The 140157-nt window shown below is 47.9% G+C and overlaps 6 protein-coding genes and 1 pseudogene across 10 annotated transcripts; 4 read left to right on the top strand and 3 right to left on the bottom strand.

Moving 5' to 3' along the window:
* Positions 1 to 14414: 14414 nt before the first annotated feature.
* LOC118613129 lies at positions 14415 to 14533 on the top strand (annotated as a pseudogene).
* A 5150-nt stretch (positions 14534 to 19683) lies between these two features.
* On the top strand, positions 19684 to 27384 carry RBM15 (RNA binding motif protein 15). 2 transcript variants are annotated; one of them, XM_016155578.2, is made up of 3 exons: positions 19685 to 22998; positions 26235 to 26347; positions 27013 to 27384. In XM_016155578.2, exons 1-2 carry the CDS (start codon positions 20133 to 20135, stop codon positions 26339 to 26341), a joined length of 2973 nt encoding a protein of 990 aa, XP_016011064.1. In that variant the 5' UTR covers positions 19685 to 20132; the 3' UTR covers positions 26342 to 26347; positions 27013 to 27384. The 2 variants fall into 2 exon arrangements, with proteins under 2 accessions (XP_016011065.1, XP_016011064.1); XM_016155579.2 differs by lacking the exon at positions 26235 to 26347 and having other exon boundaries at positions 19684 to 22998.
* Positions 27385 to 37096: 9712 nt separating this feature from the next.
* On the bottom strand, positions 37097 to 62184 carry SLC16A4 (solute carrier family 16 member 4). 2 transcript variants are annotated; one of them, XM_016155575.2, is made up of 9 exons: positions 62064 to 62184; positions 60755 to 60873; positions 54867 to 54999; positions 54002 to 54145; positions 53671 to 53832; positions 51962 to 52483; positions 50059 to 50270; positions 48875 to 48968; positions 37097 to 40781 (listed from the first exon to the last, which is right to left on the bottom strand). In XM_016155575.2, exons 2-9 carry the CDS (start codon positions 60839 to 60841, stop codon positions 40624 to 40626), a joined length of 1512 nt encoding a protein of 503 aa, XP_016011061.2. In that variant the 5' UTR covers positions 60842 to 60873; positions 62064 to 62184; the 3' UTR covers positions 37097 to 40623. The 2 variants fall into 2 exon arrangements, with proteins under 2 accessions (XP_016011061.2, XP_036090988.1); XM_036235095.1 differs by lacking the exons at positions 60755 to 60873; positions 62064 to 62184 and adding an exon at positions 58668 to 60710.
* A 4600-nt stretch (positions 62185 to 66784) lies between these two features.
* Positions 66785 to 70808, bottom strand: LAMTOR5 (late endosomal/lysosomal adaptor, MAPK and MTOR activator 5). 2 transcript variants are annotated; one of them, XM_016155576.2, is made up of 4 exons: positions 70662 to 70808; positions 69726 to 69787; positions 67738 to 67855; positions 66785 to 67107 (listed from the first exon to the last, which is right to left on the bottom strand). In XM_016155576.2, the coding sequence occupies exons 1-4, from the start codon at positions 70694 to 70696 to the stop codon at positions 67047 to 67049; spliced, it is 276 nt and encodes a 91-aa protein (XP_016011062.1). In that variant the 5' UTR covers positions 70697 to 70808; the 3' UTR covers positions 66785 to 67046. The 2 variants fall into 2 exon arrangements, with proteins under 2 accessions (XP_016011062.1, XP_016011063.1); XM_016155577.2 differs by lacking the exon at positions 70662 to 70808 and adding an exon at positions 70086 to 70473.
* A 23155-nt stretch (positions 70809 to 93963) lies between these two features.
* Positions 93964 to 98065, top strand: PROK1 (prokineticin 1). Its single transcript, XM_016155554.2, has 3 exons — positions 93964 to 94358; positions 97041 to 97166; positions 97893 to 98065. Exons 1-3 carry the CDS (start codon positions 94287 to 94289, stop codon positions 98010 to 98012), a joined length of 318 nt encoding a protein of 105 aa, XP_016011040.1. The 5' UTR covers positions 93964 to 94286; the 3' UTR covers positions 98013 to 98065.
* A 14097-nt stretch (positions 98066 to 112162) lies between these two features.
* Positions 112163 to 123388, top strand: LOC107516113 (chymosin). Of its 2 annotated transcripts, none has more exons than XM_036235270.1 (9): positions 112163 to 112224; positions 114348 to 114492; positions 115436 to 115553; positions 116488 to 116606; positions 118676 to 118875; positions 120261 to 120374; positions 121152 to 121296; positions 122214 to 122312; positions 123031 to 123388. In XM_036235270.1, the coding sequence occupies exons 1-9, from the start codon at positions 112163 to 112165 to the stop codon at positions 123166 to 123168; spliced, it is 1140 nt and encodes a 379-aa protein (XP_036091163.1). In that variant the 3' UTR covers positions 123169 to 123388. The 2 variants fall into 2 exon arrangements, with proteins under 2 accessions (XP_036091163.1, XP_016011037.2); XM_016155551.2 differs by lacking the exon at positions 112163 to 112224 and adding an exon at positions 113675 to 113841.
* Positions 123389 to 134028: 10640 nt separating this feature from the next.
* Positions 134029 to 135958, bottom strand: KCNA10 (potassium voltage-gated channel subfamily A member 10). The gene has a single exon (XM_016155556.2). The coding sequence runs from the start codon at positions 135589 to 135591 to the stop codon at positions 134056 to 134058; it is 1536 nt and encodes a 511-aa protein (XP_016011042.2). The 5' UTR covers positions 135592 to 135958; the 3' UTR covers positions 134029 to 134055.
* Between the last annotated feature and the right edge of the window lie 4199 nt (positions 135959 to 140157).

Below are 140157 nucleotides of genomic sequence, written 5' to 3'. Positions count from 1 at the left end.
CCTCTGACTAATCTCCCCTCCCCGTGGCCTGGTGGTCAGTCTCAGAGATCCACAGGAATGAAAGCAGATGAAAATGTCAGAGGCCCAAACCTGCCCAAACCTGAGGGTGGAACTAGACCCACTGCCCACCCAGGGCTCACCTACCGGGCAAAGCTGGGGCGGAGCTGAGGGCCCAGGCCTAGCAACAGGGAGAGAATGAGGAGATTCAGCTAGTTACTGACAACCCATCCCCTACTTCTGCTGAGCAGAAACTCTGTCTCTGCTGTCCTATATGGTGGCAGCTAGCCACATGTGGCTATTTAAATATAAATTAATTAAAATTAATACAATTTAAAATGCGGTTCCTCCGCCACATTAGCCACACTTCAAGTGCTCACATTTCAGCCACACGTAGCAGGGGGTCACCACGTTGGACAGCTCAGAGAGAGAACACTTTCGCCATTGCAGGAAGTGGTTTTGGATAGCTCTGCAACACGCAAAAGTACCAATATCAGCATTAAAATCAAGAGCCGCGTCTCTTACACTATGTGTGGAAGAGGGCTCTTCGGCTCCATTTTCCTGTTCTCCTGTAGTGCCTTTTCTCTGTGCTCTGCACCCCTCCTGCTCAGATGCCCAGGGCTCCCTGCTCCCCAATTCTGGACTGACTTTCCTTGCCGGGTGACCGCCAGCTTGCCTCCTCCTCCTCCTCCTAGGCCCTGGCTCCCGGCTCCCTGTCCACAGAGGGGCACAGGTGAATTGCATACAGGTATTGCAGTGTTGCGTGTGTGTCCTGGGGCCCTACATTCTTTCCTACCCTGGTGACCTGGGTGGAACCTAAGGTACTTGCCTCATCTGAGCCCAGCCTCGCCCTGGCCCTCTCTTCAGAGCATTCTCTAGAGCACCCCATTCCCCCAGGTCAACAGCTTCCCAGTTCTTCTGGTGCCTCAAATCAAAGCTTCTCTGACTCCTTCCAAACATCTTCCCTGAAGGCCAAGGCAGGGAGCCCTTATCAAGGCTACCGCAAGGTGGGAGTTCCTTCCAAGCCCTCCAAATTTCTTCAATCGGTTTCTTTATCAGGTGCCTCTTCCCGATCCTCTATCGCCAAAAGTCCTGTGTGATTTGGGGCATGTAGCAGAGATTCTGACAGACCACCTCATCCATTCCATCTTCGTCCCTGGGTACACGGCTAAGCTTCATTTCCCAGCCTCCCTCGCGGCCGAGTTGTGTCCTTGGGACTGTGTTCTGGCCGATGGCATGGGAGGTGATGTGCACCACTTCCGGGCCTGACCATAAAGGCGTCCCAGGTACAGTCTCCATGTTCGTTCCTCGCCATCTAGATGCTGGAATGCAAGGCAGCCTTGTGTGGAAGATGGCAAAACCAGGGCCGCCTGGGTCCCTGAGTATCTGGGGAAAGCAGAACCCCACCCCCAGTAACCTGGGCCTGCTTTGGAGTGAGAGGGCACTCACACGTGTGCACATCTGGCCACAGGGTCTCTCCACATCTGTCTGGAAGTGCATCTCCCGGCTCCCAGCTCCCGGCTCCCGGTGCTATTTCCAGTTAACAGGCAGTGTCTGTCTGCTCGAAGTTCTGTGGCTGAAGGAACCTTTCCTTCCCCAGACACTTCCACGCCCATGTGACCCTTCAGGTTGGTCTGCATATTGCTTCGGACACTGCCACCTGGGTGCTGAGGCCGGATGGACCGTTCTGCACCCTCGGGCTGGTGCATGACTTGACTCGGCTGCTTGGCCAGCTTCCTCCCCGATCGCTGTGGGGAGACGAGCTGAGTGATGGTCAGAGGAGAGAGCGAGGACTCTGTTGAGAGCAGCCCCTGTTTCTAGGTTATGAAAAAAGGCCCCCTAACCGCCTCCCTCTCCGTACCTCCTGCAGGTAGAAGCCCCTGTGTCGACATGTTTTGATTTAAGTTCCAGAGATTAGATTTCAAGCGCGGGAAGACCCTGCCTGGTTTGACAAATTGGCCCGGCGAGCTGCCAACAGAAGGCCTTTCTCGTGCTGTCTCTGGCCACTTTCTGCTGCCCCCCGCCCCCAAGGGCCAAAGGCCAGTGGCAGTGTCCACAGACTGTGCCCATGGCTCTGGGGCCCTTCCACCTCCACTGCTCTCTCCTCTGTCCTGGGCGAGCTCTTCCGTGAGGCGCACACTCCAGATAAAGACATCTCAGTCCAAACTGCATTAGAAGGAGTCACTTGAACCAGCTGAAGAGGCTTAGTCAAGTGTTCATCAAGCCATAAATGAACAGCTGCCTCCTGCCTTGAGCCCGGTGCCTGGATTATTCATTCTTTTTGGCTTTCAGATCCTCCTGGTAGATCCAGACGGAAACTGCTCCTTCCACAGCCACCTTAGTTTGTAACGTCGCCCTCCCATCCACCCCCACCTCCCGACTCCCAGCCTTCGTCTTGCTTCGGTTGGGCGGGCATGTCTCTGTCTTCTCTAGGCCCCTTCTTTCATCTTGGACAGAGTCTAGGAGACACTGCTCCGGCTTCTCTCACTTCCAACCAATTCCATCCCCCCTCTCGTCACTCCTTTTCTTGGCAACTGTCCATTTTATTGAACTTTCCTTAAAATACCTCCTTCCCTTTCATCGATCTCTATTCCGCCACGCCCTGAGAAGTAAGCGCGCCTGGTCTTCCGCAGAGTGCTTGTTCCTGGGGCTCCCTCTTTCTTTCCTTGTCACCACCCACCTTGTCCGGTCTCCTGTCTGTCTCAGCTGGTAGCAAATGGGTCACATGCGCCGGGAACGATGCAAACGCTCTGCCTGCATTTTGTCATTTCATCCTCACAACACCCCATGGTGGGAGGTACTATTTTCCCACTTTAGAGGTGAGGAAACTGAGGGAGGCCCAGAGAGGTCGAGTAACTTGCCCATGGTCACGCAGTCACTGAGAGTAAGGATTGCGACCCAAGTCTGTCACGAGGTCTACTCACTCTGCCTAACGCGCACAGCTCAAGCGAACAAACATTTGTTAAAAGCCTATGGCATGCAAAACGCCATGGGAAATAGTTTCTTGGAGAGGAAACAAAAAAGAAATGAAACAGGACTCTGCCCAGGCCTCCAAAAAGAGTCCGCCTGGTGCCAACACAGACATGTAAATACGTATATAACACTTGAGAAGTGTAAGGGGTACCCCTAATCAGGGTGTTCTGAACATGTAGAAGACGGAGCACTGATTAGCGTGAGGAACCTGAAGCCCCCCCGCCCCCAGGAGGATCTTGCTTATCTCAACAAAGATTGAAAACTGGAGTGACAGCGCATTTCAGGGAGGCGGCCTCCAGACGCTGTGGTAAAGTGGGAATGGTCGCAAAGCGGCTTAGGTGTTTCGCTCTTGGGTTCTGGGTCAGATTCTTGATCACTTTGACTTTGGGCAAGTAACCTGACATCTGGGAGCCTCGGTTTGTTTACCTGCAAAATGGGGAGATAGCTACTACCTGCCCGATAGGACTGTTGGGAGGCTTACTCGAAATAGTACAGGTAAAGGATTGAGCATAGTATCTGGTGTGTTTTAAGGCTCAATGATTATGATTCCCCTAAACTGTCTTCTTGTTACAAAGTTCCCACCCCTACCCTATGAAGAAAAGTATTTATCAAATATCTTCTTACAGTTAGGTGGCTTCGCACAGGTTAACTCATTCGATTCTCAGAACCAAGTTGTAGGTTGGTTGTCATTTTCGTAACAGATGAGAGAGCCCAGGCTCAAGGGGTTCTGAAATTTGCTCAAGGTCATCTGGTCACTGAGAGGCCTTCACCAGGACTCCAGTGGGCTCTGCCTGGCTCTGCAAGGCCATGCTTTTTCCTCTGCATGAGTCACCAAGAAGTCCTGGAGTGGAGTCGCTGAGTGGGAGTGGAGGCATCAAGATTCAGGAGGACCTTGGAGGACATCGAGTCTCTAGCTGAGATATCTGTGGAAAGAGAAGGCCCTGTGCATTCTCCCAGCGACCCTGCAAACACCGAGCTGTTTTCCCAAAACAATAAGGACAGGCAACCAGAGCAGCTAGTTGTCTCTGGAAATGTCTACATTTCCTGCAAAATCTCCCTGGTTTGCATGGGGTGGAGGACCGGGAGGTGTTGTCCATCCATGCTGCAAGGCAATTGGAGGACAGTGGAGTTGGCATCCTATCGGAATGGACACAGAATTCAAAGATAGCTGCACATGGATTCAAATCCCAGACCCCAGCCTCGAAAGCTGGGTGACTGGGGCGAGGCACTTCCGCCTGGTCCTCTGTGTGCTTATCTGCAGACAAGGATGACCATAATCATTCCGGAGAGTGATATCTAGAGCTAACAAGCCACCGCTTGGGTCACACTTCACAATGTCAGGCATGCCCAGGGGAAGAAAACTGACCTACCTCCCAAAGGAGGAGGGCGGCTCACTCAGCCACCCCTAGGAGCCCCCAGGATGGAGTTCTGCCCCCACCTCACCCTGCATGGTCCATACCACATGGATCATAAAGTCCTCCACGCCAGCCCTGTCCCACCCCTCCAATGACACCCAGTGCCACACACAGAGGACGTGCTGAATCACTGCTCACTGGCTGACCAGGTCGGTGATGGGCACCTGCTCCGGCCCCTGCTTTCTGCCTCGGCAGAGCCTCCTCCTACCTTCCCGTGGAATCCGCCCCTTCCCCAGGCCTTTCAAACAGCGAATTGCCCTGGCCCACGACCACTGTTTCCCTCCAGGTCTTCATTTTTCCCAGGTGGCGGAGATTGTGGGTTTCAAAGCAAGGCTACAGCGTGAGCTCCAGAGCTCCGGGCTATCTCATCCACCGGCCTCTGCCAGCCCTGCTGCTCCTCCTTGTCCTTCCCTGGAAAGTTTTGGCTGGAACCAGATGCCAATAGGCCAAAGTTCCTGTTGCCTGGCCCTTCACAGCATCCAAACCATCAAACCAGGGGCTTCCCTGGGGCCGAGTGACCTCCTCCGGGCCGCGGGCCAGAGCCCAGCCAAGTGCTGCCTCTTTAGCTGCTGTGGCTGTGGGAGGCTTGGGCTACGTCCCAGAGAATGAGGGCCTGGCTCTGCGGCTGAGAATCTCAGGGGATGCAGGGCTATGGAGACCTTAGAGGTCACGAAGCTCAACCTTCCCATCGTCCAGAGGAGGATACTAAGTACTAAAGAGGCCCAACAACCCAGGTCCGGTCACACTGCAATCTACAGGTAGAGACGTGCTGGGCTCCAGCCCTGGGTGATTTTGGCCACCCCAAAGGCTCCCAGTGCCTGGGCTGGAAGAGTCTAAAGTCCAGCTACCCTCCCTTCACTTCCGGGTCCTGTTATTTGGCTTTCCCAGGGAAGAAGCAGTCTGTTCAGTTTGTTCGTGCTTTTAATTTCAGATAAAGAGGGACTGGGAAGAATAGTATCTCCAAGAAAAACACTACCATTGCACCCATTTTATAGATGAGAAAACTGAGACTCAGGTATACGAAGTAGCTTGCCCAGGGTCTCACACGGCAGTGGTGGCATTCCAACTCAAGCAACTGGCTTTACCATATTATGCTGTCCAAGCCCCGTCGGCCTCAGAGACCCTGACTGCTCCTTACAGCCCCAGCAGCTAGGCTGGGCTAGGAGAACTCAGTCTGTCTCACACCTGAGGTTGAGCGATGGAAGCAGGGCCAGAGGTGAAGTCCAGAGGATGTGGGCAAAGGGAAATCCTCAAGAAGGGGGGAGCGGAGAATCCGAGGTTTGGGCAGCTAACTATAGGATTCCAGCCACTTTCTCCAGTCACAGAGAAAGATTCTAGAAGCAATTGATAAGGGCAGGAACTTTCCTTTTCCTGGTCTGTTTTCTCTGAGCCTCAGTTTTTCAATATTTTTTTTTTCTTTTAAATCAGTAAAACTCTCCAGGTTCCTTCCTCATTAAGAACCCACAGCACCCAGCACTGAGTTGAGCCCTCAGACAGAACCATCCACGTCCACCACTGCTCTGCTGGGGAGGGAAGGACGACATCGTCCCGGCTTCGAGGACTTAGATGAGCAGAAGAAACACACAGTGTGGAAGAACGCGGAAATGGGTCCTTGACTTTGGGTTCAAGTGGCCCTTCTAACCATCACGGAGTCCACGGGAGGAGCTGGAGTGTTAGGAGTGACACCTTCCTTCCCCATCCCATCCTCCAAGCCCCCTCTCATTCCAGCTCTGTTCCACCTCCCGGGTTTCTCCATCCTCGAAGACCTCAAATGACCAGGTTTGAGGGTGGCGAAGATGCTCTCCCCAGGCACTCACGTCCCTCTGCAGCAGGGTGCTGTGGGGATAGATGGGGGTGTGGGGAGAGGCAGCCCCAGAGGCCCCACCCAGGACAGCGTCTGGCAGGACGAGTTCCTCCTGCCCAGGCTAACAGCACCGTGGCCATCCATCCGGTCCTCACTGCCGTGCTCAAAAAGCTTCTGCTTCCGGTGCTCTCCCTTGCAGATCGTTCCCACCCAGACGAAGGCTGGGGAGGGGAAAGAATACTCTGGCACACTCCCATCATGCTTCCACTTCATCTTTATGATAGAGCCTACTAGCTTATGAAAAAGGAAACTGAGGTCTGAGAGTGGCTAACCTAAGGTCCCATAACGTATTGGTGGCTAAACCAGGACACAAAAGCAAATCTGACTCTAAACCTGTCTCCTAACCGCTGAGTAGCAGGTCTAGCGTTAACTGACTCACATCCAGCCGTGAGCCCTTCCCCCACCCAGCTCAGTGGCAGTTTCAACCCAGCCCTAAAGAGAGCCTCACACTCTAGTGATGTCCCGGGTTTTCTGAGAAGCAGACCTGTCCGCATCCCCAATGTGTGACTCGCGGCAGAGGGGGCGGGGGGGGGGGGCGCGGAGCGGGGCGGCGTGTCCGGCTTCTTGAAATCCTTTGCGTGGACAAGATTCTGCCGGCCCTGAACCATCCCATGTTATTAATCCCATCCTTCTTTCTGCAAGCAGGGGCTACTTGTGCCAGTCCAGAGGCGCGAGGGCTCCGATGGCCCCGTCAGGTGGCATCTGGGGCCGCACAGCCCTTGCTGGGAAGCCCAATGTGCTCACCCCCCCCTCGGAATGTTTGCCGCTTGGCAGGACCGAGTGACCCAGTTTCCCCAGCGGGGAAGCTGAGCCAACGGGCTGCGCAGTTTGGCATCTGCGTGTCTCTGCTGCCCTCTGCCGGTCACTCAGCAGGAGGCTCGCGAGCGCAGACAATCCCACATGGGGTCCGCGGTGGGGAATTGCCTCTCAGGGCTGTAAATGTTTGCTGAATTAACTGAGTGAGGAGGCTGTGTACAGTTACAGGCTCTGGGGCCCAAAGCCGCCTAAGAAACAGGGACCGCCCTTGGCAAAATAGTGCTTGTCCTAGCTGAGCCTCCGCCTTGGCTATCCTTCCCTCCCTTCCTGCATGCCTCCTCTCCCGCAAGGCATGCACCCTTCCTAGGAAGATCCAGAACTTTCCAGGCCCAGGTAAGCTGGTTTCCACACTTCTACCTCATTGCAATCTCCTCAGCCACATCCCCACTGAGTGCTCTCAACTCTCTGCTTGAATGCCTCTAGTGACAGGGCACTCACTGTCACTCAAAGTAGCCTTTTCCACTTTCTAAAAGTTATAATCAAAAGATTTGGTCTTCCTCCCTTTTTGACACTCAATCTTCCCCTTATCGTTTCCACTCAGAGATCCAGTTCTTGCCTCCTGGGTGAGTCACTCAGAAATCTGACCTGTCCACCTTATCAGCGACAGCTTATCAATTCCTGGAAGACAATAGTCACACAAATCTGACTCAGTGATGGCTTTTGACAGTGCACTTAGGAAATGTCTTTTCCTCTCCCCAAAACATTAAGAAATCCACTCAGAGATTCCTGCCTAGGTGTGCCCTGGGCGTCAGAAAACTGTGTCCCGGTTCCTGACCCTCCGAGGGCAGGAAAACAGCTCTCATTCCCACAGGTACTAAGAACACACAATCACTTATCTCCCTTTTTCGACAATGCTGGAATGCTGCCTCTCCGGCCAAAAATAATTACTCACCATAATTACACTCGGTGTGTGGCAACACTTTATAGCCACTAATTAGTTAACTATACATAGCACCCGGCGAGTCCAGGGATCCCTGGCTCTGTTTTGTGGGTTGGAACAAAGGAACGCAGAGTAGGACCTCCGGCTATGGCTCAAATCAGTGTGGTGCTGGTTCTTAGGCCCCGCTCACCCTCCAGACCTGGCCCAGCAAGCTCTGGACAATGGCAAGGGTTTCTTCTTTCTTCTCCCTCTGAAAGACAATGGGGTGGTGGTTTTCTAAACCATTCATTCTGCTATAGTAATGGACATTGAAACCAGTGCACTCAGCAGTTAATAGATTGCCAAGCATCTTTTGAGCTCTGATGATACATATATATTTGTCCCCTTCTCTGTGCTGAACATCCTGCGAGAAAGGCACACCTCCATTCCTTGCCTCAAAGAGTATGTGATGGAGCAAGGCCGAATAAAGTATATGAGATGATCGGAGTGTAAGTTGAATGAAGAATGATGTGGAATGGAGTTTGCTGAAGGTCAAATGAAAGGACTTGGAGCTCAGCCTGGGAGCACCTAGGAGGTGTGCCACGGTGGTGTGATTAGAAAGGTTAAGGGTGCTGGTGAGTGGGGAGACTCTGGCACAGGCTGCCCACGGGCCCCTTTCATGAAGGACTTGGTCCGGCTCTCGGTCCAGCAGCTGTCAGCTGTCTCAGGGGTTTCCTCTACTGCAGAGAGCTGCTTTGCCACTACCCTCAAGGGGACAGTCAGTGGCTTGGCTGCAGAACCTCTGTATCTTCTATATCTACTGGCTTTCCTAGTTTAAGCATTAATTCCTATAATTAATATTATAAAAACAATAATGTTCTTCTCATTTATGATTGTTTCTCTTTCAGATAAACATTATCCCCATCACCAACACGCCCCCAGAAAATCTGAAACTCTTCCCTCTGAGTTGAAAACTGCGACTTTACCCAGCAGGGCTCCCCGCAGATCCTGTCAGGCTAGTCTCTCCGCCTAGAAGGCTTTTCGTTCCTTTGACAAATATTTATTGAAGATTTAGCATTTGCCAGACACTCTGCTGTGCAACTATCCCCCGACCCCAGAGAGAAGCAACTGGTTCTTCCTCTCAGGGCCACGGCCCCCCGAGTTTGCACTTCTGTTACTAGTTGTTCCTTCGCTAGACCTTGCAGCTTAAGTCAGGGATCCTTCATCTTGTTCATCCTCGTATCTCAGTCACTGGCACCATGCCCACCATCCAGTAGGAACTCAATTAATGTTGATGAATGAGTTTATAAACGAATGACGATAACCCAGTGTCTGAACATCACAGAGGATCAATAAATATTGGTCGAAATGCGATTGAATTGCAAGTGCAGGGCACAGAAACAAAGGCAGAGAGAATTTGGAGGAGAAGTTGTTGAACACTGTCAAAAAGATACGAAAAAGATCAAGGAGGTTAAACACTGGTGAAGTCGTTGCGGGGAGGGGGGAGAAAACATTGGATTTGACAAAAAAAAATTAAAAGTTAATGTGAAATCCTAGAATAAACAGCCATTGACAAAATGTTTATCACAAAACCAAATGAAGATCAGTATTTACTTATGCTCAGAGTGTTGGTGGTACCTTTCGAAATCCAGTTATTGGGTAAGCTCCTTTATACCCTGTGGTTTATTATGCCAGTCTTCACTAACTAGCTACTTAAAATGCCCGTACATTAGTTACAAACGCTTAAACATCTTCTCCTCACAACTGAATTTTCGTTTTAACCATACAATGATCCTTTCTATGAAAAGAGGGGGCTACTAGCTGATGTGTTATCACCCCAGATACCTTCCCTCTCCATTCATTCTTTAAACAAACATTTATTGTGCTACAAACTGCGCTGATAGAGTCCATTCTTCTGCTAATGGGGCAGCTTCTATTCTTCGAGCTTGTTCATGATTGTGGCTCCATTTTTTAAATCTTAAATCCTAGACTGGACTGGATTCCCAGGGCAGCTTAACTCCTGGAAAATTCCTTTAGGCAAACACTTAGAACCTTCTGCCATGTGCTGCTTCCAGAAACAGCACTATCATGGGCAACGAGGATTATCTCCCATAAGTAGAAACATTGCCCATGGTAGGTTCCCAGAGCATGGGAACCCTGGTTTATAGTCCTCGGTCGAATTAAGTAGAGGGCTTCTTTACTGCAGAGTTTGCTAGCATCCTCTATATGCAAAGATGCAGGGGGTATGGGTAGAGATTTGGATAATATGATATGAAGTGTTTTCTAAACTGATTTGACTCTTTTTATGGGATGTTGGGAAATACTGCATAGATTATGTTCATTCATTTACTCAACAAAAAGTTTTGTGTGTCAGTTATGTGTCTGGCAGTGTGCTGAGAGCTGTGGATAAAATGATAAAGAAACAGACACACAGGCCTGTCCTTATGAAGACTTGGGGGAAGATAGACATGACTCAAATACACTAAAGTATAAATCGAGTAATCACAACGAATGTAAAATTGTAATTGTGACAGGTGCCATGAAGGCGAGGCATACCGTGTGGCCAAATGAGAGCCTGTAATAGGGGAACTTCATTCTCAGGCTGCCCTGAGGAGGTGACCTGCAGCTGACACTTGGAGTATGAGTAGGAGTTCGAATGGTGATGAGGGTGGAGGAGGGCATGTTCCCCGAAGTGAAGGGAGTTCGGTGAGTGTGTGGGACAGAAAGAAGGCCAGTGGGGGATGCAAAACGGGATGAGGCTAGAATATTAGAAAAGGCCAAAACTTATAGGGCCATATAGGCCATGTTAGGGATTTTTGCCTTTATCTGAGGAGCAATGGAAGCCATCGGATTTGTGTTTTGGAAAGATCATTCAAGTTACTGAGTGGAGAACTGATTGGATGTGGGCCAGAGGGGACCTAGGTGTACGGACCGTTTAGAAGGCTAATGAAGTGGTCTAGGATGACGGTAATTTGATGGAAAGGATGATGGAAAGAATTCATGCTCATAGGTTTAGATCAAGTCACTCTTCTCTTACAAGGCAGCTGAACCGACATAGAGCTGGCTTCGTAATGACACGCAGACACCCATCTGCTTCTCCAGAAAACTCTCTGCAATCGAGGGACTGGGGATGGTCTGCTCTCACCTCAGTTCATTCAAGCAAAGCATTGTCCTAGGATTAGAAATGCTCTCTGGAGCATCTGTCATTGCGAGCAAGAGAGAATCCCAGGGCTCTCGTTCCAATGTAGTCCCTACCTATACCATGTTCTTTGGGGACTGCCTGTCTTACCCTGTGTGACTATAGGTTTGTGTCCTGACATCTGGGAATTGCAGAGCTAGGAGAGATCCTAGAGATCATCTTCACCCTCAACCATAGGCAAGAAATCCTTCTACACATCTGAAAACATCTCCAATAAGAGTTAATCTATTCTATCCCTAATTACACTAATTACTAGGATCCCAGATACAGCTCTCTCATCCTGTCCCCAAGCGTTTGGAGTCTTTGGAGCTTAAACACCCATAATAATTTCTCACATTGTCATAGTTTACATCCTATCTCATCTCCTCATAATAATTTCCATTTACAGAGAGGTTAAGCAACATGTCCAAGGTTACACAGTAAGGAAATTTAGGGTCAGTGCCTTTAACAAAACATTGCTTGGAATTTAATCAGCATTCTACAGCTGGATTTTGTATTGTCTGGAATTTTACCATGAACATATGTAACTTCCAACTGCCCCAGGCTGTACTGATCTTTCCTACTACTAAACCTTTATATTTGACTTAACTTTTAAAATTTTACATTTTAATAATTCATGGACTAATTTTAAGTATATCTGATTTTTGTTCCCATCCAAGCAAATTCTGGGTAGGGATCGTGTCATACAATTTCTCGCTGTGTTTTCACTATCCTGGGCACATAGAACACGCTTAATAAATATCAATTAATTGATTGAATAGTTAAAGGAGCTCATAATTTTCGAAATGTCATGGAGATACTGTTTATATTCATGCTACACATACACAAACATTTGCAGAAGTTCATTTTCCACTAGATGATTTACAGCTGTGTCAAAGGGCTAGGTTTCCCCAAAGTTGGTCTCTTTTGGCCAATAGTGGGCTCAAGGAGATGGTTCGTGAGATCTCAGGAGTTAATTGCATTTGTGTGAAAAACTTTATAGACTAAATATGCCAGGAAATACCTGAAGCTACAACTTTTTGTCCAACTAAAACACGGTGACAGGAGCACTCACATTTTGTTAATTTGATGACTTCAGATTAGGTGTTTATAGGTGGATAAAATCTGACATGCAAGAGATAGGAAGACGATGTAGAATACACTATCAAGAGCTCTTTCAGTTGGAATCTCCACCCAGCACAGAGAGCAGCAAGAGAACTTTGCCTAATACCCAAAAAAGAAGTAGCAAATCAAGCTTTCACTGCCTCTGACTTTAGCAGCTTTGTCCAGTCATTGAGAATACCTGAATCCCCAACTCCTTTGCAAGACACCTAATTTTCACCTCTAAACTGCCTACAACCAAATGAAATACTCACTACCAGTTACTATAAACTACCAAGGTTAAAGTACACTTCTTACAGCGGGCAGATACTAACACAGTTACTATGTATTTCCCCATTACATTAGAGATCTATGGCATCGTCTATAACATTTGTTCTAAAAAATGTCCCCATCAGAATACTGTACCTGTTCACAACAAAAAAAGAGAGAATGGATATTGGTTAGGCAACTAGTAGTGTCACCCATAGTATGTAAGGATGACTTCAAATCAAATGTTTTTCACAGACTTCGGGGCAGAGTTGGGGGTATCCTCCAGAGTACATATATTTGCTCTAACCTACATGATTACTGTGAGGATCAAACTGAAAAATGTAAGTGAAATGATTTAATTGAATCCTATTAAATACCACGAGCTTTACATGCATCATGTCATGTAATTCACCCAGTGGGGAGTCGTGAAAGAGATTGCTGGTGACTCCAATGTGTGCTCTCCTGCTTTTCCTTAGAAATAAGACCACTGATTTTTGTCTTGGCTAAAATAAATACAGAATACACTTTCTGGCCCTTCTCATTTAAGTGTGGCGAGATGTCTATATTCTGGCCAATGAGATAGAAATGGAATTGTAGTGATATACGATTAGTAGTGTCTTAAAAGGAGAGAGACATCCTGTTTTTTCCTCTTTTTCTTCCCCGCTGGTTCACTGGAATGTTATTTGATGGCTGGAACTTGATTTACCATATCAGATCATAAGGCATCATAAGGATCACAGAGCAGCGCAATAGAAGGAAATGATCCATTCCTTGAAAGTTTTCTGAACCATTTAGAGTAAGCTGGAGATATCATATCCCTTTACACGTAAATATTTCAGTGTGCATTTCTAAGAACAAAGATATTATCTTAATAACCACAGCATAATCATCAAAATTAGGAACTATAACATCGATACATTAATATTAACTAATTTACAATACATATTCAAATTTTATTAGTTATCCTAGTATTGTCCTTTCTAGCTTCTGCCCCCACCTGAGATATAATATGGCATCGTGTATTGATTTTATCGTCATATCTCTTTAAGTTTCCTTTACCTGGGAAGAAATTCAATATCTACTTACGATTAAAAACTTTTAGAAATTTAGAAATAAAGTGAATTTCCTTGATATAAGGATAACATAATGCGAACAAACAAAACATGTAATAAGTATCATTCTAAATAGTAAAAACATTAGAAACGTTCCCTTTAAAATCCGGAATAAAATAGGAGTGTTCACTGTCACTCTTCAACATTGTGTCAAAGATTCTAGTTAGCACAATATAGCTGGAAAAACTCAAAATTATAATGATTAGAAAGGAAGAAATACTCTTATTTGTAGATGATATGATTGTCTGCACAGAAAACTCAAAGTGATCTACATACACTAAGTTAATATAAATAATAGGGCAGTTTAACAACTGGCTGTTTCAAATCACTGACAACAAATAGCATAACTTTAAAAAAAAGGCACCATTAATAATAGCAATGAATCATAATAAAAGACATGTGAGAGTACTCATAAATTATAGAATTTTGCTGAAGGAAATTAAATAAGACCTAATTAAATAAAAAGATATCCCGTTCACAGAAAGACTTAATTTCATAAAGATGTCACTTTTCCCTAAATTAACTCATAGATTTAATGAAACTCCAATCATAGCGGTTTATAGAACTTGATGAATTGATTTTAACATGTATGAGAAAGAATAAAACTTTAATATAGTTGAAAATATTGGTGGCAGGGTTGGGGGAAGTGAAGGGTTTCTTAGACAAGATACAAAAAGTACTTACTATAAAAGGCTATTAAACTCAACCTTATTTAAAAATAAGAACTTTTATATATTAAAACACGAGTTAACTGAAAAAGTAAGCTGCAAACCTGAAAAAGATATTTGCCACATACCCTACGAAAGATTAGAATCAAGACTATATGAAAGTCTACAGCCATGCCACCCTGAACGTGCCCGATCTCGTATCTTCTCAGAAGCTAAGCAGGGTCGGGCCTGGTTAGTACTTGGATGGGCGACCACCTAGGAAGACCGAGTGCTGCAGGTGTTGGAAAAAAACCAAACGACTGTATATAGAAAAACTACACATATGAGAAAGATATAACTTAATAGATAAGTGAAAGACATCTATAGATCTTTCACAGATAAAGAAACATATGGCCCACAAACGTATAGAGATATGTGACTTCACTAGTACTTAGGGAAATAAAATATCAAAACTACAAAGAGGTGCTATTTGACATCCTTTTGTTTGGCAAAAAAAAAGTTATAAAATGCCAATAACATGGATCAATAAAATCTCTTATAATTTGCTGGTGAAACTGTAAATTGATTAATAAACAGTTTAGGAAACAATTTGGCATTATTGTAAAATTGACCACTCAATATGCCCTATAATGCAGTAATTCCACTCTTAGGTATCCCATACCATCACCTCCCTATGCTATCCCAGAGAAATTTTTGCTTGCGTGCCTCAGGACACATGAATTAGTACTGTCTGCAAGAACACAAAAACAAGAAAGGATCCACATGTACATCAAAAGAAGAGTAGATGTATAAATGGTGGTATATCAATACCATGGAATATTTTACAGCAGTGGAAATAAGTAAACTATAGCTTCATATAACATGGAAGAATCATAGTAACATTATGAATGAAAAATGCAAGTCTCAGAAAGCAAATACAATATTGCTCAAATATAAATGTATATATGTTAAACAAAAACAAGCAAAAATAAAATGATACTTTTGAAGTGTGTGTATGCACACCCACTTGTTACCGAACTCAAGGGGTTTGCCACTTGGGATGTTTGAGAACGAGAATGAGTACGAGAGGTGGTAATGGAGACAGAGGACTCACAGCCAAAGCTTATTGAGAACAAGAACAAGATCAAGAACAAAAATGAGAACAAGAACGAGAACGAGAACAAGAACAAGAACAAGAACAAGAACGAGAGGTAGTAATGGAAATTGAGGACTCACAGCCAAAGCTCTGTATCATTAAAGGGACGCTTAGCCATTGCTTATATACACTATTTGGTTAATTACATGTTGATTTCTTCTTCCTTGGCTACAGTTATCCCCTGGGTTCTTGTCAAACTCATCCTGTTTAGGGCTACCTCTGTAAAATACTGTGCTACGTTTTAACATTTAGCAAGAATAGCAATTTACTAAGAACCGCCCAGATCTTGAGAGCCTCTTTCTGCCAGAGTGGTTACCCATGCACGCATGCACGCATACACACACACACACACACACACACACACACACACACGTGGGTGCACGCAGACGCACATGAATTCTTTAAAATTCCATTAAAATAGTCTTTAAAGTTCTTAAAACAAAATAAGGGATTGCTAAATACCAGATTCTGGATAGTAGCTACCTACTGAAGAAGGTAGGCAGTGAAAAGGGAGGAGCATTTAGGTAGATGTAAATTATTGGTAACTTTCTATTTTTTGGTTCAGAGTGGTAGGTTTATGGGTATTCACTATGTTCTTGATAAACAAATTAAAGTTTAAATGTTCATGGATGAACTGTTGATGACTGTGTGTCATGAACTAAGGATTATGACTAATCCAATTCTATATAATCAAGTGCAAAGAGAAACTATATTAGTAATAGCAAATATTTATATAGTGCTTAACATATCCCAGACACTAAGTTCTTTTTTTGTTTTATCCCATTTAATCCTCCAAGTGAAGAGAGTCTATGATTATTCCCATTTTATAGAGGAGAAAATCAAGTCCCAGAGAGATTAATAGTATCTCTCCTGAGGCCCACAGCAGAGCTGGGATTTAATCTAGGCTGGCTGGTTCCAGAGTCCATGCTCTTAACCACTGCACTTTACATTGTCTAAATAAATGAAAGAAGTAATTATATTAGGGCTTAGTCACCTAGAAGTTATAGCCGAGTGCTTTCTGTAATAATATTAAAGGATGAACCACATACACAGTTCTAGAAGTGCGTACTAAAAACCGCTGAATTGCACACTCTAACTGGGTGAACTTTATGGTATGTAAATTATATCTTAGTACAACTGCTGAAAAAACCTCACAAACCACAAATAAATAAGTGACTTTATAATGCAAACTGGGTACTAGTGCCTTCAAGTCGTACAGCTCCAAGGGGCCAACACTGAGGCCGGAATGGGCGATGGCAGCTTTTCAGTGCACTTGGTTTTTAACAAGGCACTGAAAGGAGGGATCAACATGCTGCCATGATTGATGGTTAGGGAATCTGTTGGTAGCTTAACTCTGTTTTCATGACTGCTGAAAGATCCTCCTTGCCCAAATCAGCCGTTCTCACAAATCTGGCTGTAGAGCATAAGGAGATCAGATGAAAGCTTGGACTGGACCTGAACAACTCCATTACCAGCGCCAGAAAAAAGGTTCAAAGTCCTGGCCTTCTAAACCGTGGGTCACTTTTATCTTCTCAGCACTATCTGAAAAGCACATGTGTAAAAATAGACTGATTCAACCTCACTAAACAGCTTTGTATTTTAAAGAACACAAAGGAAATGAAAAAACAACGTATTTGACTACAGCATGGGTCAACATATTATGTCATTATCCATTTGTCACGAACACACACACACACACACACACACACACTCCACAGGCCATCTTTTGGCTCTGTAACTGATAATGGAATCCAGGCCTTTTCTTTCTACCCAGTGAACTTACCAATCTTCTTGACAACAGAAAGACTGTTAATCGTCTTAGGCAGGCATTTGTGCTGAAGCCAGCTATGGGCAGTAGCTTCCATCAAGCTTGCTGGTATTACAAATGGCAAGCCATTAAGCCTAGCAGAGACTCAGGCACTGCCACACATACTGATACCAGCTCCCTGAATTTTCTCTTGTGTTCCCTCACTTCCTATCATAAGGTTTGGAAAACTATACTTAATTGGTCATTATCTTTTTTGTTGACCAGTTTGTTAACTAAGTAGGTCAATTTAGGCCAAAAATAGTCAGTCTGGAGCCTGGTTTATTTACATTGGCTGTTACCTTAAGTAATCAGATAATGGCTTACGCCTTCAATTTAGTTGTGTTAATATAAACTTGAAATAGATTAAAATGCCCTATGTGAACTGTGTGTATGTGGGTGTGTGTGTCTGTGTGTGTGTGCACGCATGCACGCTTTTACAAATAATGTGTTGGTTATTGTTTTTTGTATTTTTTTTAATCCCCTAGTATCCCGATTTTTGTCTTTAAATATCATTTCACACTAAAAGGAACCAGAACTCCTTGAAGAAATGGCTGATTCTATGTTGGGGCAAAAAATGCACCAGATAAGCCTGCAACAGAAAAATGAAGAGGAGGAACGGTGGGAAGAGTAAAGATGAAACAAGATTCGCATGAATTGGTAATTGTTGAAATTGGGTGTTGGGTACATGGAAGTTCTTTATAGTATTCTACTTTTGTATACTTTTTACTTTTTCCATGAAAGTTGTTTTTAAGAAAAGCAAAAAATAATTAAAAAAAATACAACAGCATGCACGTGGCAAAATGAGTTTTATTTTAATAATGTATAAAGGTATACAATGAAAAATTAAGTCTCTTTCTTACCAAGACCCTCAACACCCCCTCCTCAGCGTGATCTTAGCAACAATTTCCCTAAACTAAGTTTCTACGAATATACAAAAAATGCAAGTGCAAATACACATACATATCATTTTTTAAAGCCACAAACAGTAGCATATTGTACACCATGTTCTATGCTTTATAAAGTTTTATTTTAATAGCTAGTTTTAATTAAATGAGTATATCTACATACTACAATACTGTGGCTTTTTGTTTTTATATTCTGGGCTTCTTTTTTGATCTAATCAAGAAAGAAAAGGCCCACATCTTCACTTTCCTCAAAGTTATTTAGAAAGAGAAGGATGGCAAAGGCAGAGCTAAACAGGTCGCAGTACCTAATCTTAAAACTTTTTAAGTTCAGATTTCAGTTTGGGGGAATCATTGCTACCTTAAAAATTGTCATGTTTGAAAAACGTCTCAGTTCTCTACTCCACATTGGACCTTGAGAGATGTGGTTGACAAGGAACAATACAAGAATCTCCATAACCTCTGCCCGGAGGATACCTGGGAGGACTGCATAGATGGACTCGGCATTTCCACCCTCCACCAGAGGTTGTATCTGTTCCAGGGTCGGTATCACCAGCACCTCGTACAGGTGCTTTATTGTTTGGAAAAATGGCAAATTGAGTTTTGAAGGGGATAATGATTGAGGGAGCCCAAAGATGTAGATTTAGAGACAGCAAGGTACCACTGGGTTCTAAAACAGAATAACGGAGTGGGGTAAGGTGAAGAGGCTGTCGGGAGGTACATGAAATCACACAAAAAAATGTGACATAGCTAACTGGAGCATAAATTACACTCAACTATTTAAAAGGGAGGGGCAATACATGTAAAAAATAAACATAGCTTCATCACAGGACTACGAAATCCAAAATCCACGTGAATTTGCAACAAAAAACAGGAAGCCCACAAAGATGTCCGCGGTGGCCAGACGTCCCGCGGCTCGTGAAGCTGGGAGCGTCGGTCACTGCGCCCTGGGTGGCCCGGGGTACTTGGGCGAGAATCGGGAGCGCCAAGGAGAGCTGGGCACCCGAGCGAGAATGCGTCCCGACTGCGAGGCAGGACCGGATTGCCCGCGCTCCACCTCGCACAGTCCAGGGCCGTTAGCGTGACCTGGGAAGCCGTGAACTGTGAACTCCCGGCTCAGCCTGCTCCGCGGGCCCCGGGGACCGTGGGCAGCGCTCTCTCGAGCATGGGGAGTGGGGCTTTTGCAGGTTGTTGTCAAAAAACGCCAGAGGGACTAAGACGCTGTCGCTGGACGCCCCAGAGACGGCTTCCACAGGGACTTGTGGGCTTGAGTGGCTGGAGGTAGGAAGTGGCGACTCCAGAACTTTCGAGCTCAGAAGGCCGAAGCACAGCCAAGGACGCCTTGGGACCGAACAAATAAATGTTTGAGGGAAGAACGCCGAAAGCGCTGGGAGGCGGAGCTGAAGCCTGGTAACCACCTCGCGAAGTCTAAGTGACGTCGCACAGCAAGCGCGTTCCACTCTTTCACCTTCAGTCCACGCCCTCAGTACGTGGGCCTACCCACTTTACGCGAGTGATGGACAGTTATTTCAGCCTATCAACTTCACCACCGCCATCCAATCAGATTTAAATTTCTTTTAGCCGCCGGAGGAGTTGAAAGAAGGGGTCGAAAGAGGGAGCGCTCTCTCTCGCGAGATTGCTGTGAAGCGGCCTCTCAAGAGAAAAACGCCAGAACAGACGGCCCGACTTCCCAAATAATGGGTTAAAGGACGGGGTCATAAACCAATGAAAGGGACGAGAAGGTGGGCTCATTGCTTTCACCGCGCAAGAAGTACCGTTACAGGGCACACTTTTTGTCCAATCAACGCCTCCAGCCTTTGGGTCTGGTGACGATAGAGCGCGAGGGGCGGAGCTAAAGCCTGGCGCGAGGAACCGTTAAGATGGACAACGACTAGAACCAATGAGGTACTCCGACTAAGGCGTTGGGAACCCAATAACAGTGGTGCGGCGGGCGCCTTCCCGGAGCGCGGAGAGATGTAAAGACAGACAAGTAGTTTCCCCAATGAGACTGTAGAAGAGTAGAGCTACTTGACCAATGAGGCCTGAGGGGCGGGATCCTTTGCCGCGGCGGAGTCCAAGATGGCGGCATGCGGTTCCGCTGTGTGAAACGAGCGCGGGGCGGCGGGTTAGTCAGCTCCGCGGAGACGACCTCCGACGACCCGCAACAATGAAGGGAAAAGAGCGCTCTCCAGTCAAACCCAAACGCTCTCGTGGTGGTGAGGATTCGACTTCCCGCGGGGAGCGGAGCAAGAAGTTAGGGGGCTCTGGCGGCAGCAATGGGAGCAGCAGCGGAAAGACCGACAGCGGCGGCGGGTCGCGGCGGAGCCTTCATCTGGACAAGTCCAGCAGCCGAGGTGGTAGCCGCGAGTATGACACTGGTGGGGGCAGCTCCAGTAGCCGCTTGCATAGTTACAGTTCCCCAAGCACTAAAAATTCTTCGGGCGGGGGCGAGTCGCGCAGCAGCTCCCGGGGTGGAGGCGGGGAGTCACGTTCCTCTGGGGCCGCCTCCTCAGCTCCTGGCGGCGGGGACGGCGCGGAGTACAAGACACTGAAGATAAGCGAGTTGGGGTCCCAGCTGAGTGACGAAGCGGTGGAGGACGGACTGTTTCACGAGTTCAAACGCTTCGGTGATGTAAGTGTCAAAATCAGTCATCTCTCGGGTTCTGGCAGCGGGGATGAGCGCGTAGCGTTTGTGAACTTCCGGCGGGCAGAGGACGCGCGGGCGGCCAAGCATGCCAGAGGCCGCCTGGTGCTCTATGACCGGCCCCTGAAGATAGAAGCCGTGTATGTGAGCCGGCGCCGCAGCCGCTCCCCTTCAGACAAAGATAATTATTCTCAGTCATCCAGCGTGCTCGGGGCCTCTGTAGGGGGTCACCGGCACCCCCCTGGAGGAGGTGGTGGAGGCCAGAGATCACTTTCCCCTGGTGGCGCAGCTTTGGGATACAGAGACTACCGATTGCAGCAATTGGCTCTTGGCCGCCTGCCCCCTCCACCGCCGCCACCATTGCCCCGAGACTTGGAGAGAGAGCGAGACTACCCGTTCTATGAGAGAGTGCGCCCAGCGTACAGTCTTGAGCCAAGGGTGGGAGCTGGAGCAGGTGCTGCTCCTTTCAGAGAAGTGGATGAGATCTCACCGGAGGATGATCAGCGAGCTAACCGGACGCTTTTCTTGGGCAACCTAGACATCACTGTGACAGAGAGTGATCTAAGAAGGGCTTTTGATCGCTTTGGAGTCATTACAGAAGTGGACATCAAGAGGCCTTCTCGAGGCCAGACCAGTACCTATGGCTTTCTCAAGTTTGAGAACCTAGACATGTCTCACCGGGCCAAACTAGCAATGTCTGGCAAAATTATAATTCGGAATCCTATCAAAATTGGTTACGGTAAAGCTACCCCCACCACCCGCCTCTGGGTGGGTGGCCTGGGACCCTGGGTGCCTCTTGCTGCCCTAGCACGAGAGTTTGACCGATTTGGCACCATACGCACCATTGACTACCGCAAAGGTGATAGTTGGGCATATATCCAGTATGAAAGCCTGGATGCAGCTCATGCTGCCTGGACCCATATGCGGGGCTTTCCACTTGGTGGCCCAGATCGTCGCCTTAGAGTAGACTTTGCAGACACAGAACATCGTTACCAGCAGCAGTATCTGCAGCCTCTGCCCTTAACTCATTATGATTTGGCAGATGCTTTTGGACATCGGGCGCCTGACCCTTTGAGGGGTGCTCGGGATAGAACACCACCCTTACTATACAGAGACCGTGATAGGGACCTTTATACTGACTCTGATTGGGTGCCACCACCGCCTCCAGTTCGGGAACGCAGCACTCGGACTGCAGCTACTGCTGTGCCTGCTTATGAGCCACTGGATAGCCTGGATCGCAGGCGGGATGGCTGGTCTTTGGACCGGGACAGAGGTGAGCGAGATCTGCCCAGCAGCAGAGACCAGCCTAGGAAGCGAAGGCTGCCTGAGGAGAGTGGAGGACGGCATCTGGATAGGTCCCCTGAGAGTGACCGTCCTCGAAAACGTCACTGCGCTCCTTCTCCTGACCGCAGTCCAGACTTGAGCAGTAGCCGGGATCGCTACAACAGTGACAATGATCGATCTTCCCGTCTTCTTCTCTTGGAAAGGCCCTCCCCAATCAGGGACAGACGGGGTAGTTTGGAGAAGAGCCAGGGTGACAAGCGAGACCGCAAAAACTCTGCATCAGCTGAACGCGATAGGAAGCATCGGACAGCTGCTCCCACTGAGGGAAAAAGCCCTCTGAAAAAAGAAGACCGGTCTGACGGGAGTGCGGCCAGTACCAGCACTGCTTCATCGAAGCTGAAGTCCCCGTCCCAGAAACAGGATGGTGGGACAGCCCCTGCTGCCGCAGCCTCTCCCAAGCTCTGTTTGGCCTGGCAGGGCATGCTTCTATTGAAGAACAGCAACTTTCCTTCCAACATGCATCTGTTGCAGGGTGACCTCCAAGTGGCTAGCAGTCTTCTAGTGGAGGGCTCGACTGGAGGCAAAGTGGCCCAGCTCAAGATCACTCAGCGTCTTCGTTTGGACCAGCCCAAGTTGGATGAAGTAACTCGACGTATCAAAGTGGCAGGGCCCAATGGTTATGCCATTCTTCTGGCTGTGCCTGGAAGTTCCGACAGCAGATCCTCCTCTTCCTCTGCAACATCAGACACTGCCACCTCTACTCAGAGGCCACTTAGGAACCTGGTGTCCTATTTAAAGCAAAAGCAGGCCGCTGGGGTGATCAGCCTCCCTGTGGGGGGCAACAAAGACAAGGAAAACACCGGAGTCCTTCATGCCTTCCCACCCTGTGAGTTCTCCCAGCAGTTCCTGGATTCTCCTGCCAAGGCACTGGCCAAATCTGAAGAAGATTACCTGGTCATGATCATTGTCCGTGGTGCGTCCTAAAGTCCATGTGTAACTTGTATTTACTACTTTGACATGGTTTCTGTTTTGTGATGTATAATGGGATACAGCATCAGATGAAATTTTCTTGTTAATTAGTTGTTTAGTTGTAGCTTTTTTCTTTTTTATATTTTTATAGACCTCTTCGAAATAGATGTCAGGACACAGTTTAGCTGTTTTAAGTGAAAGGGTTGCCCTGAAGGTAGTAGGCAGATGGATTTACTTTAATTAGGAGTTCCCACTCTTAAGAGTAACTTTTCTTCTCTTTTAGTGTTTTTCTTTTTTAACTTTTAGCTTAAAAAGTCCTCAAAGTTACAAAACCAAAATTTTGGAAAGTCAGAATTTGGGGAAAAGAGCCCACTGACTATATAAAGATGGTAATATACACCTAAATATGGCGCGATTGGTATGCAAGTAAATAATTCCTGTACCAGAAACATTATTTGTATGGTTGAAAAAATTTGATCAGGGATCTCAAAAGTATAAGCTGGTAAATTGTATAGTAATGTAATTATTTTAATCAGGTATTTGAGTATTTCTCTTAAAATATAGTTTATTCCTGAAGAGTTTGCTTTGACATACCCATTTTTATCATTAGTTCTAGAGTTCTGTATCCCGTATATGCACTTTTGGTTTGTAGCTGTAATTGTTCAGTAAAAATTGAGAAAGGAATATGTTACAAACCATATGTGTCTTATGCTTACACTAGAATGCAAGGAATGAGTAGGTGCTTTTAAAATCAGAATTCTTGGTCAGTTATGGGCGTGTGGTGGTGTTTTTACTGACTTTCAGAGAAGTGAAGCAGGTACAGTTCTAATTGTGCATATTTAAAAATTTAAGTGTTTTTCATCAAAGATAAGTTTTTATATCCATTCAGTGATTCCTGATTTCAATAATAGAAAGAAGAGTTGTCTGCAGGCTCATAAGTCATCTTTTGTTTCAGTGGGCATTAATCAGCCATACCTGGATTGCAGAATTTTTTAGTCATCGTGAAATGCCTTTGACGTGCTCTTTTAAAATTTAGCTTGTAATTTTATTTTCATGTTTAACAGCGATGACGTTACATTATTGAAAATGGAATATCTTTGAAATCTTGTGTTTAATATTTTTATTGGTGTCCAATCACAAAGAATTGAAATGTCAGTGTACGAAAACTCTTTTTTATTGTTTTATTTTCCCAGACATCTGGAATTAATTCAAAAAATTTAACCTAATCTCATGGTTTTTTTTTTTTTTTCAAAACTCAAGATTATATCAACTCCCGAATCTTAACAAAGACTTTTCCTGCTTAACAGCAATTGATTTTTTTGGGGGGGGTGGAGGGAGGGGCTGTTTTTTCATTGATCCCTCTGCCCCTGCCCCTAGTTTAGCAGGTCATTAGTAAATGTATTTCTTTCCCTCCACCCCTTTCATTTATATACTGAGGACTTTAAGGTCCTTGATATTTAATTATGATTAGAAACTTTAAGACCTTTTGGATCATGGTCATGTTTGTATTCTATGAAAGTGACTTATTGAAAGCCTGGCAGAACCCAACTGTTTTCTTTCTGTTATCAAAGCTGGTAGTTTTAAAATAGCACCAATAATAACCCAGGGAAATGCCATATAATTTTTTATTTTCCATTATGACAGGTGTCTAATACATGTCAGCATGAAAGCTTCATCACTGCTGTGTCATCCTTTTTGATTTTCACTCTACATTCAGAAATTTTCTTTTTAGGTTTGGTGGTTTTTGTGTGTGTGTGTTATTTTTTATTTTTATTTTTTTTTAAACTGGAAAAACTAAGCCATTTGGAGAGAAGGAAGGTACTAGGCTATGAGCACAAAGGCTCTTGGTTTGCCTGTAGGGAAAATACCTGAAATCCTACAGTTAAGACTTGGTGTTTTTTGTTTTTAATAGGCCGCGTTTGGCATGTTAATATGGAGTAGGCACCTGTTCAGAAACTAATGTAAATGTGCAGTCTGTGCATACATGGGGTCAAAGTACAGTTTGGCTAGATACATTTTTCCAGTTTAAATCTCACTAACCATTAACTTTTGAATATATTCGATAAGGTGGCTGGACAAATGATTTTGCTCTTTTAGAGAGTGAAGTCCATGACATCTAATTTTACGATAATCCAAAGTGTGGGGTTTTTCCCTTTTTCTTTTCTCTCTCTTTTTTTTTTTTTTTTTTTAAGTTGATGTGACAGCTTACTGAAGAGTACTGTGGTTTTTGCTCCATCTTTGAATCTTTATCATCTGACATTGCAGCTTTTGTTAGATTTGGGAAATTCGTGCTTCAATGTTTATGAAACAATGGCTTGATACCATTTCTAAATGTATGTATTATAAATAACTATGTTAAGTTTGGTGCTTATTTACAGAGTGCCATCATTTAGGTGGATCTCTTATTTGTGTTGCCCATTCTGTTGTGCAGGTTTATAATACTGGTTAGCTATCTAAACCTTCAGAATGTAAAGAAAGCAAAAGTCTGGTTCCAGTTCTCAGTAGTCACAATTTCATAATCTCAGCATTAGGTGTTCTTTGTAACAACCAAATTTTTTCTTACAAAACGCTTGTTTAGTTGATGTTTCTGGAACTCAGTTCAAATGAATGAAAAGACAATTTCTTCATGATATCATTTAATGATTTATTAAGTATTACTGGTGAAAAACATCAAGCTAATTAAGACTTAGATCATAACTTCAAAGCTTATGGAAAATTAAGCATTCAGCTCCTATCCAGATTTGAAATGTCGGTTGTAGCTGGGATTCTTAACAATTTTCCACACAAAAATTTAAATTCCTGGTTTAAGGTGTATACTTTGACTGTTAACTGAACATAGAGTTTTCCCTTTAAGGATTACATCTTAAAATGTCCATCTGGCTGGTATAAGCTTTTGTCACATTTTGAAGGTAATATACTGTGGCCCTTCTTAATTAGATTATTTGCGGTACAATAGTAAAAGTAACGTGTGCGTTTGTTGCTTTCAGAGTCAAACACTGTTTAGGTTTATTTAAAAACTATTTTATGAGCAGGTTTTCACTTTCTTTAGACAGTGAAGTTGCTGCTCATTATGCAGGTACAGCCTGAATTGGTTTGGGTCCATATAGGACCCATTCACCCAAAACTCTGTAATTAACAGAATTAGGAAATCCTCTTGAGAAGAGGGCTTGTGTGACCTTTCATGTGAAAAAAATCTTTGGAGAGAATTTCTGGACATTTTTTTTTCTGTCTCTGCCACAGTGCATGGTTTTGAGGTAGGAGTTCGGTATGAGAAAAAGAAGAGAAGAGAAGTGGAGCTGACCTTGTTAACATCTGGTTATAGTGATATTCCTAAGGGGAGAAAATGATTGCAGGTAACCACAGCGAACTGTCTAGCTTAATGAAGAGTTTTTTATGTGTGATTTAAACATCATTGAAAAGTAAAAGCCCTAAAGTGTACTTTGGCTGTTTAGCAATTGTTCGTATGAATGTTTTTCTTAAAATAATAGCTGTTGTCTTTGGTAACACAGATGAAGGTGGATTTTTAAATAGCTTTATATCTTGACCCCTTTCTACAGTAAAGGAGCAGTTCTGTATTGCTCCATGTAAATTGCAGAATGAAAACAGAGGGGGCAAAAGTTTGACTAAACTTCATCTTTTTACAGTTTCATTTTTTTAAGTTATACATAGAATATATTGATTATAGGTTGATTATAAACTTGCTTTTTTCCTGAAATTTTTCCAACATATTTTACTCAGTTACATGAGTATAAAGGGTATTTTCAGCCCTATAATCTTCACTTAATTGCAGTCTTTAAAAAAATCCACCCTATTGTTCTACTTGTTATTTGTTCATACAGTAAATTCATTTCAAGGTTTGTGCCAGTGGGTATTATTGGTGCTTTTTGAAGTCAAGGCGGACTATCCAGGAAGGTCTTGTTAATGTTATGTTCATCTATAATGGCATAGGGGAAATATATATATATTTTTAATATTGTAAACATTTGTACTGAATAACCTTTTTTTCCCCCCTTGCAAGCAAAACTGGTGAACAGCGGATGAAGATACGGAATTCAAAGCTCTAATGGACCTTTTTGAAGAGAAGTTGTGGCTTATGTGGAGTTTACATGGGCCTCTTGATGGAAGAAAGCTAATCTGTTTAATATTTGTGCATTTTACTAAAATGGCAGCTTAAAGTTGTGTATCTGCTATTGTGATGCCAATGCCGGTGTTTTAAGTGGAAAAAAATGACCTCTTGCTTTGTGCTGTGTACACAAGATTTCTGGAAAAGTAAAGAAAAACCCTTTTTATGGCTCACACAGCTTAAAAGTAGCTGTCACTCAAACGTGCGCTCACAGTTGAGCTGCTTTTGTTTTATTCTAAATAAATTGTTTCTTTTGAGGAAAATGTTTTTCTGCCTGGAAGTGAATTGACGGCAAACCTTTGACCCCTTTGTTTGCAGCTGAGGGGTTACTTGCTGCTGCTCAGATCTTGTATGTCTTGAGCAAGAAGCAGGGAGACCATCATTTTGACTATCGCGGTGTGTCAATTCTGAAGGATCACTAGTGTTACTGTGACCCCTTTGTTTGCAGTGAAGGGGATCATTTGCTTCTCGGTCCTCAACTTGATGAGGAAATGGTGCTGTTTGCTGGCACGCAAGAAGCCGGGGCAAGCACCGTTAAGCCTCACCACAGTGCACGAGTCGGGGGCTTTGCTGGTTTGAAGAGCCGGAGTTGCTGAAATTTAAGTTTTGATTTATTTTGTTCACCCATCACGTTTGGCCTTAGTTTCATTTTTAATTTGAAGAAAAGTTTGCAATTGCTTTATCTTGCACTTAACATTTGCACCAAATTGCCAAAAGAAGGAGAATGCTCCGTTTGCTTTTTAAATGTTAATGATGATGATGATGATGATGATGATGATGTTAATAAAGCCTTTCCTGACACATTTGAGGAGCTCCTCCATCTCCAGGGGCTTCTTACCAGATTTATGCAGTGATGGGTTTAGTTCTGAATGGATGAAGAGTTCCTGAGAGCTAGCGTTTGTAATTAGAACCATTACTTGGTATCTGTGCCATATTTGACCTGTGGTTCCACATGCCTTGGATGTGCATGCACCGTGACGGTTTCATAGGTACGAACGCACACTCAGGCCCAATCACCTCGGTTGGTAGTACAGATTGTGAGGAAAAAAAAATGGAGGCATCCTTAAAGAGGAAAAAGTGTTTGCCTTTAGTTCCTGCATTATCCTGCACAGGGGCTCCTGAGCTTTGGAAGCTGTTCCCAGTACAGGAGAACAACTCCCCTGTTTGCAGCAGGAGACTTCGGTGCACAGTGACAACGCTGGAGTTCAAGAGGAAGCCAGCAGTGCTGCACCAGTGGCTTCAGACACCATTGTTTTTTGACAGTTTTAAACTTAACTAGTTGCAGACGAAGACCACCTTGAAATGCAGGCTTGTTGGGCTTGTTTTGAATTTTAACCTCGGATGGAAGAGCTCTAGTGCTGTCTGTCTCCATGCGGGATGATGATTACTTAGGCAACAGGTGATTATCAACAAAGGATGCCACGGTTATACTCTGCAAGGTGGTGGTCCGGTGGCAAACAGCTGTATAAACTCTTGTAAACAGGTAAGAGGGTTTTTAGAGGTCAAAATGCATTATAATTAATAGGGTGAGGGCTTTTAATGTTTGGGGCATTTGTCTCTGGAAGTCTTTAGGTGCTCTGCTGCCGCTACTGGCTAACTCCTTTTGCAAAAGTTTGTTGTATTTATAAAATTCCAGGCCAGAACTTTTGTTCTATTTGATATTTCTATTTTTTTAAATTTATTTTAACCTTTGAAAAAGTTCTTTTAATGTGAAGCCAAAGTAATAAAATCCTGGCTATGGATTTGAGAAGTAAAGCCTTGATGTCCTTTAAAATTTTGACATTTTCCATTAAGTGTGACCTTTACCCTTAGTGGTGATGTAATGGTGCTGGAAGAATTTACTGCTGTGAAAATGGTGCTCATTACAAACACTGATTTCTAAACTTCCAAATTAACAATATATAACAAAAACAACAAAAAAATGTGTACTAACAGACTAGGAATGATGTAGCCAAAATGGTTGCTTTTTCCCTTGTCCCACAAGGAGATTAATTGTAAAATTAGGCAGCTACAACTTGAGGAAGTGAATAGGCAATGTTGAGAAAAGTCTGGCCTTTGTCTGCTCTTAACCATCATTTTCATTTCCGTTTAGTCCTACAAGCCTTCTTAGCCGTTCCAGCGGCCCCCCCCCCCCAATTAATCAAGTTTGACGCTTTGGCAGCTTAGCATAGTTTTTATTTATGAAAACTTATACACAACTTAAGTTTCCTTGCTTTATTTTAAATAGGGTCAGAATTTTTGAATAGGATTTTTCTTTTTCATGAAATTTTTGTTTTTCATCCCCTTCCAAAGGGGAAAAGTGAAGTACAGTGGGTTTTTTTTTTTTTTTAAGGTTCTCAGTGTGTCTTTTACAAGAGTTTTTAAAACATCTGCTTATGAGTTGGCTGCTGTCTATAAAGTTTTGCTGAATGTCTTTAAATGTCTTATATCTGTTGAGAATGTCCATTTCCAAGGTGTTTTCTCTCTCTGGCTTATTCACACTGAAAGCCCATTAAGTAATTTTTCCAATTAGTAAACATATTTTAAATCACTATAGCAATTTGAGGAAGATTATGTTACACTCTACATATTTTTGCATATTCGGTGTCTTTCTAAGATCTTAGGCTTCATCTCAAGAATAAGCAGAAAATACTGCAGCAGTCTGTTTATTTGTACATGAAACCATATGCAAAATGAAAAAGTACACAGTATGACAATTTTTTGAAACTATTCATTAAATTATTTCCAGCTACACCATGAAGGAAAAATTACTAATTGGGTTGACCGTTAGATCCAGAGTTCTGGTTTTATAAATTAGAAACTGCCCTTTTGAATTATTTGTGTGCTTTCTTAGCGTCTTTTAAATGATCTAAATTTAGGGTTCTACTTTAAAGGAAATACACGAACACCTCTGAATTGTGCTCATTTTGAAAGACTGGCTGTGAGTATTAAAATTGAAAATAGAGATTATCCTGACTTTGGAAAAACAACCTAGATTTTATAAATTGCCACTTCTATAGCTTAAATACACTTTTTTACAAGCCATTTATCTGAGGCAGTAAATTTAGTGCTTTGGCTTATACAATATCTATTTTTCTTGTTGCAATAGGATATCTGATGATGGCTTATCTAATCACCACCTTTATATCCCAGTACACTCTTTAAACTTCCCTGGTTAAAAGACCCTTTTACTTAACTTGAATTATAACCTAATTTTAAATTGTTAGCAGAGGAATTTATTGAATAACAAAATTCTTTTAAACCTCAGACAACATTGTTCTTAACAACCAAGAAGAGATTTTGACCTTGTAAAATGACTTAACATGTTTCTACTTGAATTCTGTAATATTAAACTTGAAGGTAGGGTTTCTGTATAATCATTTGAATGTTGGTTGTATATTAAGAAGGTGCTGAGCATGTACAGATAATATCAAATAGTCCTGTCCCTGTCAGCAACTTGTACTCTAACTGGGGAGGCTAAATATAAACAGGTAAATAGTTATATATCAGGGGAAAAGTTTGGTTTAAGACAACTACAGGAGAGAATTGCTAATGAATTGTTACAGGTGAATGAGTATATGAGAGAGTATATGAATAGGTTACTTTATGATAGGATGGTCAAGAAAGGCTTTACAAAATAATTTGTTAGTTGGAGAGGATGTACAATGGAGGGAGGTTGGGGTCGAGATGTCAGGCAGATGAGCATGAATAATAATCTAGCAGTTCATTAATCTATGGAAAAGATACAGGCCAAAGTCTGGAAAACTGGTAAAATGGCTCAACAAAAATGGAATCCTGAGGAACAAGCCGGTCTGAGGAAGGTAGGGAATGAGGATGCATAATCATTTGTTGAGGCATGTTGATATAAGGTGACAATACTAGTAATAGCAATAATTTATCAAATACCCCCTTCAGGCCAAAACATTCTGCCAAATCCTGTGTACACATTGTCTCATGTAAGTCTCACCACAGACCTTAATCTGTTAGCTAGTGCCTGAGTCAGAATTCTAACCAGGCCTTTGTTCCAGTGAGGGCTTTTGGTCACTACTGTCATGCCTCACTGTTGTCTGGAGGCTGGATGGGATTAAAGCTGCAAACTTGAGAAACTGTCTGGGCAGTAGATTGCACACTATAGGGTGTATCAGCATTTAAGTTCTTGGGAAACAGGCCCTTGGCTCCAACCCCAGACTTTCTAGGATTTGTTAGGGCTATGACTCAGGAGTCTTTTTTTCTTTTACAAGCTCCCCAGGTAAATTCTGATGTATTCTGTCAGTGGCCACATGTTAAGCAACACTGGCCCACAGAGAGTAGGTTGCTGAAGTGTGTACTTGGAGTCATGTCATATTTAAGACATGGGAAGGGAAGATGGCGGGAGAGCCAGAGTAGTGTTCTGTCTCAGAAGCTGAGAGGAAGAGCCTCCAGAAGACACATTCAAAGCTGTTGAAGAGGCAAGCAGAATGAAACTACAAGTGCCATGGAATTTATCCCTAAAAAGTGTCAACTAATATTTTTTAGTCATGTAATTATTTCTCCAAGGAATTTAATATAGCTTAGTATTTAATTTTGCCTTATAAAAGTCTGTGAAGAAGGGCCAGTGTTCAGTTTATGAAATGCTAGAGGGGTGCCAGAAAAGTTTTGGCATATCTCAGGAACTGAGATATCCTCGCATTTGCAGATTAATCTAAAAATAATATGACTATAGTCTAACTTAAAATTGAAAGTGATTCTTGGATTAAGTGTGTGTATATGTATGTACACAGGGAAGTTGTTTTCCATGAACGAACCACCACCTATCGACTACCTTCTAACTAGGTTACTAATAAGGGAGAGACAATGAAATTATAGGTACAGTGTATCTTTGACTTCACATGGTTGAAAGAATTTCTGTTTTTGAGTTATCTATACTGGATTTGTCTTTGATAGACTAGCTAATTCTTTAAATATTTAGGTACCTATTGTATACCAGGCATTATTGTAGACCTTGGGAGCGAATTGGTGAATAAAACAGACAAGTCTCTCTTCTCATGGAGCTTACATTCTGATGGAAGAAGGAATTAGTAAACTGTGAGTTAGGGCCTTGTTGCCAAGGATAAAGGGTTTGGATTGTATTCTAAATTCTGAATGTAATGGAAAGCCATTGAAGGCTTTAAGCAGGGGGAGTAATGTGATTTGATCAAGATTTGACTACCTGTTTCAGGAAAGTTAACACATTTCCTTCATATGTCCTTCAGTTATACTCAAGATCTAGAATAATGCCTGATATATAATAGGTACCCAAATATTTGAAGAATTAATTAATTAGCTACATTAATCAAAGACAAACGTAGTATAATTCAGAATAGGAAATCTTTCAACTGTTTACAAATCAAAGATACTATTTCCTTCAAAGATAAATTAGTATTTCAGATTCCTGTAAGATCGAATATGTTCTTCAGAGATCAGCAGTGTTCCTTATTTAAATACCATAATAGAGATTTTATTTCTTCTTCTAGCTCAGAATTGTTGGCCACTCTGAGGTTTCAAAGCCACATTCCAGTACCTCATTTTCTCAACATGTTATTTCTTATTCTCTGCTTTGAACAGACTGTCCTGACAGTTTCCACTGTCATATATGGTCTCCACTCTAACACGCTGACCATGCTTTCATAACTTACAATTTCTCTAGTGGTATCAAACCAAACTTGCTTATTAAAAATCATTTAGGACGGTCTTTCTGTGGAGTGGCTATCCTATGGAAACCTAGATACATGTGTTTAAACAATTTTTAAGTGCTGAATTGGTATCTGACCTTTGTCACGTGACCAACAGATTTCCTTTTACCTAGGAAAAGGACTTAATTTTATGCATATGCATGTTATTACTTCTTGTTCAGAGTGAAACTATTACTATAGGCAAAATTAACACACTGAGGTACTATATATATATATATATATATATTACATATTTTAAGGTATCTTGAGAAAATTGATATTCCATAAAACTTGTATTTCAGCATATAGAAATTAACAATAGTTCTACCTCACTCTCAAGATAAGCATCTATTTTGTGTATATTCTTTATGTTCAGAAACACTTCAGTAAACTGGACTCCTTAATTAGAATTTTTCTGTATTCTATAGCAGAGGTCTCAACCCTGGCTACATACACCATGTCACCCCTGAGCAACTTTTTAGCTGGGACTCTCTCAGAAATTCCTTTAAATTGGTCCAGGTCAAGTGGGACTCTTGCCAAGTTTTCAGTATTGTTTTTGTTTTGTTTTCAGTGCCCCAGGTGATTCTACTGTGTAGCCAGGGGTGAGAACCGCTGCTCTAGAGACAAAACTTAAACCTACATATTCATAAATAAACACAGCATCTTAAGGACTATTTGAAAATCAAAACCAAAAATTTTCCAAGTATAATTTGAGTTAAGTGTACTGCTTAGTCTTCTAGAATCCTTGCTGTTGAAAATGTGGTCCTCAGGCCAGCAGCACTAGTTATCACTTGAAAGCTCGTTAGAAATTCAGAATTTCAGGGCCCCACCCCAGATCTATTGAATGGACTGAGATTCCCCTGGTGATTTTTTAAAGTTTAGTAAGCACTGCTTGTTGTGGATACATAAATATTCTGTATGGAAAGAAATAAATGATTAGAATCTTATCCATTATGAATAAGATTCTCAGATTTGTGTATTAGTCAATGACATTTCCTTTAAAGCATTTAAAAAACATTTTCAATGAGAATAGTAGGAACAAGAATTCTTACGTAGTGAGTTTCTGGTGACCAGAAAATGACCAGAGGTCTCTGCCACCAAGATGGGAGTGAGGGTAGTTACTATTGCCTATCCTAGATGGTTGGTTCTTGATTATTTTATTGTGCTTATATTTTTTTCTCTCCTTCCTACTCTGTTGTAGTCCATTCTTTTCATTATTAGATAGAACACATTTTTCTAGAAATACAAGATGAAGAGCTTTCTATGGAAGAATGGATATGGATGATTGAGGCCTAATTGCCTTTATTTTTTAATTGTATAGTAACTTCATAAACTGATTTTCCTCACATAGTAATAAGAATAAAGGATTATTTTATATTCATCTTAAAAGTTGACAATGACAATATTATAAATTAGCTTTAAATTAGCTCCAAGTTGCAGTATATCAATTTAGATATAGGGATGATATTTTTAATGTTTGTTTTTATTATAAAATTCTAAAATCCATTCACCAAGCAACCATGTTGATATCAAATGAAAAACTACAGCAAGATTATTCTCATATCCCACAGTTTTTAAATTTTTAAATTGGCATATGTGTTTTGAAGGGATTTTTGGTCAAGCACAGCAATGTCAGCATCTCTAGAAGACTTTTCTAGGGTTCATTTATGATTTATAGATTCTTCCTGAGATACGAGAGGTTTGTTTTTAGTGGAGACTTGACCTACATCCCCATAATTTCTCGTGACAAGTTTCATCTGTGAAGTTTACCCTCTTCAGTGTTATAACTGTACTGAAAATTCATTCCACGAAATGAATAGATTTATCTGAACTTAAGGTTTGATAGTTGAAAATATTTTATTTCTGTGATACAGGAGTGCTTTTATTTTCTTTAATGTAGTAGTTTAAAGGTATTTTGAACCTTCAAAGACACTTTTCCTTCTGTTTGCTGGTCCTTAAGTTTAAAGATGTCTGAATCCCTAATAAAAATTTAACAAATATATATGGTATTGGCTCTACCTCCTCTACTTTTTTTAAATAGACAAGTTTAAAGGAGGGAGCATTTCTAAGTACAGTAATTGGTTAAATGTCTTTTTTTCCTCCTGGGTTTCTTTTTAGGAACTACTGAAAATCAGAAACCTATAGCCGACTTTGGGATATGGCTTTATTATTCAACAACTAAAAGATGAGTTCTAATTGGCAGACTTCTGGCACTGGCACTTGTCCTCCTGTTTCTATAGAAACTGGGTTGGAAGTCAGAGCTGCACAAAGGGAAAAGGGTAAGTTTCTTTTAAACTCCATATTTATAAACCCATAACTTATTAACTGGCATGGTGTCAGTTTTCACATGAGGATATCCATCAATGATCTAGAACTCAAATATGAACTAATTTTCACTTGAGTGGAAACTGACATCAGGTCATCAAATATAATAGGAGGGTTTAAATATGGATTTATTTTTCTCGTGACTCTGACTTCAAATTTCTTGAAGCAGTGAACTCAGTATGATAATTCTCACTTTCAGTGTTTCTAGTTTGGGGATCATAAAATTGATTTTTATCCTTTTAGTTCTTATCCTGTTGTATGCTTCTGTTAAGTGAAAATTGGAATATAGAATATGTACTGAGGACATTTTTAAAGTTTGCATGAATTTGAAGTCTCTTCTTTGGAGCAAAGTCTGATTTTTTCATTTAGAAAACAAGTACTGTACTACTGACTAGTTTTTTTAGCCTCTCTCTTCTCTTAGCCAAGCAGGATGAGGTCGTCTGTTGGGCACAAACATAATTCTCATCCAAGCAGATACCCATTATTCGTAGAACCTAAGACACCTGCCAATTGGTGAGTCATCTTATTGCTATGGCTTTAGAAGACTATGCTGCATAGCTGGGGCATTTAGGCTTGAAATTGTTTAATCAAGTGTGGTAAACTCTTCTGATCTACAGGTTGGTGTATGTAAATAATATATATTAAACTGACGAGCTTTGAGATACTGAAAGGAAGACAGTATTAGCTCTTGTCCTTTGAAACATATCTGTCTCATTTCCTTGGTCCTGACATATTTCTCTTGTTATAGACTTTTCTTTTCCCTGCTAAACAAACATTAATTAATGTTGGTTGACACCAATCACAGAAGGGAACGTCGTGGCTTTATTTCAATTTAAATCATTAGTTTTGTAAAAATAGTGTAAGAAGTGAAGTTTGGAAATACTTCAATAGGGAAAGTGAATTAATTTTTTAAATTTCACTTCACAAATCCGTGGTCAATTAATGCCTGATAGTAGATTCTTATTTAAAATGTATGTCTCCCTTCCTTAACTACTAATGTATATCCTGTTAGTTTCTACTGGCTTGAATGAGGTAAAAATAGAATTGATTTTGTGATGTTGGGGGGAAGGTGGTTAGAAAAACTTTAGTTTTTAGCTGCATGCTGCCAAGTATCCAGACATCCAGATGTGTTCTCTATTCCTTAGTGTAAAATAAAGGTGGCCAACTCATCCTGGTTTTAAAACTGAAAGTCCCCAAGTCCCAGGAGCTCCCTTGTTTCCAGCCAAACCCAGATAGTTGGTCATCCTATCTTAGTTTATGTTCTGCATCCCTAAAAACAGCCTTACTAGGTTGTTACTGATCACTTCAGATAGAAGGATATTTCACAATATGCTAGCTTCTGTCAGAATGTACCAGGGATTAGGTTATTTTTTTGAAGAAATGATTGTCGTATTTATCTCAGTGGTTGTAGGTAATGCCAGCTTACCTCACATAGAAATAAGGTGTTTATTTTATTTTAAAATATTTTATTATATAATCTTTTTAAAAGAAATGCAGAACACTTAATTTGAAAAGATATATGCCCCCTTTTGTTCACTGCAGCACTGTTTATAGTAGCCAGAATATGGAAGCAGCTTAAGTGCCCATCAATAGATGATTGGATAAAGAAGATGTGGTACATGTGGAATATTACTGAGTAATATATGGAATATTTCTCAGCCAAAAAAAACAAATCTTAATCATTTGCAACAACATGGATGGACCTAGAGGGTATTATGCTAAGTGAAATAAGTCAGACAGGAAGACATTTATATGTGGACTCTAAAGAACAAAATAAACACACTAAATGGAAACAGACTCATAGATACAGAGAACAAACTGATGATTGCCAGATGGGATGGGGGTTAGTGACTGGGTGAAAAAGTTGAAGAGATTAAGAAATACAAAATAGTCATGGGAATGTGAAGTACAGCATAGGTAATATAGTCAATAATATGTAATAATTATGTGTAGTGCCAGGTGGACACTAGATTAATTGGGGAGACTAAAAAAATAATAATAATAAATACATATATTTTTATTACATAATTTTTTCATGGCACCATCAGAAGTAACAGAAAATGTTATTGCTAGTTTCTAACCATATCTTGAAAGATAAACATTTGTAATTATATATTTATAGCAGTACCTGTCCTATGGTGAATTTTAAACTGGTTTATTTAAAAGTTGATTTCAAGGACGTTTGTTATTTCCTTTTTATTATTTATGCATGTATGTTAAGACTATAGGTGATAAATGTGAGACAGTTGGGTAGATATTTGTGACAAATGATTAGCCAAATAAGGCAAATATGTAGATAAAAGCCTCATACGAGTTGGTTATGGCTTAAGAAAAACCACTCAAGGTTTTTAAAAAGTACTTGCCTTTGGTTTTATATTGAGGTCTTCAGAGAAACCACTGTCCAAGTTTTGTCTTATGTCTTTCTTAAAAACAGTTAAAATATTAATACATGGTCTATTTTTTCTTGTATGGAAAAAGCTAATTTTATAGTTAGGCAAGTTCATTTACTAAGGAGCTCATATTTTGCACACATAACATCACATATTAATATGCCTAGATTGTTTGAAAAGATCGCAAAATGATCATTTCAGTCCATTTAAGTCTAATTGTTGCTTTTATTAAATTTTAAACTCCTAGAGGATATTAAAGAAGAAAAACCAAGAGCCATGCTCTAATGAGCACTGGTAATTAGGTTTCAGAATTGGCTCTGTCAAGGGCTAGCTTTGTAACTTTAAGCAAATAACTTGATCTTAATTTGCTTTTGGTCCTTATGTATAAAATAGAAGTAATACTAACTGTTGAACTTCCTCACAGGATTGACTTAGTGATAAGGAGGTAATAGATGGGGAAGAACTTAAAAATACTATGAAGTATAGAGTTTTAGTATCAGAAATAGAATTCAGTGATCCATATTGAAAATTCCTTCTTTAACAATGGTGGTATGGCATTTCGTTAAGAGTAGGAACAAGAAGAAATGGTATCTTAATAGTTTTAAATATAACCCAGTAACTAGCTGAGAAGAAAGTATGCTGAACTTTTATATTCAAATTATCATAACTCTACTAAATAAAATATATATACTTATACATATTTCAAGGCTTACAATTTATTGTAAATTTGTAATAAATTTATTTATTAAAGCTAATAGTATTAAGGAATTATAAGTGGCCTATACTAAGGCATTGGTTTTTTTGGTCAGGTTTGGTGAATATTGGGAGACCTAAAAAAGTTTATTATCTTAATAACTACATTGTTCTTGCATTATAGCAGTCATGTTTGTTTTGGTTTTGGGGTACTTTGCATTTTTATTTCAATCTAGATGTTAAAATTTTATGCCATTTTGAGCTGGGACAAATTTTTTATGACTTTTCAATTAAATGAGCTTCATAATCTCATGGTACTGCCAAGAAACCAGGGTGATCTAGAGAGGAAAGAAAGCATAGGGTTTTGTGTCCGTTTGTGTTTGAATTGACTCTACTACTTAACTGGGTGTTTAATTTCTTTGACCTTAAATTGCTCCATTTGTAAAATAGTTATCATAGTATCTGCTCCTAAAGGTTGTGAAGATTAAATAAGTTATATAAAATGTGCCTACGTTAGTGACTAGTATAATTAGGTGTCAGAATAAAGTTATTCACGACCCTCCTCCAAACACACATGCTTATATAACTGAAGTTTAATATTTGTTTTCTTTGTCCTGTAGGGACCTCTTGAGGGAAAAGGAGAAGATTAGTGTGCTATTTTGCTTTCCTTGAAACGTATGTATGTATGTATGTATGTATGTATGTATGTATGTATGTATACTGAACCGGTATATGCATATATCTGGGATAGCGATAGTATTTCTGGATTATGGATTCTTAGAAATGTATTGACATCTAATGTCCAAGAAAAGTAGTAAATGAACTGGAACATCATGAGTTAATTACAATGGATACATTACTTATCAAAGTGTTCAGCTTCCTATAGTCTAGGGGTTATTCACATTTTTCTTAATCCACATCACCCAGGTTTACAGGGACTATTACCATTGAGTAAGATGAAGAACTGCTCTGTTAGGTAAGGTTCATAAATCAGCATTCAACTTGGAGTCCTTTAGTTGGTCCAACTTAGAATGTACAGTTTGTTTTGATAAGAAGAAAGAGTCTAGTTGCCCTAGGTAAAGGCTCTTTGGAGAACAGTTATTGCTCAAAGGGGAAGGGAAGGGACAGAGGGTGGAGGAGAGTAGTTCCTGGGAGTTATGCTGGGCCTTGGGGAATACAGCGATGAATAAAACATCATCCGTCTTGTTGATCTTGCAGACTACTGGAAATGGTTGACATGGAAGCTCATATAGTATTCTGTTGAAAGTTACATAGGAGGCCAGATGAGAGAATGACTTAATGGTAGGGGAAGATTTCCAGAGGAGACAGCCTTTAAGTGAATCAGATTGTGAAGGACAAGTGAGACTACCTGGCGGAGAAAGACAAGTCTTTAGGATGGTAGCTGGTAGTAAAGCTTGCACAAAGGTATATGTAGAGAGTAGACAGTATGGCATTTTGGAGCTAAAACCAGGCTTTCATTTTAGGATTTTTCTCTAGAGGGAATAGCTGTTTTAAAGCAGAGAGGATGGAAGGATTAATAATAATAGCTTGAAGGGGCATTCTGAAGGAGGTACTAAAAGAGGTTGGTGTTGCAAAGGGCTCTCTATTAACATGTAATTGCTTAGTCTAAGTGACATTAACATAATGATTCCATACTCAAGAAACAACCATTAGTTTAAGGATCTCCCATTAAAAGCTACCTATACAACTTTCATATAAAACTTGCAGAGTTCTAAAGACACACCTATTTAGCTTGAATATTTTAGATAATTAAATGAGTGAGAAAGTAATATTGTTTGGATGGGCAGGAATAAAAATTCAAATCACCTTGAAATAAGGGTTTTTTTTTTTTTTTGAGCAATTCTTATTTTTTAGTACATAGCAATACATGTGTATCATAGAAAATTTAAGAAACAAAATAATGGGAAGGTTACCTTTAATCAATAAGCAAAGGTAAACTTTGGGTGATATATAACATTCCAGTCACTACACAAGGTTTTAATATTTATTCAGACTCCAGAGTTCCAGTCAACCAAAAGCTATATTTAATACTTCTTTAAATTAAGAAAAATGGTTTTCTGTCTAAACATGTTTTATTGACTGAATTACCATTGTACCTTGAGAGTTTGGTTAATTAATACAATACATTCTGATTTTCATTTAATTCCTAAGGTAGCTGCTTCAACTGATTAAAATTTTAACCTGTTTGATTAAATATCAACAAATAGCTTAATTTAAATTGGTATTACTCCTTTCTTACTACTAGACATACCTCACAATGCTAAACAAAAGGAACCTTAAAAACTCTATGGTTCACCTCATTTTGCAAATGAGGAAACTTTCCTTTCAAGCTTTTATTTCCAAACTTACTCATTTAGATTTTCTTTGATTTCCAATGGCTTATTAGTTTAGCTTTTGTTTTGTTAAGCTCACACTTGATTGGAATCCTCTTTCCTTCTGGTCAGCCTCTGCTTTTTCCTTCTCTCAGCCAGCGGTATAAAGAAAAGGGAAACTGAAGAGAGGAGATAGCATGTGCTAGAGAAGTAGAAGGAGCCCGCGTATGTCTGGCTAGAATCATGTAACCAGCCTGGAAAGGAAGGAATGACTTCTGTTAGCCAAGCAAACCTTCCCATACGTCCTTCTCAGCCGTGAACTAACTGCCTGCCCCTCGAAGCAAGGAGCCTCCTGTACTTACCAGTCTGTATTGTGACCTAGTAGAAAATATGAGGTTAGTCAAGCTGCTTACCTGTCTTATTTTCTATTGATAAAGTCAATTCCACCTAAGTTAGAGACTTAAAACCCTGTGGGAAAAAAGTCATTGTGGACCCAGAACTCCTCTCTAGTCTTAAATGGAAGTTGGAGAAAATTAGGGACACATACAACTTCATTTGATGATGAATCTTATTAGAAGGCCACTGTTCTTACAAATAAAATAATTGTGCCTTACTGCTGTTTTCCAAAGGAAAAAGTGAGAGAAGTAATTTTCTTTTTTCCTTCAGTGAACAAATATTCGAGAACTTAACTAGGTTTCTAGCAGTGTGCTAGGGGTTGAGGATACAGTAATGAACCAAAACATGGTTCCTGTCTTTGCATACTGTACAGTTTAGTGAGGAGTTAGGTATTAACCACATAAATTACACAGTGATAAGGGCTATGAAGGGAAGGTTCAGGATACTGAAAGAGCATATGAAGAGGGATTGACTACTTTGTCAAGTGGGTTAAACAATGACTAATTTGCCCTGAAATCAGAACGCTCTTTGAAAGCAAGAATAGGGGTAGGTGTCCTGAAAATCATTTGGCTAATGGCACATACTAGAATTTTTAAGTGAAACGCTTTTTTTTTTTTTTTCTTGTGTGTGTGGCAAAGAATTTTTGCAAGGTAACAGTATTTAAACGCTGTTGCAAAAATCAGTCCTGTGAAAAAGGCAGTCTCAGTATTATTGTAAAGATAGAGCATTGTATGCATATTATGTTTGTAGGTGCTAACTTACATTATGGTTTTTATATTTAAAATCCTAAAAAAATCTTTAAAAATTAAAGCTGTTATTCTCATCATTTATTCAAAAAATTTCGGTGCTATATGCCAGCACAGTTCTGGGTAATAGGGGTATACCCATGAACAAAATCGATGAAAACGTCTGCCTTTATGGAGCTTACATTGTGTCTTTTAATTTTCATTTATATCTTGGAACATGATTTCTCACTGGTTGTGTAGAATAGAGTATACCTTTTTTTTGGGTGGGGGTGTCTGTGTATGTCTGTCTCCTGTCTTTGTTCTCTTAATGGCTCTGATAAAGACTGAATTTTGTTGTTGTTTCATTAGCTTTATATTTCTTGTTCTTAATGCAGTGAGAGAATGGAATGTTTTTATAGCCTCTTACATTTATCTGACTTTAAGTTGGATGTTTTACTTATTGACTCCTTGTTTGATCAGTGACCTGAATTAAATGTTTCTTAGAATTAAGCAAAAGAGTAGAGTGAAACCTATTAGGATAAGTCCTCGTATTATGGTAATTGTGATTTTATATAGCTAAGAAATAGATGACTAAATCTCTCAACTCTTATGGAAATTTCTGGAAAGGGAGTATGGAAAGCAGCAGCACTCCCTTTTATCCCTTGTCATTCTTGCGTTAGGCCTACCAGTACAGCAAGTTTACCAGCATATACATAACCTGTGAATTATGAGACAGGTATTAGAAATAATGCTTTGGGAGAAGACCAGAAATTCTTGGACACAAAGGTAGATAATGCTGCTAAAAGGTCAGGGGGACACAGCTAAAAATAGTGAAAATGGGTTATTGTTTTTAATAAATTCCAGATGGCCTAAAACAGTTTAAGAGAAAACTGCTTATAAGCCTTTCATTTCACACACACACACATTTAAAGTCATAATGTTTCTGAAACATTAAAGATTAAAATTAATATGTATTCTTACCAGGGCAGGGAATCACTCAGCTGTTTTAGAAAAGTTTCCATGCATTTCTATGCAAAATGTAATGAAATAATTTGGTTTAAGTCTGTTTCTCCTATTTATACTTTTTTCCTATTTATACTTGATAATTGAGATGTTACTAGATTTTTTATTCTAAGATCCAGTTACCATTCAGTAGGACATTAATGTGCAGTTGAGTATTTAGTTTTAGGATCCTATTATTAATAGCAAATACGAGGTGAAATGTGTAGGATGCAAGACTATATTGTATTATCGATTGTTATGATTTGTCTCATGAAAGTATTAGCTGTCATAATCAAGCTTAGATTTAAGGGGCTATATAGGTATGTTAAATTTAGAACTTTATTAGTATTGAAACATCTATTGTATTTGGTTGGAAGAGTTAGCTTTTCCCCACTACTGAATGTAAAAGAATACTGTATATTTTGTCTAATTCTATCAAGTCTCTATACTTTTTTTGTAACAGTATGAAAAAGCTGTGTGCAAAGGCACTTTCAACCCTAAATAGTTTAATAGTTCAAAAGCCACTGTTTTCTAACTACTTTAAATGGAAACACACACATAGATGGATGTTCAAAGACTGGATTCCTTTGTGGTCCTAGCAAAAGCATGGTGAATGGCAGAGAAAGTTGTGATTATGCACCAGCCATTATCCAGGAAAGGGCGCATGCATCTGAGCGTCCACCCCATGCTGAGTGTTGTATGTAGCCAACATGGAATACACTAGCAACCGGTGCAGACTTCTTAAGCTGCAGTTCCCTGTAAGCTGTCCTCAGTGTCTCTAGACTGCTTGCATCAGATTCACCTGAAATGCATGTTAATTGTGTTTTGGGCAGGAATGTCTAAAAATTTTCCTGTGATCATTTAAAACAACTAAGAAGATAGGGCTCAGCTTCCATCAATAGTTTTGCAAACCTTCTCTTACAGTCAACACAAAAGGGATTAGGTAATCTTTCAAGTTTGATAATATAGGATTCCAAATTTATTTTTAAAATACCAACATTTTAAGACTAATATCATTTTATGGGTTAAGCCATACATGTTTAAAAGTGAGTTTAACATCCTTTCTAAAAAGTATTCATACCTGTGATATCTCAGAACTTGATTGTTGAGCTGAGTTATGATTCCTTTTTATTATGATTACTACTGTTTAGTTCACTATTGGTCATACCCAGAAGGCCCTTAATTCCAAAGTTGATGCTAGTTCAAAGGAATGGCTGAGAATACTGTTGTAAGTCGTCTCGCTGGTTGAACCAGCTGATGGGCTGCAGCAGAATGGAGACTTCCAAGGTGTACAGAGACAGTGATCTTCACTCATCCATGGAGTCACTGGAGCCACCGGCTGGCTGTTACGAGCCATGTCATCTTCCTTCAGGTGTGCTGTACAAATGTATTTATATGTGCCATGTTGGGAAAAATCTTGGGAAACATTGTTTAGCAAATTTAAATCTTAGTGCCTTTTAAGACAGGAACTCTCTGAAGGCCTCATAATAGAAATTTGCAGTAAGATTTACTGGGAGGGCTTTAAGTATTGGCTCTGTGCTGTGAGTTTTATTGAAAGAATTATGGTCTATGTTAGGATTTTGAAGCTTTATTCCCTGGTCTTGCAAAGGAATATATATTCGTAAAGGAAGGACCTCTTGCTTTTCTTTTTTTAATTACACTAAAAAACTATTTAGCATTAATTTTTGATGTTTTTGTAGAGATCCATTTTTGAAATGTTGAATCAAAGTAAAAGTCTGTGAGGCATTGTTATTTGTGGGGAAAATATTCACTGGATAAATAAATGATGTACATTATTTTCCTTTGCTTCTTCAGGGTATAATATATTCCTCTGGATATAGAGAACAGAGAACTTTCTCATTTGGCTCCACTTACCCAAACCTCCAGAAGGGATTTATAGCAAACCAGAAGGTTGAGTTTGTTTTCCAAATAAAATTTGAGGCCATAGAGAAGTTCTCACCTGACAGGCCAAGATGACTGATAAAACTGTAGAGGGCATGATATAAGGTGGAGTGAGGACTCAGTGGTATATTTGTTTAATGTTGTATTCTGAAGAGGATAGAATAGAGACATGAAATAACCTTTCATCCTCATTTCTGTGAACTCATCTGTGTTAATGAGACAGAGGCAAGCTTAGATGGATGAATTTCCATTTTAGCCACTTTTTTTATAAAACACAAAATTGCCAGCTTCACTCCATGGTATTTTTGATGAGGTGCGACATCCAGAAATAATAGCAAGAGAGAAATGTACTTCTCCTTTAGGAACTAGTTAACTTTAACTTAGGCTGGCACACAGTGAACAACATAGTTTATTCGGCATTAGAAATGGCTTTCCTTGAGTTGAAAAAAAATCACTTGTGAAGTACCTACTTGATTAGTGAACTTTAATATATTTTAAGGTCATTCTTATATCACAGCTCAGAATGTCTTCATTTAAATTTAAGAAAATGGAGACAGGAAGTGGCTTAACCAAATTTCTTATTAATGAATTGGAGGAGGAAGGCAAATTCTAATAATTCTCAGTTTTGGAGGTTCTAGGCTATTGTCCTTGGTATTAAGTCCTGGCAGTGTAGTGGCAGAATGAGTGCTATGCTGTTACTTAGTAAGCTATTGAAGAACATCAGGAGACAGTCTTTTGTCTTCTCCTCTCTGTCCCATGTAGCAGCTAGCAGAGAGCTATGCCAGTGAGTTATTTTGTAATTATTCAGTGAATACTGAGTTATAATCAAATATTTATGGTGTTTTAGGAGAGTTTTCAGAAGATAATAGTGATTGGTTTAAATATATATTAGTGTATTATATGCATTTATCAGTTGAGAATGGGTATATGAAGGAGAGGGAAACTGCATTAAGATTTATTTTATAGGCAGTTAATTTGGGCCATTGGTGGGTTTCTTTTTAAATGAAACAGCCTCTAGTGTTTTAAGCTTACATGCCAAATGCCTTCGGGTATAAGATTAGGAATTTCCCATAAATAGCTTACATCTGACTTGTATGTTGGAGAATATGGTTTTATGCTTGCTTCTCTTGCTCAAGGCACTACTTTTGTATTTATATTGCTTTCTACAGGTTTACTTTTGTTAACAGGGGTCTACTGGAAATACAATAAGGTTTTAAAGATCGTAATAATTTTTATTTTTCCACAATCTTCCAAGGTTTCCATCTTAGTGCCAGGGTGTAGCTCTGGCTGCAATCTACCAACAAAAAATAGCAGTTGGGTTTTGGTGAGCGATGATATTTGGCCTGTACTTAGGTCTGCTTACCACCCTGGGTCAGGAAACCTAGAACAACCCTAAAACTGTGACCTAGTCTGAAGCAGGCCGTATTATTAACTAAAATTGAATTTGTCCCTGAGTGTTGGAAAGGAATAGGAGGGCCTGTGGGGCAGAGGGGCAGAGTGGTAGCTTGCGGAGGAGGTGTGTGTTGGCGTGGGGGGGGGGGGTAATTTTTAACTTTTATCTATTTCAGTTCCTGTTACTTTCAGCAAAAATCCAATAAAGAATTTTGTTGCTACTATATTTTTTTAAATCACAATCTTGGTTTAAAAAGGTGTGTGTATATATATATATAATTTTCTGCCCATATGCTCTATTTACATTTTTTAAAAGAAAGAGTAGTTTTAAAAAACTCAGTTATGATTCCTATGGGTTTCCTATGCTTTTTTTCCTTTTCCTTGTTTTATTAAAATAATGCTGTATAGGACTAACTTGTTTTTCTTTTTCATTTCCATGCAGGAAGGAGAAAAATATTGTTCATGTAACCGATGTTGCCATTTTTAACTAGTGTTTTAACTGAGGGTTACTTTGAAAAGTTTTACTGTTTGTTAGTTTCCGAGTTTTAAATGCCTGTAATCTTTCATAGGAATTTCAACTTTTGCAATTTGGTAATAGCAGATCAAACAGGTAAGTAAAAAATGAGAATCTCATACAGTTTTGAAGATATGTTTGGTTGAGGATATATTTTATAACCAGTAAGCCTTTTGATTTAAAGCAACTGCCCATTCCTATAGAGAACTGAGTGAATCTGTTCATCAGTGTTTCTGAAGTTCTTTGGTAGTTGCTGCTAGAGTCAGAAGTTAGGAACAGATCTAATGGCCTTTGTAAAATCCTCTTCATCATTAAATGGAGGAATGACTTATAGGAGCAAGAGCTTTCCTAAAGTTTTTCACTTCAACAGGATGCTTGTTGGCACAGCATTGCAGTCAGAGATCATGGTATAAAGTACAGAGAAGAAAATTTAACTGAATTATGTATTAGTTATCATAATCTTGTTTAAAGTACTGTGAGCAACTCCCAGACTAAAAATCTATATGTAAGCTTTCAGCAATAGCCTTATCACTTCCTTTGACATTTTTTGTAGAGCTTAAGTAAAATTTATTCTTGCCTAAATAATATTCTCAGAATTAGCAGGTAAAAATTCTATCATGAGCACTCTTTATTCTCACATAAAGTGCCAGGGTATTGTGGACTTTGGGTAATTAAAAGTATGTAAAAATTTTTTGACTCACAGGAAGAAATGTACTTTATATCCCATATTTATATTACATAGATATGTATGTGTGAAATAAAAGTTTCACAATAAAATGATGCACTCTGTTTTCTAATCTGCTCTGTTGTAGTCTATCCTTTTTCATTAAAAAATAAAATAAAAAGATTATGGCCCAACAAATTAATTTTAAGACCCACGCTCATACTGACAGCTTTTCCCTTTCAGGTATTGGGCCTCACAAAACTTGGCCTTGTCTTTTCATATGCTAAACTCTTTGACTATTTTATTTTAAGACGTATACGAAAACATAGAACATTCAATCTCTAAACATGTTATAGTTTTGTTACTTGCCTTTATCCTTTGAATAAGATAGTCTGTGCACTGGTATTTGTTACCTCCTATACTTTTGGCTTAGTAGATTTGAAGAGTTCTAGGGTATCATTGGACAGCCAGTGAGGCAGGATTAAGACAGAAAAAAATACATCAGCAAACTGTATTTGAGTTCTTTTCTGTGTCTCACTGACTAGGCACCTCTGGTGTTTGGTCTCCTTTTACTGGTTTCTATATAGCAATTCTGGCTTGACATTAAAATTCTAGACTGCCCTCCAGGTATGAAGTGTAGGCCAAGTTAGACTACATGAGAAGAGATGTGTTCATACATGCAAATAAGGAGTTGGTTGCATATTTGTATAAATATTTCCTTTAGAATAGGTACACGTAAACTAAACCTCAGAGAGTGGTGCATTTTTTCCCTTCTAGCAATAATCTTTGTTATTAGGTTTTTATACTTTTTTTGATATTTGCCTTTTCTAAGTCTTAAGTCTACATAGAGGTGCAAACCTAGTTTTTAAAAAAATGATAGTGAAGCAAGATCAGATTCTTTTTCTGTCTCACTTTGGGACTATAGGCGGCAAGAGTAAGTTTTAGGTAGAATCCCTTTCTGTGGGTGATGGGAAATGCTGTAGTAATTCGTACACTCAGATGCATTGAGAGCTATAGTATGAAAGATTCTGAAGTTTAATTTGTTCCCTAGATATATTTCTGTGTGAATAGTCTGTCTTTTAATAGCCTCAGATTAAATGTTCAGCAAGCATACAATGTCCAGTTAGGTAAATGGTGTAAAACAACACTTCGGTCTTAAAGCTAACTTAAATAATCAGGGTTCCCCACAATTCTACTCTACTTGTATTTAATGTTCACTATATATCCTTTCCACAGATATCCTGGCCTATAAGCCAAGTATTTTCCTACCTTTGGTACAATAGAATATGAAGGGCCACCATCCCTCTTTGAAAATAAGAGATGTAGAGAAGCCCTGGAAAGCTACATGACACATCTCAAGAGCAGTGGGGTCAGGCTCGCAGCTTTCAAGCTCTATAAAAGTGACTCCTGTTCAGATAAAAGATAGTAGTGGTTCTTTTTTTTTTTTTTTTTTTTTTTTTTTTAAGCATCATAAGTCTTTTAAGACTGAAGAAACTGGGTTATCTCCTCAGACAAGTAGACTTACATACAATCCCTGCTCCAAGACACCAAAGAGAATATAAAAATCTGCTTAGCGCTCATCTGTTGAATGAGCCCTCAGATTCTCCTGGACTGGGGATGGAGTGTGACAGTTGGTATAGGAGCAGCAGAGATATCATCAGTTTCTTTTAACCTGATATTGTCATTACATGTTACTATTAATCATGAATCAGCATTTTCTTTCATTCGTTCACAATGTGGCTAAGCTCTTACCTGCTATAGGTGGTCCAGGAAGGGTACCTATACCAGTAAAGAAAAAGGCAAATCCATAAAACCTGTGTGTTACAGACTCCGCAGACAGATCAACCTGTAGAGATTAGAATTCAGTGTTAGCCAAATTGAGGATGAAATTCAGTAAGAGCTACAAAGGGACAAATACTGTTTAGGTCATCTGAAACTGTGAACAGTTGACTTCTGAGGTAATTTGGATGGCCTTTTGCCCTGATATTGTGAACGAGCTGAGGCAAATAGAGAACAAGTTTTTCACTTGGCAGGCAGTGTTTTCACTTTGTCAGTAAGGAACATTAGTGTTCGTTTCTTTTTTAGCCTTGGGTGTTTAGGGGTACTTCACCAACCCCCCACCCTCACCCCCCACGCAATCTTACTGCTCTTCCCTATTAGAAGATGGTATTTACAATCTGAGCCTACAGTGGTACAGTGGTATTCTTGAATCCAGGCATGGCTGGGTACCAACCATTGGTTTGTAAGAAATCAGATATCACGAAGAGTTAATTTCAGCTTTAGAAAGTTTGGCTTTTGCCTAAGCCTCAGATGATATCCTGTGACATTTATGCTAACAATTGATATCAAGGCCAGAACTTCCCCAGGGATTCTGTTCCAACACATTGGAGATCTAGTTCCAAGAAGAACCCCTGGGGTTCCAAGAAGAGCCCAGAAGTATTTGTATAAGTGTTTCCATCCCATTTGGGTACAAGACTTTAAGTCAATTTGGGGTAAAAATGGAGAAGAGTTTAAAAAACAATGTCCCAAACAGAACTCTCAACAAGCGAAGCCACACCAGTCAAGAAGCTCCTTTTTCTCTCGGGGGAACTGTTCAATATTGCGTCTTAGAAGGAGCCAAAGAAATTTCTGGAGCTGGAGGAAAGAAGTGAACAAAAACCTAACCTTCTGGGAGACCGATAAGCAAAACATAACATGATTGATCCCTTTTTTGCTTTCATTTGCTTCCTGTTCCGTGCGGTAGTCCTCTCATCATCCCTCCCCCTAAAGTGAGATGAATAACTGGACAGGATGTAGCTGCAGGGTTTCTGAGGCCTTAGGGATGGTATTTTTAATTATAAAGTTAATAACAAAATTTTGTTCTCTTTGGGGGAGATTATTATCAATACTTGCTTTTCCTAAATGGTTTAACAATGTTAATAAGTGTGTCTACTCACCAGTACAGGCACTATCAATGCCAGGTAACCACCAGAGAACATGGCAGAGAAGATGGTGTAGGTCATAAGTAGTGGAAATGTGGTGGCTAAAGGACCAAACAGGTCAGTGATGCTGCAGACGATGAGGTAAAACTGTAAGTAATGATACTTTTTGATCCAGTTTCGATCAGCAATCCATCCAGAGATAATCTGACTGACTGACTCAGTGATACCTGGAACAATTTCGAAAAGGTCTTATGAAATCCTAATTCCAGTTTTCTAACTCCTTTGAAAAATGTAAATGCCTAAGGCATCTTCTCCTAAGTAATGTGACTATCTTGAGGCTAGAACAGATGAGGGAAAAAAAATGGTTTCATTTATCTATCAGTAGATTCTGTCATTTACTTAGGTATTCCAAACACATCTAATAAAATACCAGAAAGACTCCTGCAGGGTTGGGCAGAAAACCCATTGGGTGCTTTTTATAATTGTGTTTGGCAAGTTCATAACACAGAACTGGGAATCTCTGGTTACAGAGGCCCCTGGGTTCAGGAGGCCTTTCTCAAGGAAGTCTGCAGGTGAGGAAGTGAGAGTTTGAAAGACTAGTAGACCTGTAGGTCAGTGTCCTGGGGAAGTCATGGTGGATGATTGGAGTACAAATAATAGTCTTATTGAAAAAAAGGAGATGTTGGGACTCTTTCTTAAAACCGTACATGAGGTTTTAATAATTGAGCCCTCCAAGAGGTTATTATACTTAAATTGAAAATATATAGGAAGTTTAGAAATAGATCATATTTAGAATATCAAAACTGTGGTATAATTGGAATAAAAATCTAAGAACCACATTTTCACTCAGTCTCATGATAACAAAATATCCTTTATCCTATTATAAGGTAATGTAGCAGTTAAATTCTGAGAGATTTTCAGGTACAGTTGTTTTGTACTTCAAATTTTTTCTATGGTTCAAACATAAAACAAATGGTTCTACAAAGAAATAAAAAGTGCACACTACCATTTCTATATTTTTAATTATTTCCTAGGATATATGTTGAGTCTTTATGTTATATTCTTTGGTTCCATTGTATAGCTCTAATCTGATCTAAATTGATACTCCCAGACATTTTCGTGAAAAAGTCAGTTAAGCTATATATTCATTGTATATGTATACACGAGTTTTATTTGACTGAAGCTGAGTACCTTTACAATTGGAAACAGGTGTGGTCATAATAACCTTTGTAAGAGCTTGGTAGATAGGCTTACAAGAAATTAGCCAGAGAAAAGTCAATCCTGAGAATTTCCAGATAATTAGAGCAAACCAATTTCATCCCTTTTCATTTTTTTAGAATCCCTCTTTTGTCAGTTGAGAATTTGTTCTAGATCAAGCATCCTGTTTTCATACATTTTTACACTCAACTAAAATGATCATTTTTATTTTTAACTTGTATACTAATTTATTTTAAGCATCAGCCAATCCATTAGTGACCAGCCTTAAGACATATATTTACCTATATTATATTACTTCAAGGGGAAAAATACTTAGCTACAAAATTTTATAAAACATTAAATGCTTAGAATGGGCCAGGTACTATCCCAAACTTTACATGCATTACTTGTTGAATCCCGATAACTTTATGAGGATAGGTACTAGTATTACACTATAGGTGAAGAAATTTAGGGATAGAGAGGCAAGTTATTTGCCCAAGTTTGTATAGCTAGGAAATACAGAGCAAAACTCGAATTTGGGAAGTCTAGCTCCAGAACCAATCCTTTCAACCACTGCACTGCGCTTTCTTCCTAGGATGTCTTTTGCTTCCTGGCGTGGCTGTTGCCACTGAGCACCAGCTTTTAAAAATACAGATAGACACATTTGAAAAATTACTAAGACCTTTTTGTTTGTTTTTGAGGTTGAAGTAGGCTTTCTTACCAGCTACGGAAAGGAGGTAGGAGGCGTCCATCATGTCAATCCCCAGTGTTCTGGCTATAGCTACTAGGTGAAGGTTGGTGACCACAAATGCCAATCGACTAAAGATCAAAGACCAGGTAATTATGCAGAAGAAAGGATTCTTGAAAAGAGAAATAAAAGAGAGTTTTTGTTTACAGCTCCACAAAATAGACTTTTTTTCAAAACGTTGTTCATTAGTTGTTACGAGCAATCTGTTCCTGTTTGGCCCGTCGTTGAACTCTTTGTTTTGATTTTGTGAGTCTGTTAAACTTGTACTGGATTGTCCAGGCTTCTGCACAGTACAGTCCCTGATGATGGTAGACTCCTGTGGCTTGTTGCAATATGATGTTTCTGCCCCGTACTCTGCCTCTGGACCACTTGCAGATAAACCGCTACCTTCATCTTTAAAATCAGAATTGCTGTTGCTTGTGATATGGATGGGTCTTAAGAGCATACTCGAAGGTACCAAATTCAGTATGATAGCTCCAAGTATTATAAGGGCACCTAAATAGAAGAAATTGAAAAGTTGTTAAAAATTACCTGTCTCATTTCACAATACTCTGTGTTATCAGGCTCAGATGAACCCTGCCACTATAAATATTCATAGTGTAATACTTCCTTTGTTCCAGAATTGAACTAAAAGTATTTAAATCTGATGACTTAAGTGTTAGCTGTATGCACTGATGTATTGTGAAAACAGTGTCCTTTGGAGATAAAAAAAACAATAGATGGCATGGAAGGAGAAGTGTTATTTGTGCTAAAGCAAAAAAAGAATAAAGGTCTTTTGGTGGGAAGGGATATTTCAAATATTAGAAAATTACATTGTGTTTTAAATAGGGATTTTAAGTATGCTGAAGTGAGGATATAGGAAATATAGAATTCAACGATGGGAATCATTTGGAAACTGTCTTTGAGGAGGGGACAGCCTTTTGTCTTGACATTTTTAATTTTCTTGAAAGAAGACAGATGCCAGTTTTGCCTTTGAAGCTGAGTGGTTTCTTAATTTCAGCATGACCAGGCCAAAGTGGTGGCTTGTGTGTGGTGCTCCTAGAGACAGAATTAGCTATAGGTTCTTGCTATCTCATGGATTTGTCAGTTGGACCTCTTCACCATAGACTCCTGGTAGTTTTTTCCTTAGGAAAAGAAAGGTTCAATAAAACTACTCTGTAGATAGAAATAGGTTCTTATATATATTCATATATATGTGCATATGATATTTTTCCAGGAATTTGATTATTCGTGGAAATAATGATTGTGGAGAGAATGATTGTCATTCATTTGTGAAAATTTATAGTTGACAGCATGTACAGATAAACTATTAAGAGACATAGTCCTCATTTTACCCATTTTTTTCTTGTCTATTTAGTCTGATGGAGGAGGGATTTTTTAATGCAAATTTTTTTCTTAAAGGGAAAATTTGAAAGGAGAGTGCCTCGATGGTGGAAGGAGAGGAGGGAAGTCCTTGTCTCCCCTGGAGTATCACTTTCTGAGTTGCTCACATGGCTTGCAGAGCTGACAAGTAGTTTAAGATTTCTGCTGCCCATGTACTCTCCCAGGAAGAGGAGCACATTTCTGTAAGAAGTTATGCTCATTTCTACTCTGGCTCAAAAGTCTTCACTTTCACTCATCAAAGACAGAAAAGCAAACATGAAGTCTTGCAGAGTTGATAGGGTAGAAACAGAATGACTCACCTGTCCAGTCATATTGGTCTATCAGGAATTTTGTAAAAGGTGCTAACAGGAAAGTCAGTCCCATCCCTGCACGGGAAATAGCTGTACTAAGTGCTAATCGTTTTTTGAAGTATTTGCTAATTAACACCACAGCTACTTGGTACAAGAAAGCAGAGCCCAAACCTAAAAAGAAAAACAATAGGTTGGAATCACTTACACGAACAGCCTTGGTACCAGACCAGATAGTCTCCTGGACACCAGATAATAAAACGAGGCATTCAGGACCCATGGACAGTAAGAGGGAAGGTTTCTAGTTCCCCCTTTTAAAGTCTTATTTGTACAGTGAACTCACCAGGTAAAACTCCCATAGTCACACAAAGAAATGGAATGCTTGTAGCCTGACTGCTGATCAGAAATCCACCAGTTATAAGAAAAGCTCCAAGAATGGAAACAGTTTTGTCGTCATATGTATCAGCGATAATGGCAACCAGAGGACCTTGGGGAAAAAAAGAAAGGGTAGTACTCGGTGAGCGTGCTCTGGCATCCCTTCTCTTCTGATGTGGAATTCAAATGAGCATCTAAAGGAAAACCCTAATTTGGAGTATTGTGTATTGGGTTTCTTAATATTCCCAGCCCCACACTATTTTGCTTTTTGGAAGAAGAGTTGTTATTGTTTTTGAGGAAAATAGGATTGTAAATAAGCTGGTTTGGAGGGGAAGCTCATTGAAAATGCAGTGAAATTGCATCTCACAAAATGAGATTGCATCTAGTGACCTATGAATAGAACAAAGTTTGATGGTTAATGTATTCCTCCTCCACACTGTAGCTCCAAATAGAACTAAAAGAAGAGGAATTGGTTCTCTACTTTGTGTATGTTTAGATGATGAGATCACAACTTCATGGTCTGACTTCCCAGTTGAGAGACTGGCTCATAGAACCTGTGCTAAGGCACTGTCGAAAAAAAGCAGGCATGAAGAATTTGAACATGGAATTAAATAGTTGGATTCTTCAACTTCCTTTGTTGGAACTCTTAAATTTTCCAGTCTTATCAAGTCAAGTGAAGGCTAAACACTGCAGGTCCTTTTCTCAGCTTTATATATTAATGAATGAACCTGAGTTTTAGCAACATTTCAATTTTAAATAACAGATGAGTCTTCTTGGAATTGCCCTTTGTGGTCCTTTTCCTTGGACACCACACTTTTTTTTTGGCTTCATACCTGCAGCAATACTAAGAGATGCCATGATGGATCCAATCCAGCCAGTTTGCTGTGAGGTACTTTCAAATTCTTCTTGAAAAACCGCAAAGAAAATTGCAGAATTCTTCACCATCCCCACCACAAACACATTTACCTAAATCGAAGCAGACCAAATTGTCCAAGTCAGGTGGTGAGTGAGCTGTTACAGAGAGGTTACAGTGGCTCAAGGTTAGGATTCCCCCGCTCTCCACTATTTACCAGTTTTTTTGGCATTTCCTCATATTTAATATTTTACGGGGTGGTCATCTCCTAAGAGCTTCTCTAAGTACTTCTCCTAAGTACTTTACATGAAAGCGCCTCATTTAATCATTCCGAGGCTATGGAATAAGAAGAGTCAGTATTGTACTAGAGATAAGAAAATGAAGTTTAGATTAAAAGTTGCTCAAAATGGAGGTGCTGGAGCTGAGATTTGAACCCAGATAGGCTGGCTGCAGTCAGCACTATGCTGTCCTATCACAGTGGCATCTGTTAAAGGCAGCTACATCCAGTTATTTTTGTGAGAGAAGCTCATTGCTCCAAAAGATACTGTATTGTTCCTATCAGTTCTCAGGTAAGATTTACTTTAATTGCTCTTGAGCTCAGTGCACTTCCTCACTCAATGTGTAGATAGGGTGACCCTGTAATTTATCCAAGTTGAAACAAAAAAAGGAATACTACTAATTCATGCCTGGACAACAAGGGTTAAGCGGGTTACCATGGTTGGGTCATGTGCCTGTCTTTCCTTTTGTCCCATCTAACCCTCCTTGCCCAGTCCACCCTCTGCTTCTCCACTAGGAGGAGCGCACCTTTCAGGTAAAGTTTATTTCTGTGGAGTACTAACATCTGTTTCTTGGAATTTGGATCAGCCTGGGGCAGTGAAGAGCAAGAGTCAGGAGGGAGGGAGGAACCAGAAGGTAAGCCACCCGGCCAGATTCTATAGTCACTCAAAGCCCAGGGGCTAGGTGTACTCACAGTGTCGCCAGGGGCTTCCTAGCTTCCCCTTTCCTTTATTCAGTGGCCTGGCCATTCTTCTCTGCTGTCATCCTGGCCATGCTTTGCCTAAGAATGACAGACCCTGGGTTCCCTTTCGCTGATCCCACTTTCTCTGTCTACCCAGTAAACGTTTTCCCCCTGTGGTTCTGCATTCATCTCACTTTATATCTGTTCCATTGACAGTCATTCATTCTCAAGGTCTTAATTGCCACCCACACATTGATGGTGTGGTAGTTACGAGTATTGTTCTGCGTAGTCAGCCTCCTTGGCCTGAATCCTGGCTCTGCTTCATGCTAGGGATGTGACGTTGGGCAAACTACTTCACGTAAGTTAAGCTTCCTCCTTCCTTAAGGGGAGATGAAGTAAGCATTACCTAGCTGTAAGACTGAAGATTAAGGAAGTTCTGGTAAAGAACTTAATGCATATGTTCCTTGACTTACAGTGGGATTATATCCCGATAAACGGATCCTAAGTTGAAAATATCCTAAGTCAAAAATGTGTTTAATACATCTACCAAACATCATAGCTTAGCCTAGCCTACCTTAAATGTGCTCAAAACACTTAACATTAGCCTACAGCTGGGAAAATCATCTAACACAAAGACTATCTTATTATAAAACATCGACTATCTTATGTAATTTATAATGCGTATCGCTTTGGCACCACTGAAAAGTTGAAAAATCATTAAGTCAAACCATCCTAATTTGGGGACCATCTATTTAGCACTTAATACTCAAACTATTACCTATGATTTTATTATCTTGTGTAACCATTCTTAAGAGCTTCATATTCATTAATATAACTGTCTACTATCTCTCTCTAACTCAGGTCAATTCATCCAAAGCTAAACTCATCTTTTCCTCATCTCATGCCTACTCTTCCTTTCATTTCTCTCTTGATTGGTACCCTCTACTCACTCACCCACATCAGAGACCTGCCTCCTCTTAGGCACTTCATTCCTTTAGCCCTTACCTGCTAAATAATCAAGACCTTCTTAATCCATCTCCATCACTAGACTCTTATTTCAGACTAGTATTATTTCTTGTCTGGAGTAAGGGACTATGAATTGGTGGTGCTCTGAGGTTGCAAAGTTGGGAGTGGTGAGGAGGAGATCCTTTAATATGTTTTCCCCATTCTGATTTGATAGAAACTACAAATTTTCCATTACTTAGAGTGAACAATGCTATGGACACCAGGGCTATATATTCAAAAGTGAAAAAGATACTTTATAAGCCCCATATTCAGAATGTTTGTGATCAGATTGTTCCCCAAAGGTGCATCTATCAGGAAATGAGGATAGAGAACTTGCATAAACCTTGTTCTTCTCAGTTCAAAATACAGAGTGATGATTGCGCCCTCTCATGAGCAAGGCACACTACAATGAAGCATCATTCTGGAAAATATCCTTCCTCTTTTTCTGTGGACATGGGTTCTGTGCTGGCCTCTGCAGGATGCGTCTGACCTCTACAATGTGAATTTGGCTAGCCCCAGCGCAGAACCTCTCCTTTCTGGTCTGTCTGATGTCTGAGCACAGCAGCAGTGAGTGGATGCGACTTGTCTCATCGCTGAGCCTTTGTCTTCCACTGGGTATCAGGAAGCAAGAACAGCCTTTGCTTCCACCCTGCTTCCCTCTCATAGCTTGTAAACTTCCAGTTTTGTTCCTATTTTGACTCAAAGACATTAATCTTTTTTCCCAAGGTCTGGTTTGTCCCTTAGCTAACTAAGCAGACTAGATAAATCTATATTTCATCCCATGCTTTTGGACCAAGGTAGTTGGGTTTCAGTCCTGTCCCAGAGTCCACATCAGACATTGGTAAATGGGCTCGCCACAAAATAAAATTTCCTAGAAAATCTATGTCTGATCCGGCCCCCTCAATTCCTTTTTATCTTTAAGAGCACACCTTCCCCTTCTCCCCACCCCCTCCCCCAAGAACTTCCACACCCAGACCATTCTAATTAGAATATTGTCTGGAGAAAGGCAGCTGGATCATCCTGGATCCTCCAGGATGTGCCCTGCCCGGTTCGGGCTCCGGACTTGTCTGCGGCACCTGCTCTGTGTGCACCATGGGGCTGAAGTCTGGTCGCGCATAGCAGTTGTGGTTACGGAGAATAATGAGCGAAGAATGGATGGCCGCATGATGCAGAGAGTCTTAAATAGATGCCAGTCGAGGATACACAGGGCTGAGATGAACGTTTTTTAAGATGGGGTTGAAAAAGACTCAAAAGGCAAGTTCCTTTGAGCCGGATTTGAACCAGTGACCTAAGGATGCCTGGGACCTTCCACTACAGTCCTCTGCTCTACTGACTGAGCTATTTAAAAAGAAAAAACAAAAAACCTTTTCCCTTTTAAATACAGAGCATCATTGTCAGAAATTCTTGTTTAGTAACAATTTCTTTCTACCCTATGTCCCTCTCTAGTATCATCCTAACTCTTGATGTTCACAGACGAACTAAAGGATAACTAGGTTATCCTTCCTCTCATCCCAGCACTCCACTGTACTGGCTCTTATCAAGGTTATCACACACCTGTTGCTAAACTAATAGTCCTTTGTCGTTTCTGTGATCTCTGACTTACTATTGCTCATCACTTCTCCTGGATCTGCTTTTGTGATGACGGTGCATTTCTGGTTCGCTGCTTCTCTGACTGCTCAGTTTCCTCTGCAGGCTACTCCCCCAACCCCCAGAGATCAGTTTTCCCCAGGGTGCTGTCCTCGTTGCTCTCCTCGCTCTCCCTGGCCGTTTTACCCACCCTGCCCCATAGTTCAAAACACCAATAAGCTGATGACTCACAAATTTTAGGATGCAGGTCCTGTGTCCCAGGTGCATGTAGGCGATGCCGTGCACGTTGGTTATGCCACAGGGTCCCTCAGACTTGGTGACCAAAATTAAACCATCCAAACTGCTCACAGATTTTCTCCCCTTTCTGTACCCCCAGTTCAGTGAATGGCACACGCCATCTTCCAAGTCACCTAAGCGAACAACCCTGGACTCTCACTCTCTCTCTCTCTCTCTCTCTCTCTCTCTCTCTCTCTCTCTCTCTCTCTCTCTCTCTCTCTCTCTCTCAACCCCAGTTAGTCCCCAGGTTGTACAGGTCCACTCTCTCAGTATCACTCAGATCTGCATTCTGTCCATCCCCATTGCTACTGCCTCACTTTAAGGCCTTACTGTTTTCTCACCTGGATTATTTCCACCAGTTAGTTCATCCAACCATTCATGCATCCACCAAAAGTTATTTATTAATGTTCCAGGCTGTTGACTAGGGTCTAAGCTTACAGTAATGAGAATACAGTGATGAGAAAACAGACATGGTCCCTGCCTTCATGGAAGATGTAGTCCAGTGAGACAGGCTAAATGCAGAAAACAATCATGCAAATACATAGTTATAAAGTATGGCAACTTAGAAGGAGTCCCTTTTCAGAAGCTCATCTATTCTAGAAAAGTACACTTGTAATTCATGCAGACACTAAAAGCATTGTCATCTAAGTGTCCACATTGTGACTGCAGGTGATTAGCCTGAGTTAATTGTTAACATTTTGAGGACCCAGTATATTTTTGTGCTTTTTATAACAGCATCACACCCCCAAAACTGGGGCATTGTTTATCAATCTGCTTATTAGGCAGTTTTTCTTAGTAGCAACTAAATTAGTCAAGTAACTCCTATCCTGAGGATAAAGTAGGAAAAGTAAGGATGGTTATTGGGAAGAAAAGTAGAAGACCAGAGATCCTCACCAACACCAGTACTGCACAGCCTGTGATCCGGGGGGGATGGCCCCATCACAGGAAGGGCTCTCAGACTTAGGTCATCCTTAGCTTCCTTACTAATAACATTTCTGGGAGAAGAAACGTTCTGCATTCTTTGGTAATAAAGCTACTGTTTGACAAATAGTCATCAGATTAAGAGTTTGCACTTTCTGGGTCCAGCTGAGGACCTCTGTCCCTACTCTCCCTTCTCTGTCTAGGGAGGAGGCATGATGTTTCCCCATTGTCCTGTGAGCTTACTGTAGGGCTGGACAGGGAGGGGAAGGGTGCCTTTGTGAGCACATCTCAGAGTTAACAACTTATTTAGAGACACAGGAGGAATTGGGGCCAGTGCCAGTCCGTGCAGCGTTGTTTGGGGAATAGTTGTGATAGAATTCACCAACATTTTAGAATGACCATGCTAACGATTCAGATTGCCAGCAACAACCCCAGGGGCTTCTGGGAGGATGAGGAAAAGAAGTTCATTTAAAAATAGAGTGCCCGAAACAAACAAAAAGAGCACCTGGTCCAGTTGCTTGTGGATGAAGGGGAAAAATCAGGCTCCAGTTTCAGAATCCATATCCTTCTTTCCCTTTCCAGACACACGGAAAATACCCATTAGGCCTCATTCTAGTGTCAGTTGTGGCTGGTGGGGTGGGTTGGGTAGTGAGCAGCAGTCAGAACAGAGGAAATGTCCTCATCCCCTTTGGTGAAGGAGATAGCTGCCAGCAGTGTGACCTGCGTGGTGCGCTGAGAAGCCACCCAAAGTGCTTTTCAGTGCTTCCCAGGGCTGCTTCTGGGACAGGTAAAGGCATGGTTGTCCCCAGAGCCTGATTGCCATGCAGCCAGGGCAGAGCTGCTGATGTGACTGGAACATTCTCTCTGGTTTTGAGGGATGACAGGGAAGAGGAGGAGAATGGGTGGGAATGCTGCTGCTTTCACTCGAGGTGGATGTTTTTAACTTTCTCCTGGGCTCGTTGTGGGCCACTCACTTAAGCAGCTGTTGGCAGTTTCTGGTCTTGCTCTGCCCCTCATGCATTAGAATGCTGAGGATTTCATAAGTGATCTTGTTAGGCTGATTGGAGCTTTCTCCAGAGTACCCTCTTTCAGGCAGCAGGAAAGGGTAAGTAAATTCTTACCAGGAAGAAATGAAACACAATCATCCATCCCCAACCTCCATCCAGGGCTTTCGTGTAAGGCCGGGCCTTCCCCTCCCTCTTCGGCATGATGCTTCCTCTGTTTTAAATGCAGGAGATCCCTGTGATGAATCCGAGACATAGTTGATTCAGTTGACAGTCAACGGATCTAAACTTTTAAACTTTCTTTTTCTCTGTGGTTTAAAAGCACTTTTACTGTAAATTTTATCTTAATCCCAGCCTTTAATAAATAGATGATTTCCACCTGTTTATATAGTCGTTTATAGACTCTGATCTCAACCTTAAAAATGCGAGCAGGACTTCTACCATCTTTGGGGATTTGTCTGGAGGCCCGCTGCCTGGCTTTCCCTGGCAAGTCTATGTGGTTTTGCCCATTACCTTGAAATATGGCCTTAGTTACGCATCAAAGTCTGTGTGACTGTAAAGTCCCTTTATCCCTGTTTATTCTACAATCACAATCCAGACAGAACCATGGGAGAAGTAAGAAGAGCTAATGCAAGGCTGTGATTCGAGGGACTTCAAAGCCACTACAGAAAATTCTCTATCACCAGTTCGAATGGCATTAGGATGACCACTCATTTTATTTTAGGCAGGGATTGCAAGGGAGTTCACTGCAAAGCCTGACCTCTGATGGTGGGGCGGCCTCTGGCTTTTGCCCAGGTCTGCAAGCCAGGTCCAGGGGAAGCTGGGCCTCGTCCTCTGGTCCTTTGGATGAGCCTTTGACTTAGAGAAATAAAAAATGGAGGGGGAGCCTCAGGTTTCGGAATTCCCTTTACAAAGCACTTGCTAAAATGATAATATTCTAAGGGACTAAATAGACATGACAACAGAATGGAACAACTGTTCCTTGAATGGATCCGGGACCTGAAAAAAAATTGTAAAGGACTTTAAGGGGGTCAGTAGGGGAAATTCGAAAATGGACTGTATGGTAGACAAAGTTAGATCTCGGGCGTGTGGCAGTCTTATAGTTCTGTGGGAGAATGTGCTAAAAAGTATTCAGGAGTGAAGTGTGATAGATCACAGAGTCTGCTACCTCTCACAAATGGCTCAGTAAAAAAAAAATTTATAAAGAAAAATAGCAAAAAAGAAAATGTAAATGTTCTGAGGAAAGGGGATAGCATTCTTTATTTCCCACTGTCAGGTTGCTAGGCAGGCTGTTTCTTTCCTAGAAAGGAGACTGCGGGCAGGGCATGTGGAGTGGCCATCCAGGGAGCCGGCTGGGCTGGGAGAGAAGCCGGCCCATTTGAAATGTTATAGAAACCCAGCCCTGACAGCCCTGTTTTCATCTTACCTTTGACGTGGCGTTCAGCAAAGGAATCCCTCCACGGATGGAGCAAGCACTCCGGAAAGAAAAATGAAGTATACAATTTTCTAGAATATCACTGGTTTTTTGTTTTTTGTTTTTTTAAAGCAGTGGACTTTATTTCCTGAGGAGGGGAGAGGCTGTGATTTGACATCATCCTGGGCCCTTCCTCCACCCACCCTGACTCAAAAGGTAAAAGTTTTTCACTAGTAGGCTAAAAAGTAAACACCGGAGTAAACCAAGTAGAAAATCCTCTGGTGCATACTGTTAAATTAATTAAACGAGGTCATTACACTGAGACCTTGTGAGCTGGCCTACATGAATGAACCCCAATCTAAGCTTGTAAATGCCTTAAGGTTCCAAAATCTAAAGCTAAGAACAACCAATTACAAACAATCAATCAGGCTTTAAGCTATAGCCAAACAATAATTTACTCGCTTGGCTTCTACCTTTCCTATATGAAAACTTTCCCCTAGCTCCTGTCGGTGGAGTGCTCTTAGCCACTTCTCATTTGGTGCTGCCTGGTTCGAATCGATTTTTGCTCAGATAAGTTCTTACAATTTTTAATATGCCTCCGTTTGTCTTAACACCATGCTCAAGACACTGATACCCATGCCTCTACTGGTCCTCAGGGAGGTCCTCAGGGCATGCTTATTGTATAGGAGAAAACAAACCACCGTCCCAGAGTTGGCAGATACATTTCCTGGGCAACAAATCGCAACCTTCAGGAAGTTTGGCCCATTTGTGTGTCCTTTTTGTACCGACTAAATATTCTGGGTAATAATTTGAACTTCCAGGCTCCATTCTAATTGCTTTTTTGAAATACTTGATTACCTTAATGCCAAACTCCTCCCAGAGAAGGTGTATACTTGAATTTTAATGAAATCTTACTGCATTTTGGAAATGGTTTAGGCTGAGTCTTCTAGGAAATTACTGAGATGATTCAGCTTTCTTATTCCATTTCTTTCCTCTGTGCCACCTTCCACTTCAAAAAAAAAAAAAAAAAAAAAAAAGTCAACAGGAAATTGCCTTTCATCTCCCAGCATCAACATTCCAGGTTTTAAACCAGAACATAATTTAGGCCAAAGTGTGTGTTTCTTGTTTTATCTGGAAAATCACATATTTTTGCTCTTTTTTTTTTTTTTTTTTTTTTTTTTTAAGTACGGGGCTCCTCAGGCTCTTAAAACCAATCTATAACACTTTTTGATTCAAGTGCTAGCAGAAGCACAGCTGAGTGGTTTGGGAAGATGCCCTGTAGTGATGGAAAAGATTGTGGTGCTGGTGGTAAGGATCGGACAAACCTTCAGTGGAAGGCAAAACTCCAAATGAGAAGGTGAATACTTTTCAGAGTTTTGTTTGTAGTTATGAACATACTCTGGAAAGCATTTTTAAATAAACATCTGTAGGACTGATTTTTCTCTCCTTTTTTTTTTTTTTTTTTTTTGGTGGATGTTCTCTTTTAAAGCAGGACTATCTACCTATGATTTTGAGCTCTGGGTAAGATGAGGCTAAGCTTTATACTGATAGAGAGCTTTGATGCTGAGAGCTGCAGTCAGATTTGCAATGTGGCAGAACAATGAGCCATTCATAGAGACTAGGAGGGCTGTAAGGTCCTCAGCGATGAACCCCTTGAAACATCTTTCATAGAGGAAGCTTTGAGGTATAGTGGGAAATGCAGATTTGGCTAGAATCTCAATGTATTTTTAAAGCCTGAAGGTTTTTGACTAGTTACCCACTCTGAGTATGTTTCAATACCTGTGAAATGTGGCTAATATTACTTTGCAAGTTTGTTGTGAGGACTGACTATACACACACACACACACACATGACTGTTCCTTATCAGACCCACTATTGATACTTAATTCACTAAATATGGTTCTTATTAATCAGGTGGGGCCTAATAGCAAGAGCAAAGAATCCTTATGCCACAGCTGGAGTACTTGTTAACATTTTGGCATCTCTACCCAATTGCCTTAAAGCTTTTGGGTCTTTAACTAAACATAAATAATTCCCTTAATCTCTAACCTTCTCATTCTTGGCCCTAATGCCATTCAGAAAGAACTGCAGCTTGATTTCCTAAGTCAACACTATTACCCTCACTGTATTGTCAAATCCAGCCCATGAATAATTTTTTAGCATTTAGAATGAAAAGATTTTATTTTTAGCTGAATCTTTCTGTCCCCTATCTTGGTACAGAAAAGTTAACATAGTTGGCCTGAGACTCCTGTCCTTTGAAAGTCTTGCTTACAAGATTCCCCTTTGGCTAGCAATGGGGAACTTAGATTTTAAGAGGGTTTCCACCATTTTTTTTCTAAATTATAAGAGTAGATAACTGTGCCTAAATTATTTGTGCAAACAATATGCTTTATGGTGAACACTTGCTTTCCTTCTGGGAGTCTAAAATTTTGAGCCAATTCCAGAGAGAGGGTGCCTGTGTAATCAGCCTCCAATAAAAAAACCTTGGCGATCATGTATGTAAGGAATTGGCTCATGTGATTATGGAGGTTGAGAAGTCCAAGATTTGTAGTCAGAGCTGATGGTGCAGTTCTGGTCTGAGTCTGAATCCATAGGCAGAAGATGATCCATGTTCCATCTCGAAGACAGGAAGAGGTAAAGAATTCTTTTTTATTCAGACTTTTATACTGTTCTGATCTTCAATGGGTTGGCTGAGGCCCAGCCACACTGAGGGGGACAATTTGTTTTACTTAGTCCACTAATTCAAATGTTGATCTCATCCAAAACACGGGCACAGATGCACCCAGACAAAATGTTTAACCAAATAGTTGGATAACCTCTGGCCCAGTTGACACTTAAGAGTAACCATCACAGGAGCGGTCTTGGGAAACCTCCATACAATCCTACTTTAGCTTCAGCTCTGTACAGACTGGAAAATCAGCCATCCCCAGCCTTAAGCTCTTTCCAGCACAAGTCTTGTATTAATAAAATTGGGTATATTACACCCTACCTCAAAGGTTTTTAAGAATAAGAAAGCATGTTCATTTATTCATTTCATTCAATAAAGTTGTCTTCTATATGCCAGGCACTGCTAGACAGGGGTATGTGTAGACAGTAGGTGGCCTGAGATGTGGCACAAGGGCTGGGTCCTGCAGGGCTTGGGAGACCCTGGTGAGAACTTCAGATTTTGTTCTGAATGCAGTGGGAGGCCCCTGAAGGGTTGGTTAGCACTGCTCCTGGTACATAGTAAGCACCCAGCACGTTTGTTACTTAGCATCACCACCAGGATGTCTATCAGATATTCAATTTCATCATCTAAAATCAAGCCCAGCCGGTTTTTCTCTATAATCCTTCCTGTGTTGACTCCTTTCTAAGGTACTCAGTTCTTCCTATCACCTAGACAATTCAGTCATCTTTCTTTTGTTCCTTTTCTGCCAATTTGCTTAATTTTTAGTCTCATGTTGGATCTTGAGCTACTTTATCCTGCTGAGCTTATTTCTTCCTAAAATGGCAATAATACTGCATAAGATTAAATGAGCCAAATGCATGTAAATTGCTTAGTCATTATCTAGAATGCAGCCATTACTCACTAAAGGTTGGCTCTCATTACTTTGGGTTAGGAATTGGAGATACACAGGTAAGCAAGAGGACGTTTTTCTCCTTGAAAAAAAATGAGCTTGCTGTACCTCAGATTAATCTTAAAGCTCAACTTTGACTCACTTGCTCCGAGCCCCATTCTAACAGGATATGGCCTGGGGTTCTTAAAAAGCAGGTCTTCAAGGAGGAAGTAGTTGCCCTACCTTGCATCTTTTGGTTTATCACCTGTTTTGTCATCGCTGCTCCCTGTCTGGGAAGGCCCAGTACATACCAGAAACTCCTTTGTACTTGTTATATATTCATCTATTCAGCAAGTATTTATTCAGTGCCTACTATGTGCTAGGACTGTTCCAGGTGCTTGGAATACATCTGTGAATAAGACAAACCTTCTGGCCTCAGTGTCTGTACTAGTGGGGCAGACAGACAATAAAACATGTACGTGACGTGTCAGGTATTAGTGAGTATGGTGAACACAACAGACACGCATATCCTATCAAAGTATAAGCTCAAAGGCTGGAGCCATGTCTTATTCAAAATCTTTATCCTCGCATAGCACCTCTTATTTATTTGTAGAGACTTGTCATTTTTAAATAAATAGTAGTATTCTGGAGTTTTTTTTATACTGTCAAATATTAAGGAGCAATAGGAACTGCAAATTCAACGAAATGAGGTCTTTTGTGACTGTTGTGCTCCATTCTGTTAACTATAAAGGTTGAAGAAAAGATAATGTTCTGTACTTTCAAGTGGCAGATTCTTTCCTGGCCAAATGCACCTGTTTCTATAGTGGTCTGGGTGTTAAGAGTACAGGCTCTGAGTCAGACTCTCAAGTCCAAATGTTGACTCTGCTAACCTGGTGGCCATAGTTACACAAATGTAAAATGGGGCAAATAAGAGCACCTATCGTGTAGGGTTACTAATGAGAGTTAAATGATTTCCTGGCATATAGTAAGTTCTTAATAATATTAGCTATTATGTCAATATTACGGGGTAGGAATATGCTTTGTTTTAAATATCCATGGACACTTCTGTGAGACTATATGTATTTCAGGAAGCTTTTGAAAAAGAAGAGTAATCTGGAGCAAAGACCTTTTTAAAAAAAATTTACAAAGGAAAAATGAACATTTTATGAGTTTAAAGAATCCAGAAAAGATCCAAGCTTTCCTCCAACCAGATTTATTGAACATAAGAAAATTCTATATACAAAATGACTTGGACCTGCTGCTTCCAAACACAATCCTTTATTAATATTTTGATGTCAGTCCATAGTGTTAAAAAGCAGTTTATTCTAAACCAATAGAGAAGTGCACAATGCACATTAAATGAATGGCCTAACTACTTAAACTTCAATAGTCTGTAAGATAATCAACACAGGTGGGAGTGAGTCCCTACAACAGGCTGCTGGAAAGCCGATGTGAGATGTCAAGAAGCCATTTTGTGCACTGCCACTGTGATGCCATCATGTTTCTGAATCATTATGTTCCTGAAAGGCAAAGCAGAAGATAATCCGTAAAACACTGTACAAGTGGGAGTCAGTGTAAGATTACAGATGCTGTTTGGTTTAGGACTCAACTAAAAAATATATCATCTTTCTATGTATAAAAGTGACATATGAATACAAAACATTTGAAAGATATAGAAAAGTACAAGATAAAAATGAAATGAATCCTATAGTCCTACCTCTCAGAGACGATTAATATTTTCCTTTTTATACTGTATCTATACTATTTACATATATGTATGTTTTACAAAACTATGATTATATTGTATATAGTTTTGTATTCTGCTTTTGTCACTCACTATTAGAATATTCTGAGGACTCTCACTTGGAATATCTTTAGTGTTTCTCTTACTACAGAAGTAGTTTCTGTTTTGAACAGTCTCCCTCTTATACTTTTTCTTGACAGACGGATAGTTCATAATTCTTCCTTTTCATTTAGATGGAACTAGTCTGAAAGCACATTAGCTTCACAGATCAATCTATCTGCTCCCCTGGTCCTATTAGCACTTTGAACGAGGAATCACTGATGAACACAGGGCAGGCCCCAGGCACGTTTCCCAGTGATTTTTCCAAGTAAAAAGGAAAGGACGGGATCTGCTGACATCTACTCACCCATTATCTGATTCTAGACACACCACAGGAATATCAGTGGGGTCTGAAGTTAGCTTAGCTGCTTGCTGGGCTAGAACAGATATCACTCCAGCGTGCTCGTCTGAGAGAGTCCCACGGCCTAGAAGACAGAGATGACATCATGTTGCCTGACTGTCCAAAAATGAGTACAGGGCTGTAGGAGTATCTCTCACTGAATTATTCACAAAAAGGTTTAGTTCACGGTCTCTTAGGTTAGTTACTGACATGAAATGGTTTTGCTCTGGTGGTACTCAGCTAGTTACATCAGTAAGAAAGCCAGACAACAGTTCTTAAATCAGTAAAGCCATAACAGACACTCAACTTTGAAAGTCATTCCCATTACCATCTCTAAACACCTTCTCAAACATATAAGGAAGCTGTAATTCAAGTCAATCTGAAAGTCATAAATTCATTTAATAGGAACTGTGATGAAACCAACAAGAAATTCAGAGGTGAGATTGACAAAAAGCAGTCAGTAAGGACAAGAGACTTGTTAAAACTAATTCCTCATGGGAAATCTGATTTCCTTTTATTGAGCTCAACCTCAAAGGGTATAAAAATCTTTATTCAGGAGTTCAGCTGTAAGATCACCTTGACAACATATGTGGAGATTCTGGGAGAAATTATTTCCACTAGAATAAACTGGCTGTTTTCAAATATCAACAGAACTGGCTTTTTATTAATGCTTGTTTTAGCCTGAAGATAGTAACTAAATCTTGGGTACAAAAAGTAATTAGTAAGTTTACAAATATATTCCACATATAAAGGCAACATAAGCCTACCTGCCTTGAAACTAAGTCAGGTAACAGACATACCACTATGACAGAACTGATAGATTTACTATTACTGTATAAACAGTGCAATCTTTCAGGCCTTGAAGGTTTCTTGAAGGAACTCATTTAGTTTTAGATCTCCTCACTTGAATATCATCAGCCTTTCCATTACTAAGCCTGGCAAGCACCCTGCCCCCCTCCCCTCCCCCATCTGCCTTTTTCCTCTCAACTAACTGATTTGGGCATAAAACCTAACTGAGTTACATATATTGCCTCTTTCAGTAACCTTCCCTGCAAAAATTCACAGCTTTTATAAGTCCTGCAGTAAAGAGGAATAAGGACTAAAGGATCCTAAGCTTACTAGTTCTGACATTAATCAGCTGAATGCTTTAGTTATTTACATTTCTGGACTTATTTCCCCATCTGTAATTGTTGCCATTTATTGAGTATTATGCCTGGGTTCTGTGCTGTGTTTTACACACATTATATAATCTTACAGTATTGTGATTAAGAGGCTTTGGAGCCAGACTCAAATACCAGCTCAACCATTTAATTTATCTACCTTATGAGGATTAAATGACTCAGTATATGTAAAGAACTTAGAATGATGCCTGATACTTAGTAAAAATTCAATAAATGCAATTCAATAATAATTATTAAACAGCCTAGTAAATAAACTGAGTGGGGGTGGGGGGAGGTAGATTTTTTTGGGCCAAGTTCACAATACTAGCAAACGGAACAGCAGGAGGTTGAACCCAGGTGTGTTCAACTTCTAAACCTTGTTTTTACTGCCTACTCACTGTTAAGTGCAGTTAGATGAAAAAAAGCACCACCCATCTTGCAGGATTATTGGGAAAATTAGAGACTGGTATACAAAGCCGAGCAGTCCAAGCATACAGCACACATTCAATAACTGTAACTGTTGTCATTATCCTAAGTCCTTTCTAGACCCAATTTAAAATGAGTCAAATACTATTTTAGTAGAAGCAACTGTACAGTGCTAGAACTGCAAGAAACATTTCTACCTTAATAAATTTCAATTTTCTAACCTTGTTACTTGGAGATAATCTCTAGTCTCACAAAAGTACCCAGAAAAGTGGCAGGGTAAAAACTAGAGAATAACAGCACACTGGGCTCCTAGTCAACATCAAATGCTCTGCAACCCCGCCCACCAAAGGACTGATGGGAGATACTTACAGCCCAGGTTGAGTCCTTGTGAATCTGTGCACAGGACTCCGACAATGGATGGATTCTTCATTCTAATTCCAGAAACAGATGACGTAAGAAAACAAATTTAAATATTTATAAGACAAATAGGCTTTCTACATACCAGACATTGTTTTAAGTGCTTTAAATCAGTGTTTCTCAACCATTTTTCATTATCATCGCCCCACCCCAAGAAAAATTAAATTGCAATTAACTAATTGAAATAGTTAAACTCGTTTCTCTCTGCTGAGGGAAAAGATTGTGTGCCAGGGAGCTTTACAGGGCCACAAATATTGCAATACCTAGGATTTGCTGCCTCCTTGAAGTGCATGCTTTAGCGTACTAACTCACTTGAAACAACTGCTGAAAAACTCTCAAGTAACACGGCTGCCTCCTGGAGAGGAAGTTCCAGGAAGCTGGGGGGCGCTGGTGCGAGGGAGCTGCTTCCCTGTATGTCTTTTGAATGTTTCGTATAGTCCTCGTTCAAAAAACAGAAGGGATGCCTTTCGTAGCCTGAATCACCAAGTAACTGGTTACACACGGAAGGAGATGGGTATGTGTGTTTATGTTTGCACTGCCGGGCTTGTCTGCACAGGTGGTACATCTTTACCCCAAATTACTCCATCTCCTGAACCTCCCAAAGAACAACCCCGCCCGGACAATTTCAACACGACGAGCGATTCTGACCACGGGCTAGGCCCGCGGAGACTCGCTCCAAAGGAACCATACGGAGCCCTGGAGAGATTTTCATTCCAGGTCACCGGTCCCTCTGCGTCTCCTGGACGGGGCTCACCGCCTGACCCAGCCGCCTGGGGGTCGCGCGGCGTCCCCGACCCGTCCGGCCGGCACTCACAACTTGCGCCCTTTGCTCCGCTCAAATCCCCGCTGCGCGAGCTCAGGACAGTCAGAAGAGGCCGAATGACTCACGTGTCCTCCAAGTGCTGCTCCAAGGTAGCCTCCATCCCGCCAGCTGTCCACTCGAGCGCAAGACCCCGCAGCGAGTCTCTTCCCTCCCCGCCACCGGCCTCCGGCGCTCCCGGATCACATGACGCAGCGGGACGCAGGCCCGGACGGCGCCGCCAAAGGGCCAAACTTCGGGGCGCAACCTCCGCGTTGTGTGCTCTGAGCAAGCGCTCGCTCCCTCCCACGGTGCAAGCCGGACCGAGGTGCCGCTGCCCAAGCGGTGACAGGTGAGGGGATCCGCGCCGGGCTCCATCTGGAAACAGGCGGCGCGGGTTGTCCCCGGCAGGAGAGAGGTCTGCAGCTAGTTGGTCCTCAGAGCCTCGGTTCCTGGCCAGTCACGTTGTTTCGGGGATGTAAGCTTTGGGTTCCGGTTCGAACGTCAGCCCGATCTTGTATTAGTTTTACCGTAACCGGACGGTGGGGCAGGGACAGAGAAGCGACAGAGGGCTCCGGTGAACGGGTCCACAAGCTTGGAGGGGAAACGATATGCACACGGGGCTAGAGGACGAGATGGAACGAGGTTGCAAAGCTCAGCTCCGCATTGGGAAAGTGTCGGGATTTTAACGAAGACACTGGCCAGAGCTCAGGATAATTTGCGAAAGAAGGCGGCACTTTTAAAGAAGACTGGGTAGGGCAACTTAAAAATAACTTAAATTTTTTAATTATAAAAGCCGTTATAAAAATAAAGAACGAAAGTCATCCATATTCTTTGTCTACAGATGACTATTAATCTCTTGGAAACTATCTTTTCATCACACTGTCTTTGCAAATGTACGCTTTTGATATGTTTTTCTTTTTAAAGCAAAATTGACATACATACTGGACATAGAATTCTGCCGCTGGCCATTTTTACAGAATTTAGCCTAAGTGTCTTTCCATATCTAGAAGTATTCATACATCCTTTGTAATAGTTACAAAAGATGCCATATTATAGCTGCACCTTAGCCGATTTAACCAACCCCTTATTAATGTGCCATGGGGTCGCTTATAGTGTTTGCTCCTAGTTCTTTCCCTACAGTGAAACTTGCAGCTTCCTTAAAATTCCAGTCTTGAATGTTGTAATTCAGGAGTTTTGGACTCCTGCCCTAGAGAAATTATTATTTATGTTAACTTAGGGGTAACATAGTACGTACGAACCATTTAAATTTTAGAAAAAGCAGTTTAAAACTACTCTTGAAAGACAGCATTAGAAAATGTGGGGAGCCAGCCTGCTTCCCGACAAAAGTCCTGCCGGCGCCAGCCGGGCGCTGCAGTACCGCCCCCTTGTGGTCCAAGGCGGTGTAAAGCTTTGCTGGACCAGGACTTCCCAGCTCTGGGTTTTTAACCTCCCCAGCAGTGACGTCCAATAGAAATGTTTTATGAGCCACATCTGTAATTTTACATGATCTGGTAGCCACACTAAAAAGTAAAACATGTAAAATTAATTTAAATAATATATTTTACTTATCCAAATAATGTGTCCAAAATATCATTTCAACATGTCATCAATTTGTAAAATAGGGCTGAGATATTTTACGCCGCCCCCACCCCCCAACTAAATGTTCAGAATCTCGCGTTGTTTTCCACTGATAGCACATTTCAAGCACTCAACAGCTCATATGGGTACTGACTACGATATTGGCCAGTGCAGCTCCAAGGTATCTCTGATGATCTCAAAGCCAGGTCAATGAAGAAAGGATTCTGAGAAAAGCTGGTGATCACTTTTTAAGCTGTAAGTAAGGCCTCTGAGTGGAAAATGAGCATAGGAAGAAGACCGCTGGCCCAAACATCCTTGTCACACTGGAGCGGGACGGCAGGCTACTCCACAGCCTCTACCCCTTTCTCTACCCCTTTGCTATTTTGCCCCTGGGCCTGGCCTCGTAGGCCGAGGGAGCAGCTTATATGGACTGGGGAAGTTCTGGGGCTGGGCTTATGGCTGGAGGAGGTGTCTGACTCCTATCGTTTTCTACTTTCTTCAATTTATGGGGTTTTGATGATTTTTTAGTCTCAGTTTTGAGTGCTGATAACCATTTCTGGGGTGACAGGAAAAATCTCGTGACACCCATTATTAGAGTGCTTGCCTCATTGCTTGTAATTTTTTTACTTTTCAAAGACAGGAAGAGTGTCTTCTCCATTTCTGCATTCTGAAGGTTGCAGAGTGCAGTAGGAATCCAATAAATATTTGCTGACGAATCCCGGTGAGTCTTTTGGGAACGGACTCTGTGTAAGATAAAGAACCTCTGAGCTGAGAACTTTAACCACCTTTATCCTCTTTTTACTTTCCTCCTCCATAAACAAGCTCATGGAAAATGAAAACCCCAGGAGGATCCAGCGGAGAATGCCACTGCCCGCTGCCCGTATGTCCTGACTTGGACGTGGGAGATGGGAGGCAGGACGGGGGGAACCAGGCCTCGTAGGTCATCTCACGGCTGTTGGCCCAAGACCCTAACCCCACCCCCTTGACTTATCAGGAGCAGACTCTTCCTGGGGGTCCATTTAAGAAGTACTGCTCTGGTAGAGTGTCTAACTCTCCCCTGCAGGCAGAGGGCTCTGTTACCCCAGGGCCGACCCCATTGGTCGCTCCTTCAAGTGCTTAAGGTCAGCAGGGCTGCATGGAACAAACCTGAAGCCTGGCTGGGGAAATGAGTCCTCCTGTGCCACCAGAGGGCACCAAGGCCACGGAAAACCCTGCTCACGCCGGAGGTTCCCAGGTCCTCTGAGTTGGTACCGCTAGATGAGGAAGCACTATGCTAGGTTGGTGGCCTCGGAGTCAGACGGAAGTGGAATTGAATCATGGCTTGGCCATTGCCTAGCTACGTGACCTCTGAGCCTCAGGCTTATGTGTGATTCGACAGTACCGTTAATTGCCTCATCAGGTTGTGGGGAGGAGTTTATGAGATATTTCATATCTCATGAGGGGATGGTGCATTGTGGGAGTGAGTAAGTTTTGTTAAATCTAAATAGAAGATTCAGATTGTTTCCTCAACTTGCTTAGAATCTAGGTTAGGACACACATTAAAAAAATAACTAAGGATTCAGTGAAGGTGAGAGCCAAATGATTGCTACAGCCCCAGGCAGTCTCGTGTGCGTGCGAGTGACCTTGCAGGCCTGGCTTTACATAGCTACTCTATAGAGTCGTGTTATATGAGATAACTACATATGTTTTATTACAGTTTTCTTTGGTATAAAAATTATAAAATGCAGTGAGAAAAAAAAAAATCTCCTGAAATCCTAGCCCTAACTGTGATAACATGAATCAAGTGAGCTAAGAGGAATGGGGCAGGATTTGGATAAAAGTAGAGATGGGGAAAGTCATGTCACAAGGTTCACAAGAGTCTTGCCAGCTAAAGCAGCTCTCTGGGTGAGCTACCTAATAGACCGTGCAGGTGGGGTGTCTAGTCCTCCCTCGTGATAGTGGGCACACCTGTGAGCTGAGTCCTGGATCTGGAGCCCGAGTCCTACCAATAATAACAATAAGACCGTTAGCGGTTCATACACAGGAAGTGACGACTGTGTGCCAGGAGATCCACAGGCTTTGTTAGTCCTCACGGCCTTTTTGAAGTAGCTGCTGTCACTGTCCTCATTGTACAGTTGAAAAAGCCCAGAGGCTCAGATCAGTTCTTGCTGAAGATCACCCTGCCCATTCCTGCTAAAATGCCGGCTTCTCTCACTTCATCAGCAGCCCAGCACCAGGAATGAGAGAGGGTTTTAGAGTCCAGTCTGGATCTCACATTCTCCAGAGAAGCAACCTGAGGCTCAGGGAAGGGAGATGGCTAATGTAGATTCTTGACCTCTCCAGTGTCTGAACTAGGTGCTGCTGGAGGCTCTCTTAGAACTTTAGTTAAAACAACTTCAGAGACACTCATTATGGGTCGAATCGTGTCTCCCAGATTCCCATGTTGTAGTCCTAGCCCCCAGTACTTCATCTTATTTGGAAATAGGGTCTTTATAGAGATACCGACATTTAAATGAGGTCATCAGGGTGGGTCCTAATCCAACATGACTGGTTTCCTTATAGAAAGAGGAAATTAGGGCACAGACACTCACAGAGGCAAGACAATGTGAAGAAGCAGAGGGAGAAGATGGCCCTCTGTGAGCCAAGGAGAGAAGCCTGCGACAGGTCTTTCCTTCTCCGACAGCTCTCAGAAGGAACCGACCCTGCCAACACCTTGATTTTGGACGTCTAAGCCTCCAGGACTGTGAGACAACAAATTTCTGTTATTTAAGCCACTCAGTTTGTGGTGCTTTGTTATGACGGCCTTGGAAAGCCAATATACTCATATATCCATAAAGTCTACAAGTCGAAGTCAATGTCAGTGATAGTACCAACATTTGGAAGCTCTTAATTAACAGAAAAACTGCTTGGGAGGGTCACCCTCCCAGAGGCAAAAGGATAGAGTGGATAATCTTTCCAGCTTGCTCCCAGCCTTGATAACCAGGCTAAGATAGTTTTCTTACATTGGCCAACAGTGGCGGCATGATTCGCCTGACTGCGACCTTCTTGAGTCTGTTTTGTATCCCTGTTTAGTGGCCTACTGAAGGTGCTCACTAAATGAATATAGAGGAGAGAATAGGCTCCTGGCCACTCTGAACAAAGCCTCTCCAAGCAATGAGTTGAGCTGTCAGTGGATGGTGGAGTTGGGCACCGTCTCCTGAAGTTTACGGCTGAGCCCCGGTTCCCTAAGACACAAGCAAATTATATTTTAGATGACTCAGGGTTAGCTAAAGAAGTTCCAGTGCAGGAAGCTATTTTCCTGCTACTTTATTAATTTTGCTAGTGAGGATAAATGAGATGCAGACTTCTATATCCAAGTCTTTATTAGATGCCCAGTTAATGCAGCCATGAAGGATTGGAATGAAGGCCTTATGAATAAAAAAAAGATCAACCCAGTATAAAAAATTGTAGACCAGAGAAAAGAAAATTTAGAAGAGCTGATAAAATACCCTTTCCTTAATTAGGCTGTCTGCATCACACATCAAGTCAACTTTAATGCCAAGATTTATTGGCCTTGGACTTATGTAAATGAAATAAGCGCTTGAAGAGGAATGAAAAAGAATTCTTCACATTAGAATGCGTTTGCGACGCAGACCCGTGCAGTGGTGCTTGTGGTCAAATACAGGCTTGCAGCTTTTGCTGCGCATTGCCGTCTATCCCCTTACCCTTGGTGGGTTTCAGAGAGCACTTTTGTGGGGTGACAATATGTTCCATTGTGGAACACACCTCTGTGGAAAAATCCTTCTCGGACAGTGAAATATCTTTGCGTCTTATTTCACTGTCTAAGAACTTAGTAAGGTGTTACCGGCCCTTCGGAGAAGAGGAGGTCGTGACGAAAAGATGACCTGCCTAAGATTTGCCCATCCTGCCCGGAGAGCAGAGCAGAAAGCTTGCATGTGGACGGCCACTGTCTGTCTTGGAATCCCTGTTTCGCTTCAAGAGCTCGCCTACCATCACGACATTGAATTACCCTCTTTCAAGAGTTTGGACGAGTCCTCAAAAGCCTTGATACCTTAGTTTTTTTCCACTATCAACATAAAAATAGTATCTACCTGCTCATAGTGGTGCGAGAATCCCATGAGACGGTGCGTGCAAAGCCCACGGCATAGTACCTGGGACCATTGTGAAAGCTGTCGTTGCTGTTGCTAGGACCCCAAGAAATGATAGCCAAGGCGAACCTGAACTACGCTATCCTTCAGGGTTCTTAGGTACAAGCACCAGAAGCCGAGTCTGGCTTATAGAGCAGGAAAGGAAGTGTTAAAATGACATTGGGCAGCTCGTGGTCACCCTGATCGTTTGGGGTGGCTGGAGAACTCAGTCTAAGCTTCCAGTGACAAAGCTCCAAAGCCTCGTGAGGAAAACACCCCTGGCACCCCTGCCACTGGCACCCACAACCGCTTGCAATACCAACACCACTGTCGAGCCAGTCCTGTTACCCCCGAGCCCCTGCTCCGCTGCTGCCTTTGCCAGCAAAGTGGAATTTTCCCAGAGCCTCTGAATTGAAGTCTCATGGAGGTAAATGTAAGCAGTGGAACCTGGATCACTGGCAAGCTTTAGGTGCCAAAAGAGGCTGGAAGGAAATGTTCTGTTTCCTGTGACTGTTTTGAAAGTGCCCAGAGCACGGCAAAGGCATTCGCATGGGCAGCATGGGCATTTCAAGGGTCCCCCGCAGAGGGCTCTTTGCTGTGCGTGATGGGCACTCAGGGCACCCACAGCCCCTGCCACAGCTTCGGGAGCAACTGGGCATGTCCCACTCCCTGGCAAAGGGAGGAGAGAGCTGTCAGCCCTCTCTTCTGCCTGAGTCCAGTATATGCAGAATTCAGAGTTCCAGTCACTTTGTGCTCCAAGGGATAAAGGCCATAAAATGCGCCTCAGATCCTGCTAGTCTGCCACCTTCGTGCTGTGGCCTCGCTGGCTCAGCAGTTCCGTTTTACAGATTTCTCCCTCCTAGTTGGCCAGATTCTATGCTGGGAGCAATAGCAAGTCAGGCAGAGCTTCCTCACTCAAAGAGCTTGAGTTTTGCATGCTAGAAATAATGGGGAAAAACCCACACTCTGTTTTGGAGATGAGAAACTTTTCAGACCGACGATCATTTCCAGTACGTTTGGCCCGGCCCAGAGCCTGGGGCCGGCATTCCCCATTCCAGGCACCGGATCCTACGGAGAGGACTCAGCGGGCAGGCGTCAGGCCTCCCCATGCCTTTCAGGGAGGGGGCTGCTTCTGGGAGGAGGAGAAGAGAGAGGGAGAGATCAGTGGAAACACCAAAGCCCTGAGGCCGTTTCAGGATCTGAGTGTGTTGTCTTTACCTTCGTGGTGCCAAGGAAAGCACGTGGCACTCGGCAGGTGCTCAGTCCACATCTGTTCTAGTAGAGAAGGAGCCCCCCGTGGGAATCTAGGACACAGACCCTCCCAACCCTTGTCTGTATATTATTCTACTTCCCAAGGAACCGGTAGAAACAGAGGCAGTCGTAAGTGCCAATAGTAGTGCGAGCGGTGGACCGTCTTCCTAACTGCTATGGATCTCCCCTCTCTAGGCCTCGGTTTTAATATCTGTGAACTTGGTCAGTTTCTCACTCAAGAGCATTGCATTTACTCACACGTAAAGTTGAAAAATGAACATTTACCAAGCGCATCCATTCTCACGCATTATCTCATTTGTACCGCACAGGCATGCTGTGAGCGATCTCTATCCCATTTAGAGATAGAGGTCTAGAGACATCAAGTAACTTGTCAAGGTCACAAAACTTGAAAGTATCCATGGCTTTGGGACTTCGATACCAGGGCTGGCCAGTCTCTAGGATGTAGAGCTCAGATGCGACAATCCCTCTGCACCTGTCTTAACCAGTCCAGACCACACAGGCCTGGGAGCCAGTCCCATGAACTAGCCAAGGGCTGCCTCCTCTTCTCCCTCCCAGCAGTGGGAGGACTGGTCCCTGTGCCTTTAGACACCACGCGGTAAATCAATCGTCACATTAATTCTGGACCTTCAGCGTTTTCCCCTCGGAGAAAGTCAGAGGCAAGGAGACTAATGTCTCATTGATGTTTTCAGTTGCCAAAGGGGCTGTAAGATGAACGTAATCCCATCTGTCAAGGTGGAGAAAGGCCGATCTGCAAGCAGCATGGATTACGTTAAGGCAATAACAGTTTATCACTCTCTGGACAAGCGAATATGAAATTGGGACTAACCTCTTTTATGAGTTGATAGAAACATCCATCAGCAAAGGGGATGTCTGAGGAAAGGAGCAGCAAGTTCTCTGTCTTTTTTCCTACTTATCCTTTCCCTAAACTTTATGTTTTTTTACATGTGCACATCCATACAAACAGGACATAATCCACTCTTGACCCACAAGAAGTAGCATTTATTGAGGATTGATTATTGTCAGGTGCCTATACTAAATGTTTAATGTTTATTATCCAGCAGCTTTCTGAGGTGTTCTTATTAATACCATTTTACAGATGTGGAAACTGAGGCTCAGAGATGTTGAGTGACTCGCTCAAGGTTACTCAGCTAGTGAAAGGCAAAATCAGATGCAGCCTGGCCGACCCTGAGCCTACCCTCAACCTCACACAGTACGTGTAGATTATTAAGCCTGAAAAGTAGCCCAGCCAGCCCTGCTTCAAGACCCCCGAGCCTTCTCTCCACTCCACTCACTCCTTCCTTGATCAACCCTTTAGGGAGTCCTGCTGACCTCGAGGTGGATGTGCCCTGTACTAGGTGTAGAGGCAGAGCCAAGGCTGAGGGGCTGGAATGCCTGGAGGCCTCGGTCAGGGCGTCTGGACAGCTGGGGCTGGAAGACGGGTGGAGGGCTGGGCCGCGGAGGCCGTGGTCTCAGCACGGTCAGGGCTCAGGCTCTCCTGGGGCTCCTGGTGGTTGCTCCTGTGCCTGAATCGCCAGTGGAGGAGAGGTGAGGTCAGCGACAGCCTCTCAGCCAGTTGGAACTGGGGCATCCAGAGTGCCCAGCGGCAGTGCAGGCTGCTGTGGCCACTGAGAGCCTGAGACGAGTTCATGGCCATGGCTTAGGAAGTTCAGGTCAGGAAGGCCTGCAGACTACCACAGTGCGGTTTTAAAAAACCAAGAAGGAATGTGCACACCTGAGATCCTCAGGAAACGCAAATCTCGTGTTAAATTCGGATTCTTTGCCTCAACCAGGGGCAGAGGCACCCTCCAGAGTGAAGAGCCCCAAGAGAGGGGCTTCAGCACCAGCCTTGGCTGGGGACACATGACGTCAGAGCGAAGGTCACTCGAGGCTGCAGTTTTTATCCACTGTGGCCTGAGTAAGTTTCCTAATTAATACCACTTTGGCTGCGACAGAGGTGGCTGCTCTGTCTAGGGCTTGTTTACGGCTTATCCCTGTGATCGATGCTGGTAACATTTAGAGTCTGTCAGGGAAATATTTCATGGATGCCCCACGTGGTGGTGTAGAGACAGCTAGGAAATGCGCTTTCCTGGTCAAGGCGGAATCCGAATCACAGATGAGTCCGAAGTGTTGATGGAAAGGTCCAGGCCTTTTCTAGCCTCTCGTTGGGTAGGAGAAGGGGGCGAGGTGGAGGTGGGGGCTTGAGAGGTGCTGGACTGACCTGGAGGTATAGTGAGGACCTATCGTGAAGGGCTGTGAAGAGAAACAACACACGAGAGGCAAGAAGCTTTTTTCCTGGGCTTGCTCATGGAACTCATGTCGCCCATGGACTTTGCTGTCTAAGACACATAAAGGGAAGCAAATAAGAAGGAAATTATTCTTCTTGCCATTCCTGGAGTCTGCAATGTGTGCCCAAACCTCCATTTCTACGTACCAAAAGTCTACCCATTGATGGTGAGGCTGATCTCAAAGTGGAAAGGCTCCGAATTCTCCAACTAGAAGTGATCTTCACCCTGACATCTGTAGCACTTCGTACATTACTGTCAAAGCATAACGTTCAAATAGTTACAAATATAGCTTCCATAAACCATGGAATAGACAGGTTTCAAAGATCTAGTAACTCGCGAATGAGAGAACCGGTAAGATGGTAAGGTTGGTTCAAGGAACTGGGTATTGATAAGCATGAAAACGGAAATGTTTGGGTAAGATTTCCAGGTCAAACAAAACTGGTTGCCCTCACTTATATGGCCACATGGTTTTTGACCAGAGTACCAAGATCATTTAATGAGGAAAAGACAGTCTTTTTAAACAAAAGGTGCTGGGAAAATGGAATATCCACATGCAAAAAAATGAAGCTGGATTCTTACCTTAGGCCATAGACAAAAATTAACTCAAAGTGGATCAAAGACCTAAATTTAAGAGCTAGCACTATAAAACTCTTGAGAGAGAACACAGAGGGACAGGATTTGGCAATGATTTCTTGGATCTGATGCCAAAAGCACAATAGATAAATTGAATTACATCAAAATTAAAAAACTTTTGTTTATGACAGGACGCCATGGAGAGAGCGAAAAGGCAACCCACGGAACGGGAGGAAACGGTTGCAAATCACGCATCCGGGAAAGGGTTAGTACTCAGAGTATATAAAGAACTCCTTCAGGGCAACAACAAAAACAGACGAATGATCCGATGTAAAAAATAGTCAAAAAACCCGAATAGACAATTTCTCCAAAGGAGGTACACAAATGACCAATAGCACACGCAGAGATGTCCATTTCACTAGTCACAGGGAAATGTAAATCGAAACCACAGCGAGATACCACCTCGAACCCATTCAGATCGAGCAAAAAATAAGAAGCGTTGCCCGGGGTGTGGAGAAATTGGAACCCTCGTGCGTCATTGGTGGGAATGTAAAATGGTGCAGCCACTGTGGAAAACAGTATGGTGGGTGGAGCTGCAAAAAAAAAAAAATAAAAATAAAAATAAATAAACAGAATTGCGTAATCCGGCAATTCCGGGTATTCATCCAAAAGAACTGAAATCAGGCTCTCACAATATTGTTCACAACGGTCAAAAGGTGGAAGCAACCCAAGTGTCCATCAACAGATGACTGGACAGGCAAAATGTGGTATATACATGCAATGGAATACTAGCCAGCCTTAAAAAGGAAAGGAATTCTGACACATGTGACAATATAAATGAACTTTAAGAGCATTTATGCTCAGTGAAATAAACCAGTCACCAAGACAAATACTATATGAATCCACTTGCATGGGGTACCTAGAGTCGTCAGATTCATAGAGACGGAAAGTGGAATGGTGGTTGCCAGGGGCTGGGGGGAGGTGGAATGGGGAGTTAACTTTTAATGGGTACGGAGCTTCGGTTTTGCAAGATGAAAAGAGTTCTGGAGACGAGTGGTGGCGATGGCCGCACAACAATGCGAATGGACTTAACGACTCTGAACTGTCCCCTTGAAAATGGTTACGATGGTAAAATTTTATGTGCATTTTACCACAATTAAAAAATAAATCAAAACTGGTTAATGTCCTACAGGGCAATTAGATACTCGATCTTTGGCGTCATCTCTTCTATTGGATATGTTATATCTTTATTGGACACGATCTACATGTTAATATGTCATTTCACAGAGTCTGAGCCCTTGATTAATGGTAAACAGCCCAGTCAAACAGAGATACGTTCCCCTAGGTGATTAAGTAATCCTTGGGTGGGCTCGTGAAACAATGGCCAAATGATGTTGGAAGGACGGACTACTCTCTCGTGGCCTTATTTCCAGGATCTGCATGATTGGTGTTGTTGTTTTTTTTTTTAACACGGCAGTCATTTATGTCCTTGTTTTCCCCACTGGTCCCTCAGGGACGGGGCTCTGTCCTACCCGTCTTTGCCACCTCACTTGGTTCTGGTTTGTTGACTAGAATGAAGAGAGCGAGTTGGGAGCAACAGACTCGCGTTTTCATCGTGTCTGCAGCCGCAATCGGTCCTCTGATTCAAACGGTAGCCTTGTCTCTGAGTCGTGGGCACTGAGGATGCTGTCTAACCTCCAGGTTCCCCTCCAGCTCTACAATGCTCAGATTCCAGGTTGGTCCAGTTACCCACATAAGAAAGGAGTTTCTCGGACTCCTTTCGAAGTAGTTGATGCAAACGCATAAATAATCATACAACGAATAAATGAAGAGGCTCTTTCAGGCACATGCAATAATACACAGAGGAGCTTTTTCCCCCTTGCTTTTCTTGGAAGAGTCACCCTTGATGCCACGTGACATCTGTGGCCCCGGCTCCCCAGTGGGGAGGTGGATGAGGTTGTGCTGCTTTGTAGCTCTGCTGGAGAGGCATAGCTGTTGTTCACTGGTGGCAGAAGTGCCCCCTCCCAGAAGCCGGGGGCCCTGGGGGTAGGTACGCAGCCTCCAAGTCTGCCTTCGAGAAAGGAGCAAGTTACTGTCTTATTACGTATTCATGAGACTCTTATTGCTGTTTTCAATTAATTTTTTGACAGCTTCTGGCTGTTCCTCCTCTTGTTTTTCTTAGGACAGGAGGACTCTGGGTGATCCATTAGGAAGGTGAAATGATGTACCCAGCTGGGAGCTCTGGGGAGCTCTTGCAGAAATTAACTCAAGCACTTTGGAGCAAGATTTACACCGTGGGACAGGGCCAGGACTGCTCTTTTTGGCAGGCACTGCTGGACCACTGGGAAGGTGACCACTGTTTTCCATGGTGTGCAATGTCCCCAAAGGCCGTTGGAGCCATGCTCAGCCCCATCCCGGTGTCCCTCTGTGTCCCCGATTGTGGGACTCACTGACTCTCAGGCGAATCCATCGATCCGCCCTCTCCCCGCCCAATGTGGCTCCCCACCTGCCAGCACATACACAGTGCTTCAGAGAGAACATGTCCCTGGCTGTGTTGGGAGACTGTGTCTCAGACTCTTGAGTGTCAGTGCACATTAGTCATGGCCGCAGATGCGACTGGAGTCTTGCTGACTAGAGTCTTGCTAACCGGAGTCCCAAAGGCGTCTGGCTCTTCACTCCTCGTGCCTGGGCTGGAGGCGCTTCTGGGCATTTTGGTGGTGAGCGTGGGCGTCTCCCAGCTATGCCATCTTCTGGGCTCCCCAGGCTGCCTGGCATGCTCCCTAAATCCTCAGTCTCAGTAGAGGAAACCCAAATCTCTTCCTAGCATCACAGCCATCTTTTTGCTGGCTTCTAAGCACCCTTGTTCTGAAAACACTAACCAACCACCGTAAAAGCTACAGGCCTGGCTTCTCTGTCTAAGCAGGCACTATTTAGGAGACTTAGGGAGAGTAACAGAGGCCCGGGGAAGATAAATAATTTGTTCAAGGACACAAGCTGAAAAGAAACGGAATGATTGCTCCTCGGCCTTTTGGCTGAGATTAAGTGTAGCAAGAGACAGAATGAGGATCTGAGCATAGTTAGACATAATCCCCAAACTCATGTTCGTTTTTTTTTCTTTTTTTAAATTTTCCCTTTTCTGCCTTTTTATAATGATTTAAAAGTAACATTTCCTTCATTTTCTATTACAAAAGGAACACGTGCTCAAAGAGAAAAGTTTGAAGATGTAGAAAAATATGAAGACAAATGAACCATCAAAAGAAATAAAACTAAACCCAAGGTCATTAGCAATTTCTCCTCGCCAGGATAAATTATTAATATTTAGTTCCTTTCTTTTTAATCTTTTCCTCTTTGAGTGTGTGTGTGCATCCACACACACACGCACACACATAACCACACACATGTGCAAAGTGGAATCACGTTGTTCATTCTCTTTTGTTCCCAGCATTTCCCACTTGACAACGTAATGGTGACATTTTCCCACATCGATAAACGATCTTTAGTCCTGTGCTGGTTAACGCGCCCGTCCTAGGCGGGTTCTGCCCCACGTTGCTTTCTTCCATGTCCAGTCACGTGCCTCCTTTCTGGGCTGCACCCCAGGGGACACTGAAGCCCTTTCCAGAAGACTGAGCTGGTTCGTGCCCAAGGGACTGCTTTGCAAGTGACACATACCTCCTTTGTCTGTGAATATGCCAAACTGCATTCAGCGTGGGCCTGTGATCTTGTTCAAAGAGAGGGAGAGGGAAGGAGGAGAGCGAGCCGGCACCCCTGTGGAGGCGTGCCCTTCCCAGAGGACGCGCCCAAAGGCAGCGCGGCCCCCTCCGCCACCTGCCGCCTCCGTCGCTTTAGACCCAGAGGGTCGTGTGTAGGGGACGAAGCACCTTCCAGTCAGGGTGGCTGACCCCTTGCCACCACTCCACTCCCTGCTTCCTGTAGGGAGTCAGCTCTTGGCCTTTGGGAAGCAGTTCTCGCAGTGACGTTGGCGTGGGCCCGGTGGGAACCACCGACCTCGAGACCTGAAGGCCTGAAGGTGCTAGGTCTTATTTTGCTCACAGCTGAAAAAAGGAACCACTGTGAGAGGGTAAACATTACCAGGAAAAATGAAGAGTATTTCTTTGTTTGGGGGAATTCCTGAGAGTCTATAGGAATCATCTTGGCCCGTGTGTGTGTGTGTGTGTGTGTGTGTGTGTGTGTGTGTGTGTTGCATAGCCTCTCCCCAAGATGGCCAGGGCAGGGCGACCTCCCTAGAAAGCCCTGGCATCCCAGGAGACGGGGTCTCCAGGGCTCAGCCCTGGCCTCTTTGCCAGGATTAGAAAAAAACAGTTGATTCCACGAAGCTCTGGGGATGGGGAAGCAGCGACGAGCCATAACCCTGTTCCCACACCGTCAGCAATCCGTATCTCTCCGAGGAAGGCCGGGTGATCCGGCGAGGGGCTGAAGGCATTGCTCGGGTTCTTTTCTATGACGGAGGCAAAATCGCCGCTGGGCCTCTCTCCGGGCGTTCGAACTCCCTTGGTCTCGAGCCCGTGGTGGTTATCTCACCGATCCTTTCCTGAGCAGAGTCCCCCGGTTAGAAGAGAGTTGGCGCGAGCACCAGCGTGTTCCCAGGTGTGCTCGTGGCAGACACCGCCGCCCGCTCCGGCGCCCTGCCCCCCGGAACCCGGAGATGGCTTCTGGCTCAGTCTCAACACGTGTCTCTCAGCAGCCGTCACGACCGGTCGTCGCTGGCCTGTGGAATGAAGCCCTTCGCTTCCTTGAATTAGTTTGTAATCATAGGCGGGGGCTGTATGCCAGGTTCCTACTGGACAAAATACTTAGAGGCCCTCAAGTCCCCTCAAGTAGATGGAGGAAGCTGTGCCACCAAGAGCCAAGGAGTCTTTTTCTGATTTAAGAGCAGGTGCGTCTCTGCTCCCATTGCCACGAGCAGCCTCCTCTGCGGCCTGTTTCTGATCTAGCCTGGGGTCCTCCCCGTCTTTGATAGGGAAGCTCCAAATGGGGCTCGAGGGGCCCTTCCTCCTGAGGGCAGGCAAAGGGCAGAGCTCTGTCCCTGATGCCCCATAGCTGGCCCATGCCCTTGGGTCATGTGACACTCGGCCACCCTGCTTCCCAAGACACCCCCACCCACCACCTTAAAGAATCCAGCTGTGCCACCCCAAGCCTGAAAAGGCCTATGTGGGGGGGGGGGGGAGAAGCGTGAATGTCCCTGTGCTGGAGAAGGTCCCCAATCTGCCACCAAAATTATGATTTGTTTTTAATTTAATTGCTTTGATTTATTTTAATGAAATATTTCAAATGCATCAAAGTGCACGATTTAAAGAATACTATTAAAACAATCACCCAAGCACTCTCTGCAGCTACAGAAATGGAAATATGATTCTTTAATGAGAAGACGAGGGTGATCTAGCTCCTGTGCTGGGCTGGGGGCTCCCGAGGGTCTCTAGGAGGATGTGGCTGACATATTTTAGTGGGAAACTGGCCCATGCAGATTTATCATGCAATGTGAAGCTTCGGCTGTCAGTGTTCCCACAGGAGCTTCCATTTATTGCCTTGTTCCGTCAACACCGGGCGGAAAAAAATACCGCTTCCTGTCGGTGAGCCCCTGGCTCGGAGCCCTGGCCGGCCGCGCGGGCAGGCAGCCCCGCAGCTGTCTGCTGATGCTCCATCAACACGGTCGGCCGTTCAGACCATGCCGAGTCCCCCCACGCCGAGTGTTTCCACAGCTCATCCTGTGTGATGGATTACGGAGCTCAGTGGCTCTGCTGCTCTTTTACAGGGAAATAACCATTTTCTTCCTTGCGGCCTCTCAGACCACAATCCCCCAGTAAATCTTTTGGGTTTGTAATAGCAGAGCACGGCGGGCGCGGGAGGACTGGGTCAGGCCCGCGCTCACATCAGCTCGTCCAGGCGGACGGGCTCCTAGTATGGGAAGACGGACTGGCTGTGCTTCCGAGAGACGAGCGGGGCTGGGCTCGCTTTCTGAGCTTTAGCTCGCTGAGTGATCCGTCCTCGCTGGGGGACCTGGGCTTTGCTCTACAGTTTGGGCTGTGACCTTGCTCCTGTCGACAAGGACAAAAGCTGCAGTCGCAGAAGCCTTATCATAGTAGTTATTATTATAACGACCGTCCAGACGCCGCACACTGAACGTCCCTGACAGTAGTCCACTCCAAAGCACGGCTGACTATGCCATTCTGCTCAAAACCCCTCGGGGCCCCCCGTCACCTTGGACTTGATTAAAAGTACAAGTTTCGGGCACTCAGGGCCTCCACCAGCTCCTGGCTGCCTGCGGACACAATCTGGTCTTTCAGTGCTCATTGCATTACACGTTCGCTTTAAACACTGAACTGGATTCATCCGGCCCACATCCCCTCCCCACCCAAATCAGGGTCTGCTCATTCCCAGGATGCTTTTCAACTACCCCCACCTCCCAACCTGCCTAACCCTCCACCCACCCAGGACAGTCTATGCTCAGAGAGGCCACGCGGACAGCTCCTTTATGGGAGAACTGTCAGCGCTTGTCCGGGTGACTGTCTCTCGAGCCCAGAGACTGAGCCTCTGGTCTTGAGCACCGTGCCTTCACGTGGTAATCCCTGGTAAGAGCCCATCGAGTGGTCACCCCTCCGCCCAAGGTCCTGCCTCCAGCCCTGGCTACCTTCTGCCGCTGCAGGAGCCGCTAACCAGCCCCCCAGCTCCCAGGGAGCAGGCTCCTCAGCGTTGTGGATTCAGTCAACAAACACCGAGCACGGTCAGCCTGCATGGCTGTGGGGCGAAGGCGCTCACACTTTCATGGAGGCATGTAGGAACAGTGACGACAAAACCTAGTGAGAGAAGTTGAAGAAAGAGTGCCAGAGGCACCCAAAGGAGGGTGCTGCCAAGCCTCTGGTGCTCTCTCCCAGCAGCCCTCCCTGGCCCCTCCCTCAGCCTCCCCCAGGTCCCCTGGTCCCTCAGCCCCTGCCACGCAGTCTCTGGGAAATGGCAGCCACACCAAGGTATCTATCTATCTTTCCACTGACGAGGACTACTCCTGAATACTCAGCCCCAGCCTCTCCCGGAGGGTCAGAGAGGTTAAGTAACTCGCCCAAGCCCACACAGCAGGAAGCAGCAGAGAAGGAACTCGCCCGGGCACTCTGCTGTACTTTTCCAAATCTGTTCTTTGCTCGGGGCATCCATTTGCTCCTCAAGTCCACGCCCCGCCTCCTTTGCCCCACTCTGTGTCCTGGAGACTGGCCTCTGGGGTGGGCATCAGTGGGCTCCTGTGCTGGCTTGGCGAGTAGGGAGCTTTCAGAAAAAGACTGGAGGAAAGGAGGAAAGTGAAACTAGGCATTTATTGCTCTGGCATGCTCCCAGGGAGGTCACCTGGCTTGGCTGTCCCTTGGCCAAAGGGTCACAGATATTCTCAAGAAACCTTCCCTGCAAGACTCTCTTCTTTTGGTCCAGGTAACCGTCCTCCCCTTTGCCTTTCGGCCCGCAGGGTAGACACTCCCTGACTCTGCTGTCGTGAGCCCCAGGGTCCTGCCTTTGCCCTTGTGTTCGCCCTACGCTGTGCCCATACCTTCGCGAAAAACCCTTCTGCGCATTATCCTAACTTGAGTGGGCCTCCGTGCCCTCCAGTTCTGAGGCACCTTCCTGCTCAGCTGTGGGGAATTAGAGGGCACGGAGGCTGAGTGTCTCCCCTTCGGCCATTAGCAAGGCAGCACCAGGGTTGTTTATGGCCCCTGTCACTTCAAAGACATTGCTGGCTTCCCTAGAGGAGAACCACTAAGTTAATGAATCAGAGAGATTTCTGGTGCCTGAGGGATCCTCTTTTGGGAAGAAGAAATCCATCCCAGACAGGAATGTTCGGAAATGTATTAGAAATATCCAACCAAGGGCACGTAGTAACCCCATGCTTCTTTTTGCGGTGACTTCATGACTAGACAAGCAGAGGGCTCTGAGTGTGTCCTGGGAGAGGAGACCCCAGTAATACCACCTCCAGCGAGGGGCTCCACCTCAGCGGGAGAGCCTGGGGGATTGGGCTCTCCTTTCTGGAACTGCCTCCATGTGTTGGACGGAACATTCAAGACCAGTTGCTCTGTGGTCCTCCGACAAGTCAAAGCGCGAGTCCTACGAACTAATACGTGACAGCTGAAGGTGGACCTGCTCTGAGACAGGATGGGGAGCCCTTTGCGGGCCTCCCTAGCCACGGGAGGTTCCCCTTCCTCCCAACACAGTCCCTGAGGCAGCGTCAAAAAAACCCTTATTGTAGAGGAGGAAGGCAAAGTCTTAAGATGCTGAGTGACATCTTGGCTTGGTTCCCCAGAGAGCAGAGCCTGAGGCAAAGACTTGGTTGCTGGTGGTTTCTCTGGGAGGTGATTTCATCAAATAGTGGGGAGGAGTGGGGCGAGGGAGGTGGGGACGGAGGGAATGCCAGTAAAGACTGTGTTCTCTCTTTGGGGGCTGGATTCTTCCAGGGCCTTCCCGGTTGGAGCATTATCCACCTCTCCCATCCCTTTGGTTGATCAGCCCTGGGGCAGGGGTGGCGATTAACTACCTCCCTGTGCTTGCAGGCTGAGTTCCTGCAGTACAGAGAGGGCCTTGGGACCTCACGTGGGGGAAAAAGTGGCCTTCTGCAGCTAGACTCCACCAGCCCAGGTAAATCTGAGCTCACGTGGAACTTTGTACCACAGCCACCCCTGAAATTAGAGATGGGCCCAGGGCACGTGATGGCCCCAGTGGCGCCTGCTACAAAGGGCTTATCCTAGGTCCAGAAAGTCGGTGAACTGGGCCCAGGAGCCCAGGGCTCCACGAGCAAGAATAACACAGGAGGTTTATACATATGCACGTGGATATACGAGGTCTGACACAGGCTTAAAAGCACAAACATACATCTCTCTCTCTCTCTCTCTCTCTCTCTCTCTCTCACTCTCTCTCTCACACACACACTCACACACACACACACTTACTCATTCACTTGACTCCTAGTATTTGAAATGATTACGGAAATAAAGACCAAATGAGAAAAGCAGAGGCTATTTATTCCGAGTTTGCTGTAGCAAGGGAGTCAGCCATCATCACCTGCATCTTGGTAGCGACTCAGAGGAGGGCAGAGGAGTGAGCAAGCTCTACAGTGGGAGAGAGGAGTCTTCGGGGGGCCCTGACTGGAGGCTGTGGGCCTGGAGGGGCTGTGGGCGGCCTAACTAGAAGGGGGCATCCATGTGATTGGTTAGGGGAGCATGTCTGGCTTCCTCTAGTTGGTCCCAGCTTGAGAGCAGGGCACAATGAGCGAAGCCTTTAGTTACTCACTGAGTCCCGGCCGTGGGGGCTGATTGTTTATAGGGGTTATTGTTCGGCTATAGAGGATGGTCTGACTTCTGGCAGGCTGGCTTCCTGGGCTGGTTATGGGCCAGAGTTCTATTTTTATGTCCGATCTGGCCATTGTCCGTTTGTATATTCAGTCTCTTAAGATCTTAAAAGCTACCAAAGGCAGGAATCACCTTGATGGGCTCCCTGCCAGGTCGATGAGCCATAAGGCCTCTTTGAACGCATGTAGCAGTGAGAAGCTCCCTGCCTCCACGGTGGCCCGTTCCCTTCTCCGCTGGCATAGTCCTTCTTGTCCCGGGCTAAAATCTTTTTCCCTGTAACTTCCACGTTTAATCTGACCTTTGCCTTCTGACCCAACACAGGGCAAGCGCGCTCCGCCTTCCTTCTAGCCTTTCTCGTGTATGGGGCGGTGTCGCGTGGCGGTGAGGAGCGGGCATTTAAAGTCAGGTTTGGGGTCAGGTTCCAGCTCTGTCACTGACCGTCTGTTTGACCTTGAGTAATTACGGAGCTTCTCTTTCCTCAGCTGAGAAATGGAGGAACGCTGTCTCCTCGGGACTGCTGTAAGAATTAAATCAGATAACGCAGGTAGAAGGATCAGCGGGGGGTCCTCACAGCGGAAGGCTGCCGCCATGTCTGCGTTTTCAGGCCAGGCAGCCCCTCCGCCTCTCCCTCACATGCTCGGCTGCCATCGAGACCTGCCTGCAACAGCCTGCCCAGTCTCTGGTTGAAAACGGGCCTGCCGTGAGGCAGGGGGACGGTGTGGGTTCTGCGACTCTGCCACTGGGAACTGGAGGGTCTGGAGGCTGATGGGTGACAAGGTGGTGGAAGACAACTCGTGGGCTGTCTGGGGAGGAAGGTGGTCAAAGGATGAGCACGCGGGACTTTTGGACCTGAGGGCTGGCGGGGCAGACGGCACAGGAAATTATGCTGTCGATCCTCCGGGCAGGAAGACGTCAGTTAATAGACAGTGGTGGCCAAGGCAGAAAGGAGGCGTGAGTCTGAGTTCCGGGCGGAGGGGCGTCTAAGCGACAGGACGAAATGACTGCCGGAAGCAGGAAGCTTCAGGAAAGGGGGAAACTCCCAGGCCGGGCTACCGGCTGTGCCATGGTGCCGCTAACCGATCTGGGTGCTGGTGACGCCGGAGGAAGAACGGGGTGACCATGCTTCGGGGTGACCATGCTTCGTGGCCGTGCGACAGCTCTGAGAGTCTCCCCTGGACGCAGTGTGAGTTGGTAACTTCTCGGCCCCTTGCAGACGGGTGCGGGTGTGACATGCTGGTTCGGCCCATGTCAGCCTTCAGTAGCAATGAAACCACGTGGAGAAAGAGGCTCCACGTGGGGCCGGATGTCGGCAGCAGATCAGACTTGGGGAGGTGCTTCCCTCATTAGGCAATCCGTGGTGTGGCTCTGGGCGGTGTTCTCAGACGCTCAGCGACATCCTGTTTCTCAAGACTCCAGCCATTCAGTGAGCTGCTTAATAGTCTCTATTCAACTCCCTTTTCGCTTGGGCTGGACAGATCAGGTTCTGTTATTCGCAAATGAGAACCCTGAGGGGATTTAGGGATGAGGGTCGAAAAAGGGGTGCGGCAGGAGAGGAGCGTGTGAACGTGGGGCATCAGCCTGTGACAGCTAAGGGGCTGTCGGCCGGCTGTAGGGGCCGGGAGCCTGGGGTTGGGGCACAGACCTGGGATCGTGAGCATTTAGGTGGCCGCGAAGTTCCTTCGGGAGCGTGTGGAGAGATGGGAGCGTATTGAGCGCGTAACCCTGGGCAACAGCCCCGTTTAGGGGATGGGGAGGGGCAGAGGAACCTCTACAGGAGGTGGAGAAAGGGAGAGAACAGGAGGGCTCTGAGTTCTAGGGAGGCCGAAGACCCGCTAACCGAGAGCTCCGGGCCTGACGTGTGGAAGACACTTGGCGAATGGCTCCTTAATTGAGTTATTGGGTAAAGAAGCCCGTAAGCTCTCCAAAATCTCTTCTGGGATTGTCACCAAGCCACCATCTACCCCTCGCCGCCTTCTAATTAAACTGGCATGTCCTCAAGCACCAGTGTTTAAGAAAATGCTTTCAATCAGCGTTATTGGTTCTGTCTGCAACAGGATTCCTTGCACCCATTCTTCACGCTGTCGTGTGAGATAATCCGTTTCGTGTGTTGTGGGGAGATGCTGACAAGGGAGGGGTGAGAACGGGAGGTGGGAGAGGAGTGGGTGCTGGCCGGGCCGCCGGCCGCCGGCTAGCATTGCCTCTTGGAAGGCGCCCTGGGTGAGGCGGGGCCGTCTGTGCAGGGCACCCACAGGGCTGCTTCTGTGAGCTCCTCTGAGCACCCTCCCTCGGTCGCTTAAGTTCCTGACAGGCGGGGGTGGTCCTTTTTGGTTCCCCTGTCTGAGCCTGGCTCTGCCGCGGTGTTCAGGTGGGCTGAACAGACTCATTCTTTTGATTCTCACTTTGCAGGAGAGTTTTATATTAAAGCGGACGGGCTCGTGTTTTTTTGTTTTTTGTTTATTTGATAAAAAATGCCGGCGGTTAGCAAACGCTGCCCCGTGCCAGCCGCTGTGCCAAGCACGTCGCATGCGGCATCTCACATTTCTCCCCGTGTGGCCAGAGAGACGCTTTCCAAGGGTCAATCACATCCTGCCGCTGTCCTGCCCAGAACCCTCCACGGCTTCCGGTCACGTTGCCGTCAGGCCCCCCCCTCGGCCCATAAGACTGGCAGGGCGTGGCCCCCCCAGCTCCTGCTCTCACCACACCCCGTCTCCCCGCTCCCCGCCACCCAGCGAACTCCCTGCGGCTCCTGGAACTGCCCCTCCACACGGCCTTTGCACTGGTTCTTCCCCGGGCTCTGCCCAGCTCACCCACTCACTTTTTTAGGCCTTTACAAGTGTCTTTTCAGAGAGACCCTCCCTCCATCTAACATAACCGGCCTGTCACACTCTGTTGTCAGCCTTCTTTTGTAAGAGCACCCAGCACACCTAGCCATTTTATCAGGAATCAGTTTGTTTATCTATTGCCTGTCCCCCTGACTAGAATCAAAGTTACATGAAGGCGGGGGCTTTGTTTTGTTCCCCGCTCTATTTCTAGGACCACGAATGGCGCCTCTGATACAGTAGTCATAAATAAATATATAGTCAGTGAGTAAATAAATAAATGGGAGGATACTCACAAAACCTGACCATATTTCCGCCATGTTATAGATGAGGAATCTGAGGCTGAGAGAGATCAACACTGTTCTCAGGGTCACGAAACTAATGCCATCTGGGGTCATAGGTCAAAGTGTCTGCATCTGGGGCCTAGCTCGCCTAGCTCGCAGCCGCTCTGCTGGGCGGCTCTCTCTGCACTCTTGAATCCGCGTTTCTATGTGGGAACCCTCTTCCCCTGAGAGACGCCAAGAAAAAAGCATTTCGTAGATGACCCTGTTTGGGAGCTACTACAAACGTGTTTCCCCGCTCGGTGTTTCAAATGCTTATTAGTACATGAAAGGCCCTGAAAAGTCCTGCAGTGAAAAAGCTGGCTGGACTTGAGTCATAAGTGTTTCCCGAAGCTTCGGCTGTAGAAATGTTTATGTATTTATCTGTGCGTGCCGCACCTAGTAGCATGGCCTTTGTCGCTGTGGAGAGAAGTCAGGTCTGACCCGGGGTCCTGGGAGCTCTCTGGATTGTCTGGTACGGGGAAGGCGGGGACCAGGGGCTCCCCTCCCAGCGCCAACCTCCCACCAGACTGGCGTCTGAGCCCGTGGTGTTCGTTCCCCCATTCTCGTGTTCACCCCCAAAACAGGAAGGCAGCAGCATGGCTCTTGGGACTTTGCGGCTGCACCGCAGCCCAAGCACGCTTCTCTGCAGGGGCCGCTGGCGGGCTCGTCTTCCGCCCTTCGGTTCCTGTACCAAGCGGTGCTTGGTCTTTGTCCTGAGACTGTTGGAGAACAAGTCCTTATGTGCGCGTCTCAGGTACACCCACCTGGCAAGCCTGGCCTCGTTTTCGGCCTCATGTCTCCCCATTGACACTTCAACCTTCTAGAGGACCGGGGACACGGCCCTACCCGCCACGTCCTCTCAGCTCGCCACTCCGTGCCGAGCCGACTGTGACTGCCCAGGTCATTCCTGTTGGCTTGGGTACGAGGGAGTCAATGGTCCTGCACATTATGTGGTTTAGTGCGGAGCAGGGGAGCAGCGGGGGAGGAGGATAAACAAGGACATTGTAAATCCCTTAATTCATTACCGAAGTCCTTCCCCTGCCCGAAGCAGACTGAGGATGCCCCAGAGGCAGAGAGGACCGGGCAGGATGCGATGTATGAAATCGCCCGGATCAGTGTGTCCTTGGGAGAGTTAGAGCAACTGTCAAAGCTCCCCCACGAGTTTGGTTTTATTGGTTTTGGTGGTGATTTGATGTCATTAGGGATTCAGGTCTCATCTCCGTGTCTGAGATCATCTGAATAACACCGGTGACGGGGAAGGGAAGAGAGGAGACAGGCGTCCACAGGCAGCCTGGATCGGACCGTGTAACTCGGGGGAGAGGGAGGGGCCGGAGCGCCCGGCCTTCCTAGCTGGCAGGCACGAGGTCGCAGGACGAGGCGAGAGGTAGTGGAGTGGACGGTGTTTTGCTTTCGAGTGACCATGAGGGGGGCCGTGCAAGTCTCGATCGTCATCCTCCTGGTGACTGTGTCCGATGGTGCGGTGATCACGGGGGTGAGTTGTCTAACAGGTCCCCACGCCCTGGGCTTTGGGAGGATGTCAGGGTCTGCATGGGAGCGAGCCAGGGACTGACGGGAAGGGGGAGTTAGCCACCCGCCAGCACTTCAGACGCATTTCACAACGTTTTCACAATAGACCTCACTCCACTCAACGGGAAGTGAGAAGCCGAGTGTAAATCAAATCTTGCTTTTGATGCATTAGAAGGGCATTGAAAAATTGGAAGTTCAGACCTTTGGTGAAATGAAGATTCCTATTGTGTAATAAAGAATTCCATTATAAGATGGATTAGCATCTTCTAATTTATCTTTTGTATAAATTTGGGTTTTCATATATAGTCTAGTCCATGCATCGAGTTCAATTTACAGCACTTCGGCTTCACGAAAGACCTTGTTAGTGCCTGTTGGATGTGCTTAAGCTCTGCGTTCTGGACTCTTAAGAAAGGCTGCCTTGAAGCTCTTTCTTTCCCTTACCGTTTGTCTGTTTTCACTCCGTGCCCAGTTCTGATGGGAACACGGGCGACGTGGGCATTTGGCTGAGTGCGCCCAAAAACAAGTGTCGGGTGACAAGCGGAGGTCCGGACTCACGGCTGAGGTTCTGACACAGGAGCTCTGCACGCTCGGTGTCCCCAACCCGCAGGCTTCGGTTCTCTCTCAGTCTGGCTTTCCCGGGAGCCACCCTCAAACTATTCTTATTACAATAGAAAGTAATAGTTTATACCTGAGAGCTTTCTAGATAAAAGCCGCCAGGGGAAGAAAAGGGAGGGGATGGGAAAGAGGGATATTCACTTCAACCTCCTCCAACTTTTTCACTAGAGAAAACGTAGAGAAATGCCAAACGATTCCTGGAATCGGATTAGTTGTAATCTTCGTAGAAAGGAAAACGCCTTTCTTCTCCCTTTTAAAGGACAAAGACTGAGTTTCAAAGAAGAAATATTAAAGGCAAGTCAATGCTTTTGAGACCCAGAGCATAAATAACATTGTTTGGGCAGAATTATACCCAATGAATGTAAACCCCGAGGGCTGTCCTCTTGCTCTGTGGCCTGAAGATCGGGGAGGGCGGGACAAAGGAGAGGAGCGGGGTCGCCCCACTGGGGGGCGTGGGAGCTGGGGGTTGACCGCGATGCCCGGTCACCTCGCCAAGTGAGCTCAGAGGGCTGACTAGGTGGCAGGTCTGAAGGAGGTGAGAAAACGCCTTCCTCCTAAACCCTCCCCGCTGACTCCTTGAAAAGCACAGTGGGAGAAAGCGAGGGCGAGAGGAGATGCCTGACCCACTGACACGCTGGCCGCTGGCCGCTGGCCGGTGGTTAGACTCGGCGCCGAGGGCAGGTCGGGGCCTCCCGGACCCCGCCAGTCTCCGTCTGCTGCCGCCTCGGAGTCCAGGAAGAGGACTGGACCCACCATCTCCACACTCCCAGGTCCCTGGACTGTCGCCGTCCCAAACTCGGGCCTGGGTGGGCCCCCTTCCGGAGTGGGACAGCGATGCCTGCCCTTTGTGGGACGAGACTCAGAGGGGCTTACTTGGCCCCGACCCTGGGCTTTCAGGCCGGCGTGTGAGGTGGGCCCTCCACGGGCCGGAGACCGGCATGGCCAGGGGCCTGCCGCCTGCGGCTTCTGTGCGAGACAAGCAGCCCTGCATCCCCCACTTTCCTCCTGGGGCGGAGTAGGTTGGAAGCTTCTAGTTCCCTCCGCCCCCCCCCCCCGACACAGGTAGCAGAGGGGGGTCCATGGCCTCTGGCTGGAGAAGAAGAGTGATTAAAAACCAGCCCTGAACTTCAGCCCCGGAAAGCCAAATAGCTTCTCCGGAAGTGGACGGGTCGGGAGCTTTTCCGTCCGGGCCCCAGCTGAGTCTGGAGCAGTTCGGAGGTCTGTTTCCCCTATTCGGGATTTTGTTTGAAGTGGGCTTGTGTGACCTTCTTTACGAATGGCCCCTTCCAGAAACCAGGCAGGACCATCAGCCCATTTTGGGAGCCCAACTCAGGGGGGTCTGCCCCTATCTGGGGATCAGGCAGGTCCCCAGAGAAGCCATAGAGAGGGGACACACCTGTTTGCTGGGCGCTGGCACCTCAGATGAGGCTGGGCTTCTGGCGAGGGTGTGCGTGGGGCCACGTGGGGAGGGGAGTCACCGACACCCGGTACTGCTGGGGCCTGGGGAGAATCCTGGTCCGAGGGAACACGGCACTGGCCACATGGGGACTCAGGCCGGCGGGCCCCTCCCCCATCCAGGAATGCGAATTAATTCAATTCCCCGGCATCCACTGAGCATCTACCCGTGCCAGAAAAGCTGTGTCTCCTGACGCCCAGGCTTGTCTGGGGAGGAGGGCAGCCCTCTGACCCACCGACCCCGACCGCAGCCCTCCGACCGACCGACCCCGACCGAGGGGCCTCATGGAGCTCAGAGGGGCCTGGGGTGTCCTCTGACGCCCAGGCTTGTCTGGAGAGGAAGGCAGCCCTCCAACCCACCGACCGACCGACCGACCCCGACCGAGGGGCCTCACGGAGCTCGGAGGGGGCTGGGGTGTCCTCTGACGCCCCCTGAGCCCTGAGCCTCCACCGTAGGGGAACAGGGCCGATAACGCAAGGCCCGAGGTCTCCCGTGAGGCGGGAGGTGGGGGTGCTGCTCTTTTCAGTTCTGGTTTCCCTCGGGCGGCACTAACGGCCCCTTCATGTCCCCCCGCAGGCCTGTGAGCGGGACGTCCAGTGCGGGACAGGCACCTGCTGTGCCGTCAGCCTGTGGCTGCGCGGGGTGCGGATGTGCACCCCTCTGGGGCGGGCCGGACAGGAGTGTCACCCTGGCAGCCACAAGGTACGGCACGCACCGATGAGACGGGGCCAGGACTGTGAGTGCTGCTCGTACTAAGTGGGTTCTTTTTCAAGTTTAAACCTCTCGACATATGTGGTGGGCGCTATTATGAACCCATTGTACAGATGATAACGCTGAGGCCCGGAGAGGCTAAAGAACGTGCCAATCGTCACGCCGCTGAGCAACCCCGGGCAGCCCGACACTGCCTATGCTCCTAACTGCCCCTATTCGAGCTCCCGTGAGGTAACCCCAGTGGCTCGACTGCCCTAGTGTGAGTCACAGGGCAGAGAGTGTCTGCCCTGTCCAGCTGCTCCCCCGGCACCCCACGTGGTACTGAGCGCATAAGGGATTAGTTACTAGCGATATTCGGTCAAGGAACGTGTGCATGTGTGCGTGCGTGTGTGCGTGCACGGAGCGTACGTGCATGTGTGCTGGGTCAGCCAGGGGCAGGTGGTTTTGGGGGTTTTAAGGTTGGTGGCAGACAGCGCTGTGTTGTGGCCGATCGCACAGTCTCGAGAGCCAGGTCGCCTGGATTCAAATCCCGGCTCGTCCACAAACTCGCTGTGCGATCTCGGCATGTGGCTTAGCCACGCTGGGCCTCGGCTTCCTCCTCCGTAGTGGCCGTCACTGTGCCGGGCTGCGGGTGACGGGCGACGGGACACTGGCCGGGGCTGGGCGGACCAGAGGATGCTCCGCGGAAGTGTCACCCTTCTCCTCCTCTCTCCCCAGGTCCCTTTCTCCAGGAAGCGCCGGCACCACACCTGCCCCTGCCGGCCCAGCCTGCTGTGCGCCCGGCGCCTGGACGGCAGGTACCGCTGCTCCGCGGACCTGAAGGGCGTCCACTTTTAGAAGCTCGTCTGGTCTCAGGACGCCCGCCAGGCCTCTCCCTGAGCACGGCCTCGTGGCCCTTACGAACTTGTATTTCATTTCTGCCGTGCGGCCCAGCAGCCCACACTGCCCAGCTGCCCCCGTCCCCCTCCCCACGCCTCCTCCTCCTCCTCCGGCCCCTCCTCCGCGGCCGCTCGTGCGCATGCGTGCCGACACACGCCGCCGGGGGACACGGTCCACCGGGCTGGCCAGCGGGGGCCCGCGGTGGTGGCAGCCCGGCGCTAGCCTGCCTGCCGGGTTCTCTTTCCCGCCCAGGCTGCCGAGGGGTTGTGAGTGACAGGGTATTCCTTCCCCTTCGCACCTCACGTGCCCTTCCTCTCCTCAGCGGTGACCCGTCCCCCCAGTGGTGACCCGTCACTTCCCAGGGCCCTGCCTCTCACCGCCCTGCATGTGCTCTTCTGCCCGAATCTGTCGCCTGGAGCACGGACTTCGGGCCTACTCCTTGGAGTCACAAGTCGTGGCCTGAGCCTCAGGCCCTTTGGAGAGGCCTGTGAGGATCAGCCTGGGATCTGCTCACTTTCCTCTGACTGACCAGCTCCTTATTTTTAGGCCACAGGCCCAGGGTCGGCTCTTCCCAGAGGGTAGTGGGCAGTGACCTCGGGGCAGGTGCGAGGGGCCGAGGAGGCCAGTCGGCCTTCAGATGGTGGTGGCCTGTGCACCAGGCCTCCAAGGCCCCTCCTCTCACACTTCCCATTAACCAGGAATGCCCCCAGCTCCCGCTGCCTCCCTGTGAAAGCAAATGGCGGGATTTGATTTATTTGGCTGTTGACATTTTAGGAGGCGATTAGGGAGTTACTTTAAACAGCTCCTTTCCAAGGATCAGCCCCTGAGAGCAGGTCTGTGACCATGAGGTGAACAGGCCTCTGCCCAGATGCAGGAGGGAGTTGTGGGGAGGGGAAGGAGCTGGCAGGGGCATCGACTTCAGACACAAGGAGGCAGCGACCACCAGGGACCACAGCCAGGCGGCACAGGTGCCCACCTGGATAAGGCACCTCTGGAAAGCAAGGGCTCCCGAAGGCCACAGCAGTTGGCCTGGGAGCTGTGTCGCCGGCCTCCATTCCCATCTGAAGCACTCATCCCACTAAACACCTCACGTCCCAACCCTGCCCGAGGCCCCCCCAGGACAGCGTGGTGCACGCCGGACTGCCGGTTGCAGAATAAAAGCATGAACAGGGGCGAGCGGCCGTGGTGGGGGCTTGGGGCAGCGCCGTCCGGGTTCAGGCTGGAGGGGGGCCTGGCGTTCTTCCTCCCAGCTGGGCCAAGTTTTTGGAGAAAGTGGATTCAGGGTCTCTTTGAATAGAGGGCGCGAGGACGCTGAGCGGGCTCTGGGCCGGGAGGGTGCGGCTCGGATGGGTTGCTGGGTGGAGGCGGGGAGCCGGCCATGAGCTGGCATCTGGGCGGGAAGACTCTGGCCAGTGGCGTCTGCATGGGCTGCAACTCGTTTCTGCAGTTTAGTCCCGTTTTTTGCTCATTGTCAAATACTCGATGCCACCAGGCCACCACGGGCGGGTGACGAAGTCCATCTTAGGGCCGGGCCGGTGAGGCCCTGAGCCTGTGTCCGAACCCAGGGGCCAGGAGGTCCCCTAAGTGCCAGGCTACTGGCCCCATGGATCCTTCTCGCCGCAATTCCTGGCTTAGAAAAATGCAAAGCGTGGGATGAAAGTACATTTCATCCTCCCGTTAATCAGAAGCCGCTAAGAGGCCTGGGGCTTCTGAGGCCAGGGGCTCCCGCCTGCCTTCATTTGCCCTTGGTCCCCTCAGAGCGGGGCTCGGCGGATGCCCAGGATGGGCTGGACTCCGGGCCCCACTGAGGCCAGGCCCGGGCCCCACACGTGGTCAGTCTTCACGTTCAGCCTCTTCGACACTGTCGCCCCCTCCGCAGACTTGCGCCCCTTCCGGCATCACGTGGCTCTCTCCCCCACCCCTTTCGGGCTCAGGTGCTGGCCGTGGAGCTCCCTTCCACGCCCAGCTTCTAGTTTGCCCCTCCTCGCCCATCCTTCGGGTCTCCAGGCACCGCCGACTGCTGCCTGGTCGTGCTGTCCCGCCAGCCCTCCCTGCAAGCAGAGCCATCCCGGGGTCGGTGCAGCAGGGTGCCCGTGGCGTGGGGCACGAGATGTGCCCCCCGCAGCCAGCCGCCCCTCTCCGTGCCCGCCTGGGAGCTGGCTGGTCTGCAGGTACGTCAATGGGCCGAAGCACCCATTCGATCTAACTGGACCAATGCTCACTTTTCTATATCATACTGTATAATTGGTCTCTCCCTCAGTTCTCACTGGTTTTTTTTTCCTGAAGACTGAGTAGCAGAGAGCAGAGGCTGGGGCAATAAGAAAAATACATTTGTGAGAATTCTGTGTATTCGGGAATATATTCTTCATATACGTAGATATAAAAAAAATAATCTATTTACAAGAATAACACATCCGAAATCGGAATACATCCTAGAAGAGTTAAATTAGGACTGGGTGAGATGGACCCTCCAGAAGCAGGTCCTTAACCTCCCCCTCCCGTTCGTGCGGCCCTTCCTCCCCCAACCGCTGGAGTCTGGCTCCATCTAGTGGCTGAAGTGGGGATGGCGCAGGACAGTTGTGATGGAAAAGATGGACGTGTCAGAACGACACGACCTTCTCAAGGCGGACGGGGCCCAGTCCCCAGAGACCCCCGAGAGTTAGACGCACTCAGAGGTTTACAAGGACAATGCTTCCACCTGTGGGAAGAAGGCTGGCACCCTAAAAGCACAGGGGAAACGCTGAATTGCCCCCCATGTGCCCTGTCCCACCCTAGGCACTTCCTGAGAGGCCGCTTCATCTTCCCGAGAGACACAACTCTCACAGCTTCTCCAGGATTAGGGGGCGGAGGAGGTTGGGGATCAGAGGAAGAGGGTTGGACGCCCCTGCCCTCCATCCGCATGCCCTGGGGGTGGTGTGGGGACGGGGCCTGTCTCCCCGCATCTCCACTTTCTCAGCTAGTCCGCTCAGCCGGTGCTTCCACCATCCCAGGCTGAAACTCAGGGTCAGTCTAGGGTTTCCCTTCTCCTGCTGTCCCTTCTCCCTGGACTCCACGTCAACTGGTCACCAAGCTCTGTTTCTTTTGCCTCCTAAAGGTCTCTCGACACCGCCCCTCCTTCCTCCAGCCCGGCGTGTCCGAGCAGTCACCCTGCCCAGCAGAGTCTGCGGCGACTGCTTCCGGCCTCTTCTCCCTGCCTCGTTTTCCCTTTGCACCCCCGCACCTCCGTCCACCAGTCAGCTTCCCAGGCGGCACATGGACGCGGTTTATTCCCTGTTAAAAACTCCTCCCTGGCTCCTCTACTGCCCAGAGCCTGGCAGGGAGCAAAAAGCCCTTGTGGTCCGGCCCTGCCCACCTTCCTCTGTCCCTCCGCCCGCCCCCCGCACCGGGCCTCCCCGCCTCAGGACTGCCCAGAGCGCGTGCAAGATGCTGCGTGTGTCTGCCTGGGCTGTTCCGTGCGTGGGGCCTGCTCTGCTCCTCCTCTGGTGTCTTGGAAACATCCTTCAAGATAAACTCAAATGCAACCCCGGCCGCCACCTGCAGCACTGAGGACGCCCCTCGGGCACGAGTCGGGGCTGCTTTTAGAAAGCAGCCATGCCCAAGTCTGCCTCTCCTTGTGAGAGGAGGAAGGGTGCTGCCTGAGTCCTGTTGGTGCCCCCAGCGTTGAATGGGGGGCGTCAGGGCTGGGGCAGGGACACAGCCAGAGGACGGAAGCCTCACCTGGAGGCAGACTCACCGCGGAAAGCAGAGCGGAGAAAGGGGGCTGAACTGCCCGCATGAGGGAGAGGAGAAGTCATCTAGTGCTGGGATGGACGGCGAGCTGAGCAGGGAAGGGCCTGAGGGAAGCTGGGGCGGGGGGCGGGGCCGCACCTGGAGCCCTCCCCACGCAGGCCAGGCCGCAGGGCCAGACGCAGACTGAGTGAGGCGCAGAGGCCAGAGCTGAGAACCCGCCTGGGAGGTCTCTGAAGGCCTAAAGAGCTGGAAGATTAGGTGGAAAACGGCTGCTAAGCCCTATTCCCCCGGATATTTAACAGCCAACACGAAGTGGTATAGTCGATAGAATTCCGACTGGCTGATGACTTAGCAAGGACGATGTGAGTGCACATCTCCTGTCTCTCCCACCCACCTCTCCCCATCTGAGGGACTCTGGCCACCAGGCTCTGGGGGGTCAGTGAGCAGAGCTGAGACCCGAGGAGGAAGCCGGAAGCTTCCTTCAGCCAAAGTGAAAGGTCAGCTGGGCTGAGGCCTCAGGGCTGGGACTCGCCTCAGAGTTCAGCTTGTACAGCAAACACCGCGTGTTGATCCAGGGCGGCTTCCGTTGGGAGGGGCTTGACATTGGGCCAAGGCCCTCAAGTCCCTAAGAGCAACACTTGGCATTTCTACTCCTTCAGACCCTTGACAGTGTTTAGGTTCGAGAAATTGCTACTCGAAAATTTGCCCTGAATCAGCTCTCAGCCCAGCCCAAAATAAACCTGGAGGACTTGCCTGGGGGTACCCTGAAGAATCAGATCCGACCCACTGGGGAGGGTGGTACAAGGCGGCCTGAGGGCCCGCTGTCTATCCAGGTTTCTTCAGGGATGACTTTCTGATGGGGAATTAGAAAAGAAAGCAAAGAACCATCTTCACACAAATAGCTTTTCTTCGTCAACTGAAATGGATGAATAAAATGTGCTACATTCATGCAATGGAATACTACTCAGTCATAAAAAGGAATGAAGAACTGCCACCTTGAACACACTACCCTGAGAAGCCAGATGCAAAAGACCACGTCTTGTGCGATTCTGTTTATGTGAAATGTCCACAATCCGTAAATCCACAGAGGCAGAAGGTAGATGGGCCGTTGCCTGGGGCTAATGGAGAGTGACTGTCGGTGGGCGCAGTTTCTTTTTGGGGTGGCAAGGATATTCTAAAGCTAGGTCGTGACAGTGGCTACACGACTCTGTAAATATCCTAAAGACTGTTTGGTGTTAAATGAGTGAATTGGTGTGGGATGCGAATTATATCACAATAAAGCTTTTTAAAAAATGAATATTAAAGTTCACAAATTAAGGGGAAAAAAAGGTGCTCCAATGTCAGCTCGTAGGGCGTGGCAATGACCCAGGCTGCCGAGAGCAAGGCCGGGACCCAGCTCGGTATCACTCACGGCTGAACAAAACGGGGCATCGTTACAAGAACCAGGGCTCAGCTTTTGAGGCTGAGGCCTCGCAGGGACCCTCAGGGTCTCAGGCGCAGCAGGACTGAGGCATTGCAGGCTGGCGAATGACTTGGCGTTTCTTCATGTTCATTCGACATTTGTTTTGTGGCGTAAGGAGAATGAAGCACCAAACAGGGCATTTGTGATATGCGGTTTTCTATACCAGACAACTCGAATGGTGCACTAAACTGTTTACAACGTAGGCGTTAAAAGAAATCCTTCACTAGCCATAAAAAATACCGACCGACCGTACGCGGTGCGGCTTGGGCCTTCCGGTTATTGTCACTGCACCTTAAAATGCGCGTCAGCTGGCTGCCCTCAAGGCCAGGGCACTCTGGGGTTGACGCGCCTGGCAGCTGCACCTTAGGCCTCACTGGTGTGTGCTTCAAAAAATGTTCCCTGGAGGCAGGACGCCTCCTGCAAGAACGTCCTTCTTTTTCCACCGGGCCGGGGGTGGCATTGCCCTCACTGTGGTGGCAGCTGCGAGATGGTTGGGCCTCTTTCAGAATCGCACCCTGGACCGCTGACCCTGTGGGGGGAATAAGGTTGAAATAGGACCAGTCCTTGTCCCAACCCCCGTGGGGCCATTCTTTAGACGCCCAAAGCCAGTGAGTCACTTCGGAGAAGAACTTCTTGGTGGGGAAAGCCTCGGCTTGCCCCTCAGCCCTGCCGAGGCCGCTCGAGGCCTCTGGAAGCCGCCCCGAGGCCTTCCACTCAGGGCTGATAACGAAGGGGCCTGGGGTAAGTCTGCAGCAGCCAGGGGCCTGACAGAACCAGGCTTGCGCCTCAGGAAGACCACTCAGCCGAGGCCCTGGAGGTATGGCCCTCTGTCCAGAAAATTCTTTCCTATCTCAGGCCCTGTCTGCTTGGAAGGCTCTGCAGCCCACAGATCACGGGGACATATGTTTCCTTTAAATGTTAGCACAACTTGGAGGAAAAACATGAGTGTGTTTCTTTAAAGGAATCAGAACCGCGAATGTGCCCTGCCCCCTGGCCCGGTGGGACAGAGCGGCCTTTATTTTGAGACTGAACACTAGCGAGGAGGATTCGCTGGGCCTAAACAGAAACACCGATGAGTGAGCAGCCGTGGGCACGGTTCCGACAGAGACGAGGCGTCCAGGAGCCTGCAAAATGCTGTCACAAAACAGCCCCAAAGACGGAGTAAACAAGCGTGTCAGGTGGCAGCTTGACGTTTTCTGGTCATTTTGTATTTTGCTCAGTTGGCCTTTCTCACAGTTAGCAGCAAAGATACCTTGGTGACGCGTCCCCACAGGTGGGTGGTGCGCCAGCTTGAACCCTGGCGGGCTCCTTGCTAAGCAGGGACTTTGGCCAAGGACCGGACCGCTCTACCTCAGTCTCCCCGGCTGTAAAATGGTGCCCATAACGACAGTACCTGCCTCTCAGGGTTGCTGGGAGTTAGCTGGCGCATGTTTATTTGAGATGAAGTGACAGACACTCAGCGCTGGGTTTCCTGTGCCTCTCGGGACCGCTCACTACGCCAGCGTTACCTGGAGGCGTCTCCTCGGTGGGGCAAGCGAATAGAATTGCTGGGAAGGAGAGAAAACCTTTCCTAGGAGTGCGACAGTTCCCCAGAATTCCAGCGCGGTAGGCAGGAAACCATGGTTTGTCCAGATTGCGCTGTTATCATCACGAAGTTCAGAAGCCCAGGTTTACGTAGGCCGAGCTTAGTGCCAACTCTGCGGGCACAGAGAGGCCAGTCTTATCGAAGGGCATCTGATACCTGGCTTAAACGCAGGAGTCGCTGTTTCCTAGTAAAACGAAATGTTCGCTCGATACGGGCTACGATCTTAACACCGCGCTATTCATTTATTTATTTTTTTTTCCTAGAAAAAGCATAAGGAGAGTGGGCTCTGAATTCCCTCCCAGCTCTTCTCAGATTGTGTTGCATTTACACCTGACAGAGCACGTGTGTCCCCTGAAGCAGGTGTCACCGTGGCTGGTGGCTGCACCGCAGGAGGGCACAGTACCGGGGAACGTCACAGACGTACCGTTCCCAGACTCGGAGTTCACGGATGCACCAGGCGCACTCATTCCTGGGTTACCCCCGGAGACCCCGATTCAGGTGGGGCCTCGAACAAGCCCCTCTCCAGCTGCGGCTGATGCCGGTGGTCCCTGCACCCTCACCCCCAGAGAAACACTGCCCTAGCCCGTCACCCCAACTTCTGGAGGAAATAAATTAGACACAGAATAAAAAATTCTAATTTTCTTTCCGAGGGGCAGAGAGAGGCTAGTTTCTATCCGAAAAAGCTCCAGTTAAGCGGGAGTGCGGCCTTATTGTTAAAACAAGGACTGGCATACAGACGAGAAGGGGTGAGGATGATGGACTGCCCAGGGCGGTGCCCGGGCCTGTGCCCGTCCAGAGCTGGGTTTCGAAGGGCGGAATGACTGTCCCCGTGAAAACCTCGGTCACCAAAGCGGCAAGTCGGCAAATCGGGGACAAGCATACAAAGGCGGGGAGCGGGGGTAGGTGGGGGAGGGGGACTGTGGAAGAGAAAGGAGAGGCTCCTTTAAGGGGCTGGTATTTCTACTCTTCGAGAGCCAACAGCTGGGCCTCCACCTGGCTGCTGGCAAGCCCTGTAGGTGAGGAGGCCCCGGCCAGGAGGCAAACACATGTCCTAATGTGCTCCAGCCCCCAGCTGGGGCCCCGCCGGGAGAGGGAGAGGCAGGGGCCTGTCTGGATGGGGCATTAGGGAGTCAAGGCAACAGAAAATGGGGCCCAGGCCCCTTGGCTAGGGGCTGCCACACTCCTCGCAGGACACTTCTGGTGGCAGGCGTCTTTGTAAGCGGCTCCGCGGGCAGAGGCGGCCCACAACTCGCTCCCAGGGCGAGGGGAAGGGAATCAGACATTTGGGAGCCCACTCCGCCCGGCTTGTCATACCTGGTCTCGTCAGCCTGCAAGAAGGGACACTGAGCAGAAGGCCAGGTGCAGGCCCGGGGAGGTGGGGTCAGAGGAAGGCATCCTGACTGTCTGGGTGGGAAGCTGAGCACTTGGGGGCATTGGTCCCAGCGGGGCGGCCAAGCCCCAGCTGCAGAAAAGTGATAGAAAGTTTCTGCCTTCCTCCCTGCTGCAGTCAGGTGGACAAGAAAGGCCACCAGGGCCCTAACTGGCACAGGGCAGCTGTGGCATGGCTAAGTGGTGCACCAGCAGTGGTCTGGTCTCAGAATAGTCTTTTTCTTCCTTTCCTTAGAGCCTATGGGTGCCTCTGATCATGAGGAAGGCTGCCTGTGGCCGTCATGCCTCCACCCCCACCACAGCCTGTCCCCTCCTGGGAGCCCGTGGAGACAGGCTGCTCACCGGGCGTGTGGGCAGGAGGGGCTTTGCTGCGTTGCCGAGGGATGCCCCGAGCCCTTGGGGGGACGGAGACAACCGGCAATGGGCCTGCGCGCTACCCCCAGCGCCTCCCGTCCTCTCTCCCGCCCGCCTTCTCCCCTCCATGGCTGACCTGTCCTTTCCCTGGCCTGCTGTCTGGTGGTCCCGTCCCTCCTGGGTTCAGGCTCTTAGCTCAGCCCCCTGAGGGGTCAGGCAGCTCAGAGTCTGTTTCCACAGCGGACACATTGGGACACTCATTCCCGCCGCCTTGCGAGGCTACCGTGAGGAACACCCACGGCAGTGCTCCCCCAACCTTCCCTGGCCTGGGCATCTCCAGGGGTGGAGATGGTCACCCAGAGTCCTGTCCCCCATCCCAGAGCCACTACATCTGAATTGCCAGACAGGGAGCCTAGGAAACTGAAGTTTTAGCAGCATGAGCGTAGGAAAGGGATTAAGCCAGGGGACCCCAGTCATTCACTCTTCTCAGCCTGAATCCTGATCTTGGGGGGCGCGGGGGGAATGTAACAGCCCATGCCCCGTCCCTCCTCTGACTGATCAGGAAGTGGGCCCGGTGGGCAGGGCTGAGGCTGACCACCCCCAGCCCGCCTGGAGGGAACAGGTCCAGCCCTCTGGTCTCCCTCCCTCCCACTCTGATGTTGCTGTGTGTGTGTGTGTGTGTGTGTGTGTGTGTGTGTGTGTGTGTGTGTTAAACGTATTAAACGCTACCCCAGATGGGCCCGCCCAGGACTTGACTGCACACTGCGGTCCTCTTTCTTCTGTAAACTACCCCACGGAGTGTGTCTGCTCAGTTCAAGGTGAAGATTTCAACTCCGGCTATTTATAATTCCCGAGACGAAGTGTTAGTTTCAAAGCAGTTGCACCAGATGTCGACTTGGAAGTTGAGTGGGAGACAAGCGTTCTTATAAATTAATATTGCCAGTGATTAATATTTGATATTTTTAACACACATTCATCTCAGAGGAAAAAGTCCTCTTTGATTAACGGCCGGGTGTTAGTCCTCCCATTGGCGAGGAGTTGCTGAAAACCTTTGGCTGTCGCTTCAGGCAAAGACCCGATGGAACAGAACGAGTGAACGCTGAGGCAGATCGCCTTGGGGACCTGCCTCCTGAGACCGAGCCAGCCAGGGCCGGGCATCCTGCGCTTCCTTCCCTCTGCCTATCCTTTCTCCTCCGGGCCTCCTGCTCCAGTCCCCACTGGTCACGGCTGGAGAAGCCACTGGTTGGTTTCATCATGGCCAGGGACTCAGAAACTTCTCTTTTTTTTCCTGGGCTCTGCCCATAAGTGAAGTGGCTCATACCGGGGTACTCGCCTGCAGACCTGTCTTATTTCGTCTGCGCAGTGTAAACGTAAAAGATTACCCTCATATAAGAGTTGGTATATTTTTCCCCCAAAGCCACGTTTCCTGTGTCTCTTGGAAAATGGAAAGTCCTGGTGTCCCCGGTTGGTTTCCCGCACTGGCACTGACTGGTGCTTGTGGCGGCCAGTTGGTGGTGGCAGTGTAGACAGACACACCTGAACCCACCGCCCGTCTGGGTCTCTCTCCACCACACCTGCCTCAGACGGCCAGCGGGTGGCTGGGCTTTGTATCTGACCTGCACGTGATCCATTTGGTTTACACGGCGTCGGCGTGCACCGTGCTTAAAAATTTTTGGAAGTTCTGACGGCCACGGCTGGTGGATGGCCAGGACATCGCCCACAGGGATCATTTTAGGGGCTGGAAGGGAGAAGGGTGGGGACTTTACAAATGTGCAGGACAGTATTCAGGGTCTCTACCCTCCCGAGGTCTCTCCCGGTTGAGCTGTTCCTCTGTCCTACGGTAAGGACCCCAAGACCCCTGATCTCCTTTAGCCTGAGGCTTGTCAAGTGTGGACGTGATGCGGTTATCTTTGCTCTATCACAGAATTTTGGTGCCGGGAGGGTCATGTGGTCAGACTGAGAGGATGTGCAGTCAAGAATCAGACAGACAGGTTAAAATCCCAGCTCCATTCATTACTAGCCGAGTGACTTGGAAAAAGAGGCTTTGCAAGCTCCTCTTTGCTCATCTGTAAAATGAAGGCACTTTAAGGAGTAAATGCTGGATGTTGGACACTAAGTAAGCATACGATGCCTGTTATAGACTTGTAGTATGGTTGAATAATATTTTGAGATACCGATTTATGATTTTTTTTTTAAAAAAAAAATCCTCTCATTTTCCTCTTTCTCTTTTCCTCAGGACAGGAAAAGCCAGCTCTGGCTTTCTTTGCCTTGAGGGAGATGTGGGCAGGGCAGAAAGCAGAGGTGACCTGCAGGAATCCCAGGTCCGGATGTGGTTGCCTGAAGCCTCGAGGATGCAGAAGGAAGAGGTGGAGGAGACAGGCAGGTCCTGAATGGCAGGGCCCTGCATCCTGCTTCCTGGTGGTGGCTCAGGGAGGCGGAAAGACCAGGGAGGAGCGGCCATGTGGCTTGTCTGGGGGAGCATGACCAAGGCAGCTTCCAGAAGGCTGGGCTGGCCCAGGTGAGGCGCGCAGGAAACGGGGGCCCCAGGCGGGCACACCCCTGAACCTGGGAGGCTGAGAGTCACACGAGTGGAAGCACCTCAGCGAGGCTCTGTGCAAAAATGGCTAAGGTTCATTTCCCCCCAGCCTGGAGGTTTGGGGGCACAATGCAGAAATTCAATTGCTTTATAGAACAAGAAAAGAAGCGATGCTTTGTGCACACCTGAGATACACTCCGGCTCCATGAGCTCGTAAATCTCACGTTTCACAGATGAGGAACCAAGACTGTCACCCAAGTGCAGTCATTTGTGACTCATCTGCAGAAGGCTTAGCACGTGGAAGCGCTTCAGTCTCTTTTCTTTGATCCTCACACGACCCTCTCGGTATCACTGTCTCTGCAGAAGAGGAAACCGAGGCATCGAGAAGTAGAGGGGCTTGCTCAAGTTTCCACCACCACGTGGAAGACCCAGGGTTCAAGTCCAGGACCCTGCACTTTCCGGAGACTGTGCTCGCCTGCCCTGCCTCTCCTGCCTCCCCGGCCTCCCCGGCCTCCTGGCCCCTTGCGGCAGGAGGTGTCTGTCCCTTTGGCTTTCCTCCCATAATGCTTATCACAGCAAGACAATCTGCTCCCACCTGACTGTGGCCTTCCTAGGGGTCGACATGACCTCAGCTCCTGTCTCTAGGTCCGGTGTCTGAGAAATCGAATCGAATTGGCTTTGTCGCTGCTCATGGTTGAGTGGAGATTACAAGGTTGGGTACCCAGGAGAGGCTGTCCCCAGCCCTGATTTTGTTTTAGATATGCTTGTGAGTCAGTCCCCACTCACAGGATTTCTAGGTCGTGGAGTCGTCCCCGCCTGGGCCTGGGTAACCAGTAATGAAATCTTATCGCGGCTTTTGCAGGTCTCGCCTGCCTCCCGCCTTGGATACACAGTCTTAACGCTCTGTGCAGCCTGGGGCAGCATTCCTGATAGTGTGCCTGACTGCTGTTAGAAGGATCCCAATCTGTGGATAAACACAGAGCAGCCAATGCCAAGGGATCTTTGTTTCTTGGCTTCGACGGTCACCTTCCAGTGGGAGAGGCGACCAAGCCCCACTTCCAAGGCTCATTGTCTGGGAGTGTTTGCTGCTGGGTCAGCATGGGACACACTGGTGACATGGGACAGAGGAACATACCACTCCCATCTGATGTCGCCGAGCCTAGAGGGTCCCAGCCCCAGATGCTGCCAATGGGCCTGCAGCCCATGGGTATGGCTGCTCCCACCGGTGTCCAGAGGCTGGAAGGCGCGAGCCGGAAGCAGAGCTACCCCCAGGCTTGACACTGTAAACTCATGAAACTTCCACAGCGTGCTCGGCCCTGTGATGATGTAGTGTGTAGCATGTCAGACCCGGAGTCTGGTGACCACTCAAACTCTTCCTCGTCCCGGGCACACCCTTTAACTTCTCTGAGCCTCCATCTCCTCGTCTGCAGGACATAAGAAAGGGGCAGCCCGCTGTTCCTCGAGAGCGACGGGAAGACCATCTATTCGTCCATTTGCTTAACCAAACGTTTGTTGAGCATCTACTACGTGCCATGCTAGGCGTAGGTATATGGGAAGAAACGCCGCCTCGACGTAGAGCCGTTGACACAGGACAGGGCAACATCCTCGGGGAGGAACAGGAAACGGACCCGGCCATGCAGCGCGTTTTTCTCTCTGCTCCCCTGGCTTTTGAAAAGGGAAGTGCTGTGAAGACAGCTGCTTGTGGCCCGTCCTGGGGGTCCTGGGGCGTGGAGAGCAGCAGTATCCCAGCCTCCAGGGGAGGCGTGTGGGTGGGGCATGGCCACGGCAGGGATCGGACCTGCCGATAGGCCGATAGGCGTCCTCAGGGTCCTTCCTGCGGCCCTTACAAGTCAAGTACGGGGAACTTCCGGGTCTGTCCCTCTCTGAGCCCCGCCCCCCCACATCCGGGCCCAGCACACCCCACCTGCCCTCTCGGCTCCAGTCCCACGCCTTCTTCTTCTGCAGCCGCCGAGCCCCCCAGCTATGCGGATGTCGGTCCTGCTTGGGGTCGGTCCCCTGCACACGTGTGGTGCCCACGCCCTGACTTGGTGCCCACTCTCCAGTTTACAGCCTCCCCCCACTGCCCGGTCCTGGTTTTCTCTGCCCCCTCCACGGCTAAGTCCTTGTTTTCCTCATTCTCGCTCAGGCTACAGGCCCGAAGGTACACGTGGCCTGTCTGGCCCAGACTCTGCGACCTTCTACGCATCACAGCCCTTGTGTGTGTGCCTCCCAGAAGTTTCTCCTGGACCCCCGGGTGGGCCTCAGATGCCAAGTCTTGGCCTAACCTGATCCCTAAACCTGACCATCATGTCAAAGTTTCCTTCTTCCTCTCTGCCTGCGGCACACCTCTGCCTCCCCGGCTCACCTCCCTGCTCACCTCCCTGCTCACCTCCTCCATCTTCTCAATTGCTCATGGGATCCAGGATCTACCCCTCCTCTTCCCAGCACCCTCTGAACATGGACCAAGGGCCACAGCCCTGGGCGTGCAGGGGTCTTGGGCCCGCTGTCTCTCTTAGACCCCGGGTGACAAATTGAACACTCTGCCTCAGATGCCACTTTGGGGGTAGACTGATTTCTCTCTGGAAAACTGGGCTCAGGGGACTGGACTGGGGGTTCCTGGACAGGGCAGGCTGCCAGCTCCTGTGAAGTCAGGCCCAGAGAGGGGAGGACGCGGGGGCAGGAGCGGGGTGGGGTCTGTTGCACGTAGGCTTCTTGACACACCGTAAAGTGGAGCATGGGCAGGTTTCTGCTGGTGGCCTGGCCCGCGTTAGCTTAGGAAGTCTTGTTTGGAAGGGAATGTCGGATCGGGAGACCCGTGCGACATTTCTCAGCATGTGTCCCCTCCATCCTCGAAGTCCCTGGAGTGGTGGAACTTTGGCCTTTATCAGAGTAGGTGTTGGTAGTCTGGGTGCTATCTGAATGTGTTTGTGGAGGGGCCCGAAGTCAGAGGTTATCTCTGCAGCCTGGGCTTCCAGCCAGAGGGAACCTCACACCCTCCATAAAGGCTGGGGGAACGGGCCCTGGCTCCAGCGGCTGTCGGCCCACCATCCAGGATGAGGCGTCTCGTGGTGCTCCTTGCAGTCCTCGCTCTGACCCAGGGCAGTGGCATCACTAGGTGGGTGTCAAGCTGCAGGGGACGGGAAGGGTATCTCTGCATCCCTCTGGGCTAGCCTCTCCCTGGTCTTCCAGCCATTGGTTCCCCCCGGGAAGTCTTTGGAGTAAATGCAGCAGGTCCCCAAAATAATCGTTCCCTGTCAGCCTCGTTGCACGTTGGGACCTTTTCCTCTAAGTGTGCCCCTACACTCCAAAGTGTGGGGCAGCCTGGGAGATTAAGGGTCTGGCTTCTGGAGTCAAACTGCCTGCAGTTTGATCCCTAGCTCCAACTCGAACCTGATCCTCTGTGCCCAGTTTCCTCATCTGTGGTCTAATTAGGATGACAGAAGTGTCTGTCTCTTAGGGTTATGAGGAGCAGATGAGCTAATTAATAGTCATAAGATGCTTTCAACAATGCCTGGCACCTTGTAAGAGCTATGTATGCATTTGTCAAACAAAATCAAGTTCTCTATGGTACCAAGTCCTTCGGGTGACGTTCCCAGGTTCTCTTCCCAAAATAACGGCTGATGTTTATTGAGGTACTTGCTACCAGGTGCCAGACACTGAACTGGATTTTAACTATAGTCTCGCTAGTCCTCATGGACTAGGCAAATATTACTTGCATTTTACTGCTGAGGATGCTGGTTCAGGGAGGGTCAGGGCTGCCCAAGGCCACGTGGTTAGTAAGGGGGGAGTTGGGGTTTGGTCCCAAGTGGACTTGTGGGTTGACATGATGTCACACTACTTCTAGTCTCCAGGCTTGAGTTTTTTTTGAGGGATGTTTCTTGGGACCTCATGCTGGGAGAGGACAGCCCAGCAGAGTCACGGTCACTGCTGTGGGAGTCGCCAGGCACACAGCAGGGAGGGGCTGAGTTGATCGGGAGCCAGAGCTGAGCAGGCGAGAAGCACTGGGGACCGGACATGGGGACACAGGAAAGGGCAGCTGTGGGCTTGGTCCCAGGAGCTCAGCTCAGTCTCCTTCCGTTAAGGCTCAAGTCCTTTTCTATCCTCAGAGACCAAGGCCGAGAAATGTCTCGAGAGCTTTCATTTGTAAGTCAGGTCCTGGCTGAGGTCACACACGAGGGCTCTGGGTGGGAGGCATCTGAAGACAGACCATAATCCACACACAAGGCTGTTCCATGTGGGGTCATGAATAACACACGAAACGTCATTTTCTGTATGCGTCTTAAAACTGCTGCCGTTTTATTATCCTCGAAGCATTTGCACGTCTGTAGTCTCCAGTGACCCTTAGGTCAGCCCGACACGGGAGAGCCATGTGACTCTTGGAAGCTGGAAGGGACACTGGGAATCATGAAGCTCCATTCCTTCGGCCTCCGGGAGAGGAGACCAAGGGCCAGAGAAGTGAAACCACTTGGTCAAAGGCAGGGCCAGGAGAGTGGCTGGAAAGGAAGGAGTTCATCCGTTTTGCGTGGGAGGGAGCTGAAGCTCAGAGGTCTCCGGGAGCCACCCAAAGTGCCTCAGACCAACCAGCTCCTGCTGTTTCCCCTCTCCATCCTCTTCCTGCTGATCTGCTTCCAGCACCCAACGCCCAAACTCTATCAGGAGCTCCGTGGGGACCTCGGTCTCCGCTGAAAGCCTCTGAAGAATTTCACCCACCTTAGGCTACGAAGAGAGCCAAGTAAAGGGGTTACGAAGGGCGGGAGCATTGGCATAGTATTTACTAGTGTGGGGGACAACGTTTTCCAATCCAGACAGTGTGCTCAGGAGGGTAGAGACCCTACCCTATTCACTACTGTGTTTCCTGTGCCTCATGCTGTGTCTGGCACATAGTAGGTGAACAGCAAGACTTTGGAAACTGAATGATAACGTGCTGAGTGTCTCTCAAACCTCAGAGTTGCAAAACTCATTAGCGGGTTATAAAATATATCTACTGAGTCTCCACCAGCATTAAAAAAAAAAAAGAAAAAAGAGAAAGAAGTAGAAAATACCAGAGTGCCCTCCGTCGAGTCAGGGTAGGCACTGACATGTGGACTGATATAAAATATATTTTTTACTTTGTGTTGTGATAAAAATAGCAGGGGAGTGGTTTGCAGAGCCTGGAGCATCCGGCCTGGGTGCTCCTCAGAGGCTGGACTCACTCCCAGGGGATGTTAACCCTCCTCGCTAACCCTTCCTTCTCCCCAGGGTCCCTCTGCACAAAGGCAAGTCGCTGAGAAAGGCCCTGAAGGAGCGCGGGCTCCTGGAGGACTTCCTGAGGACTCACGGCCATGCCATCAGCAGCAGGAAGAACTCGAAGGTGGCCCAGGAGCCCATGGTCAACTACCTGGACGTGAGTGGCTCTGCCAGTCTTCTAGTTAGGATTCGCACACAGGGTGCAGGACGCCCCTGCCCCACCCCTGCCCCCACCTTTGGCCCCTCCCCGCCCTCCGTGCCCCTCCGTCAGCTCTGCAGCCCTATGCTCCCGCCTCCAGGGCTCTCAGTGTCTGGCCGGAAGGGTCTGAGCTCAGAGGACCTTCTCCTTCTTCTCCTTCCCATAGACTATATCCCTGGGGTGAAGGTTAAGGGGGGGGCGGGGCATCGTCTGCTCCCAGATCCAACCTCACACCTGCCTGCCTTGCCTTTCCCGGCCCAGGCGGCCCATGTCCCATCCTGGGCTCGGCAGGGATGGGGCAGCTCGTGGCCTCTCCGCAGCTGCCCGGGACACGGTGGGGAAGCCCCTGGTGCCTGCCTTCTTTCTGGAGCCTGACTCTCTCATCTGTCACCCTTGGCAGTAAACACCAGCCTTTTCTCCCTGGATTCTTGTTTCCTTGTCGAGGTCATCTCCACCACCCTCCACCCACCCCAGCCCGAGATCTGACCCACGGGGAGAGCTGGCGAGGCGGTGTGGCAGGCGCAGCTGGGCTGGGGCTCGAGGCCTGTACCTCACTGGTGCCCCCTCTCTGTCCCTGCCCCGGCAGGTGGCCTAATCTTGCTTTTTTTGGTCTAAAGTCAAGGCAGGGCTTACGTTTTGGTCTAAAGTCTGCTTTGGGGGCAGATTCCAGCAGCAGTTGCAGGGCCGGTGGGAGGGGCAGACCAGGTGTGGCCGGAGGTGGGTGGTGGTAGACACCCAGAGTAAGGCCTGGAGAACCCTCCCCTGTTTCTTCCCCTTTGACCTCCCAGGTCTCTGGGCAGAAAGCACAGGATCTACAAGACCCAGAGGGCTCCATGGCCAGAATCGACCCTCACCAGCCCACTGCCCTCCACGCCCTTGACCCTGTGCCTTCTGTCCTCAGGTTCAGTACTTCGGGAAGATCAGCATCGGGACCCCGCCCCAGGAGTTCACCGTGGCCTTTGACACCGGTTCCCCAGACCTCTGGGTACCCTCTGTCTACTGCAAGAGCGCAGCCTGCAGTGAGTGACCTCCCTTCCCCTGCTGCCCCGGCCCCCTCCCCACCCCTCAGGGGCAGACTCTGAGCCAGGTCTCCGCAGTGGTCAGGGTGGCCAGGGGGAAACCGAGATTGCAGTAGAGCTGCTTTGACATTCCCAGTCCTGTCCCCTGTCTTTGCTCAACCCTTCCAAGTGGCCGTGGACCGGGAAGGTGTACAAATCCTGGGTCTAATATAGAGAACACGAGCCGAAAGTGAGAGAACCTTGTTTTTTTTTTTTGTTTCGTTTTGTCTCTGTAAGGAGCCAGGGCGAGCTGCTTACTCTCCTGGGTTCTCAGTTTTCCTTTCTATAAAATGGGGCCACGGCACATTAGGGGGTGCTGGGTGGGTAAAGAGAGAGGACCTATTACTAATGATGAGAAAACATTCCATATGTTATAATTTCTGGGATGGTTGGCACTCTTTTCATCCCCATTTAGCAGATGAAGAAACCAAGTCCAGAGGAAAAAAAGAAACCGGTCTAAGATTACAAAGCTGATGAAAGCAAAGGGTTCCAGGCAACCACAGAAATGGCTTTTTCTTCCTCCCTCCCTTCTCTACCTCCTCCCTTCCTCCCTTCCTTCCTTCCTTCCTTCCTTCCTTCCTTCCTTCCTTCCTTCCTTCCTTCCTTCCTTCCTTCCTTCCTTCCCTCTTCCCTTATTTCTTCTCTCTCTCTCACTCTGTCTCTCTCTCGTTTTGGAAACTCACAGGTAGCACTGGTGGGTTGAGCAGCAAAGAAGCATTTTCTTTATTAAATTCTGTGGGCTTAGGAGAGAACTGGCTGCTTATTTCCAGTAGAGACGTGGTTAGTGTTTAGACTCTATCTTTTATACGATCGGGTAAGGGTTTCAGTCCCGGCCGGCACTGTCGAGCGGCGAGAATATCGGATGCGCCCCACTAACTCTGGGTCTGTATTCCAGAAAACCACCGCCGCTTCGACCCATCCAAGTCCTCCACCTTCCAGGATCTGGGCCAGGTCATGTCCCTCCAGTACGGCACGGGCAGCATGGAGGGGTTTCTGGGCTCTGACACTGTCACGGTGAGTGGGGCTTCGGGCCAGCCGGCGCTCACCTTCCCCTCTCCGTCAGCTGCTTCCTCACCCAGACAGGGAGGCTCTGGTGGGCCGAACCTCCCGCTGGTGCCTGGGGGCCCTTCGGGTCCTGCCCCCGCTAGGTGGCCCGGTGGGTAAGGACCCCGAGGAGGATTTTGGCCCCCAGCAGCTGTGGGCTGTCCCTCCCTCCTCCTCTCCTGCCCACATCAGTCCTCAGAGGCTTTTCCGGATGCAGTTTCCATCTTCCCACTCGGTTTCGTCGTCCGTCCTTGCCGCAGTTAGTTGAGAATCCCTAGCCCGTGCGGACACTGAGCTCTTCAGTGTCGTATGCGTGACCTCATCTTAAACCCACTCCCTCCAACAGCTGGTTGAGGAAGGTATTACTATCCCCACTACTCGGACGAGGAAACTGAGGCTCAGATGAGTTGAGAACCTGCCTGAAGTCACAGAGTCGGTGACGGTGGGAGCTGAGTGCCAGACCCACATCCCCGACTCTCTGAACGCTGCTCTTGGCTGGAGCTCACTCTTTGCAAGTCCCAGAGCAGCACCTTCTTTCAAGGCAAAGAGCATCTACGCGCTCCGGACGCAGGTCCCCTTTCTCTCGCCCCTTTTTGGCCCCTGAAGTCCCTAATGCAGCACAGAGTAGGTGCCCAGTGCATGCCGGCTCCTTTCTTTCCTTCCTCATCCACCATCCAAGAGGAAAAATGAAGCGGCATCCCTTGGCATCGATCACCTCGATCTTCTTCGGGTTCTTCCTTGGATCTGGCTGAAGTCCTTTTTGGCTTTGAGCTGAAAAACACACAGCCTTTTTCTGTCGACGGCCCCTTCTTCAGCCTCTTCCCCTGGTTGAGCACATGCCCATCCAACTCAAGTGTCCCCAAGAGTCAGTACCAGACAGCCACTGGCCGAGGTGGCCCAGCAGACGGGTCTCTGGAAGGCCTCGTCCCCTGCCCAGGTGTCCTACTTCTTTTGCTACCTGGGGCCATTTGCTTTCTTTTCTGGTCTTCTGGGTTCAGAGAAAGAGTCTGTATCTTCACCGGGAAGCTGACCCTTGCTTGTCGGCCTAGGCTGTGATGTTTCTGGCTGCATTCACTCACCCTCCATGGGCAGGGGGCAGGGAGAGAGAGCCTCAGGGACCAGGTCCCGCTCAGCCATCTCACGTGAGAGGGAGAGTGAGTCGGGGCATCCGAGGCAGAGAAAGATCAGTGTAGGTGGAGAGGAGTTAAGGGACCAGAGGAGTGAGACGGGCCGTAAGAAGCAGGACCAGAGTACAGGGGACTCTCGGGCAAGGGTTTCCTCCTCAGTGCCATCAGGAGCCTCTGGACGGGCGACATGACTTGATGTCCATTTTCAAAGATCACTTTGGCTGCCCGTGTGGAGGACAGGTCACTGGGACAGAGTGGAAGCGGGAGGGCCCTTGGGACCCTACGGTGGCTCAGGGTCGGCTGTCCAGGCGAGTGGGCAACCTGAGAGACTATCTGGGCGTCAGCACTTCCTTCTCAGAGTGCCAATAAATATTCAACGGCCAAACACTTAGTAAGTGCTGGATAAATGTTCAGCATTGGTGTTATTTAGCCTACCTTGAGATGCAGGGGCTATTATTCCATTAAACAGACGAGGAGATCGAGGCTCCAAGAGGTACTTGTCCCTGGTGACAGGGTCAGTTCAGCTGGTCTTTTACATGCAAAATGCATGTGTGGTCTTGCGCCCATCCACAGCTGTTCCCTGGGAGATGCCCCAGGTGCAGCCGCGGGGAGGGCTACAGGCTGGCAGAGGGCCTCAGGGCACCCCTGATCCCACCGCCTTCTTTGGGCTCGTCCCCCAGCTTCTGCACCATGACCACGCTGCCTGCCTTCTCCCCTGTGTCCTCCTGCTCCCCCCTCCCCGCCCACTGCGCCATTTCTCTCAGGAGCCATTTCTCTCCGGACCGTGGCCCAGAGCAGGGAAGGGCGGCCTCTTTCCTTTAGCTCCGTTAACTGCGGCCTGGCGAGGGGCGGGGGGCCTGGCTGCCTCCGGAGAAGGGCCCCCTGGCGGAGGTCTCTCTGCTTCTCTTTCAGGTCTCCAACATCGTGGACTCCCACCAGACCGTGGGCCTGAGCACGCAGGAGCCTAGCGAAGTCTTCTTCTACGCCGAGATGGACGGGATCCTGGGCCTGTCCTACCCGTTTCAGGCCAGCAATGGCTCGGAGCCTGTGTTTGACAACATGATGAAGCATCACCTGGTGGCCCAGGACCTGTTCTCCGTGTACATGAGCAGGTAGGAGCTGCAGCCCGCCAGGGCCGGACCTCCACGGCCTGGCAAGGACTGTCAGCCGGAGAGTGTCCCCCCGTCAGGGACACTGCAGCTCGTGGTGGTCACCAGCGGCCAGGCCAACCCTCTCCTTGTTTCTAGGCAGGGTCCCCAACGTAGTCACCGAAGCAGTCAGAGTTTACTGGGCCGAAATCTGATGTTCATTTCTGGCATAAAAAAAAAATAAAAAAAGAAGAAGAAGAAGCCTGGCCCCATCTCTGCCCAGGGGCTTTTAACTTTTTTACAAAGCGGCAGGCCTCAGGGACCATTTGTTGACGTCACTGAGATTCACAGGCTTTTAGAGCAGGCTCCAGAGGAGTCTTACCTTCTCCCCTCACGTGTGGGAAACCGAGGCCCGTCGGGACGACCACCCTGGCGGCTGGCGGCCGAGCCACGCCTGGGGTCCAGGGCTGCCGACTTCACCCACTCGTCCCTGCTTTCCTCACCTGCCGCTCTGATGGCGCAGCTCAGCTGGACATGGGGGCGGGGGCGGGACAGGGAGAAGGGGACCGTACCTGGGAGAAGGGGTTGGGTGGCTGAGGTCAGCGGAACCCAGGCAAGAGATAAACGGGTTCGTTCGTTCATTCATTCGCTCACTCACTCACTCAGTAGGTGTTTGTGGGCCCCTTCCATGCGCAGGGACTGTGCCAGGAGATGAGGACAGATCGGCAAACAAGAAAAAAAGAGTTAACTTTTTAGCAGGGTCCACAGGCCGCACACAATCACGCACACAATGGTGAGGATGTGGGGAAAGGGCCGCAGGGGAGGCCCACACGCACCAGAGGGCACCAGAGGGCACCAGAGGGCACCAGAGGCGGAGCGGTAACGCGGAAGCCTCCTCTGACCGAGGTGCTTGAGCGCGCAGGTGGCAGGGGGAGGGTCGCTGAGGCGCGAGCGGGAGCCGTTCAGGTGAGACAGAGGGATGTTAGGCTGGAGCAGGCAGGTGGCGGGGCCTTGACGAGGTCGAGGACCCGGGACAGCAGAGTGGGAAGCAGGTGATACTAGCGTGCCGACCAGTGCCCCCTGGCCGTGAGACAGGACACAGAGGGGTTTGGGCTGAGGTGGTAGTTTAATGCCAAGCGTGTGGGACCTCGTTGGGGCCACCCTCTCCTGCTCGCGGGCAAAGGGCCGGGGGCAGAACGCGTTGGGTGGTGGGAGGCGGGGACACAGGGCGACAGCTGGGCACACCCGAGGATGGCGGCCATGCAGCCTGCAAGGTGGGTTGCTTCCTGGCCTCCCCTCGCACAGCTCCCGGAGCTGCCTCAGGTTGGGGGAGGGGCCTGCAGAGCTCAGAGGAAAAGGATGCTGCGGCCCGGGCGGTGCAGCCCCAACGAGCCTGTCCTTGGTTTCAGGAACGAGGAGGGGAGCGTGCTCATGCTGGGGGCCATCGACTCATCCTACTACAGAGGCTCACTGCACTGGGTGCCCGTGACCGTGCAGCAGTACTGGCAGTTCACCGTGGACAGGTGAGTGATTGGCAGCTGGGAGGGAGCCCAGCCAGAGGCTGACTCCAGGTGTGGGGACGTCGAGGGCCAGGGTGGCAGCCCACGAGGCTTTGAGAAGGACTGCAGCACGGTAGCTCCAAAGACCATCAGGTCAGAGTCTGAATTAGACGCCCCGAAGCCAATGACCTTTGACAGCGAGAATGTCGCACCTTCACCTAGTCTTTGCTAATATGGCGAGCGAGCTGTGCCTACGGAGCACCTACTTCCTGCTAGGTGTCGTACTGAGTGGTAATATTACTGTCTCGTTTAGTCCTCACTAAAGCCTCATGAGGTAGGCGCCATTATCATCCTCGTTTTATCCTTTACTAATTTCGAGTTCGAACCTCACGCCCAGCCCGGGGGAAGTCAGGGAAGGCATTGTTAACGTGCCCATTTCGTGAGTGCGAAGCCTGAGTGCAGGAAGGTTGAGTAACTTGCCCGGATGTGCAGCAAGGAAATGGTGGGGCGAAAACGTGAAGGAACCAGATCCTGAGGTGCCTGGCGCAGTGCGCAGCCCAGCCCAGCCCACTGCACACGGCTTTGCCGTTTTATGGCAGTTTCTGTCCCATAGAAGGTGGGGTGGCCTCGATTCAGCCACTGAGTTGGGGGGAAATGGTTTTCTGTCTTTCCTCTGAGCTCGGGAAGTTATGGGGACTTAAAAAGGGGCCTGAGGGTCCTGGCAGGGGTGGGTCCGCAGGGCCCCGGGGAGGAAGAGCCAGGTGCTGGAATGCCGCAAGGCCATCCTGTCCCCTTCTGCAGTGTCACCATCGATGGCGTGGTGGTGGCCTGTCACGGGGGCTGTCAGGCCATACTGGACACAGGCACTTCCTTTCTGTATGGGCTCAGCAGTGACATCCTCAACATCCAGCAGACCATCGGTGCCACAGAGGTCCAGGATGGCCAGGTGAGTCCAGGCTCTTATGCCCCCGCCCCTGCCCGTCCTTTGCACACAGGAGAAATGGCAAAGTGAGTCAGTGAGGGAGCCCGTTCACCCCACAGAAGTTAAGACTTTTCGGATTTCTGGGGAGGCCTCCACAGTGGCCTTCCAGCTGTGACCCACCGCTGTTCCCAGGTCTCACCCAGTGGCCACAGCCTGACTTCTCGTCCCCAGGAGGGTCGCACTCCCCGACCGCTGAGCTTTGTTGTGCCCCCTCGTTCCTCCTCCACCCACTGGCCTCCCGTCTTCCTCCAGAAGTGCGCTCGGTATTCTCGGGAGCCCGGCTGGACCTGGAGGGAAAACACCAGGCGAACCCCTCTTCGTCCCGAGCCGGGGCCTGTCCCTGGGTTGGCCGACAGCTGGTCCTCATCAGTGTGACTCTTTCAGGGACCACGTCTTGGGAGTCCCAGCCCGAGAGCCTCCCCAAGGCCCTCTGAGAAGGCAGCCTCCTCCCCATCACCCGGCTTCTGGTGCAGAGGAAGGGGTCCTGCCCGGGACCTTCTCTGCCTCCTCCAGTCAGATGACACCTATTGTCCTTTAAAAAGGACATCCTCTGGTCTTTAAAAAAAGTATTACTTACTAAAGCATAGCGACATACAATATTATATGAGTTTCGGGTGTATAATACAGTGATCCGACATTTATGTACCTTACGATGTGATCACTGATAGTTACCATCTGTCGCTGTACCAAGTTGTTATGATATTACTGACTGTTTTCTCTATGCCGTACATGAAATGCCCATGACTCGTTTATTTCCTAACTGGAAGTGAGCACCCCTCGATCCCTTTCACCCTGTTCACCCATCCCCACCCCTCCGGCAACCAGGTTGTTCTCTGAGTCCATGAGTCTGTTTCTGTTTTGTTTGTTTGTGTGTTCGTTAGTTTTTCGTCGACTGCGGGAGCCTGAGCAGCATGCCCACGGTGGTCTTTGAGATCAACGGCAGAACGTACCCACTGCCCCCCTCGGCCTACACCATCCAGGTATGAGTCTCAGAGAAGGCACCCCAGTTCGTCCAGCTCTCTCTGACTCTGTCACGGCAAGTCAGCGAAGTCGGTGATAAGCGGCAGGTCTCGATAGGCAATGCAGGGCGTACGTGTAGGCCTACTGGTCCTTCCGAGTGGGGCCCTGTTGTCCTTGGGCTTTGTTTGTGGCTACTGCGGGCTGGTTCTGGAATAAATGGGGCAGTTGGGAAGGAGAGAGCCCAGTGGCTCGAAGGGGAAGGGGGAGGAGCAGGACCACAGCCTACTGTGGAACCTCCACCCACTGCTCCAGCTGCCAAGCCCAGGGGGCCGGAGCTCTGCCTGAGAGTCTCTTAGATCCTTTGGGCTCTGTGGGGACCTGACCATCATCCCTGCTGATCTGCTGGTCTCCGCTTTGGCCTAATCCTAAGCATCCCAAACTGGCAAGGCCTCGGGCCCCTAATCCTGCTCTGGCTGGTCATCAGGAAAGTAGGTGATGTGAATTGGAAGGCAGGGGGCTAGAGAGAACAAGTGCAGAGGAGTCGGGTAAGGGGACCCCGCCAGGCGATCTTGGATTAAGTCACTGTATTTTTTGAACAACAATTTATTTATCTATTGAGTGAGATGAATCTGATACTCGTTTGCTTACATTAGGAGGTGATTTCAAGGAAAATAATAGGGTGTGGGGCGGGGTGGGGGAAGGCATTGGGTAGCTTCACCTCAATCCTGCCTTTTCCAGGACACAGGTTACTGCTTCAGTAGCTTCCAGGGCCAAGATGCCTCCCAGCCGTGGATCCTCGGGGATGTGTTCCTCCGAGAGTATTTCAGCGTATTCGACAGGGCCAACAACCGCGTGGGGCTGGCCAAGGCCATCTGATTGTACCATTGACCGAGGACCACGCTGTCCCAAACACGTGCACGTGCACACACGCACACACACACACACACACACACACGCATGCACATAGATCAAGTTTTCAGGCAGATGGTTCTCAATAAATACCACGTTTCTGCACAGCCTCGCTTCTGTTGGGGCTAAAGCCCTTTATGGGGTGGGGTGCGGCTGTCACGAGGTATGTCTGACAAAACCGGGGCCACATCGGTGGGGGAGGGTTGGAGACACGGCTGACGGGTGGAGATTTCCCGAGGGAATTGGCCATTTCAAGCGCAGGTCAGGCAAAACCGAGGTATATTTGCCCTCTTGTCACCTTACTCTAGATCTTCCTAAGGAAAGAGTACATTAGGGGAGACCATCGCATGATGAGGCTTGTTGTGCCTGGGGAGTAAGAGCTCGGGGTACAGGGCAGAGCAGAGAGCGCTGACCCAGGGAGAGAAAGGCTCGGGGCCAGTTACGAGAAGAGCCTGGCTGCCACTAGGGGAAGGCAGAGGGCGTCGCGGAAGGCCTGAGGGTCCTGAGGTTGCTGTGACCACGGCCCAGGGTTCCAGCCTCAGTTCTGGAGGCTCCGACCCTGACTTGCCAGTGCCCAGTGAGCAGCTCCCTCGCTCCATCAAAAAGGTTAGTGTTTTCTTCGACAGGGGACGGGGCACTTGCTCTGGCTTCTAGGCCATGTTGCTGTCGGTCCCTGCCCTGCCCTGTCCTGACCACACTTGCCCTGCTAACACCTGAGGAGCAGGTGAGTCCTGCAGGAATAGGTTTGTCCATGACACTTCACAAAGGAGACTGTCTTTTATGAAGATGAGTGTGTCTGTGTGTGGGGGAGGAGGGGGGCGGGGGTGGAGTTCCCAGCAGGATCTGTGGAGTCTATTGACAGAGTCCTCTGGGGGCATTTCATGGGGCTTTTCTCAGCTCTGCCCAAGGGCAACCAAGATGAGGAGCCCCGGGCAGTGGCGATGCTGTCTGCAGTGCTTGTCTGGGTCTGTGGCTGAGCAGCCAGCACGGGTCACAGAGGCACTGGTGGCCTCTGGCAGGGGAGAAGCAGGGGCAGGCTGAGGGGGTGACCTGGAGGAGGGACGGCTCAGGCTACAGTCCAGGGTGAGTAGAGGAGCCTGGGGTGAGCTGGGGCAGAAGTTACTGTAGAACGTTCCAAGGCTTCAAGGACAGAGGGCTTCGGGCCTCGGCGTTTGAGCCGGACGGGGTCAGGGAGGTGAGCGTGGTGCCGAGGAATAGTTCTGGCATTGGGGGACTTCTCTGAGCCTCACTTTTCTTATCTAAGACCAATGCTGTCTGTTTGCCAAGAAGGAGACAGAACTGGGCCACTTTCATTATTTTTAGGCTTCTTGTAGATTTAAAAAAAAAAAAGTGCCAAACAGGCTCACAAAAATTGTGTTATATTTCAGTGGTTTATGCTTGACTAATTGTATTTTAAACACCCAAACTTTAATTGAACATAACGTAGAAAGTCTAAATATGATGACTTTCGTAAGTGGGAGGCTTGGACCAAATGTTCCCCCACTGCTCACCCAGCCCACCCCTGGGCCACCCCGGGCCCATCTGGCCCCCGCGACCATCCTGTCCTGAGAGGCTGGTGACCGTACAGTGACCTCAGGCAGCTCCCTCCCAAGGTTAATAGGGTGTGGAAAGTCCATATTCTGCTCCTGGGGATTCGGGAGCAGAGAAGGCCCAGCCCCTTTGACTGACTTTTAATTGTCCTTCAAACCTGGCCTCAGTCCAAACCTCTTCAGGACGCTCCTGACCAGGCTGGAGGCCCAGGGCCCTCCCCGTGCCCCGGCTCTTCTCAGTGTAATGCTTCGTATGCTGACATGTAAGTCCTTGTCCGTCTCTGCTGTGGACTGTGGGCTCTCTGAGGACAGACACTACTCCTCTCATTTTGATAGCTTGGGTGCCTGACTCATGGAATGCCACTCTCAAGTGCTGTTAAAGAGATAGATGGATGGATGAATGAATGAATGAACAAATGATTCAGAGAGGGCCTCAAGAATCTCACTGCTGATACCGTTGTCCTCTTTCCTCTCGAGTCTTTACCCGCGCCCCCGACACGCACACTCGCACGCTCAGGCCCTCCCTGCATCTTCCCCTTCTCGTCCCTGGAACAGTCCCAGTCCTTCGCCGTCCCTGGAGGAGGCTCAGCGCGTGTTGGAAGGACACTGAGGGGGAGAGAAGGTGGCCGAGCTGCCTCTAGGGTTTTAAGGTTCTGCCCAGAACCCGCACTGGGCTCTGTTCCAGGCCCCGTTCTCTGTGGGGTCTGCGAGGGGATAAGGGGTCTTGGGAAGGGCGGTCAGCACATCTGTTGTCAGGGGCAACCTGGAGGCCAGTGGGAGCAGTGGGAGGGGACCCTGGCAGGTCCGGGCTGACTCACTGCCTGGTCTCCCATCAGCTCTGCCTGCTGATGAGAACCAGGGCAGGGAGAGGGCAGAGGGCAGCTGAGCACGCCTCGTGGCTGTCACAGCCACCCGCCCACCCTGCCTCTGCTGCCCGGGGCCTGTGGCCACGGCCACGCTCCAGCCCTGCAGGGTTGGCCTCTGGGCCTGGCTCATGCCCTGCCCTTTACCTGCTCTGTCTTTTCTCTCTAGCCTGTGAACTGCTCCTCATCCTTCAAGACCAGCTTAGGTGCCTGTGCTTTGAGATGACTCCCATCTTCCCACTTCCTAATTGTTCAGCAGGGATCTTTACAATGGCATTTATCTGGCATTTATCCTGTCCTAGTCACTCACAGGTTGGTCTCCCTGCACCAGCCCCTGACGGATGGCACCAGAGTCTTCCCTTTGAATCCTCAGCACCCAGGGGAGCTCCTGGCACACTGCAGAGGCCAAGCGCCAGAGAGGGACTTAGGCCTGGTGACAGGAGAGGCAAATCGCTGCCCAAGTGGCATGAATCACGAGTGCGGGGAAGCATGAGCTCACAAGGACATGAGTGTACCGGCACAGTCACACGCACGCACGCACACACACACACACACACACACACAGAGTCTCCCAAGGACCTGCCCCGCCCAGTGCCCCTCCCTGCCCCTGCCCACATGCAGGCAGCGTCCTCAGGCTGACAGTCCCATTGCCACTTCCTCTCCCTTCCTTGTCACTCAATTTTCCTGCCAGTTCTTCTCATGCTAATGAGAGGAAGCATTTGGCCAGGGAGAAGCTTGGAAAGGAAGTCTTTGAAATGGAAATGTTATGACAAAGTGATGGATTGTTTTCTGAGCTGTGCAGTTTGTTTCTTGCTTGCGGCAGAAGGGAAAATAGAGCTGAGACAGGAATGGCAGAGGCCGCCCCTGTCAGAGAGCCCCGGACTGCCTGAAATGCAAGCGAAGGCGGCCCGAGGCAGGAAGAGGGAGTGCGGGGTGACCGGCGAGCCCCGGGCAGGCAGAGGGACGCGGCCGGGGCCCTGCCTGGCAGGGCGTACAGCAGCTTCCTGCTGAGGACGCCTGGTCTGTCCTTCAGGGCTGGCCTCTGGGCCTCTGCACCTGCCATCCCTTTGCCTGAGGGCCCTTGGCACTTTCTCTGACCTGTGAACTGCTCCTCATCCTTCAAAACCAGCGTAAAAGGTCACCTCCTCTAAGGAGACCCCTACTGCACATGATGCCCAGCTCACCGAAACCCTCCGAACCGCAGGAATTCTCACCGGCTGAGCCTTGGCTGCTCGGTTTACTTGGGACTAATTAGAATTGTCACTGGTCTTGTTAATTAAAGAGGATGTTTTGAGAACCTACTGTGTGAAGCACTGTTCTGTGCATCGTGTCCACCAGTGAACACAACAGATGGACCCCCCCCCCTCGTGGAGCTCTGTGGGGGGCATGGACGATGTGAGCCAGGTCGCACATTCGATGGTTTAAACGTCATGGGGAAAAGCAGAGAGGCGTGAAAATGACGGAGAGTGCTGTGACCTTTATGCTTTAAAATGAGGTGGGGAGCAAAGGCTTCCAGAAAGGTGGATTTGAGCAAAAAAACGTGAAAGAGAGGATAAGGCACGCAGACGTGAGGGAGGGATGAGCGTTACAGGTAGAAGGAACAGCGTGTGAAGATTACTGAGCCCATAGTAAGGAGAAGCTACCGGGAGATAAATACGGAAACGTTAATTTGTGCCTTTTATCTTTCTAATGACATGACCCTATCTTTGAGATCAGGAGTCACATCTCAATCATGTTCGTGTCCTTCAGAGCACTTAGTATTTGACAGAGCAATTTTTCGGTCGTTGTGTGTTGAATGAATAAACAAACTCCAAACTGTCCCTCTCTACGCTCAACAGGGCGAGGGCTGCCGGGACTCAGCTCTTGTCCTGGAGTGCCCTCTAGTGACCCGATTGCAAATGCCAGCTTCGGACACCTTGTTTTTATATTTTGCAACTTTCCTCCTCCCCGCCCCAAGTCCCCAAGGCAGTGGCCAACCAAACAATAGAACTTATTAAGTGCCTACTATGCGCAGGGCACAGTGCCAGCTCCCGCAGGAGACATGGTCCCTGTCCTCGAACCCCTCAGTCACGGGACCTCTTGCTGGCTGGCCTTTTTCCCCTCAGTCTTTGTTCTCCGGTGTCCGCCCTCTGTAAACTTTCTAGATCCCCGGTAATATCGGGATTACATTTTGGGCTGCAGGTGACCAGGCGAGGCTATACCTGCCGTGTGTGTCTGAGGGGCTTGGGGACAGCACTGGCCCTTCCGGATTGCTGGAACAGCCCTTCACCCCAGGGAATTCCAGCTCCGGGGAGCTGGGACCACAGCCAGGGTCCGGTGTATCAGACACACCCTGCGGTTTCCGGGCAGGGGCCCGTTAAGATGCAGATCACAGCTGTCTCCCCGTTCAGGCTGGTGGAACTGTGCCTTCTTTTTAGGGACTGCTCACGGGCCCCGCCGTCTCCTCTGAGCTGGTGGCCTTGGTCTCCTCGGGGCCAATGCCGAAGCTCCGTCCATAGGTGCTGAGCCTCCCCCCCCCTTTTGTCCTTGCCCTCTCCTCTGGCCCCGGCCACGGAACTTGAGAGTCCCTTTCTTTCCCAGGGCTCCTCTGTTTAGCACCGAGACCAGAATAACTGTGTCCTTGGAGCTTTATTTTTAGGTCCTGTGAGAGGGAACAAGGAGCCTCGGAAGACAGGCCTCTCATGTGTCAAGGAGTGTTCTGGGGGGCGGGGCAGCCACGCCTCCTGCGGCTCGGCTCTGGCTCTCAACCGTCGCTTGGGAGTCCTGCAAACCGAGCCCCAGATCTCAGCCGCTGTCCACGCGTCTGCTCCCTGGGGTGGGGGGCTCATTGCTCACAGAGAGAGGGTTGTTCATGAGCAGCGAAGTAGATTGCGGGCAGAAGCCTGTCCAGATGCTCAGGCTTGTGTCCCCAGGACTCCCTGAGCCACGCTGGTGGCCAGTCTCTCAGCCGTAGCTCCTGAGACGGCGAGGCAGGCGGCCCCAAGCTGGAGGGATGCTCGGGCCCGAGCCCCAGCACCTGGGCCTGTGGCCCTGTGGGGTTTGGACGATATGTAAGAAGTAGATGCCCCCCAAGCACTTTCCGTGGACTGGGTGGTTTCAAAGACAAGTTTATTTCTCACAGTTCTGGAGGCCGGAAGTTCAAGATCAAGGTGACGGCAAGGTTGGTTTCTCCTGAGGCCTCGCTCCTGGGCTTGCAGAAGGCCACCTCCTCACCGTGTCCCGTGTGGCCTTTCCTCGGTGCCCACACACCCCAACTGTCTCTTCCTCTTAAGGACATCGGTCATATGGGATTAGGACTGCACCTGAATTAGGGCCTCACCTTTATGACCTCATTTAACCTTAATTGCCTCTTTGAAGAACCTGGCAGCAGCCTCGCTGGGGGTTAGGGGGAGACCACAGGGCTGTTAGAGGGACATAATGTAGTCTGCCTCCCGGAGGAGTGTCCTCTCCTCCCCACTGTGCCGGTCAGCCCCAGACCGCCCTGCCGCTCACCAGCCCTTCTCCCTCCAGCCCTAAGAGCAGCCCCTCCCCCAGGGCTAAAGCTCGTGCTGGGATGGGTCAGACCCCGAAGGGCGCCGGTACCTCGTAGGATCCAGAATGACTCCCTCCACAGTGACAGAGGGACACTGGAAAATCACCGCCCCCCCCCCCCCGGAGGTACCTGAGCTACAGAGGTGAGAAAGGGTGACGCAGAGGACCGTGGTCTTTCCCACATAGCTGGCCTCCCTGGCCTGAGGTCTCAGGGACAATTACACTGGGCATTTGTCTGAGCCTTGTCAAAGTGAACTCTCTCTCTCTCTCTCTCTCTCTCTCTCTCTCTCTCTATTTCTCTCTCTTCAGATATTTATGGAGCACACCTGGCACTGGGCGCTAAAGCCACAGAGGTGAGCAAGCCACAGTCTTCATCCCCGTGGAGCTGCGCAGGGTGCGGGTTATCAGGAGCTCGTTACGGTGAGATTTGTTGAGACGGGCCACGTTTCAGGTTTTGAACATTCTGTCCTGCTGTTCTCTCAGCTGACTGCAATGTCCTAGACAGGTTAGTTTTTCTGAAACCACATTCCATGGCCAGACTGTTTTTCACACCAATGAGTGTCCCAGTGTTTTTAGTCCAGAGGGAGCGTCCACAGTGAGCCTGTGTTTTTTTGGGCCCCTGACATGGGGCAGAGAAGAAGAAGGGGAGGGGGCCGGGACCTCGGTTCCGCTGGCTGGTGGAAGCCTGTCCCTCCCTGGGACCGAGGACCAGCTCCGCAGGGGCCCCTTGGACTTTCCAGCCTCCGGACAACCTACACTTTGCCCCCTCCCCAGTGAGATGCAGCCCTTGTAGTCCTGGCAGGATTCGCTGGAGGATCAGAGAGCCGAAGCCAGAGGGCAGCCGAGAGCCGCGACGTGAGGGTGGCTCAGCAGGGGTGCCGCTGTGGGCTGGCGGCAGCAGGGGCCGGGCAGGGCTCCCCGGCCCAAACTGGACTGGCCGGGTGGGAGAGAGGAGAGGCAGCCATGACTCTCTCCTTAGGCCCGTTGGTGACGCTAAAAACAGGACAACCAGCCCAAATTAGAATTGCTTATGCTGAGCCTCTCTCTGGTCACCAAACCGAGACTTAATTGCAGTTTCGGTTCTCGCAGAAGTGGAAACTTAAACCAGTCAACCAGGAATCGCCTGATCAGCGCTAGTTCGAGAACCCGCCCGCTAGAGGCCTGCCATCCCCTGACGGAGAGGAACTTGGCAGTAGCCAACCCGCTTTTTTGCCAGGACAGCCCCCTTGTTCCTGGTCCCTTTTGCCTTTAAAAGTCTCTCATTTTGTACAGCTCCTGGGATGCTGCCGGATTTGAATTGATTTTTGCTCAAATAAACTCTTAACATTTTTAATATGCCTCAGTTTATCTCTTAACAGTTTGCAGCCCCCAATGTCGAAGGCGGTGGAGGTGAGGACTCTCCTATCAGGCCTCCTGGCCACCACAGGGGATGTCAGGGAGGGGGTGGGGACCCTAAAAGCCATGACTTCTTTCCTTGGTGGAATAAGACCCCATCCTGCAAGGCGGGTGTTGCTCAGAGGCTCTCTCATTGGACGCCAGAGGCTGCACCTCGCAGGCAAGTCACCTCCTTCTCGGGGGTCCCTGGTGAATGCCACTGCCAGCCCCACATAGGTCCACGAAGGGTGCCATCCCTTGAACCCTCTGGCCCGAGTATGGGTGCACAGCTCCAGGGCGCGGGCTCTGGGCCACTGACTCAAAGGGTAGTGAGCAGGAGCGACGTGTACCCCGTGTACCCCACGGTCAGGTTTAAGAGCTGCCGCGTCGATTCACGGTCTCCTGGATGTCTTCATAACAGACACCGGGCCGTCTTAGTTTTCTATAGCTGCAGCAACAAAGGTCCACACACCTGGTGGCTTGAAACACCACGAAGTTATTTATTATCTCAGCAGGCTGCCTTCTTTCAGGGGGCTCTGGGGGCGAGTCTATCCCATTGCCTTTTCCGGTGTCTACGGGCCGCCCACGTTCCGCGACTCTGGCCTCTGCGGCCACCGGCACGTCTCCCGGCGCTGACCTCCTGCCTCCCGCTTATCAGGACCCGGTGCCTCCATCGGTTCCGCCCCCATGTTTTACCTTTAGCTAAGGAATTTCATACATGATCTTATTTAATCCCCACGATAACCCTGGGAGCTTGGCGTTGCTGATTATTTCTGTCATATATTTTTTTTCTGGCATATTTGCATGTGTTATTTCTCTGAACGGTGGAACAGTGGGGTGGTGTGGGGAAGAGGGAGCTCAGCCATGGCCCTTCTGGCTCAGAAGAGCAGAAGATGCACCCAAAGTCCCTAATGAGGTTCGCTGTCATTCTCCCCACATGCATCTGACAGACACCTCAGCGACAGGAGTGAGGCAGCATTCATTATCTGGTGACATTTTGCAGGCAGCTTCTCACCTCCGCTTCCCCTGAGATGCAATAACAAAAGTTTGTCTGATCTTCCCTTTACCCGGCTCCCAGCTCCCTGCCACCCCCAGCTCCTTTTCATCCCTGCTTTTGAGGGCAGGCATTCTCCTGTCTCTAGGATGTGCCGCCGGGTGACACAGTGGTCCCTGGGGACACCGGGGTGGCTTTCTTCCTGTAGCTTCAAAGGGCCTTTGGAGTGCTCCACTCCATGGGCGAATGCATTTTCTTTTTTAGGAGGCCGGAATTAGCTGCTGAGGGGGACAGGGGCATCTTGGGGGTCCCCTTCATTTCCGTCCCCAGGACCTTAATAAAGAGGGAACAAAGGGGTAAAGGGCGGGCCTGGGGAGAGGGCCGGGGTGGGGCCTTGTCCCTGGAGGAGGGACAGCACTTCTTCGTCAGCAGCTGGCGTGACGGTGGCCTGAGCAGGGCTTCCTGGGAGCAGGGGCCTGCTGGGGTGGAGCCAGCCTGGGTCAGTGCATGGCCCCACAGCGTCAGGGCCTGCGGGGAGGAGTCCCAACTGTCCCGGGGAGACGGGACTTCCAGGGTGCTTGTCCGGAAGGGCTACCTTTTGAAAGCTCAGGTGTCCTACTGGAAAGCTTGTGAAGAGGTCCGAAACAAGGCTTTCTGAGAAAGCTTCTGAGAGACGGTGGTCGTGGGGACATGTTTCCCTCCGTGTTTCGTGCTTGACCCCCTTGCACCCGTCCCCTCTGCCCGGCCTCTCTCCTTCCCCTTTGGTCAGCGGGTCACTTCGGGTGCTCCTCTGTAGACCACAGATTTCACTGCAAACAGGAGAATGGACAGTGAGGGGGGCCCCCAGCGCCCGTCCCCGATGGCGCGGCGCTGGCACACAGGGACGACGTGACACCAGCCCCGTTGCCAGTGGCGACACGAGGAGCGGAGGGTTTGCTATTGCGGCCTCACCCCCGGCACCAGCGGAAGGCCCGGGCCTGCTGCCTGGGCATCGTGCAGTGACCTCTGGGGCTGCGGCCTTGTGTCTCACAGCGTCGAGTGGAGCTGGGTGTGTCCCAGGGTTGTGTGTTGTGGGTTTGTGCTTTGGGTTAGTGGAGTGGAGCTCTGCAGTGAACTGAGGCCTAGGGGCGTTTTCCCAGTGTTGACTTACCTTTGAGGTGTGGCAAGGTGTTGAGTATTTGGCCTGAAGAAGGCGCTGGGCCTCCTTATTTGAGGGGGTAAATGGGGAGGGACAGAGTGGAGACTCCCTCTCTCCACCCCTCCCCTACCCCCGCCTTTGAGGATCCCCAGCTCCATTCCCTCATCCTCGGGGCTTGGTGAGCAGAGCAGGACCCTCTCCCAAGAGGGCAGTTCCCCAGGTGGGCCTGCCACAACCACTGTCCTTGGGGAGGCCTGGCCTCTGGGCATAAGCCTTAGGGCCCTTCTACTTCTGCCTCATCTGCCCCACAGGCTGCTGGTCAATTCCGATGTCTCAGTGGGAGCCGAACCCCAAGGCAGGTGGACATGACCATTTTTCTGGAGCAGTCCTCCACGGCCCCTGACGACACACTTCTTCCTCTTCACAGGAAGACCCGCACTCAGGGTCCCCAGCCGGTGCATAAGTTCATGGAGATGGGCCAGGTGAAAAGCACCTGGGAATGCGTCTACTTGTCCACTTCCCAAGGAAGAAATGGAGGAGCAAGGTGCCAGGCAGGCACTGCCTTCCCAGGTTGCGAGGAGGTGAGGGGACCCCCCTTAGGAAAAAGTGTTTCTGTCCACGGGTTTGCTGCCTATATCCTCCAAAAGACAGCCCTAAAACCTCTCTCCTTCTCCCCCCAATTCCTTCACATCCATCAGTGCAGAGAGCGCTAGACTAGTAGGCAGGAGATTTGAGTCCAGCTTTGAATGTGTCACTGTTTTGGGGGGACCTTAGGTACGTGGCTGTCCTTCTAGTTTGTTTGTGGCTGCATGATTAGTATGGGAATAATAATCAAATCTCTTCTACTGGTTATTTTGAGCCGGGGTGAGATAATGTAGGGAAAAAGCTTTGGAAAATTTATGTAATGCTCCGCAAGGGTAAGGTATTATTATTAAACAAAGCTGAACTCTTCATTGCTCATCGCAATCCTTGGCCTTTCAATATGCCTCCTCTAAGGGAGACCAAAGCCAGTGCCTTTTCATCCTTAATGTGAAAAATGAATCACTCGTGACCTTGTTAAAATGCAGATTCTGATTCAGTAGGTCTGGGCTGGGCCTGGTTTCTGCACCTCCTTGCTCTTAGGTGATGCCAATACCGCTAGTCTTAGGGACCACAGGTGAGAAGCAAGGATCTGAACTACCCCCTCACAAGAAAGGAGAATGAGATCTTCCCATAGTCAGCTGAGAAGAATCAGCTGAGAGAATACAGGAGGAGTATGGGTTTATTAAAACAGCTCACAGTCAAAGATGGCCTGTTGGTCACAAAAGGTGCATTTTGGTCTTTGGGAAAACAGAGAGCAAGAGGCGGGGGAAGGGGGAGAGAGAGACATACAGAGACAAAGGGAGCCAAGAAGCCCTGCTCGGATCACTTCCTGGACTTCTCGGCAGAGCAGCCCCCATTGCTCTTGCTGAGAGAGTCTGTGCTGCCCAGCCTTGAGCCCGCACTGTTGAGGATCCTGTTGATTTCTCTTGGGAGGTTTTGCTTCTCCTCATTCTCGGTCTCCCGATGGTAGAAGTAGTTAAAGTTGGAGACAATGACAGGCACGGGGAGGGCAATGGTGAGGACCCCCGCGATGGCACACAGAATGCCCACAATCTTCCCCCCCGCAGTGATCGGGCACATGTCACCGTAGCCCACAGTTGTCATGGTGACCACTGCCCACCAGAAACCGTCAGGAATGCTAGAGAAATGGGACTCAGGCTCGTCCACCTCGGCAAAGTAGACCGCGCTGGAGAAGAGGATGACCCCGATGAAGAGGAAGAAGATGAGCAGCCCCAGCTCCTGCATGGACGCCTTCAGCGTCTGCCCCAGGATCTGCAGCCCCTTGGAATGGCGGGAGAGCTTGAAGATGCGGAAGACCCGCACCAGCCGGATGATCCTCAGGATGGCCAGGGACATGTTCTGCTGAGCGCTCGGCTCCGTCTCCTGGACCAGCTCTGTGATGACGGTCGCAAAGTAGGGGATGATGGAGATGATATCAATGACGTTCATGATGTTCCTGAAGAAGCCGGTCTTGCTGGGGCAGACCACGAACCGCAGCACCAGTTCGAAGGTGAACCACACGATGCAGGTGGACTCCACCATGAAGAAAGGGTCCGTGAACATGGTGTGGGAGAGGCCCGTCTTGCTTGCGTTGAGGCTGGGGTCTTTCGCCGCCTTCAGCTCCCTGTCCTCTCGGAACTCAGGTAACGTCTCCAGGCAGAAGATGGTGATGGAGATGATCACAACCAACACGGAGACCACGGCCACGCCACGGGCGGCACTGGAGCTCTCGGGGTACTCAAAGAGGAGCCAGAACTGCTGGTGGAAGTCATTGGTGGGGAGCAATGTTTCGGGGTCTTTGATGAAGCCTTCGTCCTCCCGGAACTGGTCCATGGCCTCGCTCCCCAGCTCATAGAAGGTGATCTCATCAGCGAAGACGTCGATAGGGACATTGGCTGGCCGCCGGATTTTCCCACCAGACTGGTAATAATATAGGATTCCATCAAAACTGGGCCGGTTCCTGTCAAAGAAATACTCATTTCTCATGGAGTCGAAGAACTGCATCCTTTTCTCCCGGTCTCCCAGGAGGGTCTCTGGGAACTGATCGAGGGTTCTGAGCTGGGTCTCAAACCTCAGCCCAGCAATGTTGATGATCACGCGCTGGTTCCCCTCACTCAGGACCACCGGCTCAGGCCCTGGGGGATCGCCGTAGTCCCCTGGGTGCTTGGAGAAGGCCATTTCGTGGTTGGTGCTGTCGCTGATGAGGATCCTCCAGTTGGAGAAGGCGCTGCTCCCAGGCCGGCCTTTTGGGCTGGTTGGGTCCAAGTCTGTGGTGTAGCCTGGCTGTTCCTGGATTTCATCCGAGTTATCAAAATTGACCAGAGCAACCTCCATTTCTTTCCAGCCACACACATCCATTCTAGGGGAGTCGGGGGAGAAGCATGAAGACCTTCAGCCTTCCCTGCCTGCCGTGAGCTGTGGAGAAGAAGTTCATTACGTAGGAGCTAGGATAGGGCACAGCGGGCCTTTGATCACTGACGTAAGGGACACCATTGGATTAGGACATGATTTATGTTTAGCTTGGGGAAGGAACCTCATGGTCATTTGGGCAACCTTCCCTTGAGGTCATTTTGTACCATCTGAATCTTCCCACGCTAGTAACAGGGAAATTGCAAAGAAGGAGCCTGGTCAAGAGAGGAAAACAGCCAAAGAGGGTCTCCGCACCCGATGGCAGATAGAGGCCATAATGAAAGAGGAAGCTAACGTTCCTTAACAATAAAACACGTACTTGGGCATTTGTATGAAGTTCTCCAGTGTACCCACCTTTGCCTGGCCCAGTCTGGCCCTTAACACCTTTCTCTCACACTCCAGGGCCAGTCCCTCACATCTTCTTTTAGTTATATCTTGAAAATATCTAGACTCCAACCATTTCTCATCACCTCCGCCACTACTTCTTGGACCAAGTGGTGGGGCAGCTGTGAGTACATGAACCCAATAGATGCTGTTGGGGTGGGCACCGGCCCTGTCCTCATTGGCAACTCCCAGGCCTGTCTGGAGGGAGCATTAACTGAGATCCCGCACGTAAGATGCCTGGTGGAAATATCACTGAATTATAACTATTGTCTTTGCCAATTTCCCCACATAACAAGAACTTTAGAAGCCAACAGCCATCAGCATTGTATTGTGGCCTAAGTCCAAGATGTTTGTGAGGAATGATTTCATTTAAAAAAATCACTTTAGGCAGGTAGGAAGTAACGTGTGTGTGTGCATGCGTGCATGTGCTCACGTGCGTTTGTGTGTGTGTGTGTGTTGGGGTGGGGTTAAGGAGAACATGCCCAATGGGTTTAGACAGTCACAAACATAGACTAAGATACTCCCTCAGAGCCACTCAAGCTTTGATGTCAAATTAAGAACGCTGTAACCAAGCGGGCTGGGGACGAGGGCGGGGGGAGGTAACACCTGTAGTGGTCACAGCCTTGGGAGCAGTTTCACATGCAGATGACAAGGGACATCAATGGATCAATGGTCAGCGTTGCAGACTTCTCAAAGTGGTCCCACATTCCCATTCGCTTCTCACTTCTAAGGGACGATGGTCATGTGAGCCAAGTTCAGAGTTGGTTCTGTCCCCGGGCTGTCCTCCTCGGCCCCACTTTGGCCCCTGGGAGAAGCTGGACACCCTGGGTGGGGTGTGACGCCCAGTGTGGGGCTGAGGTATTGGGAGCCAGCACCCATGGCGCCTGGCAGGGTCCCGGAGCCTGCTCTGCTTACGGAGTGTGGGGCTGCTGATGGCTTCCCCTGAGTCCCACGTCTCTTCCTCTGCCTGGTGTCCTAAGGCTTCGATGGAATTGCCAGCCCTCAAGGATGAACTCTTATTCATAGAGTTCATCATATTTAATTCATAGAGTTCATCATCGTGATCATCGTATTTAAGAGTCTTCCATAGTGTCCGATTCCACTCATAATCGCTGCGCTTGCCTGGCACGGTGCCGAGACAGTGCATTGGGTTTAAACAACCCCTTGTCCCCTCCAAACGTACCTGTGTGTCCCTCCCTCCAGCCACTATTTCTGCAGACCAGCCACCTTCACGCCGTCCTTCTAACTTCACTGAAGATGAAGCTTTCCCTGAGGACAACAGGAGAAGGTCCTCTTGCCCTCCCGCGAACCCCCAGGACAAGATTTTGGCACAGTGTTGTCTGATCCATGTCGTATCCCCCCAGAACTTTGTCGCCTTTGGGTCCCCCAGCATCTCTACGTGGGGGCAGGCTGGTCCACTCACGGTCCCAGTGCGTCTTACACCTACCTCCCCCTCTTTGACCTGTGCTAGCTCTCCTTCCCCCCAAGCCAGGCAGCCTTGGGTTTGAATCTCAGCTTTGTGCTCGCTGAGTCTGTGGCCTTGGACAAGTCACCACCTCTGTGAACTTTACCTTCTCCCTCTCTAAATGGGCCTAGTCAAAACTTCCCTCAGGGTTCTCGGGGGTGGAAGGAGATAATGTATGCTGTGAAAAGTGTGCCTGGCACATAGTAGGCATTCTAGACGGAGCTGCTATTGTTTCTGGCTCTGTCTGTTTTGGAGCCTTTTCTGGCTGCCCGATGTAGTCCACGGTAACCTCGGGTGCCTCCCGTGCTCTGTGGCACTTCATGTGGCTTTGTGGTGCCGGTGGCCTCTTCCTGGACTGGACCAGGCACTTCTTGCACACAGGGCCTTGTGGAGGCTCAGCCCGGTGTCTCTCCCAGAGCAGATGTTCCTCAGAAGTCTGTGGGAGGGCCAGCCTGCGGCTCTGGCCTCTCCGAGTCATAGAGCTACACTGAGCAACCGTGTCCTAAGCCTTTCTCACGGCCTTTCCCACTCTTGCCTGTGGTTGCTTAGCAACCCCAACACCTCCTACACACTCAGGTGAGGCAGTAGCCGTCCCTGAGTCGGAGGACGGCTGAAAGAAGTCATCACGCAAAGACAGCCGTGTGCACTGCAGCACGGAGAGTCCCCGGGACGGGAACACACAGTGCACGGGGGGGCGGGTGCACCCGTCACAGGGCCGGCAGCAGGCGGGGCATGAGGAGGCGGACCAGTGGGCCCAGCACAGGGTGGGTTCCCGCTGCCCCTCGTTGAGCGAAGGAGGGGATCACGGATGGAGGAGGGGCTGGAAGGCCCACCTTGGGCCGGCATCGGGCTGGACAGAAGAGGGCACTGTGGTTCTGCTGGACCCGATCCCTGGTCCATGCTGTGGAGCTGTCCCCACAGCAGCCCTTCCTTCCATGGGGGCTGCTGCCTCTCCTCTGCTCTTCGCTGCTGTCTTGCTTGTTTCTTCCCAAGTCTCAGCCTGGCCCTCAGTCCAACCCCCATCTGCTCCCTCACCCTGGACTACTGGTTCAGGCTCAGGGGCTCAAAGAACGTAGATTCAATTCCTCTCTGCCTTACCAATGGTCCGGATTTTGTTGTCCCACCCTTCAAGGGCCTTGATTTCCCCATCTGGGGAATAGACGGAGTCTCAGGCAAAACTTGCTGGCTCAGCCGCCCACCCCAGCCCTTCCATGGCGGGGACGTGCCCACAGGTGCCCAGCAATCCCAGCCCTCCTGAGCAGAAAGGGCAGCCTTGGAGGCACCGGAGGGGCGGGGCTCAAAGCTGAGAGCAGCATCCTGCCAGGAGGCTTGAACTTGAGCGGGGAGGGATGGCAGCCAGCCGGCCGGGGCAGGGTCCGAGGGGAGCTGGCCCTGAGCTCGCTCTCAAGGCTCTCGGTCCTAGTTTATAGCTCAGGCTCTGGGGCAGATGGGAGGGCTGGCTGTCGGTCGGTCCTGGCTTGGCCGCTTAACGTCTGTGTGATGCAGAACAAGTGGCTTTACCAGCACTTGCCTCACAAGTGCGTGGTGAGGAAGTGACGCCACAAAGGAAGCACAGAGCGGGCGTCGGATGCTCAGCCGACGCTGGTGGCCTGCAGCGGTGGGGCCACGGGTCAGCGACGGGGGCGGGACGGCCATTTCTCTGTTCCCTCTCCCAGCACCGGTAACACGCGAGGGTGACTCCCGTGCCGGGGCGGCAGCCTGGCCCTTTCAGAGGCTGGCGTGGACGCGTGGGGACAGACATCTCTGGGGCCACCGGCAGCGGGGAACGACTTGCACGGTCTGTGGCCACATGTGATATCCTTCAGGGGGCCGTGGGGGAGGAACCGGCTCGGCCTCGCTCCGCCCGGCAGACACGCTGCCCCTCGCCGTCCCTGGCTGCGCAGCAGCCTAGCGCTGGGGAAGCAGGTCCTACGGCTGAGTGTGGACACACGGAGCAACAAACTTCCACATGCCAGCCTCGTCTTGCTGCAAGCACCCCCAATCTTGAGTTACTTTCTCGAAATTGCCATGTTCCAGGCTATATTAAGCTGTATGACCTTGGAAAAGTTACTTAATCTCTCTGTGCCTCAATTTCCTCTTCTGAAAACCGGGGATAATAATAGTGTCTATAGAGGGATTTAGGGGAAGGATTCGTATCCTCATATTACCCCAGGATCTAGTATGCTGCCTGGCACATCGAAGAACCTCTGTAAATATTTTTTAAATGATTTATTGATTTGGACGCAAAGGCGTGAGCGAATGAAATGAGGCGGAGCTGCAGGCATCTATCTGCCTGTGTGGGGTGGGGGGCGGCGGGGGGGGGAGCTGCCAATGTGCCCAGCAGAACACCACAGAAGCCCCGGTCTACTCCCCTGGCTAACTTTTTCTGCTTCTGCCTTCTGGGCCTGTTCGTCTATTGGCGCTCGAGTGGGGCATTGAGCAGTGGACCTCTGGGGCCTCCTTAAATCCTAAGAAGACTCCCGAATTTCTGGAACAGAACTGGGCATAGAAGGTGGGGATCTGGGGACAGATACGCTTTCTTCTGGTGCAAAGACAAGGCCCAGGCTGAGGTGGGGGATTGAGACTGGTGTTCTAGAAGGCTCCGAGTTATATGAGCTAGGAACATGGACATAAGGATAAGGTGTCTCCCTAAGAGCATGCTGGGA

Source organism: Rousettus aegyptiacus, unplaced genomic scaffold, assembly GCF_014176215.1.
Source record: "Rousettus aegyptiacus isolate mRouAeg1 unplaced genomic scaffold, mRouAeg1.p scaffold_m13_p_17, whole genome shotgun sequence".
NCBI lineage: Eukaryota > Metazoa > Chordata > Mammalia > Chiroptera > Pteropodidae > Rousettus > Rousettus aegyptiacus.
Note: the sequence above shows the minus strand (reverse complement) of the source record. Positions and strands in the feature narration are given on the sequence as shown.

What these genes read in the sequence shown, in the direction of transcription:
- LAMTOR5 (XM_016155576.2), bottom strand. Translation starts at nt 70,696, where the DNA reads ATGGAGGCTACCTTGGAGCAGCACTTGGAGGACAC. An exon ending in GAGCAGCACTTGGAGGACAC is followed by an intron (nt 69,788 to 70,661) that starts GTGAGTCATTCG and finishes TTCTGGAATTAG; the next exon opens with AATGAAGAATCCATCCATTG. An exon ending in ACAAGGACTCAACCTGGGCT is followed by an intron (nt 67,856 to 69,725) that starts GTAAGTATCTCC and finishes TCTGTCTTCTAG; the next exon opens with GCCGTGGGACTCTCTCAGAC.
- RBM15 (XM_016155578.2), top strand. Translation starts at nt 20,133, where the DNA reads ATGAGGCCTGAGGGGCGGGATCCTTTGCCGCGGCGGAGTCCAAGATGG. An exon ending in GGTCATGATCATTGTCCGTG is followed by an intron (nt 22,999 to 26,234) that starts GTGCGTCCTAAA and finishes TCTCTGCCACAG; the next exon opens with TGCATGGTTTTGAGGTAGGA.
- LOC107516113 (XM_036235270.1), top strand. Translation starts at nt 112,163, where the DNA reads ATGAGGCGTCTCGTGGTGCTCCTTGCAGTCCTCGCTCTGACCCAGGGC. An exon ending in CCATGGTCAACTACCTGGAC is followed by an intron (nt 114,493 to 115,435) that starts GTGAGTGGCTCT and finishes TTCTGTCCTCAG; the next exon opens with GTTCAGTACTTCGGGAAGAT. An exon ending in CAGAGGTCCAGGATGGCCAG is followed by an intron (nt 121,297 to 122,213) that starts GTGAGTCCAGGC and finishes TGTGTTCGTTAG; the next exon opens with TTTTTCGTCGACTGCGGGAG.
- KCNA10 (XM_016155556.2), bottom strand. Translation starts at nt 135,591, where the DNA reads ATGGATGTGTGTGGCTGGAAAGAAATGGAGGTTGCTCTGGTCAATTTT.
- PROK1 (XM_016155554.2), top strand. Translation starts at nt 94,287, where the DNA reads ATGAGGGGGGCCGTGCAAGTCTCGATCGTCATCCTCCTGGTGACTGTG. An exon ending in ATGGTGCGGTGATCACGGGG is followed by an intron (nt 94,359 to 97,040) that starts GTGAGTTGTCTA and finishes GTCCCCCCGCAG; the next exon opens with GCCTGTGAGCGGGACGTCCA. An exon ending in GTCACCCTGGCAGCCACAAG is followed by an intron (nt 97,167 to 97,892) that starts GTACGGCACGCA and finishes CTCTCTCCCCAG; the next exon opens with GTCCCTTTCTCCAGGAAGCG.
- SLC16A4 (XM_016155575.2), bottom strand. Translation starts at nt 60,841, where the DNA reads ATGCCGAAGAGGGAGGGGAAGGCCCGGCCTTACACGAAAGCCCTGGAT. An exon ending in TTGTGTTTCATTTCTTCCTG is followed by an intron (nt 55,000 to 60,754) that starts GTAAGAATTTAC and finishes GCTTCGATTTAG; the next exon opens with GTAAATGTGTTTGTGGTGGG. An exon ending in TCCTGGACCACCTATAGCAG is followed by an intron (nt 40,782 to 48,874) that starts GTAAGAGCTTAG and finishes CTTCCTTTCCAG; the next exon opens with GCTGGTTACATGATTCTAGC.